Below are 136316 nucleotides of genomic sequence, written 5' to 3' on the forward strand. Positions count from 1 at the left end.
ACCATTCTCCTGCCTGAAACACTGGTCCCCACTGTCAGCAGGATAAAGCCCAGACTCCCTGGTATGACACAGCATCTGGCCTTTCTGTACCTCTATCCACGTTACTCAACCAACCTCCACCCCTCCTGCCACACTGCCATAATTAGGCTCCTGAAATGCCACCCTCCAGCTCCTGCTCCAGTGAGAGCACAATGTCCCTCCTCCGAGACCTGCCCCGGCCCCTCCTCCCGACTTCTCCAGCCCTGGGCCCCACTCCTACAAGCACTGCCCTCACTGTGCGGGTGAGCAGCGGTGTTCACAGGTGTGTCCCTACTCCAAGACCCAGGAGGTGAGGGAGGGGACTGGTGGGGCAGCTAGAGCAGGGTCAAACCGTGAAAGCCCCAGCGAGGTGCCTGGCCCACCCAATGCCTTGGATGGGTCTGTGGAAAGAAGAAACTAGCAGTGGGCCAGACAGCAGAGAGCAGTCACTGCAGGGCGGCCGGCCAGGACCCCAGAGACAGCGCAGACTAGAGGGCCGGTGGCCCGAGGCAGGGACCGGCCTGTCCCCTCCCTCTCCCGCCCTCAGCCCTGCCTCCCAGCGCCCTACTCTGTGTGCGCACACTGGGCGACCCTCTGCTCGCCTCTCCACCGCCCAGTTTCTCCGTGCTGTGTCCTGAGTTCTCCACTTCCCAGCGCCCTCCCCTTCGTATTAGGGGGCCTAACCAAACCAGGGGGGAACTGGATCCCAACGGGTGGAGCAACCGACCAGGTGAGCCCTGAAAGGTGGGGCGGGGCGGGGGCACTTGGGCCCCACCCCGGGATCCGGTGACGCCGGGGCTGGAATTTGACACCGGACGGCGGCAGGCATGAGGCTGCTGAGGGATGGAGTTGGGCCCGGCCCCCAGACACGGCCCACGGGCTCCGCCAGCAACAGGTCCCTCGGGCCCAAGTCCTTGCTGCATCCGGACCCAGAGCCCTGCACCCAAGGTAAGCCGACCTGTTGGCCCACCCCTCTTCCCAGAACTGGGGCCAGGGGGAGCGGGCAGGAGAGTCCCCCACCACTTTCTCATATCCGCCCTCTCCTGGGCTCACTGTGCTGCTCTCCGCCCCTCCCAGCCCCTCTGTCCCTCTGGTCGCTTGTCGGACTGTGCTAGCCCTGCCGGCCCACTGTAATGTGAGGCTCCCGCTGCCACCACAGGGCACAGACCAGCTGCCAAGGCCACACTCTTGGCGAAAAGAAGCACTGCCAGGTGCACAGCCCTGGGCATGAGCCTTGTGAGCTACGGGGAAGAGTCCAGCACTGGCCCCAAGGAAGGTGCCTAGAAGAACACAGGGCAGGACCCCCGTGGTGAGTATCTGGCTGGCAGATGGGGAGGCAGGGACTGGAGGACCAAGTGTTCCCAGACCACCAGGAGCCTAGCTGTCCTCAAAAGACCTGCTCCTGGGGACCCCCTAGCACAGGGGGTCCTGAAGGCTGCCTTACTGGCTTTCCCACATCGGCGAGAACAATCGCTGGCCTGGCCCTGCAGTGCTCCGATTTAGTTAGTTGAGCACAGTTGGCCCTGAGATGGACCACACCGGGGAGGCCCGCAGAGGTCTGACCCATAGGTATGCAGACATTCTGTGTGCTGGGGGTTGGAGGTGCAGGTGACAGTTGGGACCCAAGAGCAGTCTAGCTAGTGAGGGCTCATGAGGTCTCTGAGGCCCAAAAGGGTGTTTGGGAATGCCAGCCAGTGTGGGCTCACAAAACCTGGTGGGGTTCAGAAAGGCTGGCGGGGCTCTGGAAGGATGGCTCATGGGGGACCTTCCAGGCGCAGGGCCAGGCTGTCAGATCCACAGGAAGGTGGAAGGGGAACAGCTCTCCGGTGGCTCAGCTCTCAGACCAGGCTGGTGTGGAGGCTTGGCTGGCCCTCCTGGAAGTTGCTCGGGCCTGAGTCTGGCTGAGGGTTAAGGGAAGCCCACCCACTCTTTGAGTCTCCATGCTTGGCAGACGCTGCCCCCTGGTGGCCAAAGGGAGCCATGGCCCCTGAGCTCATGTTCTTGAGGGCCCATCAGGTCCCACCACCTGCTGGCTCTTCAGGGCTATCTGTGATCAGAAGAGAGAACTCAGGTGGGCAGATGGGGAGGCGAGAACTGGAGGGTCAGGTGGCCCAGACAACCAGGAGCCTAGCTGCCCTCAAGATCAAAGATCACAGAGGAGCAAGGTTCAGCGGCATGGGGTGGGCAGCGCAGGCTGAAGCCCAGACCTCACTATCATCAGATACCTTGGGTCACCCCAAGTTCTTCTTCAGGCCACAGCTTCCTCCTGTATCACATGGAGACGACGCTGTCTGTGGGACCAGGGGGCTCCAGCTACTCTTCTCCAGCTAGTCCTGGCTGCTCCAGCAGCACAAAGCAGGAAGATTCTGGAGGGGGAGACTGTTTCCAAACACCCCCTCCCCCCGAGCTGTGTGGGTCTAACCTCGTGAGCTTAGACAATCGCTGAGCCTCTCTGAGCCTTGTTTGCTCATTGGGAAAATGGGGATTATACCACTCACCTCGTGGAGTGGTCAGGACCGAGAGGGAGAACAGGTGCAAAGCACCAACACATAGGTACCCTCCTGATGCAGCTGCTTCTCCTGGGTGAGTCCGCCTATCTAAGCCTCTTGTTCCTCACCTGGAGATACTGACGGGGAGGGGTGACCTTCTCAAAGGATAACTCGTCTCTCAATGTTCCGAGCTGCCTCAAGAATAGGGTGGGGTAACAGGTCAACTGGGCTGATGGGAGATCCTGGTATTGACAGAGATGGAGCCTGGACGTGGAGGCCCTTCTGTGCTGCCCCGCTGGCCCCTGCTTAGGCGGCAGGTGAGTGGTTCTCCTAGCAACTCCTACCTGGTATTGGAAAAAAGTGGCTTGACTAGGGAGGGAGAGCAGGGTTTGCCCTGGGTAGGCATCAGAAGTAAAAAGGCAAATGGTCAGGGAGGGACCAACGGTGTGGAGGAAGGTCAGTGCCCTCAGGTGACTTCTCCACTTGGCCCCCTTAGCAGCAGACCCATTAGCAGATCCTCCAACCTAAACCCTTCCTGATCTCCCCCACCCAACTAGAAGCCCATCCTCTCTGATCTCTGCTGCCCCAGCCCTTCCCTGGGCTCCCTCCGCCCTGAGCCCACCAGGATGCCCTCTTCCTCCCTGAGGCTCCACTTTGTCTCTCTGTGCAGCCTGCCCTGTGGCCAACCTTGGCTACTTTGGTTCTGCTGAGCAGTGTCTCTGAGGTCTCTCTGGGCCTCGCACCCCGCAGCCCTGCCACCCGTGAAGGCCCCGCACCAGCCCCAGCGCCCCCCGTTGGCCACCTGCCAGGTAGGTGACAGGGCAAGGGGACCGGGTGTCGCGAGGCTGGCCCGGGACCCACAGCATGACTCCATCTCATTCTAGGTGGCCGCCCGTTCCGTTCCTGCAGCGGAAGAGCCCGGAGGCCGGCCCCCCAACCTCCACGGCCCGCGCCACCTCCATCCGCACCCTCCCCGGCTCCTTCCCGCGGTGGCCGCGCAGTGCGGGCTTGGGGGCGAAGTGGCCGTGCGCGGGCTGTGGGGGCGCGGGGCTGCCGCCTGCGCTCGCAGTTGGTGCCTGTGCGCGCACTAGGCCTGGGCCACAGCTCCGACGAACTAGTGCATTTCCGCTTCTGCAGCGGCTCTTGCCGCAGGGAGCGCTCTGCGCACGACCTCAGCCTGGCCAGGCTGCTGGGCGCCGGGGCCTTGCAGTCGCTCCCGGGCTCCCAGCCGGTCAGCCAGCCCTGCTGCCGACCCACGCGCTATGAGGCTGTCTCCTTCATGGATGTCAACAGCACCTGGAGGACTGTGGACCGGCTCTCAGCCACTGCCTGCGGCTGCCTGGGCTGAAAGCTCTCTCCAAGGATTTGCAGATGGTACCCTTACACGGGAATCTTCCTGCCTGGAAGGGGCCTGGGGCCTCAACCAGAGATGGACATCACAGGCCTCAGCTGGGCAAGTGATGGGCATCAGCCCTGGAAAGATGGAGGGATGACTGACCGCAGTCCTCACCCTGCGAGTCCCAACCCTGCACACCCCAGAGACCTGGCTGTGGAGACCCTGGGACCCATCTCACAGACTCTGGCACCGGCCAGGCCCCAGACCCAGGACTCCTTCTCTGGAGAAGCCAGCAGTCTCCGAGGTCTCAGCCTCAGCCCAGGCCCGGGGACAAAATTGGAGGAAAAGCATTGCAATCACATTGCTGAAGTGAGTGGGCCTGGTACTCACTCCTGGGAACTGGACCCCTATTTATTCTAAGTTATTTATTTACTTCTGTGGTTTGTCAGATCCTTTCCTGGGCAGTGGGGGCTGGATGGGAAGAATCGGCTGGTGAGAGATCATGCCCTGACCATCCCACTCGCAGCTGCAGGCTGACTCAGCAGTTGCAGGCCTGGCCTGGATCTCCGACTGCCTTCTGCACCTAGCAGCTCAGGGACTTCGCGTCAGTGGTGGGGGTGGGGGGGAGGAACACAGAGTAGGTGGCAAAGGTTTGTTCACCAATCCTGGCAGGCCAGCTCACAGCCCCCTGCATAGTCTCCAGAACTTGGAGCTTGGGGTTACTGGTGGAGAAAGCCCTACCCTTGGGGCCTCAGGCATCCTGGGGGCCTTGCTTAATGGGTGAAAAGCTCATACTGCCTCACTCCAGTCATCGATCGGCATATTCACTGCCTCCGCTTGCAGGTGGCCCGGTGTGGGGAGCTCACTACCCACATAGCATGAAGCAGCTCAGGACAAGAGAGCACCTGAAAAGGCCAGTGGGAGGCTGGCTTGGTGAGGGGGAGGGGAAGATGAAGCACAGAGCATCAAAGGGCTAAGAAGGCAGGAAAAGGTTGAAGGCCCCAAGAGGGACCTGCCTCTTGGGTGATGACCAAGAATATTCATTTATACATTCAACAAATATTTGCTAAGTGCCTCTTGTATGTCAGATACTGGGCAGACATCAGGGATACAGAAGTGAAAGGGACATGATTTCTGCCCTGAACGTTAAACTAGGAGAAACAGACGTTAAATAATTACATAAGTAATTTTAAATTCAATTTGGCAAATAGCATGAAAAAGGACAAGAGGCTAAGAGTTACACACGTCCGTCTGGGAGCACGAAGAGGTGAGTGCTGACCCTGGCTTTCTACACCACCCCAAGTCACCTCCCAAAGGTCAGCGCCGTCTCTCCGAGCGTTTCTGCGGGTACCGTGAAACCTCGTGTCCTGGGTCCTATGAATTCGCCCTACATGCCTTTCTTCTGTGGACTTTCTTCTGTGTCGAGTGAACGCCGAGAACGCCGGAAAGAACGCCGAGTCTGAGGAACTGTGGGGCACCCAGAGGGTCTCTCGGGAGGCGGTGGGATATGCTGGCTTGGAGCTGAGGAGGGCGGTTTGGGCTGGAGACGGGTTTGGGCACAGAGGCAGTAGCTGCAGTCAGGGTGCATGAGAGCGAGGCGGGGTCCGGGAGGGACCCATCGGGCATCTACCACTGCTGAGCAGAGTTCCTCCCAAACCGCAGAAGTGCCTTCCTGCTTTGGCCCACACACTCCTTTTGCGCAGGCCAGGGTGAGGAGCTGGCGAGAGTTCTCCGAGGGCTGTGCTCACTCTGTGTCCAGGAGGAGAAACAAGCCTGTGCTTCCACTCTTCAGCGCTCATTGCCTCAGTTCTAGGTGCTCCCAAAACTGGCGCTCTCCTGCTACCCCCGAACACCCTCTTGGCTCCTCTCTCTGCCTCCCAACTGACTCAGGACCCCCAGTCTCCAATCACCCCCAGCCCCGGCAAAGAAAATGGTGCCAGTGCCCTGCAGTTTGCACACACCTCAGAGAGGCCTGGCCTGGCCCGGTCGAAGGTAGAAGGAGACAGACAACCTGTTAACCTAGGGCCACTGGGGCCAGGGAGCCCCTGCAGGGAAGACTTGATAGCAGCCTAGTTCTCAAACCTTCCAACCCTCACCCCTCAGTGGTGTTTCTGCTCTCAGAGCCTCTTAAGGAGACAGATGGAAGCCATCTCTGAGTATAGAGGAGGGTTGTAACCCCCCAACTTGAGGCTGCATTCTGGGCCCCAGGGAGATGGTGCCCAAATCTCACAGAGCCCCAGCTGACATGGCAATTTCTACAAAAGGAACATACCCACAAGAACCAGTCCACTCTGCAGCTCACAGAACCCAAATCCCTCTTAAAATAATAATAATAATAATAATAAAGCTATTTCCCCCAAAGGAAACGAGAGCTGAATTTCTCTGCCTGCAACTTAGCAGAGGTCACGAGATCACCTGGCACAGGACCTGGCGAGACAGCACTTTCACTGCCGGGGGCCACAGGCGGCTCCCGTGTCTGCATTTTCAATTGCAGCCTTTGTTCCACATTAACAAGCCCACATTGCCCATTTGCGTGGTCTTCCCAGAACAGTGGTCTGGCCTCCTTCAAAGGGGTATCCAAGCACCACCTTTTATAAGACAGAAAACTACAGGTGGCTTTGAAATGACCGTTTTTCCACTTCAGAGAGCACCCAAAACTTTCCTTTAGATTTGTTTCATCCAAGAATCAAGGCACAGGCTTCCATGTGCTCCTGCTGCCCTTGCCAATTGCTTTCCTCCGCTTTCGACCAGGAATTTCCATATTTCCCTTGGCGGGAGACCCCTGCGATGCATTGTACGTGACACCGCAGGCTAACTGAGGTCTCACCTTGAAAAGGATAAGATGGGTAGAAAGCTGAGAGATCAGAGAAGAGATCTAGGAGGATGGTGCCGTATGAGATCATCTTTCCCACTCGCAGGATGCTTCTTAACCTGCCCTGAGTTGTAGAGAGAGTGCGGTGAAAGCCAAGGACCCTCCCCCACCCCCCACAAAAAAAAATGCTTGAAAACCACCGATGTATAAATCTGGTAAACAATTGTAGGGGATTCACAGACACTGAAGCTCATTCAGACTCCTTAGGAGCCCACCACCCTTGGGGTATCATGCCCCCTTCTAGATATTAGTACTAACGTCCTCCTGTAGCTGGATTAACTCCTCTCTCTGTTCTCGGGACTCCATATCAGGGCTCCTGGTCTCAACTATTTACAAGCCTCCTCATTCTTCAACCTTTTTTTTTTTTAATTGAATATCTCCCTTCCCTCCACATTTACACTTGATTAAATATATCACAGCATTAAACAAAGCTGACACTGTGAATACAAATATACATATATGTGTGTGTGTATACATATATATTTACTTCCACCTTTCCTCCGTCACCAAAAAAGCTCTTGCTGAGGTCGCCGGTGACATCATCGTTACTAACCCAAAGGCCACCTCTCAGCCTTGTCCTCTGAACTCTCAGGAGCACTCACACTTGTCATCCCCGCCAAAAACCTGTCTCCCAGTCACTGTCTTGACCCCATACGTTCTTGCGTTTCCTCCCCGCACCCCAACTGCTCATTCTCGGACTGCTCGTGGGCTTCTTGTCCACTCTCTGCCTCCGAACCGTTCCTCAGGGCTTTGATACAGGCCTCCGTCCCTTCCCATTACACTCTCCCTGAGCGAGTTATGCACTCCCGCCGTGTCAGTTACCACTTCCGTGCCCGTGGTGGTCACATTGTATCTCCAGCCTGGACCTTCCTCCTGAGCTCCAAGTCCGTGTCCTTCCAATACTCTGCAACCTCAAACTCAACATGTCTGTCCTGGCAATCTTCTGTTCGCTCCTTCAGATCCGCTCTCCATGCTTCTCGACCCTGCTCTGAGACTCACATCAATGACCTTCCCTGCTCTCCAGTGTCCAAACCTCCTCCAGTGCTCCCCTGCGTGAAGGGCGCCAACCTCCATGCAGGGACGCAAGCCAGACGCTCGGGCAACTTCTGGGACTCCTTGAGTCGGTCACTTCCCTTATCCATTGGTCTTCAGAGATTTAGATCTTTCAAGTCCATCCCCTATCCTGTTGCAGCCTTCATGTTTTGGGGAATGGTTTATTGCTTATCCTCCTAACCGGTCTCCTTGTTTCTAGTCTCAACTCCCTCCAGTCCTTCTCAACCCTGCAGCCAGAGAAGTCATTATTCTCTCAACACCAACTGAGCGCTAACCATAATGCATCGGGCTAGTTATGGGAATGCAGAGCTCAGCCAGAAACGTGTTCCACCATTAAGGAGACCATAGTTGCAAGTGGAGGCGGGGGAAGGGTGCCAGGTTTAGCAAATAAAAAGACAGGACATCCAGTGTAACTTGAATTTTGGATAAACAACACATACTTTTTTAAGTAAGTGTGCCTCGTGCAATAATCAGGCGGTATTCAAGTCCAAACAGGACACCAAAACCGGGTGTCCTGTATTTTGTCTGGCAACCCTAGGCGGGGGTAAACCAGTAAATAAAGATGCAATTAGCCATCATGAGACCCCAGTGGAAGTATGACTGGGGCACAGTTATGTGTGTCGGGGTGGGGGAGGGTTCTACACACAAAGGGAGAGAGACCCATCCCACCTGAGTGGAAGGGGAGGAAGAGCCACAGAAATCTGTGTGGAGTAGGTGGCACTGGAAGCCTTGAAAAATGAAATATTTGCACAAGGTGGACGAGGGCCAGTGGGCCCGTTCTGGTTTTCTTTTATCACCTTCATCACCTTTCAGTTCTAAATTCACCCTTTTCATTGACCACGCCCTGTCCACCCAGGTCTGCGTCTCTGCCTCGGGCAGGGATAGTGGTTGAGGGCCTCTTCCTGGGCTTTCCATTTCAGCCCTAGGTTGCTGCTACTCCTAAATTCTTTAGAGTTCTCTTCACTTCTCAGCAGCCAACCCCTCTTTACTTCAGTCCCCTGTTGTAGTTCCAGACTCTTACGTTAAACTGCCCCTGTGTGCCTCCTGTGCTATTCCTCCTGATGGGCCCCAGCCTGACGCAGAGCCTGCTCGGTAGAGGCAGTAGCGTGAACAAAGGCAGGGAGGAATGGAGCAGCCCAGTGTGTCGCAGGAGAGCCAGCAACTTTATAGAATTTGGGTAGGGGTCTCAGCCAGACAGAAGGCAAGAGAGATGATGAGGTCCTTGAATGCTATACCAAGGAGCTTGGACTTTGTCCTGAGGGGAACCACTGAAGAGCTTTAAGTGGGATTGGCTGGGGATGTGTTTCAAATGGATCGCGGGCATCTAATTTGGAGTAGGAGGGGCAGGGCAGTGGGCACAGTCAGGGCTGCTGCAATCAGGACTATTTAGGAAACAAATGCTTGTCTTGACCTGGAGCAGAACCAATGTGTAAGGACAGGAGAGACGTGTGACACGGTAAACAGGGCTTGGTGATGAACTGGTTTGAGGGCTTGACAAAAGGGAGCGTTTCCAAGGCTCTGGCTTGGGTGACTGGTAAGGAATATAGGGGATGCAATACTTTTAGCCTGTGATGCGGGTAACGTGCAGGGGAGGTCATGATGTCTGTCCAGAAAACATCCAGCCATTGTTAATATAACTAGAATGGTGTGCATGACATCGATGTAACCTGGCAGCCAAGGGGAGCAGACTGGAATGCACATGCGGGAACAATGACAACTTCACTGTACTAGTTGGTGGGGGTGGTAGACACCGTTGAGTGAGCATGTGTATTGCATGGCCATCACATTCAAAATGACTGAGCGACATTTCTGCATCAAATTTTGCATTAAGCTTGAACATTCCTCTGCAGAAACTATTTGGATGATCAGAAGACTTTCAGGGACGATGCAGTGAGTGCAGCACAAATGAAAGCGTGGCACAGATGCTTCAAAGATGGTCGAGAGTCTGTTGAAAGTGATCCATGTTCTGGAAGGCCTGCAAGAAGCGGAACGCCTGAGAATGTTGAACGTGTACGGGCTGCAGTCAACAAAGATCAGTGGCTGACCGGGTGAGAACTAGAAGCTTCTCTGGGGCTTCCAAAAACTCTGTGTCTGAGAGTTTGATGCAGGGTTGATGAGACCATCGAGGAGATTCAGGAAAACGTGATGGATTTGCAGTATTTTGAACAGTGGAAGAGGCGTAGGGGGAACTGTGTGAGGTCTCAAGGTGACTACTTTGAAGGGGGCTGAGATGTCATTGTCCTATGTACAATGTTTCTTGTACCTTCTTCAATAAATGTCTCTATTTTTCATATTACTTTACGGCGGGATACTTTCTGGACAGACCTCGTACATTTCAATGTGAGGTGCCTCTGAAACCTGCAGAGGGCAAGGAACCTGGTGGCAGCTGCATGCGAGGGTCTGGAACTGATAACAGTCTGGGAAAGAGAGATCTGGGCATCACAGCTCAAAGCCAAAGGAGTGGTGAGACACTGAGAAATAAGAGGAGAAGCAGAGGATAAGGCCTGGTGAACCAACGTCTAAGGAACATGGAGAGGAAGAGGGCAAGCCTGCGAAGGAGACCAAAGGGGGTGGTCAGAGTAGCAGAAAAAAAACAAAGCAGAACAGGGGGAGAGAGTGGTCGGCAGAGCCAAATGCGGCAGAAAAATCAGGTCACATGAGGACTGAAACTGCCCATTGGGCTTTCTTGCAGCATGGTGACCTACAGATTCAGGCTAACCTTCTTGCTGAAAACAATTAAAAATGAGAGACAAAATATATAGTTTTAAAAAGTAAAGGCATCCTTGAGCTGGCAAAGACCTGATACCCAGGCCAAAAAAATTGGTAAAAGCAAGAAGCTACAAAGGTAAGCTTAGTAGTCAGCTTTCACCTGGGAGGGCATTTTTCTTACTTGGTGAACCTGAGCATTGCTTCCTGACAGCTGCTGAGCTTATGGTGCGAGGGCCATTCAGAAACTTCTCCACAGGGCGGGGACCCCAAAGGCCACGCCCACACTTCAGGATGAACTAGAATAAATCTGCCCCTCCCCTACCTAACCTGTCAAACCAGAGAACAATAGAGAAAATTTCCTGCATTGCACCTTGGTGCTAAGTGCAAGGGGGGAAACCTTTCCTGACAATGCTTAACTTCAAGCAGCTGTTATTTGGTTTTGTAGCCCAAATTCACACTATTTTAGAAGGCTGAAAAACTTCAAACTAAGAAGTTAATTTGTTGTGGATAGAGGTTGCTAGTAGTTCCAGGTGACCAACAGAAGTTCCCTATCCTGCTCTCCTGAATCGGAGCACCCATTCCAGGGTTGTCACAGCTTCTGGGCCCTACATATCCTGCTCTCGTCCCTCAGGGGAGGGAAGAACCCATCTGCAACTAGCTCCGGAAGATTCATTCCCTCCTTGGCTCTAAGTTATCCTGGGTTGCTATCCACATCTTGGATGTCCCTTTTGGTCTGGCACCCAAAAATGTCCCCAACCTCCCCAGGCCTATTTCACTCCATCTGTCCTAGGTGGTGTTTGTGAAACATGTTCTGGAGCCATTGTTGGTGAGACTTGGCTTCTTTCTCTACCAGCGGAACTCTCAGTGGTGAAAAGCAGTCCTGGGTTAGAAGCACGAAAAAAACTCACATTTACTAAGTTGTAGCCTCTGGGCACAGCCCTATTCATAGACTTTCTCAGTTTGTCCATCACTGGAGGAATGACTGTTCTCATCTTTTAAAAGATTTTATTTATTTACTTTCAGAGAGAGGGAGAAGGTGGGAGAAATGGAGAGAAACATCAATGTGTAAGAGATACATTGATGGGTTGCCTCTCGCACGCCCTGCAAATGAGCACCTGGACCGCAAACCAGGCATGTGCCCTGACTGGCAAACAAAACCAGTGACCTTTCTGTTTGCAGGCCTGCACCCAATCCGCTGAGCCACACCTGCCAGGGCTGTTCTCATTTTTTAAAAAGTGAGTTTCAGAAGTCAAGGTTTTAAGGCTAGAAAAAGGGCGAGACGGGTTTTGAACACAGGCCCGAGTCTCTTAACTCTGCGCCCCCGCCCGCGGTCCTTCCGCAGTGAAATCTCCGTTCGGCATCAGAGCCAGGGCACGTCGCAGCCCTGGGCACAGACCTGGAATCAGTTACTTTATTTTTGCTTCCTATTTCCTCCTTCCAAATTTCCCCTGCCTCTACTCTTTCCTCCTTCCATTTATCCCACTTATTACAGGTAGACTTTTCTAAAATGCAAACCCAGTCGCCAGCACCCACTGGAAACCCCATCATGATTTCACATTGCACTTAGTATAAAGTCTAAACTCTTCAAGAGTCTACTGCTCCCAACGTGTGTTTCCAACCTCACCTGTTACTCACCTCCTCCCCCTTCCTCACCCCACCTATATCCCCTTACACTGAACACAGGTTACTCGCTGTACTTCAAACACTTTCTAAATAAAGATTTGTTGAGTGAAAGGAATCCCACTGGACTTTGCTTACCAGCTAATCGAGTTTCCTCCCTCCCTCCCTTCCTCCCAGTCTTTCCGTTCTTCACGTTTTTCCTCCTCGGGGAAGCCTTCATCGGCCTTCTCAGGTCTCCACGGCTGTTGCCCATGCCCGTTGGTCCACTGAACGCGAGAACACAGGTCCCGCCTCCCGCCCACCGCCCCGCTGAAGGGCTGGCAAGAGTTAATAAAAGGACAAGGGGGAAGGGGAAGGGGCTGCTGGGGTCTGCCGCTGGCGTGCGTATCTGCGGCTGATCTCTTCTACCCTAGCCCAGGGACAAGATAAGCTCAACCTTCCCCAACCTGTTTCCTCATCTGAAAATGATGAATAAAACCCCCGCCTTATAGTTGTTGAGAATTGATGCGTAAGGTATGCAAAACACTGTTCGTAGCCACTTAGGTGTGAGCTAGTCCTACTCTAATTACACATAAAGAGAAGTTGCTGCCAAGAACCTTATGACATTCTCCGAGCACTGTCCATGGTACGAGGTTTCCTGGTTGCTCACACCAGGGTGGTTCCGACAGCCGTCCTTTCTCATTCCTGAGGCAGCCAAGCCCCCTTTCCCCTCAAAGTGGTGCCGACGCCTTACCGGGCCGCTTCCTGGGACCTAGGATGCAGGCGAAGCAGAGCACTAATGTGACCTGTCCTTCCCACTCCCACTCCCATACGCCGTCCAACACACACACACACACACACCCCTTTTCCTCCAGCCTGGGACTCCCACCTCCATCCACCCGCCCCTTGAGAGTCGCACAGTCCCGGGGAGCTGCTCTGCAGCTCCCCCGCCGGTTTCACTGGCGGTGCCTTTCGTCCCCAGTAAGCCCGGGGCTCGTGGGGTTCCACAAGTCCCCAAGCCCACGTGCTCCCGGCCTCTGCCGCCAGGCACCGCCCTCCCGCTAGGCGCAATTGGACTACATTTCCCAGAGTGCCCAGCGGCGGGTCCTTGGCTCGGCGAGGTCCTCGCGCGGCACGCCGCTCCGTCGCCTGCTCGGTGGCGGGCGGACTGGCGCGAGGACAGGACCGAAGACCCGGAATGAGTTTCCGCGCAGTTCCGCTGGCCTTGCAGGGCCGTGCCGGGCCGGGCCGAGTCAGGGCAGATGAGGGGAAGGGACGGGGCCTGAGTTGACGGTGCCAAGAACTGGCGCTCGGGGCAGCCTGCACCTCGTTAAGGTCCCCGCCCCGTCCCGGCCGGGCTCGATCGCCTGTCAGTCACTGGGGCGGAGGCAGCGGCGGTAGCGGGGCCACAGCCGGGCGTTGAGAAGAGCGCGGGCCAGGCCGAGCGGAGGGGACCTGCCACAGCCCCTCAACCTTACGGACTCTTCGCTCCAGACCGTCGAAGCTGCACCCCGCGCTTCGCTGGATCGCCTTCCGTAACCCGCGAAGGGCTCTCTCCCCCGTGACCTCCCACCCCAGTGACCTCCTCTTTGGACCCAGGAGTGCACTCAGACGAGGGTGTTGTGGGTACAGGCCATCGACCCTGTGACCCCTCACGGGCCAAGGGCTCGGTTTTCCCCACAGGCCTCCCTCCCCTATGAGTCCCTCCTCACAGATTCTGGAAATAGAGCCGTGACCTGCCACTGGGACCCCCGTCTGAGAACTCACAGACGGCTCCCTCCTCGGAGTCCCCTTCAGTGGGTCTCCTCCTAAGAGCACCCTTCTTGGGTTCTGGCAAGCCTCCCCCCACCCCCAACCGAGGTGGGGAGGCCTCGGCAGCCATGCCAACCCTGGGTCCCCTGTCACCGCATTACTTCCTGGGCACCCAAGCCAGGGTCTAGCAAGGGGGGCCAGCAGCCAAGGGGCTGGGGCAGGAGAAGGTCAGGGTCCCCCTCCCTGCTGGGGAGGGAGCAAAGATGGACCGGCGGGAGGAGCAGCTGGGGGCTGCAGGGGCTGGAGCAGCACCAGCCTTGGACTTCACTGTGGAGAACGTGGAGAAGGTATGAGGGCCCTGGGGTGGGCACTCCAGTGACAGAGCAGAAGTTCTGGGCGCTGACATTAATGCCAGAGCTCAGGCCTGGGCTGGGTGCCCGCTGGGATGGTGCCCCCAGGACATCTGGCATTGGCTGTCTCTCTGGGCAAGCAGGACAGCAGTGTTCCAGTGTTCTAATGGGCTATATTTGGCTCTCCTTAGACAGGGGTCCTCTGTGGATAGATACTCTAGGGTCTTGGGATGGTCCCACCAGAGTGCTGACGGCCTAGACCTCCGGCCAGATTGGCTGTTCTCCAGCTCCTCGGGAACTGCATGAGCAGTGCAGTAAGAAACAGGAACCCAGGAGCCCTGCAGCTCAGTCCCCAGGAGCCATAGTTATGCCCTACCATCCTGGACCCTTTTTATTGAAACTAGGGGCTCAGAAAATAATCTGGGTTATGTTTTCACTCTTTCTTGGTGAAGGGTCCTTTATGGTATGAAGCCAGGCAGGAGTATGGCTGGCCCCCTTTGTTTTGTGCGGGGTCCAAGAGGCCCGGTTTTGCTGGCAGCCTTGGGGTTATTCCCTACTTGTCTGCCCATATAGCTTCCTGCCATGGCCCTCCCAGACTCCCTCACTGCCCCGTCTGTCTTTTTTGAAAACTGCCTCTCTGGTTCTCTTCTGGGTTCTGCCCCCAGAGGCCTGGAATGCAGAAATGCATCCCTGCTCCCAGGATGAATGGGGCTACTTTGATGGAAAATAGGGAAGAGTTGCAGATACTCATTTGTTATTCTTGAGCCCTGTTCACCATACCAAATGGTGAGGATGCTTCCCTGCTGCTGCTTTTCTCTGTCTGCCTCTGCATCCCTGAGCAGCCAAACATGGACCGTGGCCATAACTGGCTGTTGGAGGGACAGATACGGCCAAGTCTACTTGGATGGAGACTGGTTAGGGGGTCAGAGTCTTAGTCTCACTCTGCCACCCTCTGTGGCTGTGCAGTGTTGGCATGGTGGCGCACTGTTCCACGTGCTACCAGGGAGATAAATCTGTTTTCTTGCTGTGTGAAGTCCCAGTGGAATTGGGACCCTGGAGAATTCAGCTAGTTGAGAGCTCCAGGCTAGGCATTTGCCAGGGCTGCAGGCTAAGCCTTCTCTGCATGAGCTTTTTGGACCCTCTCCTGCACTCTCTGAGGGGTTTTCTCACCCCCTTCTCCAGTATGTCTCTGCCCAAGGGCTGCCTGGCAGTCTTAGTCCTTCTCACATTTCACACTGGCTTTGGTACCAGCATCTGGAGTGACCTAGGGATGATCCTAGGGGAGCTGATGGAGCTTTTGGAGTTGATGGGAACAGCTGTGCCTGGGAGGGTCAGGGCCTCTCGGGCTGTTCTGTGCTCTTCTCAGGCTTAGCTTCATCCCTGTGGATCCATTCCTTCCACCTGGGCCTTGCCCTTTACCTCACATGCCTCCCCTTTGGTGAGCTCAGTCTCCTCTTTTTTTGGGTGTGTATGCTTTCTTGTGGAGATTCACTCTTTGGACCCATAATGTTTTGCTATAAGGAGAAGAGGATATGATAGAGCATGGACAAAGTTCAGGCTCTCAAGATATCGGCAGGACCCCAGGCCCAGGAAACTGCAGGGCCTTGAGCTCTCCCTTTCTGCTCAGCCCCTCAGTCAGAAAGAGAGAGCAGTCTTGCAGGACCAATCACGCCTTCTTTCCTGGGCTCTGGCAGGATCCAGAGTGGCTAGCACCTGCTCAATCCTGTGCTGTCCTGCAGGCGCTGCACCAGCTCTACTATGACCCCAACATTGAGAACAAGAACCTGGCTCAGAAGTGGCTGATGCAGGCCCAGGTCTCCCCACAGGCCTGGCACTTCAGCTGGCAGCTATTGCAGCACAACAAGGTGCCTGAGATCCAGTACTTTGGGGCCAGTGCCCTGCACATCAAGATCTCTCGCTACTGGAGTGACATCCCCACTGACCAGTATGAAAGTCTAAAGGCACAGCTCTTCACTCAGATCACCTGCTTTGCCAGTGGTTCCAAGATTGTGCTGACTCGGCTGTGTGTGGCACTGGCCTCGCTGGCTCTCAGCATGATGCCTGACGCTTGGCCATGTGCTGTGGCAGATATGGTACGACTCTTCCAGGCTGAGGACTCACCAGTGGATGGCCAGGGTCGCTGCCTGGCTCTGCTAGAGCTACTGACAGTGCTGCCTGAGGAATTTCAGACCAGTCGCCTGCCCCAGTATCGCAAAGGCCTGGTGCGGACCAGCCTGGCAATGGAGTGTGGGGCTGTCTTTCCATTGCTGGAGCAGCTGCTGCAGCAGCCCAGCTCACCCAGCTGTGTGCGTCAGAAGGTGCTCAAGTGCTTTTCCAGCTGGGTGCAGCTGGAGGTGCCACTGCAGGACTGCGAGGCGCTCATTCAAGCTGCCTTCACTGCTCTGCAGGACTCGGAGCTCTTCGATAGCAGTGTGGAGGCCATTGTCAATGCCATCTCGCAGCCTGATGCCCAGAGGTGAGCTGGTCCCCACGTTTCCAGAGAGGGACAGTCTGCTCCACCAGCCACACGTCCCTCCATCTGTCTGTTCAATAAATTCTAGTTGAGTGCCTACTGAGTGTGTGGTCCTGTGCTGGACGTACAGCAAGGAACCAATCAAGACATGACCCCTGTCCTATGATTCAGAGAGGGAGACAGACATCAAATGACTAACCATCCAATGAGTTATTCAATTAACATAGTTGACCCTCCTCTTTCCCTCAGCTGGGTTCTGGCTATTCTGACCCTTACCACATTGCAAATCTGTTTTGTTGCATTTCCACTGCTACCACTGTAGTCCAAGCTTCGTCACCTCCCAGATGACTGTAGAGCTTTCCCACCAGTCCCCTGGTTTTGCTTCTTACACCCTTCATTGTCTACTCAGCTGCCAGGGTGATCTTTTGAGAATGAGTTGCTCAACTTCCCTTTCTGCTCAGAACCCTTCAGTGGCTTCTCCCTGCTCTTAGGATGAAGTTCAGAATCCTCACTGTGATTGACAGAGATGCTGCACAGTATGGCATCTCCAGCCTCATCTCATGCCACGCTCCTTGCTCTCTTCACTCTTACAGTCTTTTCAATTCCTTGAATGTCCCACGCTCCTCCTAGGCTCTGAACCATCACAGGTACTTGACATATCACCTCTGCCTCAGCGGAAACTTCACGTCCTCAATGATTTTTAAGCCTAAGTTTGGCTTCTCTATTATTTTATCTCAGAGCTCCCAGTGTTTTTCCTTCTTAGCCCACAACACAGTTTCATTATAAATTAATGTATGTCTCCCCATTAGTTTCTTAGCTCTGGGAAGATAGGCACGCTGTCATTTTATTTTGTCACATTGTGCCTGGCAGCACTTTGTGGCATTCAGTACTTTTTGAAAGGGTGAAAAGTAGGAGTTTCCTGAGTGATGAGGGGTAGGAGCAGGGGTGGGAGAGGTTGGGGGGCAGAGAGAGCGTTGCAGGCTTCAGAAACGACAGCAGGCACACAGGCCTGTGGTGGGCAGCACCGAGGTACAGTTATGGACTCAAAAGAAGGCAAGTGAGTGTAGTAAGGTGTTTGTTCAGCAAATGTTTATGAAGCAACACCTGTTTCTGTGTTGGGCCCTGTGCTGCGCACTAGGAGCATAAAGATGAATGGGTTGATTTCTGCACGTTAGAAGCTCATAACCTAGTAGATACATGGATGGGCAAGTATAGTTATCGTGATAAATACTCTAATGGAGAGAGCTGGGCTGCTGTAAGAGCCTAGAAGAGGCATTGAACCCAGTCTGTGGGTTGTGAAAGGTTTCCCAGAGGAGGTGCAACTAAGCTGTGCTTTGAAGGCTATGTAAGAGTTAGTCAGGTGGAGGTGATGGCTATGGTGAGACTAATGAAAGAGCCCAAGCAAGGGTGCGAGAGAGCCTGGTGAGTGGACAGCAGGATTTAAGGGCCAGTTGTAGGAGATCTGGGCCCAGATCCTGTAGGACCTTGTCAGCCAGTTTAAGATTTCAGTCTTCACCCCGAGGATGATATAAAGATTTCAAGCAGAGAAAATGGCATGATGAAATTTTTGGAATAAGGTGGACTGGCCTGGGTAAGACTGGAGGCCTGACGTTAACATTTCAGATACGGGGCTTCAGGAGCCCTTGGCAGAGTTGGAGGGGAAAGCGACACTGAAAGAGAAAGCATAAGGAAGTGGTTAATGGCGCTAGCCTTGGCATTAATCACATCTGAGTTTGAATCTTAAATGGTCCATTTCCTAGATCCAAGATCTTGGGTGAGCCACTTTTAAGCCTCAGTTTCCTCATCAGTAAAATGGGTGTGATCATATCGACCTCACAGAGTTTTAGATTGAAATAGGATAATGTGTACAGGGCCTGTGTCTGGTATTTTGTAAAGAATATTTTGTTAGGGAATAATGAAACCATGTCTGTGGAAGGTTTAGCATGGTTCCTGTGCACTCCATAAACTGCCATTGCTAGTATTTTATATCATTATTGCATTGGCAGTTAGTATGATGCTTTTCCCCTGGTTTCCCAGGTTTTCCAACTTAACTTGGGTACCAAGTTCCAGGTCAAGGCCTTTCTTGGCAGCCTGAAGCTCAAGTGCTGGTCGGGCTCAGACAGTTAGGTGAGGGGAATTGGCCAGGGCCAGTGTGTGGGTGATGTGGGATGTCCTTGGATACACCCAGGTTTACCTGCCCAGCCAGTCTCCAGGGCTTTGGCAGGTAATTGATGCCTCTTTTCTGAACGAATGAGCAAGCAAGAAGCCAGTGAGGGAACCCACAGCCTCCTGAGTGCCTATTGGCTGCAGCTCCCTTTGTTGCTTAGCAACTCTCCCCATTTTCAGCTCTGCTCCTGGATCTCTAATTGCAGGTCTGGGCTGAGCTCAGTGTGAGTGGCAGCTAAGGAGTCCCAGCAGCCGTGTCCCAGCAGCTTGAGCTGACTGACTGGAACCAGTCTCAGCCATGGCCCTAAAGACATCCTCTCTTGTCTCCTTCCCCCACACTAGAAACTTCTGGGGGCTTCAGGGTTTTTTTTTCCTGTTTACTCACAGGTCTCAGGCATAGGTGCCCAGGTGTAGAAAGTCTATGCAAGAGTTTTCCCAGTGGGTGGGCTGCACCCAGCCCAGAGTCAGAGTCTGAACCTTGCCCCATTCTTGTCTAGTTCCCTAGCACTGGCTTGAGAAAGTCGCCTTCAGTGGTTGACTCCTGGGCCATCCAGCCACTGCCTTGCCCAGGCTTCCAGACATCGCCCTCCCCTCGGCTAAGGCTGCACTCCAATCACCCTGTTCCCCCTCCTCTTCCACTGCTGCTGCTGCTTGCCCAGCTCTCTCTCCTTTGAAGTGTTTTTCCCCCCTGTAATATGTTTTTAATTCTGGAAAAACTTCATTGGCGGCTGGGGGAGGAGAGAAGGCGAATTAGATAGGCTCTTGGATGCCCCCCTCAATTAGGACTTGACATGTGGGCTGAGATACTCACAGATCCTTTGGGGAAACTCAGGTTGGGCCCTAAAAGAGAAGCAGACCTGCAGCAGTGTAAGGGCCTTTCTCAGCCTGGAACCTATCTCTAAGTTTCTGTATGACCTTGAGTAATAATCTGAGTCCTTCTGAGCTATATTGTCCTTGACTTATTATAAGGCTCAGCTGAGACAAATTAAGAACCTTCATTGAGGACCTACTGAGTACATGGGTTTTGGCAGGTGTGAGGAGCTTTGGAATATAGTGGGGATGCTCTGAGGGTAGGGCACTATCTCCTGCCCCCATCTCAGCGGCTGGGGAACTCATGGGTCATGGCCTTGGCCGTGCTCCTGCTCTTTGTGCCTGAGTCTGGCCTGAAGGTGCCCATTGTCTGCTGGTCCAGCCGGTGTCAGGATCATGAGGCTGAAGCCTTCCCAGCTGTCTCTGGGCAGTGGCCTTGGGGCCGTCTCTGGGCTGGGGTGTGCCGGCAGGGACATCTCATCTCACCAGAAATGGGGTGTGGAGGGCAGCATACTAGACTGGTTGCCTCGTCCACATCTTACGCCTAAGGTTATGAGGCTACCTGCCTAGCAACCTGCTTTGGGTGAGTGCAGACAGATTCCTGGACTCTCAGTATTCCCCCCTCCCACCTCTGCATAGATTGGTATGGTGACACTGTGATTGACAGCACATGGGTCCTAAGCATCTGATCCCTCCTGAGAGTGTCACTTCCTCTGCTTAATCTGATCTCCGTAGAGGAAGCTACTGGGGAGGAGTCCAGTGGATGGGCCGGCATCCTCTCCATTTCTTTCTTGTACTGTGCTTCCTTGCTTCTTCTCCCTTAGGGATCACTGAGCTTCAGAGCTCTGAGCTGGACTGCCTTCTTTTTCTCATTCAGCACTGCCTTCCTGAGCAATTCCCCAGCCATCTGATGACTCCGAAATCTGTCTCTTCCTCTAACTTCTCTGTCGGGTTACGTGTTTTTATATCCAATTCTCTGGACCCCTCTACCTGCATATCTCTCCAAGTAGCTGGGACTAAACATGCCTAACACTGAACGTCTCACTGTCCGGCCTACCATTGTGTTTGTTGCTCTCCCCCTCCAGCCCCCACTCCAGGTCTCAGGAAACAGTCCCACTATCTACCTGGTTGTTTAGCCAGTAACCTGAGACTTCTCCCTGACTCTTTCCCATCTTCACATCAAGTCCTGTTCATTTTGCCTCTTAGCTCTCTGAGTTCATCATCTGCTTTCCCTTCCTGCTGCCAGAGTACATAGGATTTAGGATTTGGTAGGGGGTGGGTGGAAGACAGAGATTGATGCTCTTAGGAGCTGTTGCTGCCTTTTAAAGCCTTTAACAGTGTTCCCGAGCCTGTGTTAACTCTTCTTTCTCCCATCCTGTTCAGTCTCCTTAAACAGTGTCCGTAATTAGTTTCCTGGAGCTGCTGTCATAAAGTACCAAACACTCGGCAGCTTTAAAGAGCAGAGATTAACTGTCGCACCGTTATGGAAGCTAGCGGTCTGAAACCAAGGTGTCGGCTCCCACTGAAATCTGTAGGAGAATCCTTCCTTGCCTCCTCCCAGCTTCTGGTGGTTTGCTGGCCCTCTTTGCTGTTCCTTGGCATGTAGCTGCGTAACTCTACTCTCTGCCTCTGTCACATGTCATTCTCCCTGCAGGTGTCTGTCTTCACATGGATGTATTTTTATAAGGACACCAGTCATATTGTATTAGGGACCCCCCTGACATGACCTTATCCGTAATGACCCTATTTCCAAATAATGTCACATTCTGAGGTACTAGAGGTTAAGACTTCAACTTTTTTGGAGGGGGAAACAATTCAACCCCTAACAATCTGCCCACTGGCCCCCTAAAATGTATGTCCTTCACACATGCAAAATACATTTACCTCATCCTAAACTCCTCCAAACTCTTAATGCATTCCAGCGTCAATTCTAAGTCTAGTAAGAAGCACAGACGAACCCGTCATTCTGACCTTACGCTTCCTGTCCAGCGTTGCCCCGGAGGTGTCTGACCTAAGGTTCTTCCCAACACGGGCAGCTTCAGAGCTGCCACGCAGGCTCTGACCTCTTTTCTCTTTGGATTTGGAGTGGGGAGGGGCCTTAATGGAAGACAGAGAATATGCCTTTCTTTCAAATCTGCTGAGGGCTGGGCAGACGGCTCTGATGGGTCTCCTCCCCTCATGCCTCCAGGTATGTGAACACACTCCTGAAACTCATCCCACTGGTGCTGGGACTGCAGGATCAGCTGCGACAGGCAGTGCAGAATGGGGACATGGAGACCTCCCATGGCATCTGCCGCATTGCTGTGGCCCTGGGCGAGAACCACTCTCGGTGAGGAGTGGGGCAGCTGGGGGTGGAACTTAAGGTACTCTAAGGGGGGAGAGGGGTCACAGAGGCCTCTCGGGGGCAGTGGAGTACCCCTACTCTATCTTCTCCCTCCCAGGGCCTTGCTGGACCAAGTGGAGCACTGGCAGAGCTTCCTGGCACTTGTCAACATGATCATGTTCTGCACGGGTATCCCTGGCCACTATCCTGTCAATGAGACCACCAGCTCCCTGACCCTCACCTTCTGGTACACACTGCAGGTGTGTCTACGTTACCTCCAGTAGGAGGGGCTGTGGTGAAAGAAGGTGGGCTTTGGTGGTTGCCGGTGAGGTGGCTAATACTCTTCCCTGGCTCTCTCAGGATGACATTCTGTCTTTTGAGGCAGAGAAGCTGGCTGTGTACCAGCAGGTGTACCGGCCGGTCTACTTCCAGCTGGTGGATGTGCTTCTGCACAAGGCCCAGTTCCCTTCTGATGAGGAATATGGATTCTGGTCCTCAGACGAGAAGGAACAGTTCCGAATTTACAGGTGATGGTGGCAGGCCAATGCTAGCCCTAAACAGAGTCCTGAAATATAATGAAGGCAGTGAGGGGAGGGGCCCAAGTCCAGGCCTTCTGAATCCTGGGACCCCTTTCTCTGTTCTCTAAGCACTTTTATGGGGTTTTGAGGGGACCAGGGCGGGCTCCTGGGCTTGGGGGCAGGATCCAGGCTGTATACAAGGCCTTCATCTGCTTCTCAGGGTGGACATCTCAGACACGCTCATGTATGTTTATGAAATGCTGGGGGCCGAGCTGCTCAGCAACCTTTATGACAAGCTGGGTCGTTTGCTCACCAGCTCAGAGGAGCCCTACTCCTGGCAGGTACCCCCCAAGCCTGATTCCCTCAGCCCTCCCAGACCTGTCACACCGTGCTCCTCAGCCAAGCCAGTGGCTCCCTCTTTCCCCAGCACACAGAGGCCCTGCTCTATGGCTTCCAATCCATCGCAGAGACCATCGACGTCAACTATTCTGATGTGGTGCCTGGGCTCATTGGCCTCATTCCACGGATCAGCATCAGCAACGTGCAGCTGGCCGACACCGTCATGTTCACCATTGGTGAGACTTGGTACACACCCATGAGCACATTCTCAGAGCCGTAGGCATCCATCCCAGCTATAGCCAGCCTGCTGGGTCCTATCCAAAATGGGAGAGACACAGAGGCCCACACATGCAGTTGGTGTTGCAGCCAACTAACTGTCCTGGCACATCTAGGGGTCCTTCCTACTGAGTGTATTGAGCTGCAATTCAGCGAGGCCAGTTCACTGTCAATGGAATAGCAGTGCTGGGCCTCTCCTGAGTAACTCCTTCCTGCTTCTCAGCTTTAAGGTTAATGTTTGGTCACGTGCATGCATATTTGCCCATTCAGTCCTCTGAAGGAGCACTGCTCTATGCAGGGGCTGCAACCCGACCCTGCTTGGGAGCACATGGCCTGCCTCAGATGCCTTCCCCTCTCCCTTCTTCCTCCAGGAGCTCTATCTGAATGGCTGGCTGACCACCCCGTCATGATCAACAGCGTTCTGCCCCTCGTGCTGCATGCCCTAGGCAATCCTGAGCTCTCCGTCTCTTCTGTATCCACCCTCAAGAAGATCTGCCGAGAATGCAAGTATGACCTGCCACCCTATGCCGCCAACATTGTGGCTGTCTCCCAGGTATGCAGGGGTCCTGGGTGGAGCCGGGCCTGGGGGCACACCATTGCTCTGATGCCATATTTCTTATTTTTATCCCCAGGATGTGCTAATGAAACAGATCCACAAGGTGAGCTCAAAAGTTTCTAGGGGGTTCCCTGGGGACATTGCAAGGACCCACAGAAATACTATCTACCGTGTGGTTCCTTATTCTCTGTTCTCAGAAGCTTCCCCAGTCGGTTCATTCTCCCCACCCTCAAGCAGGTGTATCCAGGACTGACCCCCACCATGTTCTGTCCTACAGACAAGTCAGTGCATGTGGCTGATGCAGGCTCTGGGCTTCCTGCTGTCAGCCCTGCAGGTGGAGGAGATCCTTAAGAACCTGCACCTGCTCATCTCACCCTATATCCAGCAGCTGGAGAAGCTGGCAGAGGAGATAGTGAGTGAGCACGGGTGGGGTGTGTGTGGCCAGGGAGGGGCAGGGGTGGGATTCTGGGGCTTCCGTTTGTGTGGGCTGTGCTGCCAGGGGGTGGTGTTGGAGCTGGCAGTCAGCACTGGGGCCAGGGCTCCAAGCTGGGCTGGGAGATCCAGAACTCAGTTTGCTTCTCTCCACAGCCCAATCCCTCCAACAAGCTGGCCATTGTGCACATCCTGGGGCTCCTGTCCAACCTCTTCACCACACTGGATGTCAGTCATCATGAGGATGATCACGAAGGCTCTGAGCTCCGGAAGCTGCCAGTGCCACAGGGACCCAACCCCGTGGGTGATGTTGTCATTGCCATTGCCCCCACCCCCGACCCCTGTGGGAATGTCATTGTCACTTCCAACTCTATGGGTAATATTGTCATTGTTCCCTGGGGCATGACGCATTTGGTCCCCTGACCCTGTGAATTATCTTATCATTGTCCCCCACTCTGTGGGAAGTGATGTCATTGTCCCAACCTATGGGTGGTGTCTTTGTCCCCAGCCCAACTCTGGTGGTGTTGTCGTGGTTCCTCCACCCCATAGGGGACACTGACATTATCCTTCATGATGTAACTGTGGACCCCTATTTAGCCCCCAACTCTGGGGCCTTAAACTTCAGCATTCACTGTCCCCTGTGGGCACCGAGGATGCTTACGTGTCCCACATGTAACAGTCCTTCCTTTCAAGTTGTTCCCAGTCAGAGGAAATAATGTAAACAGATTGTCTCAAAGCACTGTGACAAATGCTGGAGTAAGCTCGGGCACAGGGGGTTGGGTGATCACTTACAAGCTGTTTGATCTGGGGCGAGCCTCAGCCTCCCACTCAAAACTATGACTATCAGAATTTGGGCTTGCTCATCTCATACAGCTTCCAGGTAGCAGATGTGGCCTTTAGTGAAAGCACTTTGCATACTGTAAAATTTTGTGCAAATGTGCGGGGACTGCGTTGATCATTGTTCCCAGTACCCCCTTCACTGTGTTCTCCTCGGGCACCAAAAAGCAAGAAGAGGAAGAAAATGAAGCCACAGTGTCCCGGCTGCCCTACTCAACCCCCCACCCCAGTTCCAGTTACCCTTTGGCTCCAGACTAAATCTCCGCTTCAGAGCCCGTTCTTCTATGGTAGCTGTCATCCTGCCTTCCCTCACCCCCCCCCCCCCCACCGGACTTCCTTCTGCTCTCTGCTCCTGCATCTCTGCATCCCTTGGTGCTGTCTAACCTAAGCCTATCTGGGTGAGACAGTGTCTCCACGTCAGGGGCTAGCCCACAGACTTTTTACACTAAGAGTTTTACTGAGCAGAAGTGAATAGGAAGTGGTTTTTTGAAAGTTACAAAGTTTTAATAATCTTATGAAGCACTCGTAATATCCCTGCTTTGCAATTTGAGGCTTCTTCTGAGAGAGGATCCCTAGAATTCAGATATCCTCTTTCATTCACGGGGCTTTGAGCAAACACTGCTTCCGCCAGGGTTTCATGAGCTGAGCCTTCAATATGCAGCCTAGGGGTGAAAGGTTTGAATTGGAACCCCTGGCCTACTTTCTACTTCCACGATCTACTCGGGTGGGTGACAGTGTTGATGGGGGCATCTTACTTCTTCCTGTGTCTCCAGGTGGTAGTGGTGCTGCAGCAGGTCTTCCAGCTGATCCAGAAAGTGCTGAGCAAATGGCTGAACGATGCGCAGGTGGTGGAGGTGAGCCCGGACCCTGCTGTCTGTCCCATGGTGACTTCTCAGAGGAAGAGCAGGAGGGAGGTGTTGCTGCCCCACTGAAGCTTGCAATGGTCTTGAAGAAATAAAGGAGGCGAATCCTGTCCCATAGATATAAGGAGTTTTTTGGGAAGACATTCAGAACTTTCCAGTATCACAAGAAGTGCTCAACCAAAGGACTATGATGTTGTGGCCGAGTGACGGTCAGGGATCCACGTTAGCATCAGAGACCTACCTTTGGTCTCTTTCATTTGAGGGTTTTGCTGCTGTTGCTGTTCCCAGACAGGAAATGGTAGAGATGTAAGTAGGAAGGGTTGAGTTACAAAGTTCCGGCCTGTGCCCCTCTGAAAAGGACCTTTCTGCCTCCTGCCTTCCAGGATGAGGGTTCGCAAAGCCGAGCAAGCCTCGTAGGTAAAGGACCCTTCTCAGGCCTCCTCTGTGCTGGGCCTCCGCGCGGTTCCATTTGATTGGGACTTGCTGACCAGGGCCACTTTCCTTTTTTTTTTTTTTCTCAATTGAAATATATTTGGCATGTAATAATGTATAAATTCAAGGTACACAACATGGTGGGTTGATACATTTCTATATTATAACAATTGCCACTATAGTGATAATTAGCACCTCTATTATGTCACATACTCAGGATTTCTTTTTAGGGGTTAGAATACTTAAGATCTAGTCGCTTAGCAAATTTGATGATTATAATGTAATCTTGTTTTCTATTTCATGGGCCCCTTCGCTTCCTCCCCAGGCGGTGTGCGCTATTTTCGAGAAGTCTGTTAAGACGCTGCTGGACGACTTTGCCCCCATGGTGCCACAGCTGTGTGAGATGCTGGGCCGGATGTATAGCACCATCCCCCAGGCCTCTGCTCTTGACCTCACTCGACAGGTGGGCCTTCTAATTGGGACAGCAGTGTTCTAGATTTCATCCCAGTCAGAGATCTGTCTGACCCAGGATGGGGTCGGTGAGTGGAGGGGGTTGGATGGTTGCCCTGGCAGAGGTCCTCACCTGCACTCCAGGGATGCTGGGCTGGCCTGTGAGACAGGGCCTAGCTGACCGGCGTTCCCTGCTTTGTTGTAGCTGGTCCACATCTTTGCTCATGAGCCTGCCCACTTCCCCCCAGTCGAGGCCCTCTTCCTGCTCGTCACCTCCGTCACACTCACTCTCTTCCAGCAAGGTAGGTCCTGCCCAGGGTCTGTGCTGCTGCTGCCACTGCCACTGCCTCTGCTTCCCCGACTGGGGAGCCAAAGCTGCCCACTCCATTCTCCTCTGTCCCCTGAGTTGCACACGCAACTTGACGGGAAACTTATGGAATCAGTAACTGTCACCTTACAAATAGCTGACACTTAGGCTGAAGTGGATAAGAGAGTGAATGACGTCTTCTGGCATGCTGGGCTCAGGGCCAGTCTGGATGATGGGGCAGATAGGGCCAGAAGCTCTGAGGGGTTTGGGGTACCAGGCTGGCTCCTTTTCTTTGGGGTATAATTGAAAGTAGAAAGAGCATGGGCTTTGAAATCAGGTACACTTAGATTCTAAACTCATCACCACCAACTAGTTGTGTGACCTTGGGCAAGTCACTTACCTTTGCAAAGCCTTTGCTTCCATATCTGTGAAATGGAGGTATCTTATACTTGATAGGATTGTTGTAGGCATTAAAGTAGCATCTTTTGGGCCCTTGGCTTGAGGTTTTTGCACACAAGTACTCAGTGAGTACAGAGTCCTTTTCCTGCATCGAGGCTTATTCCCTTCCAAGCCAAAAGCCTGTGGCTGTGGTCCTACCCCCTGCACCCCATTCACTGTGGCCCTCAGCCTGAGAGAGTTGGGAAAAGGGGGCTCTAGGCTTCCTGTGGTGTCTAACCAGGCTTCTAACTTGGAAATGAAACAGCACTGTTCTCCGCCAGCCTCATAAATCTCGCCTGGATGCATGCCCGCAAGCTTGAGGCTCGCCAGGGGTCTCAGCTGGAGCCAGAGTGTTCTCTGCTTATACCCTCAGTGTCTGGTCACATGATGCTGGCCTCTGCTCCAGTGGGCTACGGGTAGGTCCAAAGTGGGGAGACACCTGAGCCAGAAACCCAGATGTGATCATCCTCAACTCCACTTCTTTCACTCCTTGTATCCAGCTGGGGACAAGTCCTGCGGGTCCTGGCTCCTCATTATCCCACAGTCTGCCCCCTTCTCCCCAACCTCCTTGGCCAAAGTCTCAGCATAGTGTCTGCATCACCTCAACACCTTTCTAACTGGTTTTCCTGACAGCCACCCTTCTCTCCAATCCATTCGGCACCCTGCAGCTGTCATGTTCTTTATGAAACATAGTCTAAGCATGTTTCCCACCTGGCTTAAAACCCTTTCATTGCTCCCCATTGCCCTCAGGTTAGCATCCCATTCCTACCCACCTGGTGTAGCTCCTGCACACCTCTCTGCGTCCTCTCCTGCCAGCCTCCCCATGACTCCAGCAGTCCAGCCACGCTGACTCTTCCCTTGCTGTGTCCCATTTGGTCCCTGTGCCTTGTTCCTCTGAACTGGAATGCCCAAAGCCCTTTATTGGGTGAACTCTCTTTCCTTCATGCCTTACCCAAGCATCATTCTTCAGAAGCTTCTGTGCGGCAGAATCAGGTGCCTCTGACTTTGTGCTGAACCTGCATCATGTACACACTGCTGATAAAGCACCAATTACACTCAATAATCAGCCTTCCTGTCGTCTCTGTCCCTAGACTAAGCCCCTCAAGGGCAAGCCTGGGTCTCTTCTCCCTGGCATCCCGTGTCAAGAATGAGGCCAGCACAGAGCAGACATCAGATGCTGTTGAAGAAAGGAGGCTGAGGGCTCCCCGCCCTTGGAACCTTTCTTCCTCACTGTCTGGCTCACCACTGGCAGGGTGGCTGTTGCGTGTCAACCTGTTGTCTGCACTGGGTCCGAGGAATGGGGCACATTGGGCCTCACCTCCCAGGACTTGAGTAACTCAGGGCTCAGATGTGAAAGGGGTAGGTTTTATCAGTGGCTCCTCATAGCCTGGAGAAGAAAACAGGACGAGATTATTACCTGCTTTACAGTGGGGAAACTGAGTGTGGCTTGCGCAAGATCACACAGCTCCTTAGTGGTGTCTCAGGCAGGTGCGCCTGCAGTGCCTCCCCTCGAGAGCGGAGTGGGCCCGGGTGGGAGCTGCAGGCACATGCCTGATCCTGCCACAGATGTCATCAGAACTGGAGGCAGAATATTGTCCAGTCTCCTATTTGTTGGGCTTGTTGGTTGTCTGCAAGGACCGGGTGGTCCTCTTACCTGTATGCTGTCCCAGTCTTGCCATCCCTTCCTCGGGCTCTGCCCTTCCACTGCACCATGGGGCGATACATTAGCTGGGTTCCCTCTTTCTCCATGGGGATGATGGTAGGAGCTGGTCCTCAGCCCTCAGCCTGGCTCTCTGCTGAGTCCGTGTCCATGTGGAGGGGCTTTGCTGGGTGGGACTTTCATTTTTGGCCTCAAGATGCAGTTTCCTTCCCTAGGTCGTGCCAGGGGCTTTCCTGGCCATTCCTGCAGCGCACTGGGCACTGCCCTACCCAAGAAGGAGTCCTTTGGTTTAAGTGGACCCCATAAGTTCCTTTCCATGGCCACACCAAGAGCCCTAAGGCCATCGAAGTGAGGGGGCATCTGCTCAGGTCCAGACACCCTGGCCATTTCAGGGTCTTCACCCAGGCCTCCAAAGGAGGTACCAAGAACCAACCAGCCCTGCCCTCCGGTTCGATAGCTAGTGATGGGGAGGTATGTGCTAGGAAGCAGTGGAGGGCTGCCCCAGCCTGCCGGAGGCCAAAGCAAGAATGCGGGGCTCTTCCTTCAGCTGTGTGGAGTCCAGCATTGCTCAAGCACCGAAGAGTCACTTGGGGGACCGACCTGAGGAGAAGTGGGGAATAGGTGGAAGCCCCTTGGGAGGGAGCTGGGGCAGGCCCGTCCTTCACTTTGCCGTCTCTTTCTGTTGGGCTTCTCCCAGTTCATGGTTTTTGTATGTTTTGTTTCTTTATCTTGCTTCCTGCTGCTCATGTGCCCCCACGCTGTCTCCCTGCAGGCTCTCAGTCCCACATAACTATATGAGGTTGAGTTGCTGTTTGTATAATTTTTTCTTAAGTTCCATCTTTATTATATTTTAGGGCCCAGGGATCATCCTGATATTGTTGATTCATTTATGCAACTCCAGGCACAGGTGTGTTTTAGTTTTATTCATTCACGTTCTGTTCTCTCTCTTTCTCTTTCTCTTATGTTGAAATTCAATTTAAGCCTATTTTTAGCTTTCTGTTGACAAATTTTTTTTCTGTTCAGTTGAATAGAGTTTCTTCATCTGTTTCCGTGGAAGTTGACAACCCAACATTCTCCTTTAGTGCCCCTCTGCCTCAGCTAGCTCAGTCTCCTACAAAGGCCAGGGAGAGGCTGATCCCAAAGGGAGGGAGTGGGCTGGCTTGGTGAGGGTGGGCATGGGAGGGGTGGTAACTGTGCCCAGCAGCTCCTATGCGGCTGGGGTGCCCAAGAAGTTCAGGGATAGGACTGGAGTTTAAGGGCCTGGGGCTCACCGTCCCCGTGCTCCTGCCGGGAACTGCCTGCCTCAGTGCCCCAGTCTGCTCTTGAGAGGTAGGCTGGGAGGAGCTCCGAAGGGAGGGGCCGAGATGAGTGTGCTGCGGAGGAGCCCAGAGTGGGGCTGGCGGATGGGTCGTGCTGCTGCTGGGAGGTGGGTGCTGGCTCCACTGTGAGACCGAGTTGGGTGTGTTTGATTTGCACGTGGTGTTTGCTGGACCTTACTTCCTGTGTTTGGAGTTTGGTTTGGGAAGAACAGAAACCACGTAACTGCTGTAAGTAGTATGAGCATTACGTTGGATGTGTAATTGGAGTGTGGACATGTGCATTGATGCCTGTTTTATGTTGATGTGTTATAGTCATTGATGGATTTTGAATGTTGATATGTGTGGGAAGCATGTGTGTGTCGGGCTGTGGGAAGCACTGTGTATTATGGCGGATAGCATATATGTTGTGGTGTTGGTATGTCTGTATTGGGGTATGTGTATTTGGGAGAGATATGTGTTAGGCTGTGGGAATGTGGGCTTAGTATATGGGAGTTCTGTGTATAATGGGGTTCCTTCGGGTTGGGGGAGTCCTGTGGGCTAATGTAAATAATGTAGTTTTTTGCTCAATCATTCCACAAACATTTCCTGAGGGTGTACTACATGCTTGGTACTCTGCTGGGCGCGGAGGGTGTAAGGGTGAGCAGCAGTGGGTATGGTTCTCACTCTCTTGTAACTTGTCATTTCTTTGGGGGGCAGGTGAAAGGAGTGGGGAATAGGGAGTGTGTTCTGGGCCTGGATGGGTGTGTGTGGGGGCAGCTATGGGGGTGAGGGTGTGTGAGTGTATCTGTAGGTGGGTGTGTTGGGAGGACACATGTGCTGGACAGAAGAGTGGGTAGGTTGAGGGTGTGGGTGTGGACATGGTTGGGGATGTGGGGGACTGGGTGCGTAAACATGTAGTGAGAGCGTGTTGCGAATGTGGCAATGTGGGAGGTGCGTGTGTAAGGGATGTGATAGAAGTGTGTTTGAGGGTAAGCAGGGTGTTTCAGTGAGGGTGCTTGTGGGAGCGTCTGCATGTGAGTGAGCGTGGCGGACTGGAAGGCGTGTCGGAGCTGCAGGGTTAGGGCCCGTGTGCTATGCGTTGGGAGGCTTCTGGGGAACAGCAGTGTCTGACAATGGCTGGAGCTGCACAGAGCACCTCCTGTGACCTGAGGATGTGCCAGTCGTGTCCTGGTACCGCTTGGGGCGGGCTATCTGCCCCCGGTGCTCCCTCCACCCCCCGACATGGCAACATGGCTCCTGGGATGGGCATGGCTGAGAAGGGCCTGGACACAGGGCACCCTGGGGGAAAGGTGGGGCCGTGGCTCCAAGGCTCCTACCCCCCTTTTCCTCTTCCTGATCTGAAGGGTGTCTGCTCAATGACAGGACACGGTAGGGGGCTGTTGGGCTGTGTTCCCTGTCCAGCTGCTATCTCTTCTTCCTGCTGTCCTGTTAATAAACAAAGGAGGCCTCAGCTCCCTCTATGAGTCAAAGCCAGGTCACTGCTGGCCACCTGGAGCCTGCAGGAACCTGGCCCCGATGGAGGGGAGAGGGGAAGGTGTTTGCTCAGGGAGTAACTTGGGACCCAAGCTATCTGCATTATGAACCCCACCCTCGCTGATATATACCAGTGTATTCATGTACACGTACATGTACCTAGCATTCCTTGGCTGCTTCCCTCCTGGCCTACTGAACTCTGGGATGGTCTGGATGCCCCAGAGATGGCTGGGTAGCTAGTGTTGGCAGCCTTTGCCTGTGGTGTGTGACACTGGGCCCTGGGGTGGCAGGTGAGTGGGGGGAGGATGGTCCTTGGAGTTGGCTGGGGCTGGCCTTACCAGCTCCACCTCCTGCAGGCTCTGAAGCGGAAGCCAGATTTGTTCCTGTGTGAACGGTTGGATGTCAAAGCCGTGTTCCAGTGTGGTAAGTATGGCCAAGTGCACAGGTGGGCCTGGGGCCCCCTCTCAAGGATGCTTAGGCCCCATCTGATCTGCCTCTGCCTCTCCCACAGCTGTGCTGGCCCTCAAGTTCCCTGAGGCACCTACTGTCAAGGCCTCCTGTGGCTTCTTTGTGAGTGCCAGGCTGACCCCTGACAACCCCCCCCCCCTACACCCAGCCTGCCCTGCTCAGGCCTCCAGAGGGTAGGGGTGTGGTGTACAGGTCTTGTCTCCAGGATGAGGGGCAAGGAGCTGGGGCTTACAGGCTTCTCCATCCTCTACAGACAGAGCTACTGCCTCGATGCGGGGAAGTAGAACCCGTGGGAAAGGTAGTACAGGAGGACGGCCGTGTGCTGCTCATAGCAGTGCTGGAGGTGAGGTGGAGCAGGTGGGGGCTTGATGGGGGTGTGGTGGCCCTCGCTGCTGTGGCAGCTGCCCTTTTGGGAACCTTGAGCCTCGGGTTCCCTGAACTCTCTGATTCTGTTTCTTTCTTATTTAAATGCCTGAAAGTTGTAAGAGTCACTGGGGGACCAGCTGGCTCTCAAAAAGCAGCATTCACTTGTCTTATGCAGTGTGGCTGAGGAGCTGTGTGAGGGGGTGGAGCATGGCTCAGCACCTTTGCTGCAGAGGGGGCAAGGCCTGGTATACTGAGAACCCGTCTTCCTCAGGCCATTGGGGGCCAGGCCTCCCGCAGCCTCATGGACTGCTTTGCCGACATCCTGTTTGCTCTGAACAAACACTGCTTCAGCCTCCTGAGCATGTGGATCAAGGAGGCATTGCAGCCACCTGGTTTTCCCTCTGCCCGCCTCAGTCCTGAACAGAAGGACACCTTCAGCCAGCAGATCCTTCGGTGAGCAGAGCAGGTGGGGCCTGGGCTCTGGTCTGGAAGAGGCGATAGTGGCGGATGGTGCTAACCTGCTCTCCCTTCTCCCCTTCAGTGAGCGAGTGAACAAGAGGCGGGTAAAAGAGATGGTGAAGGAGTTCACACTGCTGTGCCGGGGCCTGCATGGCACAGACTACACAGCTGACTACTGAGGGGCGCTACCGTCCCACCCACTCCTCCTCCTCACTCCTCCCTGCACCCAAAGAGTAAACCTGGACCCTCACAGCACTGTTGTCTCTGCTTCCTTTCTGCTGCCACTACCACCTAACTGAGTGGCCCCAGAAGGCCTTGGGCTAGGATGGAAGGATGCTTGGACCCAGGCCGTGGTAGGGAGTGGTGGAGCCAACCTCCTGCTCCTAGGGTGGAAGGGGCACTGCTGGAGTCAGCTGCTCCTAGGCTGGAGCCGTTCAGAGCACTGCCATTGCCCTTGGGGTGGGCTGGCGTTTGCAGCAGTATCAGCACCCACACTCCTTTAAATTAGTTCCGGTGTTTATTGAATCAACAGTGTTGAGTACTGGGTTCTTAGTTCTGCCTTGCTTTGTTCTGCTGAAACAAAGGCTGATCTAGTCCATAGCTGCCATGTCAAGCTAGGAGAATGGGACCAGTGAAGGAAGGCTGCGTGGAGTTAGCTTCATTTCTGATGGGAATGGGAGGCTCCTGAGGTAGAGGACTTGGGGCTCAGGCTGCAGGCCAGGTGAGGCCGGGTCCAGCTGGGAGGGAAGAATTGGAGAATGGCTCTGCGTTGCAGGACAGGTTTCTGGTGTGGGGTTATGGAGGCACTCAAACTTGCACATGGTTGGGGAGAGGTGTAGAAAGTGGGCCTGAGCATGCGTGGGAGGAGGTATTGCAGACCCCTCAGGAAGAGGAAGGCAGGACCTAGTGTTCTCTGTGTACCTGAAACTCCCCCGCCCTGTGGTACCTGACCAGCCCGCCTCGGTTAGGGCTTGGTCAGCACCAGGGACAGCTCCCGCCCGGTTGCTCTCTTCCCTTTGCAGGGTTCCTTCCCTTCCTTATTGCCAGTCACAGTTCCACCTGGGCTGCCTCTCAGGCACCCCAGCCATCTCCTCAGTACGATCTGGGTCCTCCCCACTCCTTTCCGTGAGCCCGAGTCTCCTTAGAGGTGACAGAACTGGTTACTGTTAGACTCATCCCCTTCCCCTGCTCTTTTCCCAAACTACACAAATTCTGTGTCCATTCTTCATCTTGCTCAATCTCTTCGCATGCCAGCCTTTCATGTGCCATCCCCTGAGGCTACTCTGTCCCATGCCCCTACCCCATTCTCACCTTACTCTTGAGTTCTCACTTAGTTCTCTTCCCCTACTGCATGCTGTCCCGTGTCTTCTCCCTCCTCTTCTCCCCTTCCCCTGTGGCCAGTGTAGCACATTCATGCTAGGGAAACGAGGAGTCAAAAAGCCCAGCTTCTGAAATCAGACCTGGGTCTGGTACTGACTGTCCCACTGACTTGCTGTGTCTTACTGGACCCGTGGTTAGCTTCTTTGAACCTCGGTTTTCTCACCTGTAAATTGGGACAATTCTTACTCAGAAGACTGTAAACTCTAGGAATGTAGTGCCTGGTGAACAGTAAGTGCTCAATGTTTGCCTGAGTGACTGACTGTGAGGGTAATAGCAGTGCTTTCAGTACACGTGGTATGCGAAGGACTACTTGGTAAGGTTTTATGTCTAAAATGTTTTGACTCAACAATCCAGTTAGGAATACTATTGCTACAAGCCCCATTCTGCGGGTAAGGAAACAGCCATGGAGATGTTGGAGCTGCTCAAGCCGAAGTAGTTATTTTCGGGGAGTGGGTGTTTCTGAGGGCGGGCAGTGGGCAGCGGGCGGAACCTGAAAACTCCCTGCTTCTGCGGAGGAGGGCCGGAGGGACTACAACGCCCATAAGGCCCCGCGCCTCCTGAAGCACTTCCGATTGGCCTTGAGCTCTGAGGTCAGCCATTGGTTGTGAGCGGTTTGGTGGTGGGGACTAAAGGGTGGGGTCCGTTCTGGTTAAAGATTGATACAATTGCTACCGGGCCTGCCTTACGAACCCGGAAGTAGTAGCTCCCGATTGGCTCACGTGCGGTGGGGATATGCGAGTTTGGGTGTGCGGAGGGCTAGTCCACGGGTTGTGGACTGACTGATCCTTAACTCCTCACCCTCACCAAATGACTCTGACCCACTGAGGGCCGGTTTTGAGGACGCGGGGACTGAGGGAGGTCCCCGCTGCCTCCCGCCACCTAAGCTGTGCCTCATGGAGTCTGCATTCAGCAGCCCCGCAGAGGCGGCGCTGCAGCGAGAGGCGGGGGCCGCGGGGCTGCTCACTCCTCTTGCGGACCTGGACCGAGTATACGAACTGCAGCGAGTCGTGAGATTTGTCCGCGACCTGGGGTGTCAACGGGTGAGGGCAGGTTAGGGAGGAGTGGCTCACTTCTCTGGGGGTGGGTCTCCCAGAGGATCAGGATCTTGGAGTAATTTTGTGAGGGTGGCGGAGTGGGGGAGGTGCTCCTCTGGGAGAGGGTCTTTGAAGGTTGGTTGGGTAGGGGCTCCGGGAAGGTTTTCCCGGAAGAAAACCCTGGGGGAAGGAGATGCCGTGTCTGACTCCGTGATTTATGCTTACAGGTGGCTTTGCAGTTCCCTGACCAGCTATTGGGAGATGCTGGGGTTGTGGCTACACAACTGGAGGAGACCTCGGGGTCGAAGATGTTCATTCTGGGGGACACAGCCTATGGCAGGTGTGAACTTGAGCTTCGGAATGGAGTGTAGAGTAGACCTAGGGAACCAGGGCTTCTGGTGTTTCCTTTTTATGACAGGGCACTTGCCCCTAATGGCTGTGTTTCTCTTAGATGATGATTGACGACTGCCTTTCTGATACTAGCTCCTCTCAGTGACCGTGTCCTTTTTGTAACCTCACCCTCTTCACTGATCACATTTCCCGTTGATGACAGCAGCTCTCCTGATGACACCCCTCTCACTAATGGCTCTCCCCGACAGCTGCTGTGTGGATGTGCTGGGTGCTGAGCAAGCTGGAGCTCAGGCCCTTGTACATTTTGGCCCTGCCTGCTTAAGCCCTCCAGCCCGCCCGCTACCCGTGGCCTTCGTCTTTGGTCAGCGTTCTGTGGCCTTGGAGCTCTGCGCCAAAGCCTTTGAGGCCCAGATCCCAGACCCCACAGCTCCAGTGGTGCTGCTGAGTGAGCCGGCCTGCGCCCATGCCCTGGGTGAGGCGTTTTGCCTGTGCGTGCAGGGAGGGCGGGTCAACTACGAGGTGCCTTACTTCCCCATTGCAGTACACTCCCAGAGTTCCTGATATGGCCTTGACCCCAGCTTTTGCTTTTTAAATTGTATTTTTTGCCTTTGGTTTTGGGTCCTACTTGATCTTCTGGGGAGTGGGGGAGCCCTTGCTTTGCCAGGCCCCAACCCTTCACCACCTCCTTCTTCCAGAGGCATTGGCCAATCTGCTGCGCCCACGGTACCTGGACCTGCTCGTCTCCAGCCCAGCTCTTCCCCTGCCGGTGGGCTTCCTCAATTCAGAGCCCGAGCCCCTGGAGCGTTTTGGGCGTCGCTTCCCCCTGGCCCCGGGGAGGTGTCTGGAAGAGTATGGTGCTTTCTATGTGGGAGGCTCTGGGGCCAGCTGTGACCCTGACCTTGACCCTGACCTGAGCCGGCTGCTCTTGGGTTGGGCACCAGAACAGCCCTTCTTCTCCTGCTGCCCAGACACTGGGAGGACTCATGATGAAGGTGCCCGGGCTGGGCGGCTAAGGGCACGTAGACGATACCTGGTAGAGAGGGCCAGAGATGCTCACGTGGTGGGGCTGCTGGTGGGCACCCTGGGAGTGGCCCGACACCAGGAGGCACTGGCGCACTTGCGGAACCTGACACAGGCTGCCGGCAAGCGCAGCTATGTGTTAGCTCTGGGGCGGCCCACCCCTCCCAAGCTTGCTAACTTCCCTGAGGTGGATGTCTTTGTGCTGTTGGCCTGTCCTCTTGGTGCCCTGGCTCCCCAGCCTTCTGGTAGCTTCTTCCGGCCTATATTGTCACCGTGTGAGCTGGAGGCCGCCTGCAACCCCGCCTGGCCATCTCCGGGCCTGGCTCCCCACCTCACACACTACGCGGACTTACTGCCTGGTGAGTGGTGGGGCACTGCCTGAGCTGGAAACACTTGGGGCATGGAATCAAAATCCGATATAGATCATCTTTCTCCCTCCTAGGCTCTCCCTTCCACGTGCCTCTCCCACCACCTGAATCGGAACTGTGGGACACCCCAGATGTGTCACTCATTACTGGGGAGCTCCGACCCCCTCCTGCCTGGAAATCATCAAATGATCCTGGATGCTCCGCCCTGACCCCGCGACCTCAGCTGGAGCTGGTTGAGAGCAGTCCTGCAGGTAAGTGTGCCGAGTCTCCACTCCCATCTGAACTCGTCCCCCAGATCAGCCCACTCAGCTTCAGTCCTCTCCCTTTGCAGCCTCCTTCCTTTGTTCCCGGAGCTGGCAAGGGCTGCAGCCTCAACTGGGTCAGACACCAGTGACAGGAGCTGTGAGTGGAAGACGAGGAATTGCCATTGCCTATGAGGATGAGGGAAGCAGCTGATACCATGTGGGCCCAGAGACACAGATGGACTTAAGAACCACTGCTAACTACTTCGGTCCTGGGCACTTCAGGAGCTGCGGGCTTGGGTGCAGATACGGCCAAATCTAGGAACCACACTGCGCACAACCAGTCCTGAAAGTAGCACAGAAATGCCATCAAGAAACCCTGATCACGAAGATATGAATCTCTGAAGGGAGTAAACCCCAAGTTCCAGATGAACATGCACTTTGCCAAGAAGCACAACAAGAAGGGCCCGAAGACGATGCAGGTCAGCAATGCCAAAGCCATGAGCGCATGTGCTGAGGCTGTTGAGGATCTTGCAAAGCCCAAGGAGGTCAAGCCCACGATCCCCCCAAAACAATAACCACATGCTAAGTCGACTTGCCTACATCGCTCACTCCAAGCTTGGGAAGCGTGCTCGTGCCCGCATTGCCGAGGGTCTCAGGCTCTGCTGGCCAGCATCCAAGGCCAAGGCTCAAACCAAGCCTCAGGCTGTGGCTATAGCTGTGGCTCAGGCTCCTAAGGGACCCCAGCCCCCCACAGAGGCTCCAATCACAGTAAGGCCTCTGTCTGCCTACGTGAGGATGGAAAGACTAGAGTGACGCTTTGGCTTCTGTCTGCGTGGTGCTGGTGTCCTTCCTTGCTGTCCTATAAGTAAACCTGAGGCAGGATCTGTCCAAAAAAAGAAAAAGAACCACTGTTAAGACCTTTCAGTGCTCCCTGTAGCAACCTCGCGCCTCTACCAGGATCCTTGAAAGAGCCTGGAATACGGGGAGGGCAGACAGCCCCTCCCTGAGGACAGGATCCAGCTCTGTCTTGTCCTGGTTTGGGCTTAGTAAATGTCTGTTGTTTGACTGACGGGGACTGATTTGGGGCTTTCCTGAAGCCTCTAGGCTATAGATGGTCTAGACAAGGATTTCTTAACCTTGGTACAACTGACATTTGGGGCCTGATAAATCTTTGTTATGAGGGGCTCTTCGTACATTGTAGCATGTTCGGTATCATCCCTGGCCTCTGCCCACCAGATGCCAGTGGCATACCAACTGTGATAACCAGAAATGTCTCCTGACAGTGACAAATGTGCCTTGTGGGGGCAATACTGCCCCCAGCTGAGAACCACTGGTCCACACTTGTGCTGTCCAGTATACCAGCCACTAGATACATGTGGCTAATAAACGTGATTTAACTAAGATTAAAAACTCATTTTCCCAATCATATTCACCCTGTTTCACTGCTCAGATAGCCATATGAGAGGACAGCACAGCTGTAGACATTTCCATCATCACAGAACGTTCTCTTAGCCGCTGCTGGTCTATACTGACTGATTTGTTTCTCAGGGAGATCACAGCAACTTGAATAAACCAGATACTTTTTCTTCTGTTTCTTTTTCTTCATCAAACACTGCAGGTCCTGCACAGGTCCTGTGAGTGGAGATTTTCATCGTACTTGATTGGATTCCTGTCCTTACAATGTAATTGGGAGGAGAGGCAGTTAAATAGGCAATTACCACACAGGTGAAACGTTACTCTGTGAGGAGGGAAGCCCAACAGGGGCAGCTGGAGCCAACAAGAAGCTTCCCAGAGGGTGATACCTAAGCTGACTCTCTTGAGAGAAAAAAGAATGATCAGGAGAGGAGTGAAAAGGACGTTTGGACAAAGGCACCACGCTGCCTAAACACAGGCACGAACTAGCAGGGTGGCTGCTTCTAGCAGAGTGGAGTTGTCGGGCCCTAAAGGTTGAGAGGGCTTAAGTGAAACAACTCACTTTTTCTTAAATTTTTTACTTACTGACTTTAGAGAGCGAAAGGAAGGGAGAGAGAAACATCAATGTATTGTTGCCTTATTTATGCATTCATCGGTCGCTTCTTCTATGTGCCCTAACGAGATGAAACCGCAACCTTGGTGTATTGGCATGATGATGCTCTAACCAGCTGAGCTTTGGCCAGGGCCTACTTCGTTCTCCATCTCTTTTGAGAATCTTGGCATACCGACATTGTTCGGGGGGTTTAAGGAGTAGGTGGACACCGGGGATGTGGTCCCTACCCTTAGGGAGTGCCCAGTCTACCGGTAGGGAGATCTGTAAACTGACCGTGGTAGCCATGACAAGGTGGGCACCAGATAGGTATGTTACAAACTTTTTTCACAACTGAAACATTAAATCTTTATTAAAGTGTGAGACACACACACCATAAATACCTGAAGAAAACAACGAAAGAAGATGCAACTTTCAGTATATTAAAATGTATATCACTCTATAGCAAACCCATACATCAAAATTGAAAGGGATGCCCTGGCTGATGGGCTCAGTGGATTGAATGCCAGCCTGTGAACCGAAAGGTCGCTGGTTCAATTCCCAGGCAGTGCATGTGCCTGGGTTGGGGCTGGGTCCCCATTTGGGAGGCATGGGAGAGGTAAGGGGCAGCTGCCCAATGTATCTCTTGCAGATTGATGTTTCTCTCCCTCCCTCCCTTCCCCTCTCTAAAAATAAATAAATAGAACCTTTTAAAAAAAATTGAAAGGGATCAACCAATTGAGAAGATATGTATTGCAATAGTATAAGCGTCTTTAAAATATATGTATAGATGTTTATACATTTCTGAGAGAAAAAAACATTGAGTGCAAAACACAACAGATATGAACAAAGTAAGATATTCAGAAAATGGTAAATATGTGTATAAATATATATTTGTAAATTCAACAAATACTTATGATAAAATGAGATTAGTAGTAAATATGTAGAAATTAAACACTTTGAAGATGAAAATTTAATTAAAATGCAAATTTTGTCTATCAACTGGAAAAAGTTAAAAGAATTGAGATAATATTGCTGATGACTTATTTTGTGTAAATTTAATAATTTTTAAAACAAATATCAAAAACATTTCAACATGTAACCAGTAAAACAACTTTTTCGATTACAACTTACACTCAATATTTTGTGTTAGTTTCAGGTGTCCAGCAACGTGGTCAATCACATGCTTTGCCAAGTGTGCCCCCCATACGTCCAATGCCCACCTGGTACCATCCATGGTTACTACAATGTTATTGATATATTCCCTGTGCTGTATTTTACCTCCCCTTGACTATTTTGTAACTGTCAATTACAAACATGTATTGAACACCCACTGTGTGCCAGGCACCGGGAATACAACAGTGAGGTCAACAGAAATCCTTTCATGACGCTTACATTCTCATGGGTGGGAAGAGACAGACAGCAAAGACACTCAGCCTGTCAAAGGGTGGTAAGTGTTACGGAGCAACACAAAGCTGGGGAAGGAGTGTTAGGGAGGGGAGTTGCAACATCACACAGGATGGTCAGAGGAAGCCTTTTGAAGAAGGCGAAAGGAGACTGAAAGGAAGTTACAGAGTGAGCCACAGAGATAAAGAGGAGAAGCAGAGAGAACAAGTGCAAGGTCAATGCGGGGACGGTTTGGCTGGTCTGTTCCAGGAATAGCACGGACGCCAGCGCAGCCAGAGGACTTAGTAGGGGAGTAACAGAGGTGAAGTCCGGAGCATCGGTAGAGGCCTAGTAGGCCATTGAAAGGCCTATGGCTTTGAGGGTGAAATGGAAGCCACTACGGCAATCCAAACAGGAGAGCGACAAGATCTTGCAGAAGTTTCCTGAGGACCACCAGGGGAGAGGGGGAGCCCAGAGCACACAGCTGGTCTCGGGGTGAGGGAAGTCTTCTTGGAAGAAGGGTTTCTGAGGCTCGGTAGACGTCAGCCAGGCCTCCGAGTAAGTGAAGCACTACGAAGCGCGCTTCGGGCAGAGAAAACAGACGGAGGGCCGGCGCCGACACCCTAGCGGCCCTGGGAAGGAAGGCGAGGGCGGAGGCCCGTGGGATGCGCGGTGGCTTGGGGGCCAAGCTGGGGAGGCTGACGAGCAGGCTCGGGTGTAAAGCAGGGCGGAGGGTCGGGGCTGAGAAGAACCGGCCTTGGAGACGCGACGGACCGGTGTGAGGTCGAAGGAGCCAGAGGGCGCCGGAGCCTCTTCCGAAGCACGAGACTACAACAACCACAAGCCTCAGCGCCCAGAATTTCTGCGTCGCCGAGAACCAGACTCACTGGGTCGCTGGGCCCGGCCCGGGGTCACGTGGTGCTGGCGCGTCACGTGGGCCAGTCAGGTGACGGTGCGGAGCGGACAGACTGCGGGGCGGACGGTGGACGCAGGGACGTGGTTTTTGCTCTCTCCCCACCGACCCGGGCCCCGCCGTCGCTGCCGCCATGACGGGGCTGGCGCTCCTCTACTCCGGGGTCTTCGTGGCCTTCTGGGCCTGCATGATCGTCGTGGGTGAGGCCGGGCCCTGGCGGGCGGGGCCGGCTTCGGGGCCGAGCTGGCCGGTCTGGAGCCCATCGGGGGACGTGGGGTCGCAGGAATACTGGGCTCCAGCGCGGGCTCGGTACCCCGGGCCCCGGGACTTGCCTCACGCCTGTCGAGGCCTCTGACCCCCGACAGAGGAGACCCGGATCTCCAGCTGCTTGAGCAAGGGCACGGGCGGGGGTAGGTGGGGGCCGCGGAAGCGGCCCCGGTCGCTTTCTGTCGCCACCGTCTCGCGGCTGTCGTCCCTCTTGCTCCAGAGCCGGCCTCTCCAGTTCCTCTTTTTTCTCCGGTCCTTTAGCTCCCCTTCGCCCCCGCCCCCAGCTTGTTGGGTAAACAGCGGCGCAGACTGGGCTGGCGGGATCCGGTGGCGCCTGGCCAGAGCTCTCCCCTTCTCCCTTCCTCGTGGGTGCTCAGCTCTGCGAGTGCTGCCCGGGAAACGTCTCGGTCTGGGAAGGCTGTCACCGAGTGAGACGTTACCGAGGGAGTGGCAGGCCTGAGCAGAGGCGTCTGTATAGGCTGCCGCGCTTTCCTGGCGGGGAGGGGCGGGGGCAGCCTGAGAACTGCCCCTTCACTTAGGTGCATGCAGACCTTTGAGGAGGTAGCCCATCAGCAGGGCAGCAACTGCACGTCTCAGTTGGGAGCCTCTCTCTAGAGAGCAGCCCCTAACGCCTTTTTTTTTCTCACTGCTGCAGGGATCTGCTACACCATTTTTGACTTGGGCTTCCGCTTTGATGTGGCATGGTAAGGGAGGGCAGGGAGAGGATTCTCCTAGGAGCTGCCTCTCTGCAGCCTTCCTTCCCTGATTTGAGTCCCCTCCTCCACCCCATCCCCAGCTGCCTGGGGTGTGGACCTTTGGGAGACATGAAGTCCCTTGTTTGAGCAGCCAGCACTGGTGGGGTTGCAGGTGTGGGAAGATGAGTCCACCAAGGCTGAGTTGCTTTCCTCCCTGTCTCCACACCAGGTTCTTGACAGAGACTTCCCCCTTCATGTGGTCAAACCTGGGCATTGGCCTAGCTATCTCCCTGTCTGTAGTTGGGGCAGCGTGGTGAGTGTTGGGGTGGTGTGATTGGAGGGGGGGGGTGAGTCATGGCAGGCGGTGTCTTTGGGCCCTTAGTCACCCTGAGGGCACTGACGAGGTGGGCCTCTGCTCATTGGTTTCTTGTCCTTCCAGGGGCATCTATATTACTGGCTCTTCCATCATTGGGGGAGGGGTGAAGGCCCCCAGGATCAAGACCAAGAACCTGGTCAGGTAAGGTAGGGACCCGCTATCAGCACCAGCCACATCGGGAGCTGCCTGTTTGACCTGACAACCTCTTCCCGACCAGCCTGATGGCCCCTGATGGGGTGGGGTGCTAGCGGGGCAAAGGTGGCTAGGGACTCCGAGAGGAGGCAGGTTGGTTTCTTTATCGAAAATCTCTTTCTCCTCTCAACCCCCTTTGCCCCCACCACTAGCATCATCTTCTGCGAGGCTGTGGCTATCTACGGCATCATCATGGCAATTGTCATCAGCAACATGGCTGAGGTATGGAGGACAGGGCGCTGGGCATCCATTCCAATGTGTTATGGACATTGCTTGGGGAAGGCAGAGGGGTGTAGAGGGTGGGTTCTGATTACTTCTCTGCCTCCCTCAGCCTTTCAGTGCTACTGACCCCAAAGCCATTGGCCATCGAAACTATCATGCAGGTGGGTTGATGTGTAAAGGCAAAACGCTAGGGTGTCTGCTTTCCCCCTCCCGCCCCCAGTTTAGACGCCCCATTTTGATATTGTCACCTACTGTGGCCTGCTTTGCACTGTTGGCTGGGATTGGCCTTAGTGCTCCCTTTCCGTGCCCCCAGGCTACTCCATGTTTGGAGCTGGCCTCACAGTGGGCCTGTCGAACCTCTTCTGTGGAGTCTGCGTGGGCATTGTGGGCAGTGGGGCCGCCCTGGCTGACGCGCAGAACCCCAGCCTCTTCGTGAAGATCCTCATCGTGGAGATCTTCGGCAGTGCCATCGGACTCTTTGGGGTCATCGTGGCGATCCTTCAGGTGCTGAATCGGGGGGGGGGGGGGGGGGGGAGGCCTCTGTCCGCATCCCTAACCCAGCTTCGCCCTCCTCCCAGAGGAGCTGCTGTGGTGCTCCCTTCTCCACCTGTAACCACAGAACCCCTGAACAGCCTCACCACCTCATTCCCATCTTCTGGTTTCCCCCTTTGGAAGCTTTTGATTTAATTTTGTTTCTAATCTGGAAACACGCTGTCCTGTTTTTTTCCTCTGTTGCTTTGTGTCTGTATGTTTCATTTAGTTTCTCTCTTTTTGTTCTGTTATTTTGTCTCCTGGGGTTGGGATCTTGTCTGTGTTCAAATCAGTCTGTGCTGGTGTGTTTGACGGCAGTCAGCGTGTGCCTGTGCGGACAGCATGTCTGAGTTGTATATCTGTCCGACTGTGCGAGTTTGTGGCCAAGGACCAGCCCTGGGTTACTGTGGGTGCCTGGCTGGGTTGGTTCTCAGTGACTGGCACTGTCTGTAGGTCTCTCTGTCCCACAGCCTAACTGTGGTTGTCTGACCCTGTTCATCTGTGTGTGTCTGCAACAGCCTACCATTCTGGGTCAGTCACCCATCTGTTGTCATCTGTCCATCCCACCATGAGTTTGTGAGTTCTGGTCCTCTGTCATTTGTCACCGTCTTACCTAGTCCTCTGTCCCTGCCTGATTGCCCCTGTTCTTTCTTTTGCAGACCTCCAGAGTGAAGATGGGTGACTAGATGATCTGTGTGGGTGGGGCCGTGCCCCACTCTTATTTATTTGTGGTTTTCCTGGGACAGCTGGAGCTGTGTCCCTTTAACAGGGCTTGGTGTTCTGAGCCCTCCCTGCACTCACTCCTCGCTGCCTGTCAACTTGGAGGCACTGCCTGACTGGATCCTCAGTGTGGGGAGTGGGCTGCTGATGACTGTGCAGCCATGCACCTGTGCCCCACCTCTGCTCCAACCTGTCTTTGCAGTGTGTCTGAAATAAATGTGGTATTTGTCTGGCCATGTCGATTCTGTTGCCCTCCTTCACCACCTTTCGCCTCAGGGTAAACAGGCCTATAGGTCTCACCTCGTGCCAGCCTCTTGCCACTCATACATACTGTCTCCGCTCTGGACAGAGCTGGCCCCTGGTTGGGGTGGGAAGGGTGCTGGGCTGAGGACTCTGTACCTCTGAACATCTGTGTTGAAGGCATGAGGGAGCTGGGGCGTGTAGGTATGGCCCCAGGTGTCTATGTGCGGGGAGGGGGAGCGTGTCCTCCTAGTTCCATATCCTTGGAGTTCTGTCTGCAAAACCCAAACTGGTCATATCTACCTACCTAGCTCTACCCTGGGCATCCACCAGTCTACCCCAGTGGGGCTTGAAGCTCATTCACTTGCTTCCGCCCGTTCCAGCAACATTCCCCCCCACCCCCCCAGTGACTAATTTGATCCCTTGTTCCCAGGGCCTTGTCCAGCCACGGCCGCTCCTTTTCATGTCCAATCTAACCCAACCTCCTGTTAACCCTATAAGCTTCAGCCACAAACTTTTGTCCACACCTTTGAGTGTCCCTTCCGACTAGCGCCAGTTCAGCGGGCCCCCAGCAGATCTTTAATAATGCTCCCATCAATGAGTTGCCAAATCCCTAACCTCCCTGCCCTAGTCACCCGGCTCTTTGGCCGGGTTTGAGGTCCAACCCAGACCCCGCTCCTCCGTGATGAGCTTGATCTATCGATGCGCTCTCCAGTTCGTACCTCCAATCCAACACTTTGGATGAGCCCAACCGATTTCTTACGCCCTTCCCCGGTCGTGTGCCATCTCCGTTCCCTCGCTCCGCGGTGCTGGGCCGCCGGCAGGGGCTGGCGTCGGAGGCGCGCGGCGGTTGCGGGCGCGCAGGAGGCGGGGGCCGCGGGGGCGCGCGCGCGCGGGCGCGCCAGGCAGGCCTGCCTCTCCGAGGCACCGTAGAGCGGGAGGGAGGTGGCAGCACTGTGGTCCATCGGCCCGCGGGTCCGTGGGTCTGCCCGGCCGCCCGGCCCCGCCCTGCCTCCCGGGGCGGCTCCGCACCATGGCCCGCGGCGGCGGCGATGGACCACAGTCTGCTCATCCCGGGGGCCGCGGGGGCCGCGGGGACCGCTGACCGGGCAGCGGGAGGCGGCGGGGCCGGGCCATGGGGGACGGAGCCGTCTGCAGCCGCCGGAGCCGGGAAGCCAGCCCTAGCTGGAGCGGCGCCCCCTGTTGAGCGCCGGGTGAGAGGGGGGCGCGCGTGGCCCCCGGCCCAGGGCCCCGAGATCCCAGAACCCGCCCGCGATCCCCGCCCAGCACCCGGTGAGAGGCGAAAGCAGCCAGACCCTGGCCTGGCATTACCCCACCCCACCCCCATCCCTCGGCTCCCCCCGGGCTCCTCTGCCCGCCCCCGACAGGCCTCCTTTATTGTTCCTGCTCTCCCGGGCCTCCGGGCACGGGGAGGCGCTCCCTCACGTTTCTTTCTGCCTCGGCCCCTACCTCACATCCACTCCCCCAATCCACGCCCCCCACCCCCAGGCTCCACACCCTCCGGGTCTTTGCTGTCTCCTCAATCTCGGGGTGCCACGTGTCCAGGCGGCTCAGCCTTCCAGTCCTGCCCAAACCTACCCCAGTGCCCGGGCGGTCAGCCTGACCCCTAACCCCAACCCCAGGAGGGGTGAGAATGTTTGCACGTGCGACCGGGTGTTGTGAGATGCCTGGGAGATTGTAGATATGGCTGTGTAAGTGCAGGGCCAGCGGCTTTGTCTGTGAGTGTGTAACTCTTGTGTGTTACTGTTACTGCCTTCTGGGTGTGTCTGTAGGTAGTTCTGTTTCCGAGTACAGGTGACTGTAGCTGGGCCCAAGGGTGACTGTATGGCCGAGTGATACTGTGCATCTGTGAGTCTCCTTCTGCTCCCTGAAGCTCTGCTGGAAGTGGCCGCAGAAGTGCTGCCACTCCGCTCGACCCACAGCTGGAGCTGTGGCCCAGGCAGGACTCTTCCTTCCACGCTGAGTGCTGCACCTCTGTCCCCAGCGCTCAAGCCTTCTTGGCTCTGGGAATCAGAACCAGCAGTGCTGAGCAGGCCCCAGAGAGTTCCTTGAAGTGTTTGGAGAGGGGTGTCCTGTGCCCCACCCTCTATTTCAACCTCTTGCTCCAGAGGGAAGGGACCCCATAAACACCTTGCCTGTATTTGGGCCATCTGGATGCTGAGGGCCACTTCCCAGCCTTGCTCTCAACTGGCCTGGCCTGCTTGCCCCTGGGACCTTTTTGACCAAACACTGCGCATCGAGCTCCTGGGAGGGCTAAGTGAGGTCATGGGTACAGAGCTCAGTAAGTGGTGCCCCTCCCCCAGACCACGAGTCCTGGGGTGAGGCTGCCGCCCTTTGGGGTCTGTTCTCTGGGGCACAGGTACACATGTGGGTCTGTAGGTACGTGTGTTTCCATGTTTAGGTATGCACCAGTGTGGTCAAAGGTCACGTGTCCATGTTCCTGGGAGTACATGGTGTGTGCGTATAAAGTCGTGCACTAAGGGCGTGTACCTGAGCATGAGGGTATGTGAGGCTGTGCTCGCCTGTGTGTCAGTGAGGTAAGTACTCAGGTGTATGAAGGTGTGTGAGTAGTGAGTTGCCAGAGACTGTGTGTGTGTCTATTTGCAGGTAGCATGTGAGTCCATGAGTGTCAAAGGTGTAAGCAGGTAGGTGTGAGGAGGCAGGGCCATGGGGGTACGCAGTGGGCAGGAGGTGGGTGGGCAGCCTTGTCCGTCTGGCCCTGACCTGCCTTGTCGGTTTCTTTCCTGCCCTCGCTCAGGCCGGCAGCCGGATGCCCGGGCCCACTGGGCGGGCCAGAGGCCACCTGCGGGATGAGCAGACTGCTGGGGGGGACGCTGGAGCGCGTCTGCAAGGCCGTGCTCCTTCTCTGCCTGCTGCACTTTCTTGTGGCTGTCATCCTCTACTTTGACGTCTACGCCCAGCACCTGGCCTTCTTTAGCCGCTTCAGTGCCCGCGGCCCTGCCCGAGTCCTTCACCCAGCTGCCAGCAGCAGCACCAACTGCTCCCGGCCCAACACCACGGCCCCCAGCTCCGGGCTCCCCGAGGCCCCCAGTGTCCGGCCTGGCCCCACGGCTCCCATCCTGCCGCCCTGTCCTGACTCGCCACCTGGTCTTGGTGAGCCTGCAGGGCAGGGTCTGCCCAGAGGGGAGGGCAGAGGACCTAACCAATTTGACTGGGGGAATGGAGTCTTGACCAGTGGGGGTACCAAGGGTACAGGTCTGTCGTAAGAGGGTTGTTCCTCGGGTTCCCTTGCCCACCCCGCCGAGGGAGAGGACTGGGGACCCTGGACTCCAATGAAGGCCTGATTCCTGCCACCATTCTGCCTGCAGTGGGCCGACTGCTGATTGAGTTCACCTCACCCATGCCCCTGGAGCGGGTGCAGAGGGAGAACCCAGGGGTGCTCCTGGGCGGCCGCTACACGCCGCCCGACTGCGCCCCCGCCCAGACAGTGGCAGTCATCATCCCCTTCCGACACCGGGAGCACCACCTGCGCTACTGGCTCCACTATCTGCACCCCATCCTGAGGCGACAGCGGCTGCGCTATGGCATCTACGTCATCAACCAGGTGTGCTATCACTGACCTCCAGGCCGGGCACTGGCCCCCAGGGAACCCACGCGCGCCCGTGGCCATGGAGCCCATGGCCTGCTGGTGCACATGTGGGTTTGGGGCATTCATGGGTGCTTGTCTGCCCATGTTTGTGTGGGTGTGTGAACTACCTGTGGGGGTGCGATTATGCCAGTGTGAGCATAGGAAGGTTTGTGAATGTGCGGAGGGGAGTACACGCGTGTGTGTGTTGGCACGCACTGTGGCAGGTGTGTGAATGGCCTTACTGTGGCTGAGCCCCCTTGTCCACGCTTGGTGGGTGCCACCCTGTGGTGGTGGAGGCCTGGGGTCTGCTGGCGCTGAGGCTGTGTTGAGGTCTGAGAGGAAGAGGCAGCCCCTGAGAGAGGGACGAAGTCTCCCTCCGGGCCCAGCGCTAGCCACAGCTGAAGCCCAGGGACTCAGCTCACTGTCCAAGCCCTGCCACGGGCCTGGCCGGGGCCTGGCTGCTGGGCCCCGGAGAGGATCTGATGCAGGCCCTCGTCCCCACAGAGAGCTCCCAGACTTGGACGTGGGTTACTGTAGACTCCAGGATGATGGTGTGAGACTGGAGTTGGAACAGGGGACTGTGGGAGCACCGAGGGGCCCGGTCCAGCCTTGGGCTTGGAAGTGACAGTTGAGATGGGTACTGAGGGATGGCCAGGTGTCAGCTGGCACAGGGACTGGAGGAGGCAGGCCTTCTAGACAGAGGGACCTAGAGGCCCCAGGCCCCAGCGAGAAAACTAGTCTCGTGTGTTCAGGAATTGCTGGCTGAGGCGTGGCGTCCAAAATGAAGGGTGGGTGACAAAGAGGGAGCTGGAGGAGCCGACGGGGGCCAAATCCAGGAGGGTCTTAGGGGGCATGCTAGGCACTTGAAATCCAGCATGAAGGTGCGGGGCGCCATTGTAAGGTTCTAAGGGGACAATAAAGCGTATGCTTGCTCATAGAAAGATTGTTCTGATTGCCCGTGGAGAATACGACGGGAGGAGGAGGCCAGAGGCAGGGTGACCAGTGGGGAGAGTCTGGGGTGCTGAGGGAAGAAATGGTGAGCCTGCATGTGAGTTGGGAAGTGGCTGTGGGCTGCAGGGAAGGACGTGGCACAGGTGCTGGGGAGTCAGGAAAGGGAGGCGCTGGGGCAGCTCGAGGGCTCCTCTCTTGGCCTTTCGCTGTGCAGATGGCTGCGCCTGTGAGCAAGGTGGAAACGGGCTGGACCAGACCTAGGGGAGAGCTTGACTCTGAGTCCTTTTCTGCATGTGACAAGCCTGAGTGCCTGGGGCAGTGAGAGAGGAATGATTAGCCGGCAGCTGGACAAATGAGTCAACCTAGAAGCAAGGTCTGAGGTGGAGAGAGGGGTCTGGCAGCCACAGGTATGCAGACTGTCCCTAAACCAACACCTGCCAACCTGCCCAGGGAGGTTGGGCCCTGAGGGGAGAAAGCCAGCGTGCAAGGGATGGGTGGAGAAAGAGAGAGCTTGCCACAGAGGCTGCCAAGGTTGGCGAGAGGGGTTTGAGGAGAGGCAGGAGAGTGCAGCATTCTGGAAGCCCAGGAATAAGTGGCAGGAGGAGGCATGGCAAGTGCGTGAGTGCTGCTGGGGGAGTAAGGAAGGATGTGGACCAAGAAGCGTCCAGTGGATTTAGCAACAAGGTGGGCCCAGTGAGAGCCATTTCAGGGGCATGGTGGGGGCGGAAGCAGATTGCAGTGGGTTGAAGAAGGAATCAGATTTGAAAAATGGAAATAGGCAGTTGGAGACAACTCCTTAAAAAAAAACAAAGCTCGCTAACAAGGGATGGCAAAAGGTAGGGTGGTGGCTGGAGGGAAGTCCAGATGGGAGAGAATTGAGCCGCTTATGGGCCATGGGGGAGAACCCTGGGCTCCTGGCTGGTAAGAGGTTCTGATGAGTCGGGAATTAATGGACAATTGCTCCAAGGGCTGGTGGGAGAGAAGATGCAGGGGAAGGAGGAAAAAGAACGGGGAGGACCAGGCAGCTCAGGGTTCTAGGGGGCCAGCTCCCACACCATCAGGTCTAGGCTGGCTGGTGGAGGGGAAGGGTCATTGTTCCTTCTTTCCTTCCAGAAGGGCCCACTCAAAGATGCCCCACTACAGCAGCCTCTCTGGCTTCAGCCTGGGATCATAGGTTGGGGCCCCAGGCTGTCTGGACCACAATCGTCTGTAGAACCTGTGCCTGTCATTTTGTCAGAGACGAGTGAGCCTAACTTGGTCCTAACCCCTTGTCCTGGTCTCAGAGGCTCCGCTGGGAGTCGGATATAGATCCAAATGAGCCAGAGGGGACAGGTGGCTGAGGCCTGGGAGCTCAGCCCCCATGGTGTCTGCATCTCAGACACTGGCCACTTGGGGCCTCCATTGTTTGTCTGACTTCGTGACCGCGCTCAGCAGGGAGGCAGTGGGCTCGGGGCTGCTCATCTCCACGGTCCCCAGTGGCACAGAGGAGACACCTGGCACAAAGAACAAGGCCGCAGGGCACGCTTGAGCGAATGAATGATTGAAGTAGGAGCTCTAAATCACAGTCTCAGTGGACACCGCATACATGAAGCATGCAGCAGGGAATGGGTAATTGGTACTGTGGCAGGAGTTATGGTCAAGGAGGCCTTCCAGACGTGGGTTTGACAAGCAGAGGGGAGCATCTTGAGCAGGATCAACTGCTGACAGCAAGGCCAAGTCAAGAAAGAGCCTGGCATGTGCTGGGGCCGCTGTGGAGTGCAGTGTGGCCGGCCTTGGTGTGGAGGGCATGGCCGGAGAGGAGACTGGAGCCAGGTCATGAAAGGGCTTGGAAGGCCAGGTCCAGCGTGAGGAGCTGGACTTGATCCTAGGGGCCTGCAGGAGCCACGCAGGGGCTGGGGGAGGTGCAGTGCTGGCCTGTGGGAGCTGCTGTGGGCAGTGGTAAAGTGGCAGGTGCGTGCCAGTCACAGGCTCAGAGCTGACCTGTCCCCTCCACCAACCCCAGCATGGTGAGGACACCTTCAACCGGGCCAAGCTGCTCAACGTGGGCTTCCTAGAGGCGCTGAAGGAGGATGCCACCTACGACTGCTTCATTTTCAGTGACGTGGACCTGGTCCCCATGGATGACCGCAACCTGTACCGCTGCGGCGACCAGCCCCGCCATTTTGCCATTGCCATGGACAAGTTCGGCTTCCGGTGAGAGTTCCCTTTTCAGCTGGACCCTTGCCCCCACCTTCCCCACCCACTCAGACCCTGGGCCTGGGGCACACTCTCCCCCACCCCACCTCCATCCTCTGTCGGGAGCCCCCTCCGGCCCCTCACTGACGCCTGCCCTCCTGCCCAATAGACTGCCCTATGCTGGCTACTTTGGAGGCGTGTCGGGCCTGAGCAAAGCCCAGTTTCTGAGAATCAATGGCTTCCCCAACGAGTACTGGGGCTGGGGTGGTGAGGATGACGACATCTTCAACCGGTGAGTGGGGACAAGGTGGCGAGTAGACTGGGTACGCGAGAAGGGACGGTGCAGACGGGGTGGGGCGCCTGGCCCTTCCTGGTGCCTGCTGCAGACCGTCTGTCCCCGTCCCCAGGATCTCCCTGACTGGGATGAAGATCTCGCGCCCAGACGTCCGCATAGGCCGCTACCGCATGATCAAGCACGACCGGGACAAGCATAACGAGCCCAACCCTCAGAGGTGACCCCCAGCACTCCTGACCGCAAGGGCCCCTAACCCCTTACTCCCTTGGGTGACCCCCAGTGCTGTGGGTCCCCAGAGGTGATCATGACCCCAAGGCCCCTGACCCTTGACTCGTAAAGATGAATCAGCACCTGTGATCCCTGTTTCCCACCCCCTCTGGGAGCTCAGCCTCACCCCAGACAGCGCTCACCCTGGCCTGATTCCTAGAGGTGACTAAAATGTAAAGGCAGGGCTCACATCGTCACCGAGTAGGTTGCATTCCCATCAGTGTCCTTGCCGGTCTCACTTGTGCCAGAGCAGGTAGGATGAGAGACAATAGGCACTGGGCTCAGCTCTTGGACCCTGGGCTCAGCAAAGGTGGCCTGAGCACTGGGCGTGTGGGCGGGGATTGGACTGATAGTGCGACCCCTCTGAGACTGGAGTAGGCGGCCTGTTTCCGAGGATGTCGCGGTGTCTGGTGTCTGGTGCTGGTGGAAGTGCCTGAGGGCATTTGCAATATGGAGAAGGGCATTCCTGGCACTTCAAGGACTGTAGGGTGCAGACCTTGTGGGCGAGGAGATTCCAGAGCCGGGTGTCCCACAGGAAGGCTGTCCTCAGGAGGGAGTCAGGCGGTCGCAGCACAGGGGGTCCCGGCAAGGTGCTCTCCTGGCGGAGGGGCAGTGGGAGGCGTCCTGGAGGGTGTGGTAGTCAACTGGAGTTTGACAAGAGTTATTCATTCAACAAATATTTGTCACACACCTACCTTGGGCACAGTACTGTATTCACCAGGCTAATGGAGGTGGCCGGTTTGGATAAAAGGAAATAATATATGTAGAACATGTGCCCCAAGAACATGAACATGATCATGAATGTGCATGGGTTATGCTGAGAGTCCAAAACTTTGTGGGCATTGAAACTTCTGAGGGCTGAGATTGACAGTAGAGCGGTTCAGTGCTGGGTATTCAGGGCCTCACATCCCAGGTTGGGAGTTTCTCCCAGGGATCTGGGGAGTCATGGAAGGGCTTTAAGCAGGGATGGGGCAAGATCAGAATGGTCTTGGAAGGATCCCCTTGGAGCTTGAAGAAGGTGAAGGGCTGGCAGAGCTGCTGGGTGGAGCTGGAGGGAAGCCGGAGGAAGCCGACCAGGCCTGAAGGAATCAGCGGGGCCCCAGGACTATGCTGGGTGTGAGGCCGCTGTGTTCTAGCTGGAGCAGCAGGGTTGTTCTGCTCTGAGCCCACGGTGTAAGAGTCGGGGAGAGCCGCGCTGACGGGGGGTTGATGTTTGACAGAAGCACGGAGCACAGTGTGCCCAGGGAGCTGATGAAAAAGCAGTTCAGATAAAAATTGTGGTGAGCAGGGAAGGGACAAAAGACTGGGAGAAGAAGCCTCAGGGCATCTGAGAGAGAGTGCTCAGTTGGGATGGCCACAGAGAGGGATCTGAGCTGAGCTCAGAAGGACAGGGAGGATCACACAGTTGGGATGCACATGGGGTGGAGCTCTGCTAGAAGCACGTGCCAGGAGCCTTGGTCCTCTTTCGGGAACAGCCATCATCAATTAGTGATGTCTGCTCTGGGTGGGGAAATGGCAAGACAGCAAGACCTTCTGGTTAAAGGTACTCTGTGGGTGGTGGTTTCGTCTGCCTGGCTGCTTTTGCCTCAGATAGAGGAGTTCTCCTGGTTTCTTCTTCCCCCCACCCTACACGTCCCAACCATCAGCAAGTCATGTCGGTGCCAGCCCCCGAACACATGTGAGCCCATCCACTTTTCCCTTTACTACCCCTTTCTTTGCTTGGACTATTGAAGTGACTTCTCAGTGGTTTCCCTGCTTCCCCCTCGCCCTTCTGTAGTTCATGTCTCATGTCCCTCCCTTCCCCCAAACTGGGCTAAAAGTCCCTCAGTATCTTCTTGCTCACAGATTTGAAAACACTGCTCCCTCTGATTTACAGAGCCCTGCCCATACATGCTGTAACCTCCAAGCTAATCTTACCTGTTTCTTCCCTTGGCCCGTTAGCCTCTGGCCACTCAGCTGTGCCAGTGCTCATTCCCAGTTTAGGGTCAGCAGGTGCTGTTACCTCTGCCTGGAATGCTCTCCCTCCTGCTCGCAGCTCATCACGTACTCACCCCTTTCCTGTGTTTTCTCGGTCTCCCTCTCCTATGTCCCTTAGCATTCTGATGTGTTCCTTGTGAGTTACCTGTCTCCCCCAGTGGCATAGACTTGCCATGAGAGGAAGGACCTTGCTGTCCTGGTCATGGCTGCGTCCCTGGTGCTTAAGAGTAGAGCCTGGCACATGGGGACTTAGGTCAATAGGCGGTGTAGGAGTGATGGAAGTATGGGGAGCAGAGACGATGGGTTTGGGGAGTGAAGATGGTACAGCTGATGCAGGGTGCAGTGCATTTGAGGTGCCTCCGGGTTGCTCCATGTCTGGGCCCAAAGCTTAGAAGGAAGGTCTGAGATGAAAGATTGGTGAGGATGTCGCAATTCTGGACTCAAGGGGGTGAGGTCTCTGTTTTGAGACCAGATGCAAGAGCAAAACGGCTCTGGGCAGGTGAGGGGTGGCAAGGAGAACTGAGTCACCCCCAGCAGGAGCCAGCATGGCTTGAGCCTTGGCCCCAGAGACACTGGGCTCAGTGGTCAGCTCTGATCCGGACTCCCTTCCATCCTGTCTAGGTTTACCAAGATTCAAAATACGAAGCTGACCATGAAGCGGGATGGCATTGGGTCAGTGCGGTATCAGGTCCTGGAGGTGTCTCGGCAGCCGCTCTTCACCAACATCACGGTGGACATTGGACGGCCCCCATCGTGGCCCCCTCGGGGCTGACACTAAAGGACAAAGTCTCCTGTGCCGAGGATTGCTGGCCAGAGGACTGACCTACAGCCTGGCTGGTGGCTGTCCCGCGGGGGATGCCCCAGGACTGAGACTCTGGGCTCTGTTTTCTGAGGGTCTTCAATAGGCCCCCCCCAGCTGCACCTGGAAGTTTCAGAACCCACTCTGGGGGCCTTCCCTCCTGAGCAGGCCCCTCACGTGTGGCCCCCTGGGGTCAGCCCTCCTTGCCCCCCCTCCCCAGCCCAGCCCCTCCCACTGTCAGGGTCGGGCCAGCCCCTGCACTGCCTCACCGAGTGGCCTGGGCTAGGTCACTCCACCTCTCTGTGCCTCAGTTTCCTCTCCCTTGAGTCCTCTCGGGCCTGGAAGAATGGGAGGTATGACTAGGGGGCAGTGCCACTTCCAGGGGGACTTCTCAGACCTGGGGACCCCCCTTGCTCCCAGGGGAGGGGAAACCTTTTTCATTCAACATTGTAGGGGGCAAACTCTGGTGGCCCCCTGCTGAGGAGCAGCCCCAGGAGGGGACCAGAGGGGGTGCTGTGTTACTGCCTGGGATCTTGGGGTTGGGCTTTGCATGGGTGGCAGGTGGGACTTGGGTCAGTCAGTCTGCTTCCCACCTCCCTGTCTCAGAGAGAAGGCAGTAGCCCCAGGGCCAGCTTGTGTTTGTATATTGCACAGAAACTTGTGTGGGTGCTTTAGTAAAAAACGTGAATGGAGCAGCCCCTTCGTCTGTTTAGTGATGGGAATCTGGGTCCGTGGATCCCGACCCTGGGTGTATTGTGGGAGGGCGCATGGCCCAACCTGCCGGTCTAGCCCGGGTTGTCCGCCCCGACCCCATCCAGGCCCCTCCTCCAAGCAGTGCTCACTGCACTCACGCCAGCTCTAAGGAGAAAGGTTTACTCTGCCCTGCCTCTGAGACAGAAGAGGCAACGAAGTGATAAACCCAGCGGACTCAAATTTCTAAATTCTTCCACCTGTCCCAAAGCTGAAATTGGCCAGGGATGAGCTCAAAGTATCTGGGGTCAGGACCCTGTGGGTGGTTCGGACTCCAAAACCACCTATCCGCTGTGGGTTGGACTCGCGGCGAGCGGTGTGCGGCCTCCAAGAGTTGGAGTGGAGGGGGCGGGGCCTGGGGTAGCGACACAGTTTCCCGGGTGACAGCTTCACGGAAGAGGCGGGGCTAGGGCCCTGGTCGCCACTGCCCTACTTCTGCGGGCCGTGATCAGGCACGGCGGCGCCCCCGAGAGTCAGCCAGAAACCGGCGGCTGCAGATCAGGTAATTTGATTGTGGGTCCTGGCGGCAGAACAAGGGTGGTTTTTGGAAGAGGCCGGCAAACGTGACAGCGTAGGGGCGTGGCCTGTGAGGTCGGGTGGGGCGGTGGGCGTGGCCTGGCTCAGAAGCCCAGCCCGGGTGTCCCGCAGGTCCAAGCTAGCACTGTCGGGTCATGCCTGGGGACTCCCCATCGATTTGGGATCTGGTAGAGGAGCACGTTCCGCTCCCGGAGCTGCCCGAAGTGAAGAGGATTCTGGGGGAGACGACGGTGGACCTGAGCCGGGAGCTGCGGGCAGAGGTGGGGCGAGTGGGAAGGTGGGTCACATCCCAGGTCCGCGCCACCTCTCGGGTGATTTCCCCACTTCCTCTGGGTTCCTGGCTGTGCCGGTTAATTCGAGATCCTGCTGGATCTCACAGTCCGCCAGTCCTCTCCCATTTGGCTCTCCCTTTCTCCCCATTCCTGTCAGCCCTTCTCACCTCCGCCACTTCCCTCCCCAGTCTCAAGGTGTCTTAGTTCTCCCTGCAGGTGCTGATGTTACGGTCCCTGCTAGGAGAGGCTCGATCCTCCCAAGTCTCTGATTCCCGCCCCACCTCTGAAGCCTCCTCCCTTCTGGCACCACCGCCCGTGCTAAGAGATCTCGTGCGCCAGGAACTACGGCAGCTGCTCCAAGGTCTCCGCCAGAAAGCCATCAATGAGGGCAGGTGGGAGCCTCAGATCTGGGGTTGGGCCCGGGTCCCCAACACTCAGATCTGCACCTGACAAGGGGCCAGGGTTGCCTTTCCTGTGGCTTCCCAGAAGGAGCACCTGAGTTTCCTTCGTGTGCACCTTCCGCAGGGACCAGACCCAGGCTTGGGTCCGGTGTAGCCCCAGGGTCCTGCGCTTTGCCTTGGAGGAGTCCAGGTGTGATTTTCCAGGACAGGAGATATTCCAGATGAGAGCTGGTGAACCCAGGTAAAGTGGTCATAGGAGAAGAGGGCGCTGTCCCTGCTTGGCAGGAGGGCCCCAGCTTATTGGTGGGTCCCATCTGGCTCCATGCAGGAGTCCTGGTCTGGGGCCTGACACTCCTACCTCCACTTGTGGCGAGCATGAGCACGAGCACATGAGGGCTGCAGAAGCCCTGGAGACACCCGCCCAGCCTGGGGCAGGCAAAGCGTCTTGGAGAAAGTGACTGTCCAGTAATCATGTGTTCCTCAGACTTATAGAACAGGAGCGAGGGCTGGACTAGAGAGGGCTGGGGCATGAATGAGATAAATGAGCAGGGCCGTGTTCATAAGAAGTGAATGGTAGCAACTTATTTTTTAATTCTCACACAAGCCGGTGAGGTGGGTGATGTTCCCATGTTGCAGATGAGGAAACTAAAGCTCAGAAAGAATCAATTTTCCCGGGGGTGGCAGAGCCCATTTGCAAACCTAAGCTCCAGAACTCCTCCTCTTTACACCATACAATATTGTTTTTGTAAGAAAAGACACAAATCATCTAGCAGAAGTGGCATTAGTGTCCTGAAGGCCTCAGGTGAGGCAACATGGAGAGAGTGATATTGACTTCATCTCCTAGTAGCTGTCACAGGGACCTCAGTGTTATCAAGGACCAACTGAACATGTCCAACATCGATCAGGTTACCGGACACCTGCGGTGAGGCCCCCAAGTGGGTAGTGGGGGTGGAGACAGGGAGCTGGGTAGATGAAGTGCTGGGATGGTGAGAGAGTAAAGGGAGGCAGCATACCTGGGTAGGGGAGGGGAGCCATAAGAACAGGCTGAAAGGGGGAAAGGGCAGGTTGTTGCAGGGCTGGCGAGGTTGCTGCCAGGAAGTAGGCAAGCATGAATGCCAGCCTGGGCCATGGCCTGAAGATTTTTATCTTGAGTTGGGATGGGGGAAAACCACAGAAGAGTTTTAAGCAAGGGAAGGGCCGTGATGTGGGGGAGAATGGAGGCCAGAGGGGTTGCAGGCCCAGTGCGGTGGTACAGAAGAAATAATGGTGCCTGTCGGGGTGGGTGCAAGGAGAGGACACAATCTGCCCAGGAGGAGGCTTGGCAGGGGCTGGAAGGCTGTGCTGGGCAGCAGAGGGTAAGGTGGGCTGAGAAGGGAGGGCCTGGAGGGGCTCCCAGTGAGGCTGAAGGTTGGGGCCCTCTGGAGGGTTTGCTGAGACCTGACTCGGCCCTTTGGAACTGCTTCTGGCTGCTGCACTCCCACGTGTCCCAGGGGCCTCCTGGAGGAGGAGTGTCGCACCTTGGAGAGGGAGATCCCTATCCTGCAGGTGAGCCGCAGCTCTGGATCCCCCTGACCTCCCAGCCTTTCTACTGAATATAGGTCCAGCCACCCCTCACCTGGTGTATGAGCCACGTGTGTGTGTGTGTCTGTGTGCGTACATGCATATGAAGGCTATGTGAGCCCTGTGACCATTTCTCACGGGCGCACGTTTTGTGTGTGTGAGTACAGAAGTCCAAGATTCCAGCGGAGCCCTAGATTAACCTGCTGGGTTTGCTCCCCAGTCTTTTCTTTGCCTTCTTCTCTTCCCTGAGTCTGGGCCCAAGCCAGCCACTACCTTGCTAAGCTGGGCTTTTCAGGGGGGGGGTAGTGTTCCCCAGGGCTCAGGTGGTACCTGGACCCTGCCAAGGAGGTCTTGGTTTCTGTGTTCTTCCCTGCCCTATCCCACCCCTGCTATGGGGCCAGAGCACTGAGCCAGCTCTCCCTACAGTGCTGCCTGGAAGAGGAGTACACAGGGGTATCCCAGCCCTCTGGAGCAACCTTAGAGCCCACCCTGGCAGGTGAGAAACCTGAGCAGAAGCCTGAGAACCCAGCCTCCTCCCTGCCCTGCTCCTAGGCATACCCTAGGAGAGCTGGGAGCCGTGTCTGAGACGGGCCTCTCCTCCAGAACTAAAGGAACAGAAGGCAGCCATGCAACAGGAGCTGCAGGCACCTCTGAGGGCTAACTGCGTTGCCCCAAGCCACAGGTAAACCAGATGGACTGCTGGACAGGGTGGGCTAAGGGTCAGGCTGTGGCCCTTAGTGGCTACTCCTTGTTCAGGCAGCAGCCTTTGGGATCCTCCATCCAGGGCCTCAGACCCTCGCCTTACCTCCATGGAGCTGCTGGAGTTTGGGCCGGGCCTCTCCAGCGATGCCTACCTGCTCCTCCTCTGGAACACAGGCCTCAAGGCCTGGCTGCCACCCGCCGCTGGGGACGGAAGCTTCAGTGCAGTCCCAGGAAAAGGCCGGCTTCTACCTCAATGTCCAGTGCAGTGCCCTAGACCCCAACCTGACAGGCTGGGCATGAAGGCGGCTTTGGCTTCTGCTGGAACTCACCCCATCTGCTACTGCCACTTCTCAGTTGCCATGGCCCAACCTGCTTGAGATCTGGTCTTGGATAGGACCCTAAGGCTGGCTGTCTGTCTGACCCTCACCCCACCCCCTTGCCAAGGCCCTGGTATTAGGTCCTGACCATCATAGCCTTTGGTCTTTCTTCTCTGAGGCTTCCAGAGAGGCCTGATGAGTGCAGACCATGCAGAAGTCTCATCCCAGCCCCCACTCTTGTCTCTCTGGGGCACCCAGACAAAGCACAGTGGCAGCTCAGAGACAGGAATAGAAATTTCATTAAAATCTATGGACTTTAAAATCCTAGTGGTGCATGGACGGGCAGGGATGGGTGGTGCACCGTTATTGCTACAGAAAATTAGGGGTGGCTCTGTCGGGGCTGTCACTGCACAGAGGGGCACAGGGGATGGACAAATGGACACTGCAGGGCTTGGGAGGAGGAGCTCTGGCTCTGGAGAGGGGATGGTACGCAGCCCGATTTGGGAAGATGGGGCCATTGGCCTGGTGGGAGGAGGGCAAGGGGCCGTCATGTAGGGTCCTTTCCCCAGGCTCTGGGCTCAAACCTCCTGCTGAGCAGCTCTCCACCCCGACCCCAGAGACTAGTGCTTTGGGCAGGCTGCTGAGTCACGGGCCTCTGCTGGCCGGGCCTGGCAGCAGGGCTGGACTGACACTGGGAAACCCCAGAGCAGCAGAGTGAGGTGCAGGCAGGCCTGGAAGACAGATTGGGCCTGAGGCTGGGGCCAAGGGAGTGGCAACCACAGATAAGACAATTTTTACAAAAATAATTGCACAGACAAACAGGGCTGGGTAGCACAGCCTGACGAGTAATACTGCACAGCCCCACCCCCTCACCCTGCCCCGAGGCGGGAAGACCCCACCTTGCCTGGGCAGAGCCTGGGGTCTGCTCTGAGGGCAGGAACACTGGACAGGAGGCTGGAGGCCCAAGGACAGAGACAGGTAGGGGGTCCACCCAGAACCTCAGCTCAGGGCAGAGTGTGGGGGCATCAGAGGCCACATAAAGCGCAGTAGGCCTCTGGGGACCTGGCCTGAGACCCCTTCAAAGTGCTTTGGCCCCTGACCTGGCAACCCTACCTCCTCCCTGCCCCACTCCCCCAGCTTCTATCTTGGCATCCAAAGGACCTGTAAACACTGGGGACACGAGCACAAATGACCGCACTAGCAGTGGTGGCCAAGGTGACAGCAGCCGCCCTGGTCAGGGCACGGCGGGGGCAGGCAGTGACACCTGTCCACTGCCCCCAGTCTCTCTGGCGGGAGCAAAGGGCGGGGCTGGGGCGCTCCCTGGCAGCGGCGCTCATATCCGGGAGTCCTGCAGACGGTTGGAGCCGTTACTGCCCACCAGGGGGATCTGGGCCTTGTCCGGGTGCAGCGGCTGGGCCTCCAGCCCGTCTTCAGGAGAGGGCAGTATGGTGGGGGCATAGCGCCCAGTCCGGTGCTCCAGGAGGGCAGGGCCCCAGTCTCTGCTTGGCTTTGTGGCATTTTTCAAACGCTGCAGGAGAGGTGGGGGTAGAGGGTGAACAAGGCATGTCCAAGGGAGCCCTAAAGCCCCAACCATCCACCCCCTCCCGTGTCATCTGGCTGCCCTGTCCCCCTACCCCTCACCTGGAGGAGGGTGTCCCCATCTGTGCGGCAGAGCTGGAACAGGGCGTAGAATGGGATGCAAATGACGGAGGACAGCGCCATGAGGAAGCCGATGGCCACTGCCCAGCCTGGATACTGGTAGTGGTTGTAGGTGATTGGACGGTACTGGATCACCGTGAAGATGAGAATGAACTGCAGAGAGTGGGAGATGGGCGTGGGTATGAGGCCCACCCAGCCCTGCCCAGCCTCAGACCTCCGTCAGCACCCCCTCCCTTCTCCAGTTTCCCCAAATAAAAAGAGGCATTGGGGGAAGAGTGGGGCCAATGCCAACGTTTGGGTAGTGGAAGAAGCAGACGGAACCAGGGGTTCAGGGCATGATGGGCAAGTTGGCACCATGGGAGAGGAGAGGCTGGCTTCACCACAATTCTGAACCAGCCCAGGAACAATGAGGCTGCTGTCACTTCTGGAAGTCAGCTCCACCCAAAGACTCGCAATAGCTCCCTATGGAAATAAGGCCACATTCCTGGTCTTTTGGGCTTTTATTTCCTCACTTCGAGACCTCAGCTGATCTTTCGGGCCACTTACCCTCGTCTCAGTGTCTCAGCTACACCCAGCATTTTCTACCCTTTTCATTTACTCTGGAGAATCCTCCTCTACGTCTTCCTCTGGCTAACCCTAGGCAGATGCCACCTCCTTCAAGAAGCCTCTCAGATTTCCTGTCTCCTCCTCCTGAAAGGCATTTTCCATCTGTTAAGCATGTGTTTGATGGTCCTGTAGACCTGGGATTGCATCAGCTCTGGGTCTCCAGGGCCCGGCACATTTCCTGGCACAATCTCACTTGCTGACTTGAACTGACTTGTGCAGAGAGGTGGGAGTGATGGGGCAGCGGGGAGGGCGAAGTCCTGCCTGTCTACGGCTGTGGGCAGCCTGGGGAGGCTCCAGAGGCTAGAAACAGTGGATGCTCTCAGGTGCCGCCCTGGAAAGAGTGAGGTGAGAAACAAGCCTGGCCGCCCCGCAAAGGAGAAAAACTAAAGGAAGTAATAGCTGTGTCAGGTGGTTACTAGGCTTATTGGGCAGGGGTGGGGGGTGGGGTGCTGCTCCCCAGCAGGGTTCAGCATTTGCCTCCTCAGCCCTCAGCCAAGTCCCAAAGCTCAGGCTCCTCCAGGCTTCCCAGTGACCAAATGCTGGAGGTCAGGGCCCACCTTCATCGGTGGGGGGGCCCTTCCTGGGACCTAAATGTGGTAGGAGTTTATGACAGGTTTTTGGAACGAACCCAGATCCTGACCTAGGTGTGGACAAACCCCTTACTGGAACTGCCAAAAGGACGGAGTTTGTGAGACAGAGCTTTTCAGAGACAGGAAGAAGTAAAGCCTCCAGAGGAGACAGGACAGCCTGGAAATGTGTCCACAGAGCCTGGAACCCTTACTTTAAGGTGAGCTTCAGCCTGGCTTTCTGTGCAGAGAGAGGGCACTGCCCACTTCGCCTTATTCTCTCAGACACCCTGGGCCCAGGCTGAGGCTGCCCCTCCTTGTGCCCACCTCCTTCCTGCCACCTGCCCTGCCTCTGCTGGTACCCTAGATCTCTCCCCAGGTGGGGATGAGCTCCCGCCAGGCGGGTCAGGCCCCACAGCCAGCCCCAGAGAGTGCTTGGCGGCAGTGCCTTCCCTCCTGGCCTCTCTCCATTTACAGGAGACTTCCGCTCCTCCTGTTTCAAAGCTGGGCCAGTGGCCAGAGCTGGCTGCCTGTGCCAGGCTTGGGAAAATCCCACACCCCATAAGGTGGAGGCCTCAGCCCTCAGGGGCCTTTCGTTCAGAAACATGAGCCAAAGTGGAAACCTGATGCTGAGCTCCCTGTGGCACAGAGGAGTTGGGTGTGACAGAGGCACAGCTCTGGACACTGCCGTCCACACGGGCTGACCCCTCCGTCACTCAGAGATGGCCCCGCCCCTTCTCTGCGGAGTGACCATTACACATCAAACCCCTTGTGCCCCCACTTCCCACCCTGAGCATAAAGAAGCAAAATCTAAAGGAAGCAACAACTCCCTCCTGTGGTGGTTTCCAGGGTGGCCCTGGCTCAGCCGCAGGCTCCTGACTGCACCACCTGCTTTGAATAGTGGCATTGCCTCTTATTAGCAGGGTAACCTTGGGTCACTTACTTAACACCTCCATGCCTTGGTTTCCTCATCTGTAAAGTGGGGATAATAACAATACCTTGGAGACCTGTAGTATGTGAGTTAATATACAGTGTGCGCAGAAAGTGCCTAGGGCCTGGCCATGGTGTGAGTTCTCACCACCAATTCAGCTCTCAGCAGGTGTCCCAGGTGTTGAATGTTGGTGGAAACCATGACCTCCCCCTCCCAAGCCAGAACACTTCAGTGCCTGAAAGGCTGCCCCTGAGGCTGAGCTGACACCTGACTCCAAAGGCCTGCCTTTGGGACTCTCATGCATTCACACCACGGAGCCCCAGCACCTGGGGGCACCTCGGCTCTGATTGATTGGAGACAGATGCTCAGTGAGGCTAACAGAGGCTGACAGCAATGTCAATAATGGTTCCTGAGGCCCCTCTGGGGATGCCAGGCAGGAACATCAGGGAGGGAGGGAGGGCCAACTCTTCGATGCTGCCAGCCTGCTTTCCCTTCCAGGCTGGACACTGTCTTCAGTCAAATTCAAGGCTCTGTGCTCCCTTCCTAACTCAAGGCCAGGGTCTGGGTGGTCCTGAGCCTCCACACACCTGTCTCCTCATCCCTCCCTATCCCTCCAGGTTGCCCTCCACATCCCACCTTGGCCTCCTGGATCTTGTCTGACTGTGCAACCTCCCTCAGACTACAATGACCAGAGCTGGGCACTCCCGTGGGAGCACTGGCCAGGTGGATGGGCTCCTGCTCTCCCGCCACTGATTCCCAGGAGAAGGATATTTGCCAAGAGGCAGAGGCCAGCCTGGGGACTTACGAAGATGATAGCCGGAGAGATGAAGCGCCAGCAGATCTGGAAGAAGAAGGGCGGTGGGAACCCCAACATCATCTGGATGTCCTGAAAGTAGTTCCGGTGTCCTGGAGAGAGGGGTGTCAGTGGGCTGGGTGGCCCAGGGCTGGGGCTCAGGAGGCCATGGACGTCAGGCACTTACCGTAGATGTACATGATGGACACACACATGATGCAGGAGATGACGACCAAGGAGAAGCTGGCCGCGTAGTTGTCCATTAGCAGCAGCCAGTAGATGCCTGCCTGTGGGCCAGCGGGCAGCTGAGTCAGAGGTGCTGGGGCTAAGCTCCCAGACCCGCTATTTCCTCATTCCCTGGCACCTCCAGCCCAGTCTTCCCCTCAGTTCCTACTTGGCTGGTGAGGGGGATGCCCAGCAGGAAGCCAGCCACAGCCACGCCCAAGGTCACATAGGTCTTTTTCTGCAGGATCCACTCATTCCCCACCTCATCCACAATGGCTGTCACCAGCGTCTCTAGGAGGCAGAACTGCAGGGTACGGCCATCAGAGCAGGGGCCTGACCTCTGCGCCCTCTCTTCCCTCCCCAGTCCCACACGTTGTACCTGAGTGCCCAGCCCCAGCAAGATGAGCATGAAGAAGAAGAGCAGGGACCAGAGCGGGGAGATGGGCAGCAGTGTGAGGGCCTCTGGGTATGCCACGAAGGCCAGGCCAGGGCCGTGGTCTGCCACGCGGGAGACGTCCACACCCAGGTGATTGGCCATGAAGCCCAGGATGGAGAAGATGACAAAGCCAGCATAGACGCTGGTGGCACAGTTAGTGATGCTGATGATGACGCTATCCCTGATGGGGAGGAAAACAGGCCAAGTTAAGGGCATGCAGCTTGCTTCCCTCTGCCCGGTTAGGGCCAAGAGAGGACTTGGAGACAGGGAAAGTTCTAGGAACGAAGGTGTCCTCAACCTCTTTTCTGATCTGTGCTGGCCCTTTTTAAGTGCGCCAGAGGCTCTTGAGTCCTCACAGATCCCTGGGACATCACTGTCCCCACCCCCTCTTCTCTCTCCTGCCAAGGCTCTCTCTCCATCCTCTGATGACCCCAACCAGACCCAGCATTCCCAGGACCTCAAGGCTGTAAGGGGAAGGCGGCCCTGGTGGGCCAGGAGCTGCCCTGGCCTGGTAGTCTGAGGGAGCCGGGCCAGGCTGCGGGGAGGGCAGGGGACGGGGCAGGCGAAGGGGCAGGCGCCGGGCTGGCCGGGGGGTCGCACCGGTAGCAGTTGTTGTGGAACTTGTTGTAGGAAGCCATGGTGATGAGGCCTCCCCATGCGCAGCCCAGGGAGTAGAAGATCTGGGAGGCCGCGTCTCCCCATACCTATGAAACGGGGAAGGCCAGCGAGGAGCTGTGGTCAGAGGCAGGCTCCTCTCTGTCCCTCCCCATCCCTCCCCGTCCCTTCCAGGTTGCCCGCCCCATCCCACCTTGGCCTCCAGAATCTTGTCCCACTGTGGGGTCAGGTAGTACATGATGCCTGTGAAGGCTCCTTCCAGGGTTACGCCGCGGACGAAGAGGATGGTCAGCACCACATAGGGAAACGTAGCCGTGAAGTACACCACCTGCGCGAGACGGGCCCCTGGACGCCTCTGCGCTCTTCCTGCCCTGAGTGCCCCCTCCCTGGCCCCAACCACCACTCATCCCCTCCCGTGGCCATTCATCACCCCTCTACACACACACACACACACACATACACACACCCCAGTCAGGGGAGGCAGGACCTTCCTGGGTGGGCACAGACCCTGTCAGGGGGAGGGTGCTTACTTTCCCTGAAGACTTGACCCCTCGGATGAGGCAGAGGAATACGACCACCCAAGAGACGCCAAGGCAGCCGAGGAGGGGCAGTCTCACCTCCCCAAAGTCCCCGATGTCATTTGACAGCTTCAGCACGTAGAGCCTGGGGAAGGGGATGCTCTGTCACTGAGCGCCAGCCCCCATGCCCAGCAACAAATTCCCGAGGCCCAGGACCCAGCCTGGCAGCTCCCTTTTTTCTCATGAGGTACTAGGAACCCCTTTGTGAGATAGGAGCTACTGTGGGGCCCCAGCTCTCTCTGTCCACTGCCCCCAGGGGGTCCACTGCTTGCAGCCTCTCCCAGGACCTGCAAAGGCTCCTGGGAGCCACACCCCAGGCCCGGGCCAGACCTCCTAAACCCCTGGGGTATGGAGGTCTCTCTGCCCCGACTCAGGCCCACCACTGACCCTTACTTGTGCATTTCCCCATTCAGTCATGCCCTCTCCTCCAGACTAGACACATCCTATCAGGTGTCACCTCCTTCAGGAAGCCTTCTGGGAGCTTTTCATCCACATTAGTCTCCTCCATCTCTGAGGAGCCATGGGAGGCAGCAGAGTGCCGAGTAAAGACCAGAGGCCTGAGGCACTCAGGCCAAGTCCCCCCCCCCCATACACACACACATGCACGGCTCCATCTGGCACATGGAGCCACGCCAGCTGCGCTCTTTCGGTCACCTGGACATTTCTGTGCACACACAGGTGTGTGAGCTGTAAAGTAACACAGGGCCTCAGGTTTAGAAAGGCCTAGTGCTTAGTTTAATGCTCTGCCACTGCCATCTTGAAATCCCTAACACATTTGAACAAGGGTCTTTACATGTTCATTTTGCCCCAGGCCCACAGATCACGCCGCGGGCCGTAGTTCCTCACTTCCTTCAGGTCTTTACTCAGGTGTCCTCTTTGCCAAGCAGCCTTTTCTAGCTGCCCTGCTTAAAACTGCAGCCCTGGCCCAGGCCCAGCACTTCTCACTCCCTTCTTTGTTATATTTCACTCCACGGCACACATCTCCTTCTATCACACTATGAATCTCACCCATTTCTGTTGTTTGTCATCTGTCCGCCATGAAGGCAGGGACTTTTGTCTCTGTTCACTGACGTATCCCCCAGTACCTAGCACAGTGCCTGGCGTAGGGCAGTGCTCAGTAAATATTTGTTGCATGAATGGACAGGCGTTGTAGTAAAAGAATTGGGAGGTAAAAAGGGGAAACCTCGAGGGAGGCCGCTGTGGTTGGTACTGTTGTCCAGGCTAAAAATGATGAGCAAAGACAAGCTCCTGAGCCTCAGCTTCCTCATCTGTGCAATGGGCACAATGTTCACACCAGCTCAGCATAATCTGTAGATAAATTTAGGTAAATACAGGCTCCCTTTTTTCTCCTCAAAATTACGATCTCTCAGCATAGCTCATTCTTAGGTATTCTCACCTTTTTTTCCTCCAAATCAGTTCTCAAACCTCATGACAGCACTTTTAATACCTTGTGATAAGAAGTTACTCCATACTTCATGGGACATGTTGCCAGGCCTGGGATTTGGTACTTAGTTGGCCTGTCTGCCTGTTACACTTACAAGCACTTTGGCCGACTTTCCCCACGTCGCCTTTCACACAGTGACCTGCAGAGGGCGCTGCCCAACACTTCCCTCACCTGACAAAAGCCTACCACAGCCGTGGTTCATTAAACAGGCATCAGAGCCAAGACCTGGGCTATGGCCCCTCCAGGCTCTCTGTTGATTGAGGAACCACAAACAAAAGGATGGGAGAGGTTCAGGAGCTGTGGAACCACCAAGGAGGGGTTCCTGCTCTCCTTCAGCAGTGCCTTCCAATCTTTTTTTCTTCGTGGCACATAGAAAAAAATATTTTTGGCTCACAGGGATGAATGGATAAGTCATTCAAACTTGAAGGCAGCTAGGCTGGGGACTCGGGGCTGCCTAGACCCTGCCTGACAAAGGGAACATCTGGTTGAATAGCTCTGCCCGCCAGAATAGCCAGGGGGTCATTCTGCTGCTAGCACTCCCAGTCACTTCAAACACCAGCATGGAAAGTAAAGAAATGATTTCTTGTTCAAAAGATTTTTTTAACCTTAACTATATATGTTAAACTGATAGTGTTTTATACCACTTTTTATCACAATACTAGGGATTAGAGTTTAGAAGGATAACCTGGAAACCAAATAATGGATTTGATTTTTATTTTTATGGCACCATATTTAGTTTGGGGTTTTTTTTGTTTGTTTTGCTTTAGGACTAGTGTTTTTGCAATCAAACATTTTATCTAAAAACTCTTGGCATCCAACATAGGTACAAATTGTTTCTTAACGCAGAAAATCTCTGGAATAATTCTGTGTTAGTTTTAAATTTCCCAAACCACATGGTAAGCACCTTGGGAACAAGACATCCTAATTCATGTCTTTGCTTCTCCAGCAGTGGGGGTCACTGTGCCCACTGAGCGCCTGTCACTGTCCTTCATGGTTTATGCTGCATCATCTCAGTCAGCTTCACAACAACCAGGTAGGTGCTGTGAGCGTCCCCAGTTAATGGATGGACAGCTAAGGCTTAGAGAGGTTTGGTGACTTCCCAAAGCCACACAGCTGGTAAATGGCAGAGCCAGGACTTAAATGAGGCCTATGGGGCCCCAGAGCTGCCATGAAGACACTGGGAGAGGACACTGGGATCTGAGGCCCACTGGGCATTGGGTGCCGTGCTGGTCACCGCAGGGACCTACAGGCAGGGAGCAGTCAGGCCAGTGCACAGAGGCCTGTAAAGCAGGACTAAGTAATTGGTGAGAGAGGGGCCCCATGGGCCAGATGGTCAGCAGGAGGCTGACAGGGGCCCAGAAATCCGCCCTTGGGGCTTCTATCACTTTAGAGGAGTTGTTTAATCTTTCTTTGGACTTGCTTTCCCCATTTGTAAAATGGGACTATTTTCTAATTTCTGCGCAAGCTAGTTTATGGTGTTGTTGTGGGTCTCCAATGAGATCATGCAGCTTTCCAAGGGGCGTTGGAGAGTGTGGACCAAGAACACCTGCCCAGCGTCATTGGCCTAATTCCCACCAGGCACCAGGCACAGAGGAGCCCGATGGGACTCAGAGCACAGGCCCTGACACAGCAGTGCTGCCTGGTTAGTTCCTTAACCTCTGACCTTCGGCCTCTGAATTTGAAAAATAGGGATGGTGATATTATGAGATAACATGCCTGGCACATAGTAGATGCCCTAGGTATGGGGATGCTCACTCCTCCCCTCCTTTCGAAGCCAGCCTGGGCAGCCCTCCCAAGGGTCATTTTCCCAGGTTCCCCAGAAGGGGGCAGCAGGGAGACATCCTGCAGGTCAGGCTCCAGCCCTGGCTGAGAAGTAGAGTTCAACCTGCCACCTAGTGGGCCCCCCACCCATGACCAGTTTTCTTCTTCCCCTCTGATTGCACTGGATAAAGTCCCCAGAGCTCTGCCCTGGGTGGCCCTGCAGGGCCAGGGATCCCTGGCAGACAGCCCCATGGCAAGCTTTTCTGGAGGCGTGGGTGGGGCTTTGTGCATCTGGGAGCTTCTGAGGAGGTTCACCCCCAGGCTAGGACAGGTTGCCCAGCCCCCACCATGCCTCAAATGCAGTAGAATACATACATGGGTACTTCTTTGCTTAGTTCTCCCATCAGATGTGAGCTCTGGAAGGGTGCTGTATGTGTGTCTTGCTGCCCTCTCTGTCTTTCCTCCTAGAGCCTGGTACCTGGGAGGTGCTCAGGAAATGACCTGTCCAGTGACCGAGTCTGCCTGCTGTCTACACGGTGAGCCCTCCATTCCCAAGTGAACCTCTTAGCCTCTTTGAATGTCTACGGCCCAGCACGGAGGCGGGCACAGGGAAGCTGGGCCTGCAGTGTGTGAGCTCCGGCACTGGGCTTAGAGGACATAGACCTGCTAGGACTTCCAGTGTCCCTGGGACCTCGGTCATCTGTCCAAGGCTCTCATCACCTAGTGCAGAAAGCCTCAAGCCTTAGCCTGGCCTGGGCACCCCTGCACCTTGTGACGCCTACAGGCTTCTTCTGACACTCAGTGTCCCTCCTGCCCCAACCCCAGATCCAGTTTGCCATCTCCTGGCCTCTGTGGACCTGCTCATGTCTCTCACAATCCCTTCTCCCCCCTCCCTCCCTCCTCTGAGAAGCCTTCTTAGCCCCCTCCTTTTGCCTCCATCCTCTCAGGAATGACTGCTACCCCGTTGTACCCCCACCATGGGCCCATGCATACCTGCACTGAAGCACCTGCCCCTGCTGTGATTAGCTACCTGTCTCCCCGCTGGATGGGGAACTTCTCAGGCAGGAGCCCTAGGCCATTCACATCCATGGGCACACGGGGCCTGGCGGAGCTATGCAGTGAATGTTTGTGGAGTGAATGAATGAGGCTTACGCACCAGCCGCCAAAGCCCTCTGCCCAGGTGCTCCCCAATAGGACATGGGATTTCCTCCAGGATGTCCTGCTGTGCCCTCACCCCCACCCAGGTGGGACTAGGTGCTCCAGAACACCTCCAGCAGCAGCTGCCCTTCGGCCGGCTCTGAGACTCTGGTCTCTGCGGCCACAGAGCACAGCAGCAACAGGCTGTCTTTTCGAAGTACAGCTGGAGGATGACAGCCTTGGGCTCAGGAAACTTCCATGGCCCCCTGTGTTCTGCAGCGTTAAATCTAAGCTTAATTCTTGTAATATCTCCAGGAAGGTCGGTGCTCCCTCTGAAGCCACCTTAAGACTCACATCCTTGTTACTCCCATCAGAATGGGTTCCTCTCAGTCTCAGGACTGGCTGTTGCTCACCTGGGCCACAGGGCCTTTGCTCATACTGTTCTTCTCACCAGGAAGCCATCCCTCTTTCCCCTGACTCTCCTCTGCAGACTTGCCTGACCACTACTTCACAAAGATGCCCTAAGTCACCTGTCTTCCACCATTCTCTGGTGCATCAGCCTGTTCTGAACAGGCTGTGAACTCCTTACACCTCTTCATGCACCTCCGCCACACTCGGTGCCCAGCAGAGGGCTGAATGTGGTGCAGGTACCCTCCCGAGTCTGCAGACTATTGCCTGATGGTGAAAGGGAGGGCTGAGGGTTGACACCAGGTGCGACCCCCAGCCCAGGTCCGTCGGGAGCCTCACCTCCAGTACTCCTCGCTGGGGCTGGTCCTCTGGAGGGTGCGGTTGAGCAGGTGGGAGACGTTGCTGGGCAGGGCAGCAGACTGCGAGCCGTTGGTGAGGTTGGAGGTGTCCAGCACGCCGGCGCAGTCCGGGGAGTTCCAGGGGTTGTTGCAGTAGGCCCAGGGCAGCACATGTGTCATGGAGGAGAAGAAGTAGTAGAAGGCGATGCAGATGACCACGTTGTAGTAGATGCCAATGTACGTAGACACCACCATCATGCCATAGCCCACACCTGGGAGAGGGCGAGGACAGCAGCAGGCTCACACGTCTCGCTGAAGGAGGCGAGGTGAATTTTAAAGGGCCCACGGGGCAGGCTTTCATGGAAGGCCACAGAAGGGACAAGTCCAGGCCTCGGCAAGGGCAGGCAGGGGGATGCAGAGGTTTTGTGTATCCATGTGGTAGGAGGGAAGGGTGGAGGCCAAGCAAACACGGACCCCAGCACGTGTCCATGGCCTGGCCATTGATGTGAGGCGTGGGTCAGCACCAGGGCTCCAGCGGGGTTGGCAGTGTTTGTACAGATGGGTGAGCCTGCACAGCCCCCAAAGGCCCATGTGAGTGCATGTGTGTGCATGTGTACTTCGCCCAGTCCTCACCTTTGAACATGGGGCTGATCCTCCAGACCCCCAAGCAGCCCTGACTTGCAAACTGGCCGAAGGAGAGCTCCATGAAGAAGAGAGGGATCCCGCAGAATATCAGCATGATGAAGTAGGGGAACATGAAGGCGCCTGGTGGGCAGGGAGAGGGCTGGCTCAGGGGCAGCCTGGCGGGGATCCCCCCCTCTTCCTGCTTCCAACGGAACAGCCAGACTTTTATGATTGACTAGGATCCAAGGAGGGTGTGCAGGCACTGAGCAGGAGCCTGGGTCTGAGGCACACTCCCCACGGCCTGTCTTTGATCTTGACAGAGGTCCCAGAAAGTCTGCTCTGAGCAGAACCAAGACCTGGAGCCACCATGTTTTGGTGGGATTTGATGGATTAGTTACTGGGACACTCAAATGTCCCTGAACTATTTAGGGGGGGTTGGGGTGCTTTTCTCCACCCCTCCTCACCTTGAGGCAGCAGGCTGGCCGGTCAGACCCAAGCAGGCTGCCAGGGCCAGGGGTGGCCTGTGCCTTAAGCAAAGGGCATCTAAACCAGGGATGGGGCCAAAGGAGATCAGGGCCAGAGGCCAGCCTGTCTGGAGTGAAGTCTGTGCCAGGGAGGGGCTGGCCCAGGCACTGATGGGTGGGCTCTATCCAAGTGGGTAGTCCCTGCCCTGTGCCCCCTGGGTACCTCCCCCGTTGCGATAGCAGAGGTATGGGAAGCGCCAGACATTGCCCAGGCCCACGGCATAGCCCACGCTCGTCAGTACAAACTCGATCTGGTTGCCCCAGTTGCCCCGTTTGAGGTTCTGGTCCCTCTTGGTGGCCTCGCTGGGCACAGCACCATTCTGTGGGGACAGGAAAGAAGCTACCATCAGCAAGGCATTTGTGCCTGATCCTCTGTTTCTCCCCCCATGGGGACACCATGGACCCTGCAAGCTCCCACCCCCCACACTGGGCTTCCCCTCTGCTGGCAAGAGCCACAGGCAGGCCTGGCAGAAGAGGGGAGCAGGAGGGAGTGACTGCCAGAAGGCATCAAGTGGGACCACTCTCACCAGCCCCCAAGTATCCCATGCTGGGGTCACCAGCCCACCTGAGGAGCTACTTCCAACATCTGACAGGTGAGACCCTGCGAGGGAGCTAAAGTCAAGAGCACCCCAGCCCCAGACCCTCCAAAACCTCCCCTTTCCCCTCTGGGTGAGGATCTTGGAATAGCTGAGCTTCATACCAAGCAGCCAAGTCAGGCTGGGCACAAAGGGGCCTGTGTCCAGACGGCCCCCCCACCCGTCGCCACTGCATTGCCAGGCTGAGCACGCTGCCCACAACAGGCGGCTGCAGAGGAAGAGATGCTGGACCCCTCCCCCAGCTGAAGTCTTTTTCCTGGGTGGGCAGGGCTGGAGGAGGACAGAGGGGAGCAACTGCGCTGGGCCAGACCTGGGGAGGGCGTGCCGGGACTCGGGATGGGTCCTGCCTGTGGCTGCAGAGGGGCCCTGAGGAAGCTGACCTGAGCTGGGTGGTGCTGGCCATGTGCCGGGGGTGGAGACCAGAGTTGTAGGCACCACGCCAGACTTGGAGGACAGACTCTGCTAGGGGAGACAGAGGGCATGACTCCAAGAAAGGGTCTCTGAGCTGAGAGGGGGAAGCTGCAGAGGATGCGGCTGGTCAGAGGCGGCTGATGAGATTTGCCCCAAGGGAAGGATGCCACACCTGCCTGAGGAGCTAGCTGCAGCCAGGGCTGGGGGGCCTGAGGCCTCACCGAGGGCGGCCCCCTTCGGGAGCCCTGCCACCACAGCTGGAACTGGCTCAGCAAGACCCTTTCTAAGTGTGAATGTGCTCTCCCTATGCCATGCCCCTCCCACCGCCCAGGTAAGCAGGAGATCAAGCCACCTGGAGCCAGAGACTGAGGAGTTAGAGGGGTATCAGGAAGACACATAGGGACCCTGAGCGTCACTGTCAGAGAAGCACAGAGAGTCCTTGAGTGACAGAGACAGCCTCGCAGAGATGGGCTATTCTGAGAGAAACAGGCAGGAGTGCCTGGAGAATGCCCAGGATCAGGGACAGAGCAGCGTGGCCTCTGAGGAGAAACCGGCAGTGACACTGACCTCAGCTTGAAAGAGACATATTCAAGGACAACTGTCGTGCTGGCCAATAAACAAAGAGGTCCGGTGCTCTGAACTGCTGTCGGACCCTGACATGGACTGACAAAGGCAGAGGGGAGGGATGGCTTCATGGGGACCAGGGCCTTCCAGAAAGGCGCTGGGGGTACAGACATGGCAAGCCTGGCGGGGGCCCCGGCTGGGTGACCCGGCTCCCACAGTGGGCACACCTGGTCCCTCCAGGCTTGCACACCATGGGTACCAGAGACCAGGCCCACTTGTGGGGCGACTGTCCTGCGTGCCCAACCCAGCATTGTCCCCACACAGACGCTGACCCTCACACCCTTTTGGGAGGTTTGGGGCACAGCCCTAGGAACTGTGGGGTCTCCTTCAAGAAGCAGCCAGAGCAACTGGCAGGCTAACGGAGCCAGTGTTCATTCATTCATGGAGTCATTCACGCAACCAGAGAGATGTACTAACATCTGCTGGGTGCCAGGCCTGGACCAGGCACTAGGAATTCACCAATAAACAGACACACTACCCACTCCAAGCTAGAAGTCTAGTGAGGAGTGAGCCATCGATGAAATGAGCAAATACATGATTTTTATATGCAACTGCATCCTGGCCACAGCGGGAAGTTTCTCAAGTTACAGCAGGATGGAGGAGGACAGGCGGTGAGGTGGGGCCAGGGTGAGGCCAGGGACGGCCACCCTGAGGCCGCAGCTCAAATGCCCGCTTGGCTGAGGGAGATGGTGGCTTGCAGCCCAAGTGCGCCCTCTGTGACAGACAGGCCCCTAAACCTGTCACCACCTCCCAGGGCCTCCTTTGGGACAGGCCTGGCAATACCACAGGGTCAGGGAGGCATTTTTTCAGAGGGTGTGTGGCCTGCTTAGGGTAGTTTATCCACCCCCAAACAAACCCCAACCAAATAGGGCTCCTGTATACTGACCCTACAATAACAGTTTCATTCTGTCCAGGCTTGTTTACTCAGGGGCACAATGGGGGATTGTGGCAGCTGCAGAGTGGGTGGGTGGGGTCACCGAGCAGTGGTCACAGCTGTAAGAGAGACAACCAAGGGCCCAGGATGGCCTCATGGGCAGGGAAAGGGCAAGGCCAAGGCCCCCAGCAGACCACGAGCTACCCAAGGCTTGAAGCCTGAGGCCTCTCCCGGCTCCAGCCCACACAACCAAGTGCAGCAGGAGCAGGCTTGGATCTCTGTGGCATGGAGGGGACTGTGAGGGCGGTGATGCTCCCAGCCACGCGCCCTGGGCAGCTGCTGGATGGAGCCCTCAAGGGCTAGCGCACCCAGTTAATGAGCAGCACGGCACTGGGCACGCGCTGATCAGTTGAGCTGTGCCAGGTGCCTCACGGAGAGGCTGGAGACCCCAGGACAGGGGCCTGGGTCTAGGGGTGGGGGTGGCGCTCTGGCGGGAAGTGTCCCACAATAGGGGTCTGCTGTGCAGAAGGAGCTGGAGGCCCGGGAAGTGGCACGCGGCAAGCGGTGCAAGAAGCTCCTGGCAGAAGCAGCACCATGTCTGTTCTCCGGCCCTGGGCCTCAGCACCGTGGAGCCCCAGTGGTGGCAGCTTGGATGCTATGCCTGGCCATGGAGCCGTGCCCGCAGCGAGGCCTCTGACTTCAGTTCCTGCATGAGCCGCATGGAGTGTTCAGGTGTCTTGGCTGGTGAGAGCTTAGTCCTCCGTGGAGGATAGAGCAAATCGACTTTTCTCCAAGAACATAAGAGGAAAGGGTCTCTAAAATGCACTGGGTTGGGTGGGGGCGGGGGTGGGGGGACATGGTTCCCAGAACTCTCCTTCCCTTCCTTCTCCAGACCCTCCTCTGGGGACTTCCTGCCACTTCCTGCCCTGGTAGCGAGTGCGTGGCTGGCGAACCTTTTTCAAGGCTGCACGGCTTTTACCTCCTTGCATAATCTTTCCAATCTAAACCTCTCATTTTTTGATCTGCTGGGTAGACGGCTATGTCACTGCTATTTACTGTCACTGAAGTGGCTGCCGTCTCTGGAGTTGCCCACGAAAGGACACCTCTGTGCTCATGGTCTGGCCCAGACTGGGGGCCTGGCTGCCTGACCCAGCTCTGCGCCACCGACTGGCCAAGCTCCAGGCCCCTTCTGCCCATCACCTGTCTCCCCCTGCCTGCCTGTCACTGCTCTCCCTTCCTCCCTTGGTGGTGAATTAAACCCTAGTTTTTCGGGGGCCCTCTGGGTGGGCACTTCTCCCCCTCAGGGTTCTTGGACAGCCCTCACCTTTACCCCTTACTCCCCCAGCGTTGGCCTGGTGGGTGGTCTCCAGAATGGGGACTACCTGGCCTTGGAACTGAGATCCCCCAAGCCAGGCAGAATGTAGGCTTTCGGGCACTCTCTCTCTAAAGTAATGCCCACCATACACACACACATACACACATACACACACACACACACACACACACACACACACACACACACCAGACCCGCAGATGCCCCTTCCCTAGAGAAACAGTCATCAAGGCAGAAGTGTCCTTCCCCACACAGGACTTGTGACCTGTCTTGGGTTAACTACCACCCACCCCAACCAGGCACTTACGTAAGTCCTTCCCTTAGCCTTCTGCCCTGCGTATTCACTGCTCTGCTTGAGCTTCTGGGATTAAGCCTGTTCAGCTTAGAGGGCAGAATCCGGAGCTCCCACTGTGTCTCCAGCTCGGCAGGGTGAGACCCTGCACCAGGGGTTAGAACTCTGGCATTCTGCAGCCTGCTCCCCCAGTGACCCTGGGCAAGTCACTTCCGCCCTCAGCATCTCGGTGTCCTTATCTATGAAATCAGTGGGGAGAGACTAGGCAACCGCCGTAGACCTAGTAGTCTGCAGCTCTGACTTACCTGGAATTTTGCTACTTCTGACTCTCCTGTGTTTTCCATTAGTTCCCACTAGCTTTCTTGATGATTTTTAAAAATGTTATTGCCTTTCTTTCCAATTATAAAAGCATTATAAGCTTATCACACACATACGAATTAGACACTACAGAAAAGCTTAAAAGAGGAAATAGTTGCAAAGCCTGATCTCAGAGGTGACCACCACCTCCACAGGATGGACCCCTCCTCTCCATGCACGACTCTGAGAGAACCCTGATTTCTACCCTGGGCTGCAGCTCTGCTCTGGCTCCTGACTCCCGCCCTGCTAGATCAGTGTCCACTGGATATTTTTGTGAATTGTGAGCTCCCTCCTCCTTCTCTCCGTGGACACTGAGGAATCCTGGAGCTGCCTGGCTGGGCGGGCCCCCTGGGACCCAGCAGGCTGCTTGTGTGGGATTCTGCAGCTCCAGTATTTGCTCATGGGATGAAGTCCATCCAAGACAAACTTTATGGAGGAGAAGGGCAAGACCCTACATCCCAGACTGACCTTGAGCCAAATCCAGATCACTGGCAACTTTCTCTGAGCCCCAGGGGGAAGTTTAAGTAAAATGGACATTACGGTAATTTGTGGCTGCCTCAGAAGAACCCGTGACCTCCTCACACCCCTCAGTTCTTATTCCCCAAGTTCTCTCCCATCAGTCCAGGGGCCCGGCTGGCCATTGGGTAGTACCTGTCCTGCAATGGCGGGGCCCACAGTCCTTTACCCAGCCTCTCTTATCCAGACATGGGAGAGAGTCGGGGTCATAGCCGGAGGAGTGGGACCGTGGAAAAATGTACCTCAGGCCCAGTCAGCGCACAAGGGCGATTAGAGTCTCCTAGCTCAAGGAAAGCCTCAGAATAGCCTCTGGGCACCCACCAGGAGTGCAGGCCCTCATGTAACAGGTGAGAGAGGCAAGGCCATGCCTTGTGCTATTTCACCCAGAGTCATGACCGGCAGAGAGCGACCTGCCAGTTTTGTGAAGAGCAGGCGGAAGACAGCCCCACCCCCCAGGCATGCCAGGCTCCGCTCCAGGCCTTGGGGAGCAGGAACGGGGCGACACTGGGTGGGCCTTACCTCTGCCTTAGAGAAGCCCAGCAGCCTGCCCCTTGCTGTGGCAGCTGTGGGCATTCTCCCCCCAAGTTGGTTGGCAGTGGGCTGGCACTCCGGACAGTGGCTTTGGTTTTTGACCCTGGCAGTCATGGGATCTTTGGACAGTTCCGCATAATGCTTCTCCCCAAACTAACCCACATGTCTCCGGAGGACATTCCTCCTATTGCCTTCTGAAGGTGAAGTTAGGGTGCCCTACAGGTGGAGGGTGGCTTTCCTGGTCCTGTCATCCTTGCTGTCAGCAGCCCCATAGCGCCTGACAGCTCTGCCCATCCCTAGCTTCCAGGGACGACGGCGCACCAGCACCCACCCCACCCGGGCACTTGCCCTGGACACTAGTGAATGTTTTATGGGGTCTCTCTCCTTCCAGCTGAGAGTCTTGCCGGGTCCCCTTCCCCCACCCTCACCGCTGAGTCCATGTACCATGTCCCCCTGCTCCCTCACCCACTCTCCCCATAGGAGTAACTGCCGTGGCAGACAATGGGGCTGTATTGATTAGTACAATTCCTGGGCACCTCCGGTCTGTCTCCCCGGGAGCTAGGACAATGCAGCTTTGATACACAGAGCAGATTCTCAGCAGGTCCTTGGGCTGGGGGAGCCCTGACACCCCCACCCTCCTCCCCCGTGCCCCCACCACGCAGCTAACTCTTCCTGCACTCCTTTGCACAGTCGCAACTTTCTGGGTCACTTTGGCTGGTGTCTGTCTCACTTGCTGGCTGTGCCTGCCCCTCCCTGGCACAGATTACTCAGCCCCTCTCCCCACCCCCAGCCCAGCCTCCCAGACTGCCTGGCACCAGGGAGAGGGCTCAACCTTCTGGAAGGTGACCGACCTGCTCTGGGGAGGAGGGGGCCACAGGTCCACGAGCTGCAGCCATCCCAGGTGAGCACTCAGAGAGGAGCGCTTTGCGCCTCCGCTGCTCATTCACACCTCTGCCAGCTCCAGACGACACTGACGCATCCCCTGCCTCTCCCACTGCCGGCTGGGCAGCGGCAATTACTTTCACCTCATCTCCTCCCGAAGCTCTGCCTACCCCCTCCCCGGGCCCTCCCCCTCCGGCCAGTCCCCATGCAGCCCAGCGAGGGTGCTCCAGAGCTAGAGTGAGGCATGGGGTTTGCTGTGTTTTTCCCTTGTTCCCAGCAAGTTATTGGAACAACAACACACACACACACAAAGCCATAGAGTGAGGCGGAGTGAGCTCAGGAGGGAGTGAGAGGGTGGTTCGCTTCTCTCCCCCAGCTGGGCCTTGGGGCCTGGCATTTAGTGGGCTCCTGGTAGGGTGGTCGGGTGCCATTGGGTGCTAGAGATGGTAAAGGGAGAGGAAGAAGCAGGGTGTAGCCCACAGGGCGCTACCAAAGCATCCAGACTTCTTAGTATGGGCTAGGGGATGCTGGGCCCTGGAGCTGTCTCCCCACCCCAGACCTAGGGGTCCCCAACCGGGCAAGACGATGGGGCATCCTGGTAGGAGAGCATGATGACAGTGTGAGGAAGCTGTGCCCTAGTAAGCTGCACTTTCACGGAACAAAGAGAGCGTTAGCCAAGAGGATGGTCACCACAGAGTCCAGACAAAGCCAGTCACAGGCTACGGACCCGCGGGGACTTGTCCTGCATTGCCCAGAGCCTGGGGTGCTGCTCTGGGGGGGGGTGTGCTGTGAGCTGGGTACCATCCCGCAGGAGTGACCCTGACTGGGGTGGGATGTGACTCACACTCACCAGTCAGTCCCCAGCTGATGGTGAGACACCACGAGCCAGCGGCCAAGAAGCAGGTGTGAATGCCCTGGTCATGGGAAGGCATGGCTCTTCCTGGAAATTGATGGGCTGGCCAAGGGCCTAACCCACGGTAGGATCTTAAGAAACATCCATCAGGTGCAAGCATGTCTGAATTCCGATGTAAAGAACAGCTTTCCTGCGAGTTTGGTTAGGGTGGAGGCTCCGAAGGGCACATGGCAGGACGACATTGAAGTAAAAAGGGCAAACCTCTGCAGTCAGATAGTCCTGGGTTCAAATCCCGGCTTTGCCAGCTTCTCACCATATATAATCTTGGGAAAGTCACCTAAAGTCTCTGGTTTCAGTTTCTTCATCTCTGAAATGGGGATAATAAAGCCCTGGCCGGGTAGCTCAGCAGCAGTCCCCAACCTTTTGGGCAGCAAGGACGGTTTTCCATGGATGGGGCAGGGGCAGGAGGTGGGGCTCAGGCAGTAATGTGAGTGAAGTTCTGCCCGCCGCTCACCTCCCGCTGTGCAGCGCGGTTCCTAACCCGCCCCAGTCCCGACCAGTCCCAGCACACGAGGTTGTAGTTAATCCCCAGTCAGGGCAGGTAGGTATGAGAAGCATCCAATGCATAGATAAGTGGAACAACAAATCCATGTTTCTCTCTCCCTTCCTCTCTCTCTCTCAAATCAAAAAATTATAAACAAACAAACAAACAAATAAATAACTTGGGGAAAATGTCCGCTCACTGTGGAATCTAGTGAGCGTTAGTAATAATAGCAGCAGACAACACATATTAAGTGCTTCACACGAGCCAGGCACCATCCTAAACATTTTACACGCACAGGGCCCAGCAGAAGCGAGGCCTGCTTGGGTGCGGTTGGAAGGGTAACAATGTGGGTGTAATAATTTATAGTTTTAATTTGAACATTTCACCTAAAATGTGCTGTGGTGTGCTTGAGTGTCATAGTGTTGTGTTACAGAATGACATGCTTATACTTTTGTAACAAAAGATTTTGTAACAAGACAGGGGTATTATTTGTGCCGGACCCTCTGTATCTACCCATTTAGTCCTCCCAACAGCCCCCTGAGGCAGGTACACTTTTACCCCCCGTTTGGGGGAGAAGATGGACACTGGCCTAGGCCCAAGTGAGTACTCGAAGAATGGCCCCGGACCCCACTGACTCAGCCACTCACTGGGCTGGCCTCACACAGCCAGGTCTCCAGACATGCCCCGCTGACTTCCTGTAGACCCAGACTGAGGGCCAAAGCCCTGGCTGGCCCACTGGCTCCAGGAAGGCCCAGTCACCCATGATGCCCAAATGCTCACTTCCACCCAGGGTGGGCTGTGGGCTCTGGCTGCCCTGGCCCGGGCCAGGTGCCCAGAACAGGCAGCCCTGGCTGGATGGCTTTCTCTGGCTCTGGCCATGGGACAGGAGGCGGCAGCAGCCCAGCTGGGCCCTGGCCGTAATGAGGCCTCATTAGTGGGATCCAGCTGCTCCAGCCCCACTTAGGGAGGCCGGCCCCCCAGCCCCCACCTCTGACTTTTCTTAATAAGAGTGGGCATGCATCCAGAGGGGCAAGGAGTCTAGGGGCTTTGTTGTGCCCTGTGACTCTGAGGGAAGGTCCTGCTGAGCTGCGACTGTGACATGCTGGGGATGGGAGGAGGGCTGCAGGGAAGCTGCATGAGGGGAGGTGTGGGCACAGCACTGAGCAGGTGGTTTCCAGGGAGGGTGGAGAGGGGAAGGAGACCAAGGGGAAGGGATGGCAGGGTCCTAGGTCCAGAGAGGAAGGTTGGGCCTTATCCTTTGGATCTAGATATTGTCCATGTCACTGGGGAGGTGGCAGGTGCACATCTAGGGTCATCTAGTTGATCATCTACGCTGTCCTGGCTAGGAGAGCACGTCCTTGGTGCTAGGCGTTATATAAAGAAAGCACCCACTATGTGCCATGACCTGTGTTAGCCAAGTGCCCACCATGAGCCAAGTCCAACGCTGGAAAAATACACAGTGTGCCAGGTCTGTGCTAGGAAAGCACTCACTGTGTGCCAGGATCTGTGTTGAGAGTGCCCACTGTGTGCCAAGTCCAATGCTGGGAAACTTCCCACTGTGTGCCAGGATCTGTGTTGAGAGAGTATTCACTGTGTGTCAGCCCCATGCCAGGCAGCCCCTGTGGCATGCTAGGTCCTACACTAGGTAAGTGCCCATGTGTGCCAAATTCTGTGAGGTGAGGACCCAAGTATGCCCAGCCCTGAGCAGGGTGAGTACCCGCTGTATGCCTGGTACTGTGCTAGATGAGTGCCCACTGTGTGACAGGCTGTATACAAAGGGAGTGGCCAATGGGTACCAAATCAGTACTAGTTGAGTGCTTGCCACATGCTGGGACTCATGCTAGGTGCGTGCCCAGAAGGCGACAGGCCTTTTCCCAAGGGAGTGGCAATGTGTGCCAAGCCTATGCTACTTGAGGACTTGACACATGCCAGGACTTGGGCTGAGTGAGAACCTGTTGTGTGCCAGGCCCTGGGACGGATGCTGCAGACAAGAGGTATCCAAACCATCATGCCGAGGCAGAACAGTACAGGTTGGGTCGGGCAGCCCCAGGTAACCTGCGGTGCTTGCAAAGCCTGCTGGGATAATTTAGATGTTCTGGCACCCAGAGCCCTAGCCAGGTGACTCTGATCTTATTCATCACAAATCTTCCCAGTGAGAAGCAACCAATGAGTTCTGGGGAGGGAACAACGAAGCCACCAAGGCCCAAGACACCATATGAGCAAAGAACGGACATGGGGTGGGGGTGGGGACTGAGTCAACTAGCTTATGAACTTGGTGTGAGGCCACAGGGTTAAAGCTGACCCTTTGGGGCTCTTCTGTCCTGGCCTCCTCCCCTCCAGCTCCCTGTCCTCTAAGCCCCAGGCAGCACCCCCACACGTGTACAGAGGTATGAGGTGTTCATGGAAGGACCGCCCCACCTCACTCCAATGCCCCCAAGCATCCCAGCTGCTCCCAGGCTTGGAGGCACCCTGGCCAGCTGGGGTTTTGTACGGCCCTGTCCTAGGAGCTGCTGAGGCGTGAGGGAGGCAGCTGAGCTGGCCTGGCAGAAACCATCTGGGCTGGAAGTGGGGGGAGGGACACGTGCAGCAGGCATGTGGGCCTGGGCACGTGTGGGGAAGTGGCCTGCTCCTCCATGGGGCACCTGCCACATGAAGAACCAGGCAGAAGCTACGAGGATAACACAGGATGCCTGTGGATGCTGAAGAGACCCAAGGGTCCCATGTCCTCACACCCAAACCTAGAGCAAAGGGGGAAGGAAGTGAAGACACTTCCTCGCAGTGAGGCCCACTCCCTGCATGCTAGGGCACAACTGGCAACAGAAGCCACCAACCTGGGATGGTCCATGTGCCCCTGGTTTACATGCATGGCCCTCAGCACCCTGTGTGCTGCCCCATCACGGCATCCAGAGAAGGGGCATCCTGAGCCATGTGTCCTTAGGGGAACATAGCACCTAATAAAGTGCTATGTTCAGCTACCTAGGTTAGCTAGGACAGATGGCGCTCCTCAAAGGCTGTATCCTAGAGACAAGCACTGAATGGAGGAGGCTTCGGTTCCAAAGTGGGGCCCGAAAATAGCAGAATAGTGTAGCCCAAGGTCATCAGCAAAACTGAAAAAGAGGCAGGAATAGATTCTCAGCAACCATGGGGATGCCCAGGGGACAGATGCTATGAGCCTAAAATGAAGCAGCAGCGGGCAGAAGCCAAAGGGCAGAGGGCACGAGGAAACCAAGCCCCAGCTATCTTTAGGCACATCATGGTGCTGGGAACAGAGTCCCAAAACAGCATTCTCTTCCACAGACAGGCTAGCCTGCAGCTCCGGGACGCTCGGCTCTGGCAGGGACTCTGGGAGATTCTGATTCATGCTCCCTACAGCCCGTGTGGGTCCCCTGTCTCTCCTGCCTGATTGCCTCAGTCCTTTCGGGGTCACACCCGGGAAGGAAGGGCAGCCAGGGAGCATGCAGAGGGTTTCTCAGGTTTCATGGGGTTCAGAATCTTTAAGTAGGAAAGGGCAGAGCCACACCCCACTTCCTAGACAAGCCCATGGCGATTCCAAGACTTCTCTGGGAAAGCAGAGGCCTTTCTGGGTTCCATCACCACATCCACTCCTAGTAAGTGTTCAGGTCGTGAGACCTCTGCCTTATTCTGAGCACCCAGAGTTCAGGATGGCTCAGAAATACTTTCAGAAACTTGGTTCATTCAGACTTTTTCCAACCAGGAAGGGGCCAGACCTGAGCAGGCCTGAGGGGCACAGAGGAGGGCCCTGAGCCTGGGGACAAAAAAGGGACCACACACGAAACCTGCCAAGCTCAGGAGAGGCCTACATGGAGGGCTCTGTCACCGGGAAGAACTCCATTCTTCTTGCTGATGCGGTAAAGAATTACAGATCAGAAAGTCTATGAGTATGTAAATGGGGTTTATTGGTGATACCTTCTCATGCAAGGGAATGGGTCTTGCTGAAGTGGGGGTAAAAGGCAAGAGCATCAGGTCCTTTGTCTTGAGGACTTGTATAATTTGGCAGGAAGGGGGTGAAGAAGTTACATATCGATTGATGGGTAAACGTTGTCCAGCTTCCTCTGGGGGACAGGACTACCCAAACATAGGTATGTGGGGGGTCTGTTAGCCCAAATCCTTATCTTGCTCCACACCCCACTTGCTCATCTTGTCATAAAACAGATCCATGACAAAAGGCAGTTAATTAAAGTTGAGGCAGTTACCTAAAATTATTCATGGGCTCTTTCTCTAAGCGACTCTTTCAAAAAGGAGACAGTGACCAGAGATAGGCAATTAACCAAAGTTGTTTTATGGTCTTTTTTGTTGGGCACTGTGGACCCCTTCCTCCTCCCCCTTCTAGACCTTGGAATGAATACAGTTTCCAAGGCTTTCTATCACAGATAGTGAACACGATTTATGGAATTTCAAGGTGTCAACATGACGTTTCTTGCGATGTTCGGAGCACCTGGCAATCTTGCTGGGCCGGGCTCAGGACTGCTGTGTTAGTGGGTAGGACAGGTCTCCTTCCTCCTCCCGGCCTGGGTTTACTATCTGTCTTACCTGACAGCTCGAAAAACACCAAGATCGAAAGTAACCACGTGGGGTGGTCTGAACATAAAAATTCCTAACTGAAAGTGGGTCTCAGTGGGTAGTCACTTCCTAGGTGTGTAGCTTCCTTGACAAAGGTCAATCTTGACCTTAAGTGAGCCTGTCTATTGTCATTTTGCATCTAAGCTAACATACCTTTGAAATGTTCATCTCTTTTCCCAGACCACTCTGGGCACAACCATCACACCACAGCACAAGACCGCAGGACACGCTCGCTGTGATCTCACTCCCCGCATGCGCTTCTCTGTGCTGTAAATGTGAACGATCCTGTGCCCACCAACTCCATCTCACTCTGTGCAGTCTCAGAGATGTCCCTGCTTTGCTTTCCTCCAGCCTCCCTCATCCACCACCAGCGAATTTCATGTCGCCTCCCGCTTATGTCTCTTCCATTGACTGTAATGTATAAAATAAGCTGCAAAACTGCCATTCTCCACAGAGCAGCTCTCCACCCACTGAGATTTTGCTTCCCGGAAATTGTCATCAATTTGGCTCAAATAAACTCAGAAAAAGTCCCTACAGGTGTGGACGTTTCTTGCAACGACACCACCTGGCTAACCTCCTGCAAACCGTTTCTTTGGACCAAGTTGTTTGAGTCCCAGAAATCTTTGTTTTGGGAGGGCTCTGCAGAGACCCTGGGCCACTTGACCCTTACATGATGAGAAAGGGAGCCGGAGGAATGGATGTGGGAAAGGAAGGCACCAAGGGAGGGCTGTGCCCAGTCACTAGCTTCCTCCCCCGACGATGCCCCAGTCTAGCTCGTCCCTGAGGCAAGATCCCAAGAGAGAATAGACAAGCACTGCCCTTGGGGTAGGATCTGGCACCTGTTCCCCGGTTCCTGCTGCCTGTGCCACCCTACTTGGTCCACCAGTGGGAGTAGAAGCCCTTACCAGGCCCTGCTCCTGCCCCTGCTTTTCAAGGCACCCACCACCTTTCCTGTGCTCTGAGGCATTGGGCAAAGGAAGGGCCATGGCTTGGGGAAGGAGGAGCGGCAGGTTTTCTTGAGAGGCCTCAGGAGAGGATTTGAACAAAATGTGCTTTGTTACTCTTCAGACAGGAAGTACAGAGAAAACAGCCAGGGTCAGAGGACCCCTTAATGAGCGCCTACCAAGCACTCCCTGTGGCAGGCAGAGCTCTGGGGGGTGGGAAACAGGGTGGGGCGTCTCAGCCCCAGGACAGCCACAGGGGTTTTGCTGTCGTCCCAGCAGGATGAGCTGCAGCCTTCTCTCCAGGGTGTCTCTTGTGACTGGAGGAGAAGTGGGCCTCCTGCCTCCAACGGGCTCTGTGGCGGAATCTGCCCTGCCATGGGCCCAGAGCTGTAGCCCCATCTAACCAGCCAGGTGAGGGCCTGCCTGCCTGAGCCTGGGACAACCCTCACACTCAGGAGTCCGGGCAAGGCCAGACTCAGGGACCCACGGAACCTCCTTGGCTCTCCTGTCATAGGGCAAGCAGCTGGCCGAAGGCCCAGAGGGGGCAGGGCTCATGCCCCCTTCCCCGCCCCCGAAGTCTGGTCCCTGTACTCACCAGCATCCCTTTGGCACCTTTTCCCACCATGGTGGCAGTGGGCTGGGGGCTCTGGAGTCCCAGGCCACAATCACAAGCTCTGCTTCCAGCACCTTTCAGGCCACAAGAGACCTCAAGAGCTGCGGAGAGAGCGGAGAGTAGGGTGAGGATCTAGCCCGGGCAGGCAGAGGTAAGGCATGTGTGGCCCTCAGGGTTCTCTGGAACAGGTAGTGCAGAGCCCAGGACACCAGCTGGCAGGCCTCACTTCCCTCCCACCTTGGCACCCCTCTGCCAGGTCACTTGTCATCTTGCTCCTTTCTCTGTGACCCCGGATCAGCTCCTCCTTAGCTATTCTGCTGACCCTCCCCCTACAGTCCTTAGTCTCCAGCCTTCGTGTCCCAGGGGGCAAAGGTCTATTTTTCACTCTCCGGATGCCCAATTCTATAAAAGATTTTTTAAAAAGAATATAAAACTGGACAGGGTCCAATTGTTTCATCGTCTGTGTGAATGGCTTCAACCTTTCCCCTGAAGAGGAGTTGGCTTGGATCCACTCACCCACCCCACCCAGGCAGCCGGGATGGTCCTTCCTCATCCCAGTGCCACTCAGCACAGGTTCCAGGGCAACCGGGCTTGTTGTTATGTCACTAATGGGGACATAAGCTCTGGACATGCCAGACACACCACATGCTGTCTCCTGCCTGCAACACCTTCCCAACACCAGCTGAAATTCTACAAGTCTTTTAAGACCATACATAAATGTCCCCTCTTGTCTATAGCCTCTCCCTCACTGGAATGAACAAATTGCTTCCTCCTTTTTGTTTTGTACAGATGTCTACTAGTGTCCTTGCCAACTCATATTAGACTAATTTGGTTTTAAGTCTGTCAAGCATGAGTCCCTGAGTCCCCTGAGGGCTTGAATCTGTGTTTTATTTACCTCCTTGTGCCCAGCACCTAGCACAGTGCTCAGCTTTCTGGCAGTGTGGGCTGCATTGAAGGGAAGTGGGTAAGGCTGAGGGACTGGAATGAGGGTCGGCTGAGATCTTATATGATGCACATACAGGCAATTTGGGGCTGGTAGCTGGAGGGGCTGCAGGCAAGGCCAGGCAGGTGTAGACAGGTGTAATGTCAGATGCAGATGGTAGAGGGTAGTTTCTGACAGGCCACAAGAGAGGAACCAAGCTTCAGGGAGACTCAAAGAATTCTCTCATAGGAGGAAAAACCTGGGTCAGATGGACAAGGACATTGAGCCTCCATACGGCCGGGTCCTAGGAAGGACTGGGCTCAACCTCTGGGGACTTCCCCGCTCTCCCTCATAGCAGACTCCACTCCAAAGGCTGTTCTGTGCCACTCTGCCCCACCCACAGCCATCTGGCAGCGGCCATCTCTCACCCACAGGCCCAGGAAGTCTTTGGAAGGCTAAAGAGACCAGGAAAAAGCTCTTTGCCTATGCAAATCAACCTTGGCCCTGCCCACCAGGCCTCCCTGCAGCAGGTGGGGGTGTGACTTATAACCATTTTCCTTTTGTCAGTCAGCCATACTGGCCTCTCTGCCTCTCAATGTGTCCCTCTAAAGAGGTCCCTGCTCATGGCTTTGGTTTTCTGGGGGCAGTCAGGAGAGGGGTGCCATGCTCCCTTAAAATCATACCCTTGCCCTCCTCACTCACTACACCCTTCCCTCCAAGCTGTAAGCTCTAGATTTGACTTCCTCAAAGCCATCCCTCTTCAGCTAACAAATAATAATGACAGTTATGACAATAATAACAGCAGGTGGCATGAAGAACCACCTCATGGACTGGGAATTATGCCTTCTGGACGGGTGAGTAGATTGAGGACACTGTGCCCTGGAATTTAGGAGTGTTCTCACTCAGGATGTCCCAGAGCACTGACCGCAAACACAGCCCATGCCCTCAGGGTGCTTACAGATTCGAGCGGAAAAGGTGGCTTGGTCGCTGCTCTAGAATGAGTTAAGTGTATAGATTTGCTGCCACTCCAGCCTCTGCCATGTTAAATGGCCCATCCATCCATGCAAAAAGAACCAACTGAGTGTTGTGGCATGCCAGGCCCTCTTCTAGATGTCAGAGATGCATGGCACGCAGGCACCTAGCCGGCCCCTGCCCCACAGAGGGGCCACCACTGACAAGAAGTGCAGCATGTGTTGCAGAGCTCGGGCTCCGGCACCCGGTAGCCCTGGGCTGGAATTCTGGCTCTGCCATTCACTAGGTTACGTGACTTCAAGCAAGGTATTTAACCCCTCTGAGGCTCAGTGCTGTCAGTCTGGAAGATGGGGCTAACAATCCTTTGTAAATTCTGAAGTTTCTGCTTCGTTTTTCACTTGACTACAAGTCCCCCACACTTTCCTCCCCTCCAATCCATTAATCTTCTCAAAGCCCCAAAGCTCTGATTTCCTCCAATAGTTCTCCACAGCCACCAGGATATAGCCTGAACTGTTTATCAGGCATTTGAGGTTGGCCACAATTCAATTCATTTATTCCACAAATATTTATTTCAGGCTTCCTCTGGGCTAGACCTGTGCTAGCACCAAGAACTCAGGTCTCTGCATTCCTGCAGCTTACCGGACAGGGGGAATGAGTGAAACTGGTGTCTCAAATATACATAATTAAAGATTGAGATAAAGGGTATGAAGGAGAAAGAGCCTTAAGGGGTGGGGGGACTGACCTCCTGTTTGAGGGTCACAGAGGGCTTCCCTGAGGAAATGATATTTGAGAGTCAGAGGGAATTAATTAGGCAAAGCGGCAATAATGAAGGAGGAAGAGGGAGAAAGATTTAAGCAAACGAAATAACATAGGAAAGGCCATAAGGCTGAGGCTCAGAGAGCCAGGGAGAAAGTGGCCAGATATGCAGGTAGACCTAGGAGCAGCGTCAGGGCTTTTGGGGCTTGGGTTTTGGTCTTTATCCTGAAGGCGAGGGCAGCTATGGAAGCTTTAAAGCAGAGTCGTAATTGAGGAGGGTCAACTGGTGGAATGTGCATTTGGAAAACATCACCCCAGACGCAGTGTGGAGAAAGGGAAGAGAGGACATAAATTAGGAGTAGGCCAGGCCAGAGATGAGGGGGCTTGGTTAGGAAGGTGATGGTGAGGTGGGGAAAGGTGTACAGATTTGAGAAAAATATGTAAGATAACATTGGTAGGAGTTAGTGATGAATTGGACTTTGGGAGTGAGGGATAAGGAAGGGTTTTTGGTTTCAGCTGGTGCAACAGGAGAAAGCCAGCGCCAGCCCGAGAGACAGGAATGCTGCTGGTTTCGAGTGGGGAGAGGATGGGCTGAGTTGGGCAAGCTGGGTTTGAGTTGCCTGTGAGCCACCCAAAGGTGGGTGGTGAGAGGGTGGTCACAGGAACTGTCCACCTTTAGTCTCACTGCTCAGTCTTTCCTCTCCCCCAAACAGGACTGTCAGGTCAGTCAGTTTTAAGGGTCCATCTGGGCCAAGCCCTGGAGTCCTCTCTGGGGATGGAAAGGGGTCAGGCTCTTCCCCTGTCTTCAAGGACCTCATGGTTTAAGAAAAAGAGGGAGGAAGCATAATATCCGTTCACTGTGAAGGAGGGAGGGCAGGGGCTGTGGGAGCAGGGTGGAGACCTTGGTCTGCCTGGAGCCCAGATTGGTTACCCAGGGCCACCTGTGGCCACGTGGGACTATTCATCATTCCCAGAGGGTTCTTGCTTCCTCCATGCGTTTGCTCATGTGGTTCCCTCTTCCTTGAGTGTCCATGTCTCCATTTCCATCTGTATATATCCTATCCATCTTCAAAATGTCCCAATGCCTCTGTCTTCAAGGAGCCTTTTTTTTCTGCCTCCCATTGCAATCTTTCCACTGCACCCCCAAAGCACGCTGTGTACATCTGTTTAACACTCTCGTCACACAGTGTTGAGGCACAGTTGCGTGTGTCCAAATCTGGTGCCCCAGCAGCCAGAGAGATCTCCCAGGCAGCGGTGTGATTCTTCCGTGTCCCTAGGGCTGGGCACTGATTGGTATCGCCGCAGTCGCAGTATAGGCCAAGTAAGGGGCGTTTTCTCTGCAGTCCTTGTAAATATTTGGGCATGCTCAGTGTCGCCTATTATTCCCTTTCTAGAACCAGTCCCCTCACCCACTACACGCTCCAACCTTCTGTTGGCCCCTCACTTCGAGAGTCTTTAACCTCCCAGGTCCTTCTCTCCTCCAGTCCTTGACCCCTAACCTTTACCATCTAACAGCCACAGCAGCATCAGGCTGGTTTCAGCAAAGAAATAGACTCAGGCTCTGTGTCGGAGCTGTCAGAGAGCCGGGGACTTGGCTCCTTTAAGAGTGTCCAACCAGGAGGCGTGGCCTGCGGAGAGCAGGCCCGAAAGGAGGAGCGGCTCCTTTAAGAAGCGGCCCTTCGACTGAGCAGAGGCACCCAGCCAGCAGGCTGGGGTGCGGTCGCTTTTGGGGCTGCGGAAATATGCGGAGCACCCCTATTCCTCGAAGCGTGGCGCGTCTGCTTTAATCGGGGTGAGAGGTGGGGGGGGACGTTACATCAGCTACTACGTGTGGGCCTCTCAGCTGGTGAGGAGGCGGCGGTCCCGCCCCCGCCCCCTGCGGTGGAAAAGTACTGTGGCGCCCAGGTACCCGCCCCCTCGCCCCGCCCCCGGGATGGCTCCGGCACCCTCCTGGCCCTCGGGGTAAAACCCCCTCCCGTCTGGCCCAGCCCGGGCCCCGTCTCTTCTCCCTCCCGGCCTTGGCTTCGGGGTGCGGGGTGCTGGTTGGTGTGGGCGCCTCTGGGTGCTAGGCCCCCTGCCCTCACCTGTGGCCGCCCCGGCGCGCCCTACAAGCACCCAGAATGAAGGTTGGAATGGGGAAAGCACAGATTCTTCCCAGGGTAGCAGCCCGCAAAGAACTCCACGGCCGTAGTCTTTTTTCCAAAGCCGTGGCCGAGAGTCGCGGACAAAGAGCCAGAGGGCGCCGGACTCTCTGGCATGGCTTTCTGGAATTGGCAAGCGCGCGGAAACCCGCACGGGGCTAGCGTTTGGGCAGGCAGATAGGGAGACAAGAGGGCTGGAGAGGCTAGATAGGCAGCCGGGGTGGCCGGCAGTGCGAAGAGATGGAGCCAGAGCTAGCACGCTGGACGCAAACACGGGCCGTCTGTTCCCGGCCCGGGTAGACCCCCGGCGCGCAGACCTACTGGCGCCGAGACAAACCGCGACACACTCTGGTTCCAGCGCTACCCGCACAACCCTGCGCCCGCCATCCCCGATCAAGCGGGCGTCCGCACGCAGCGCCCCCACTCCGGGAGCGGCCCCCCTCCTTTCCTGCCTGCTTCGGCTCCTTGGTGACAGTGGTGACACCCAGACGCGCACACCTACCCCGACCTTAGCGACGAGACAGACATTCCCGTGCGTGCACCCACACTCTTAGCCACAGATGCCTGCATGCATGTGCGATCTCTCACTCTCTTGCTTTCTCTCTCTCACACACACACACACATACACACACACACACACGCACACTGGTCCTGGGGCTCAATCCGGAGGAGCCATCAAACAGCCAGACCAACAGAGGTGCGGGCTGCAGCGCCCCCTTCCCCCAGCCCCCTTACCATGCTGCAGCCCCTGGCCCAGGCGTGCTGGGTCCGCACCGCGGTGCGCCCAGGTGGCTTTCTTAAAGGGAAAGTTGCATCAGCTTCCCGAGGCTTAGTGCCGCCCCGAGTCCGCCCGCCCCGCGGCGCTGCTCTCGGCTCCTCCGAAGCCTGTTGTGTTTTGGTTTCGGGGAGGCGGGGACCAAGAGTTTGGTAAAAGTTTGGAGAGTGGGGATGGCTTGGGAGACCTAGCCAAGTCCCTCCCCTCCCTGAACAGCTCCCCAGGCTGCCCAACCCTCCATCCTCCCCCCGTTCCCGTCCCCCTCATCCCCACCCTTCCTGGCCGACTTCTCAGGCTCCTCCTCCCAGGGAATAAAATTACAAGTCGCTCCAGTTTTCAGATGATTGATCCCCTCCAACCCCTGGGAGGGGGCCCCACAAAGGAGCCCCCTTCTCCGTCCCTGCCTCTCTGCCCTCCAGCTGGGGCCCTTGGAGAAAGCAGATGTCGTCTCCTTCGGGCTAGACTGGAATGAAGCCAGAAGGCCTGGGGCACTTCGGGGGGCTGGGGCTCGAGTTAGCCTGCCAGGCCCCCAGCCTTCTGCGCCTGCGTTCCCCCTAGAGAGAAGTGAGAGCAAATTCCATTCCCTTTGGAGCAGCGCCGCTAGGGACTGTGGGCACAGCTGGGTAAGGCCTGGGTCCTACTTGGAACTGGAGGTTTGGGAGTAATCTTTTCTCCAGGGATCCTCCTTTGACCACTGACTTGGTCAACCCTACTCTGACTATTGTGTTACAGGGGCTGCAGACACAAACTTGGGCCCCCTCTTCCCTCCCTGGGGAGACAGACCAGGGTTCTCATACCAGCTAAAGGACACTTTGCCAAAAGGAGCTTTGGTGAGCCTCAGTTTCCTCCCCTGAGAAGTGGAGAGGACGAGCTCAGGTAATGCAGATACTTCTATGTGAAACAATGCTGCAGGCTGCCTCTGGCAGTAATGCTCCGCAGTGACAGAAAGGGGCTCCCCCATTTGCTTACCTTGTGAGAGCCTCCAGCTTTCAGGGAGAAGGGCCAGTAAATACTGGCTGTCAGAATCACCACTGTTGTCTCTTCCTGAGTGGGGCACCTGCTTGGGAAGGGACCACCTGGAGAGATAGGCTCCCCTCTGCACCCTGAATCTGTTCCTCACTGTTATCTGGCCAGGAAACACGTTTTGTTTTATCCCTGGGGACAACACGTTTTATCCCTGGGGACAACCAGCCTTCAAGAAGATGCGGCACCCAAACGTTGCTGGTTCAATTCCCTGTCAGGGCACATGCCTGGGTTTCAGGCCATGTCCACAGCTGGGGGTGTGTGAGAGGTAACAGATCCCTGTTTCTCTCGCAATGAATGTTTCTCTTCCTTTCTTTCTCCTTCCTTCTCTCTAGAAATAAATTAATAAAACAGTAACGAAGAAGAAGCCGCCGCCGAGGCACACGAGCCAAACTTGCACAAGATCAGTTGACAAGGGATCAGTCCACTTTATTAATTTACAGTCCAAGGCACTGAGGAAGATAGCTGGTATCAGGCACAGACACCTGCGGGCCGTACACCCTGCACAGCACCGATGTCCCCAGGGCCCTCCTATTTAGAATTGACAGCCTATTCGTGTTGGAGCCTTGATCAGATCTGGGAAGACAGGCTGGTCTCATCAGCAAGACTTCCATTTTCACTTTGTCCCCAAACCTAGTACGCGTAGCGCGTTTGAGATTTATCATCTCCTATGAACGAATCGTAGGTGTGTGTGTGTGTGTGTGCACGCACCTCTGCCTGAGCAGTCTGTTGTGACTGTGGATCTTAGGGCAGAGTGACTGTGTGTGCACCGCGGCAGTTCTGTGGTGTGGTGTGTGGATGTGCCCAGCTCTGGGGACCGGGCAGATTTGATGCAAGCCCTCCTTGTCTCTCCTGCCAGGACATAAATTCAGCTTCTGTTCTCTCCCTCCCTCCTGAGGCTTGTCAAAAAGGGCCACCACACAGGAAGGCAGGAAAGAGGCTGTTGGAAGAGGCTCCCACTTAGTGGAGTGGGGACAAGGGAAAATGTGAGGGGGGGGTGATGGCTTCCTTCCCCCTTGACTGAGGGTGGGAGGGGAGGCAGGGAGAAGAGGGCACTGTGTCAGTGAAGGTTCTAAAAATTGTCATGGCCCAGGGAAAGTGGGGCTTCCCACCTCATAGCTCAAGACACCATACAGGGTAGGCTGGGGGGTACTCAGATCAGGACCCCCAGTAGTCCCTCAGGCCAGGCTGGAGGCCAGGTGCTCAGGATCCAGCCTTCTGAGGCCTTACCAGGAAGAGGAAGATAGAGTTTGGAATTAATCTGAGGTCAGGGCGGCAGCCTAGCACTTTAGCCCGTGGGGTGGGGAAAAGAGATTATCCCTGTGATGTTTAGGGAAGTTAGAGATATTGCCCAGGAGGGTTTTGCTAGACAAACAGATGACATAACACAAAGTATATTTATGGATGTTGTATTTTGCCCATCGCGATCCAGAAAGGGTTTCAGGAAACCACACGGTGAATTAAATCCCAAGAGGCTTGTGAGAAAAGATTCTAGTTTGAAAAGCCATCTCTACAAAACAGGGACTGGAGCAGCTGTTTTTTCCCTGACTAGAACGAGGCCCCAAGGGAGGCAGGTCTGGGCTGAGCCCAGATCAGAGCTGGCTGTGGGCCAGCTGGCTCAGAGGGTGAGGAGGGCATGTATGTATAGTAGGGGGGATCAAGCCTGAGGACAGATAGGAGGACTACTAGGGACGGATATCTGGCCTGCTGCGGTCTGAGGCAGGGCACCAGGAGAACAAGCGGCTGGCTGGGCCCCGCCCACTGTGGGCCGAGAGTCTCAGGGCCGGCAGTTCCAGTGCTGTTTCCTTGGAGGACTGCACCCAACCTCAGCTCCCCAGTGCTGGCTGGTTTCCTCTCTTGTCATCCACCTGCAGGGGGCCAAGACCTCTGCTGGGACTCAGAATCAGTGCAGGTGTGCGTCTGATGGAAGTAGGGATGAGGCCAGACGTGGGCCACTTCTGGGGGGCACTGCAGGAGCTGGCAGCATTGGGTACCTCGGGGAAGGGTTGCTGAGGGACCCTGCTGAGAAGTCAGGGGAGGGTTGACACTGAATTGCAGCCTGGTTTGACCAGGGGTCTCCACCTCCTCGGAGCCCCAGGAGCTGGAAAACGTGATTGGCAGTGGCCCGTCTGGGCTCTGCTGTCAGGTTCTTCCTCCCTTGAACTTGGAGCACAGTGGTCAGTGCCTGGCACCTTCCCTCCCCTGTCCCAATGCAAAGGAGCGAGTTAGATTGGTTCCAGATCCAAGAGCTATCCCCAGGGCTCCATGTGACTCCCAACAGGACACCCTGTTGTGCTTTCCCTGGCCCTGCCCGCAGGGGCAGCACACGGGGCCCACAGCAGGGTTCCAGGCTGGACCTCAGTGGCTGCAGCTAGAATTAGGCACACAGGTGGAAACACTGACTTTGGCCCTGCCTGAGGGGACAGCCCGGACATCCAGAGCATTCAATGGCCAGACACCTAAATACCTTAGAGACCCCAAAGTCCAGAAGTCCCAATGTTAAGGGTGCCAGAGCTCACCACACTGTCAAAAACCCAAAACGCAGAGTTCCCAATACATAGTGCCCAACACCCAGGGGTCCTCATGCTGAGGGTGCCCAACATCTAGGCCACTCACAGTTCCTAACACCCACTTTGCAGAGACCCACTGTCCCAATTCACAGGAAAAGAACCTGGAGGGGAGGAAGTGGTGCCCTGGCATGACCCAAGTCCCTCCAGTGACTGGTGTTATTTGGGGAGTGGCCATCACTAAAGTTGGGGCCGGTGGTGGTGCGGGAAGCAGCTCTGCTTCCTCATTGCTCCCTCTCTGGGTCTGGAAAGGTCCAGAGGGGTGCAGGAGGGACGGCTTTTCCTCCACCTCCTGCCCTACCTGGGGTTGCAGGAGCTGTGTAGCGAGTGCCCACCTGTGAGTGTGCTGAAGTTGGGCTCATCTCTAGAAAGACAGTCATGAAAGAAAAGGGGTTCCTGCTCTTCTATTTGGGTCCTACGGCAACGGGACTGTTGCTGTGTCGCTGAAGGTCAACATGTTCCTGTCTGTGGCTGCTGTGTGGCCAGGGGCACAGCCGTGAGAATGAATGGCTGTTGGCATGTGATGGTGTTGGTGCGGGGCTGTGAGCATAGACTGTGTCAGCAAGTTGATATGTGTGACTGTCACAGTGGGCCTGATTATGTCCATCTGTCCAGACATCCTTATAAACCCTCCCTGCCTCACTGCTTTTCCAAGGGATGGGATGTAAAGTCCCTCTTCCCTCAGCCCCCCAGGTTCTGAGGCTCAGGCCTTCCTGTGGGGAGCAAGGGGCTGATCCCCATAGTCACCTGCAGCAGGCCTGGAGATTCCTCCCACAGCCCCTGTCCCTGTCAGACCCAAAGCCTCTTTGGACTGGGAAGATAGGAAGAGTGGTAGCTAAGTGGAGCAGCCAACACCCAAAATAGCCATCTACCCTGCGGGGAATCCTGTGACCCCCCCTCTGCCCAGTCCACCCAACCTGACCTGCTGACTTGGAGCCTGAGTAGGGTTCCTGTCTGACTCTGCTTCCCCAAATCTCACCTAAGTAAGCCCTTCAGACTTGAAGGATCAACAGAGCAATGCTGTCACTACAAATTATGATATCACAGGGAATTATGACATCACACGCATTGACACCAGGCTTAGGCGTGGGTGGTGCATGGCTGGCTGGCTGGCTGGGTGGGGCTGCATCTGTTGGTACCTCCACACAACTCCCAGCAGCTGGGGATGGCAGGGCTGGATAAGGCCATGTGCAAGGGCCCTGCCTTATCTGTCCCCCCCACATGCCTGATAAGCCTCTTACCATGGGCTGGCCCAGGGTGCAGGGAGCTGGCTGGAAGAGGGGACAGGGTCAGCTGGAGCTGGCTGAGCTCCAGTGCAGACAGCTGGGATCAGCATCCTGGCAGCGCCCCAGGATGAGGGAGGGGAAGGGTCCCCAGGAGAGCAATGTAGAGCAGGGGTTAAGAACACGGTTCTGAAGCCAGGCTGCCTACCCTCATGTCCTAGGTCTTCCACTTAATACGAGGTAAACTGGGATCTGAGTTTCTGTTATATCCTGCAATTAGAATACTGTTAGTAGTGACTCAATCATAGGATTGTTGTGAGGATTAAGTATGTGTGGAAGCAGCACAGAGGAGGGCTGGTATACAGGAAGCACTCATCTTCCTTCCTAGGAGAGATCAGGATGCTCCCCAGGAGGTGCCCCCTTGCCCAGAGCACATGTGGGTGGCCTGGGCCTCACTGGGGTTTCCAGAAGCTGCACAGCCTCATACACATTCCCATACCTTCCCAGTCCGCACTTGCCTCAGGGACCCTTTCCAAGAATCCTGGCCTTCCTGGCTTGGATTCTTCTAGTAACACCCAAAGACACTGTGGAGACCTGGGATCCTTTGGTGACAAAAGCCACACGTGGCAGTTGTAACTGGATCCCCAGGGCACATCTGGCCAGACAAGACGCTGTCACTTGTCTGGTTATTTTATGTCATCCTCACATCAAGCTTACAAGACAGGAGTTAATTCCATTTCCAGAATGAAGCCTGAGACAGGTGAAATAACTCACCCGAGATTACAGAACCAGCAAGTGATAGAATTGGAAGCCGAGCCCAGGCTGGCCTGTCTCTATAGTCTATGCTCTCACCGTGTGAACATTATGCACACGTGGCCGCGTGGTGACCCAGCAGAGGTCTTATGTGCCATACTGATAGTTTGGGTGAAACTGTGATTGGGTGTATGGCCACTGAAACTCTCCAACTCACAGTTATAAGACAGTGTGAATTGGTTTTGAGCACATGAGGTGGTGTGTTTGACTATTGGGATTTTTCTGTCGCTTTGGTGTGGCTACATGTGTTGCATGAGTATAACCATGGTTGGGCTTGCCATTTATGTTGTATGAAATTAGTCTGCTTGTGTGTGTGTGAGTGAGTGTGGTGTGGCTCGTGGGACTGTGTGGGGGGAGGTGACAGAGGGCCCTGAGTTCCCAGCGCCCCTTGCCTTTGCAGCCCCAGGACTGTGTCTGCTCCCCAGGACACGCATGATGGATGACTTCGCATGCCTGATGCGCTCCCGTGGGCCTGCCCCGTTCTTAGTTCTCCCCTCTCCCCTGCCTTTTTTTTTTTTCTTTTTTGGAAGTAAAGCAAATAGTACTACAAATGGAGTTGGCTTTCATTTTTTTCCATGGGATATTTGTTGAAAGCATATTACAGACCTTTGAGTGATATCTCAGAAAAGTCATTAAAAAGGAAAATAAACATGGCTATTCTAATTCTTTAATTTGAGTGGGTCGGTTCTCATTTGTTCTCAAGATGGTATTCATAGATGCTGGGGGTCTCCAAGACCCTTACAGGGGATCCACAAGGCAAAAATCATTTTCATAGTAATACTAAATTACTTGCCATTTTCACTTGGCTGGTACTGGCGCTGATGATGCAAGAGCAGCAGTGGGTAAGGCTGCTGGCACCCAGTGGGAATCAAGGCGTGGCTCCCAACTGTACTGGCAGCCCTGCGTGTGTCTCTGCCAGGATTCATGCACAGGGAAAAAATGAAGGAAGGAAGGAAGGAAGGGGAAACAAGGGCCAGTTTCACTTAGAAATTTCCTTGGTGAAGCAGTAAAATTATTAATTTTATTAACTTTTAACCCTTGAGTACGTCTTTATACTTTACGTGACAAATGGGAGTGTGTATGAAGCGTGTCTGCTGCTGACTGAAGAGAGATCATTATCTCAAGGAGAAGCACTAACGAGGCTAAGCTGTGAGCTGGAAGTCACCCTTTTACTGAACACTAGTTTTACTTAAAACAACAAAAGACAAAAAAAAGTTCAGACTTGGACGTTTGGCATACGTTTTCTGGAAAGTGGATGGAGTGAGCCTGTCACTTCAAGGGGGGGAAAAACTATTCGTGTTTGTTGCCAATGATAAAATTAGAACTTTAAAATAAAATTAGATTTTGGAAAACTTCTGTCTGCTACTGTAAATTTGAAAGCTTCTCAATTTTAATGAGATTGTTAATGACATTAATAAATGCATGTGGGGTTTTTTTTGCATTGCAACATGAAATGTTTCAATATTTGGAAGATCTGCATAACTCAGTGATTCAATATTTGTCACTGAACCAAATGGCTAGTACTAGAATCAAATCATGCATAGATAAAAGATTTCTTCAAAGTGCAAGACTACCCAATGGAACTTCAGGTCAAAATGGCAGCGTAGGCAGAAATGGTCGCCTCTTCACACAACCACATCAAAGTTACAACTAAAACAGACAACAGCCATCATGCAGAACCTTCAGAAATAAAGTTGAATAGAAGTCTGACGACTACGGATTAAACAAACCACATCCATCCAGACTGGTAGGAAGGGTACAGATGTGGAATGGGCTGATCCCTCACATGTGTGGTGGATAAAAATTCGGGAGGGATATCTCGGGAGTGAGGAGTCCCAGCCCCACACCAGGCCCCCCAACCCAGGGTTCCAGTGGCAGGAAAGTTAATCCCCACAGCTTCTGGCTACAAAAACTAGCGGGGATTGAGTTGGTGGAAGAAACTGCTGGAGCCTCGAGCAATTCCTGTTAAAGAACCCACAAACGAACTCACCTGCTCAGACTCACTCCCTCTGAGCTCCAGCAGGGGGGCAGCAACTTGAAAGGCACTAGTGGCATACAGGGAGGAACTGAAGTGGCTGGCATCAAGGCGAGCAGAGGCCATTGTCACTTTTCTGAGCCTTCCTCCCCCTCAGAGCCAGCAAGCTGGTGCCATATCTGACTCCATCAACCTGGTTAACACTGTTTGACCCACCTTGGAGATCCCCAGAGATTCTGCCCCACCCAAATTATGGGCCCATCCAAGCTGCCTTCCCACATGAAAGGCTGGTCTTAGCCCATAGGTGGCAAACACAAGGCCCGCAGGCCAAATCCGGCCCTCCACCTTGTTTTATCTGGCCTGGCATCTTGTGTCCACCCAGCAGCAGCGCCAAGCTCTCGCTTAACTGTTAAGGAGTAATTACATTTATACAGCCTTAAAATTACATTTGGCCCTTTGAAGGCAACTGCGAGGCTGATGTGGCCCCCGGTGAATGTGAGTTTGATACCCCTGTCTCAGCTCATGCTTCACAACTTCCTAGTTCCTATTAAACAAGCAACAGCTGGTCTCAGTGAGCTCCAGGCCAGACACTGGCAACAGCGAGACTAGATTCACAGCTTGGCTTCACCTGGGAATCTCCAAGCCCAGCTCAAGTATCAGCCATCTCAGATTGCTTTATAGCTCAGGCAGGGTGGCCCAGGCAAAACACAGGTGAGGGCTGGCCTTGGCCTGCATCACCTGGGAAACCCCAGAACCAGCACACCTGGTGGACAACTACAGACCACATCAAAGCACCACCACCCTGCCCCTGCACAGCTGATCCTCCATGGAGAGTGGTGGTTGAGGGTAAGTGGTCACAGCCAATCCTTGCAGCTGACTGGCTTGGGTAAATCCCTCCCATTGATCTGCCAACAGCAACCAAGGCTCAACAAAAAGAGGGTGTACTCAGCCCATGTGAAGGGTGCACCTTGAATACCCAACTTGGGTGATAGGGGAGGTTGTGCCACTGGACCCTACAGGACACCTACTACATTAGGCCACACTATCAAGACACGGAGTCAAAGCAGCTCTACCTAATACATAGAAACAAACACAGGGAGGCTGCCAAAACAGAGACAAAGAAACATGGCCCAAATGAAAGAACAGATCAAAACTCCAGAAAAAATAGCTAAATGAAATGGAGATAAGCAATCTATCTGCTCTGAACCTTGAGATAAGTTCAAAACATCAGTTATCAGGATGTTCAAGGAACTTAGTGAGAACCTCAGCAGTATAAAAAAGATCCAGTCAGAAACAAAGGATGCACTCACTGAAATAAAGAACAATTTACAGGGAAAAAACAATATAGTGGATGAAGCCGAGAATCAAATCAATGATTTGGAACATAAGGAAGCAAAAAACGACTATGCAGAATGACAAGAAGAAAAAAGAATCCAAAAGAATGAGCACAGTATAAGCAGACTCTGGAACAACTTCAAGTGGTCCAATGTTCTCATCTAAGGTTGCCAGAAGGGGAAGAGAAAGAGCAAGAAATCATAAATCTATTTGAAAAAATAATGAAAGAAAAATTCCCCAATTTGGTGAAGGAAATAGACATGCAAGTCCAGGAAGCACAGAGAGTCCCAAACAAGATGGATGCAAAGAGGCCCACTCCAAGACATCACAATTAAAATGCCAAGGGTTAAAGATAAAGAGAGAATCTTAAAAGCAGCCAGAGAAAAGAAGTTATCTACAGGGGAGATCCCATAAGACTATCAGGTGCTTTCTCAAAACAAACTTTGCTGGCTAGAAGGGATTGGCAAGAAATATTCAAAGTCATGAAAAGCAGGGACCTATAACCAAGATTGTTCTACCCAGCAAAGCTATCATTTAGAATCAAAGGGCAGATAAAGAGCTTCCCAGACAAGAAAAATCTAAAGGAGTTCATTATCACCAAACCATTATAATATGAATATTAAAGAGACTTATTTAAGAAAAAGAAGATCAAAACTATGAACAACAAAATGGCAAAAAATACATATCTATCAGCAAATGAAGCTAAAAATTAAACTAAGCAAACAAGGATAACAGACAGAATCATGGATATGGAGAACATTTTCATGGTTGCCAGATGGGAGGTAACCATCTGGGGTGTAGGGGAACGGGTGAAGAGGTGAGGGGACTAAGTACAAATAGGTAGTTACAGAACAGCCATGGGGATGTAAAGTACAGCATAGGAAAGGGAGTAGCCAAAGAACTTACACTTATGACCCACGGACATAAACAATGGTGGGGGGATTGCCTGAGGGACTGGGGGGTGCTGGGTAGAGGGAGGCAAAGGGGAAAAAATTGGGACTACTGTAATAGCATAATCAATAAAATATAATTTAAAAAATTCCTGTCAAGATACCAATAACATATTTCACAGAACTAGAACAAATATTTCAAAAATTTGTATGGAGCCACTAAAGGCCCTAAATAGCAACAAAGATCTTTGGAAAGAAAACAAAGTATAGCAAACAATACTATAAGGCCACAGTAAGCAAAACAGCGTAGTACTCACATAGATCAATAAAAACAGACACATAGGTCAATGGAACAGAATAGAGAGCCCAGAAATAAACCCACACCTTTATAGTCAATTAATATTTGACAGAGGAAGCAAGCACACAGAATGGGCTAAAGATAGTTTATCCAATAAATGGTGTTGGGAAAATTGAACAGGCACATGCAGAAAAATGAAACTAGACCACCTTCCTACGCCACACACGAGAATAAACTCAGAATGGATTAAAGACTTAAATGTTACAACCGAAACCATAAAAATCCTAGAGAAAACATAGGCAGTAAATGGGACTACAACAAACTGCAAGGTTTTTGCACAGCAAAGGACAGCCCACTGAATGGGAGAACGTAATTGCTGATACATCTGATAAGAGGTTAATATCCAAATTTATAAAGAATTTATAAAAACACCAAAAATAAAGAACCCAATCCAATTAAAAAATGGGCAAAGGACCTCAATAGACACATTTCTAAAGAGGACACACAGATGGCCAATAGACATATGAACAGATGCTCAATGTCACTAATCATCAGAGAGATGAGAATTAAAACCACAATGAGATATCACCTCACACCTGTCAGAATGGCCATCGTCAATAAATCAACAAACAATAAGTGCTGGGGACGATATGGAGAAAGGGGAGCCCTAATGCAGTGTTGGTGGGAATGCAGACTGGTGCAGCCACTGTGGAAAGCAGTATGGAGTTTCCTCAAAAAATTAGAAATGGAACTGCTTTATAATTCAGTGATTCCACTTCTGGGAATTCATCAGAAGAAACATGAAATCCTAATTCAAAAGAACATAAGCACCCCTATGTTCATTGCAGCATTATTTACAATTGCCAAGATTTGGAAGCAGCCCAAGTATCCATCAGTAGATGAGTGGATAAAACAACTATGGGACATTTACGCAATGGAATAGTACTCAGCCATGAAGAAGAAAAAATTTTACCCTTTGCAACAGTATGGATGGACCTGGAGAACATTATGCTAAGTGAAATAAGCAAGTTAGAGAAAGACAAATATCAATGATTTACTCATATGGGGAATCTAATGAACAAACTGAACTAACAAGTAAAATAGAGACAGACTCATAGATAGAGAGCAGGCTGACAGCTCTGGTGGGGGGCTGGGGGTGGAGGTATGGAGCAAATAAAAAAAAGGACTCGTGGACAGGGACAATAGTGTGGCAATTGCAGAGGGGAGGTGAGTGGGTGGGAGTGGGAGAGGGTATAAATTGTAATAGAAAAAATAGAATAAAATATAAAGAGCAAAAAGATTAATAAATGTATCCTTGGGTAAGGATTTAAAAAAAATAATAAAAATAACATCTTGTTCACCTCAAACTTACACAATGTTATATGTTAATTATATTTCAATTTAAAGAAAGAGTCCTTATTTGCTTTTGTCCTAGATCTCTGTTCTTATTAACGTACTACAGCAAATAAGTTTATTTCACCGCTTACATTACAGTGCACATAAACTACAGATTCCCAACCTGTTCCCCGTGTGGCTGGCGACGTTCTCTCTCCCTCGTGGAATCTGTACGTCGTCACCTTCTCCCTGTGCAGCCTGGTCTTCCTCAGCAGGAAGAAGAGTGGCCCGCTACTGCCTCCAGGGCAGACCACATCGGCGGGCTGGCCCGGCTCTGCCCACTCACTGGTGTCCGTGCTTCATTTCCTCTCTTCTGTTTCTAAACACACTTTTTAAAAAAGCTACTGTTTATTGAGGACATCATGTGTTAACTTTAATTCATTTTCCCATTTAATCCTCACAACGACTCTACAAGCTAGATGCTCTTTTATAAACAAGAACACACAACCTCAGAGGGGTTAAACGAAACCTCTAGGGATGGAACTGACCTTCAATTCCTGTGCATTTATACCTTCAAAAGCTACCCATCTCAAGTCGAGTACTTCAACGTCTGCTTTCAGTAACACAGCTCCACTACCTGCAGAGACCAGCACCGATCCTCACCTGAGCCCCCACTGAGTCCTCACATTGGGGTCCTTGCCTCTGAGCCTCCACGGACCCCATGTCATGTTTAGGGCGTGTCTGTCCCAAGCCTGTGAGACAGCCCCTCTCTGGGGGGTGGGGGGATGGCAGAGGTCGTGGGGCCTGGAGGGGAGGGGCCTGCACTGACAGAAGCAGGAGTGCAGACAAACCACAGGCTTTCAGCTCCCGCCATGGTCAAGAATGTTCCCAGACAACACTGACCTCTCACCCCAACCCGCCTCAGCTCAAGGATCCACTGTCCCCACCACCCCCACTTCAAGAACCAGCAGCCGCCTCTGGAGCAACTGGGGCATCACCATAGCAACTGGGCCAGGGCAGCATGGTGCGGGGTGAGGCTGCTTTAAAGCCTTTCAGTGCCCCCAAACACAGGCCCAATTCTCTCATGGTGGTAATGCTCAGGGGCCCTAGGGATTAGAGGGTCCAGAAAAGGAGGGATCATCCACTCCCCCCCACGTCTCTCAACTCAGAGGAAGATGTTTCTCTGGTCTCAGCCAGGTCCTTTCTGAGACAGTCGAGTGGGAAACTCAAGCTCTCTGTCCAGACCCCCCCCAGCCCTCACCAACGCTCCAGATACTGTTGGATGTCTCCTGCCTCCTCCTGGCATTCTGGTGGCAGAAGTAGAGGGGAAGCTGGAAAGGTCTGACCTCTTGCCTCTTCCCTGTGCCCTCGGTGGCATGTCAGGGATGAGATCTTGTCAGGGGAGCACCTGATGGAGGAGTGGAAGAGTGAACATGGTGGATAGGGCTGCCCAGGGCTTGGTGACCTAGACGGAGGCCTTGTGTGGGCGATTAGCTGTCACGCTGGGTCTAAGCTCCTTACCCTCAGAATCCATCCTCTCCACCCCCTGGGTCTAATCCAGAGGTGGGGGAGGGACCTTGGTGGGTCCCCAGCGACCCATCGAGCATAACCAGCTGTGGCCTTGTAGGGGTCAGGCCTCTTTTTGTCTCTGTGAGTCTCTCTGTTTCTGTGGGTTTCTCTGCCCTCCCGGGCTTGTGTTGGGCGTCTGTGTTTCTGTCTTCCTGCCTCCGTGCGTATTCTGTGCCTTGTGTCTGTGGGAAACTCTGTGGCCCTGACTCCGTGAAACTGTGGCCGATGGCAGAGGGCAGGGACCACTGGGTGCTGGTTTACACAGATCTCAGTGACAGGACAGGAAGTCTTGGGACACACACTGGTAGGTGACATGAGGTTTTAGACAACACAGAGTCCGGGTAGCAGTGCACTGTAGGTGACCCCGGGTGTGATCTGTAGTTGACACACAGACTCGGTGACCCTGAGTTGTGGTTAGCACAGGATCTGAGTGACTCAACAATAGCACTTCAGAAAGAACGTGGGAGGCAGTAGAGTGGCCGCGGTGGTTTCCAACTGCACGCGACCCTCCCCGGCTGGGGACATCCCGGGGCGCTGCAGACAGGCTGGGTTGTCACAACCAGGGGGAAGGTGTGCTACTAGCATCTGCTGCGAGAGGCCGGGATCCTGCTCAACATCCCACAAAGCACAAGACAGCCCCACAACAAAGAATGCTCTGGCCCAGTTTGAAATCCCAGCGCTTGCACTCCGAGACCTAGGGCAAACTTTCTCGTCTCTAACCCGAGTAGCGCCTTCCTCAGGTTATTGGGATTACTGAGTCGATACTTGCAGTGTTTAGAGGAGAGCTGGCACATAGTAAGTGCTGTTTATTGACTCCTCTTTGGAGAGAAGAACGGTAGATCTAGATTCGGGGAGTCAAATATTCTCTCCCTTTCTACTTACAGCTTCTGCATCAGAGAGGCTTCTTCCAGTGCAGGAAACCACTTGGCCAACGGCAGCCAACATCACGCCGGCTTACCGATATCAGAGGCCAAGACACAAGCTTTTCTCTGCTTCAGTACTTCTAAGTCTGGAAGACCCGCCTGACTGGCTTGTCTTGGTCCTGTGATTGGACCATGTTCTGCAGGAAGCCCTCACTGAGACCAGAACCACCTGACTGGGGAGAGAGCGTTGTTTTCCACAGGGAGGGGAAGCTGTTACCCAGCAGGGAAGGGCACCTGAGCAGGCCAAAGTGACGGATGCCCCTTCCCAGGGGCTGCGGATGAACCTGGTCTGATGCAGTGTCTGATCCATTAGGGCTCTAGGTGGCGCTGTGGTGCCCAATGGCTTCTGTGAGCGAATCTGTTTAAACGTCTCAAAAACAGTCAACTCTGTTGACCGCTCTCCTTCTTACAACACTTTTTTCTCTAGCTTTTTTGACAACATAATGTCTTGATTTCCCTCTTTCCTCTCTGGTGGCAGCTCCTCCGTCTCCTTTCTGGTTTGCTCTCCCGAGCCTAGAAACGGTGGAGGCGCTCAAACTCAGCCCAGACTCCGCATTCTCAGCCCTCTCTAAGGGCTTACGATGCCGTCTCGCTGGTAGCTGGAAGCTGCCGTTACGGGAGCACTGACACCACAGAGAACGACATGCTACAAATCAGGGTTCCTTGTTTGTGTTGGAGAAACAATGGTCAAACAGTGGCCAGCATATTGCTGTCCGTTGACACGAAAACTCGGTTTTATCTAGACCTTGTCTCGCCCACAGCCCTGTGTCACTCCAACGCGTCCTCAACCACGACCCCGTTTTCACACACCCTGCATAAAACTCTTTCAACCCCAGTTCACTTAACCCTAAACCCATTTTCAACCGGAGCGTGTGCGTCCCGCAGCCATTTACCGTTCCGCACTCTCTGGGCGCTGTCATCGACAACGCAGAGCCACTCTTACCAAGGTGCCCGCAGCCCAGGGTCCTCACTGGCTGACATGGACCACATTTGTGCCACCCAGACACTCCTTACATGGTGCATCATCACCTGGGCGTGGATGTAAAAAAGTACCGGTATTCCATGTAGGATGAGCTCACTTGGCAATATAAGAAAAATAAAACAGATATCAGCCTGTGTTTGAGAAATTTTCCACGAGGTCTGGTGAAGGGTAATCATCATAGTCAACATGTATGGAGCGCTTACTAGTATTGGGTCATTTCGAAGCACATTCTATATTAACTCATTGTATAAATACATATTAACTCTTCTAATCTTCACAACAAACCTGGGGGAGTAGATACTCTTACTTTCGTCTTTAAATAGCTGAGGACACCAATGCACAGGGCTGAAGTGACTTGCCCGAGTCCACGTCATTAGAAAATAGCAAATCCAGGATTTGCTCCAAGGTTTTAAAACATGCACCCCTGACAGCCACCAGCTAGAGTATATTTCTGTTTAGTTACGCTGGTTTTGATTTTTAAATGTACAGTAAGAAGCAATGTGGTATAGTTAGCAAGGCTTGGTCATAGAAATGTTTTTGTTGTGAAAGTTTGCTCATTTTTGTTTTTCTGAGATAAAGCAGTTGCACTGATAGCATTAAGCTACCCAGTCCTCTGAGTAGGCTAATGAGATATTAGTCATGACTTTTAATATAAAAACCTTGGGGAGAGAAAACAGTAAGAGCTGGTCCCAGGGTGAAGGGCCGGAGGGAGGGAGGGAGGAGGAGGAGGGGCGGGAAGAGACGGTGATGATCAGGAGAACTAGTCTAGCTAGATAGGGTCCAGCCTGGTCAGAAGATGGGACCACCATGGTTGACAAGTACTTTATTTTTGGGTGATGACCCAAGACCCAATTCAACCCTTTGACTTACTTTCCTGGAGCTTTGACAAAGATCCAACACAATCACATCAACTTCACTAATAACACATCTGCCATCAGTCACACACATCTTGAGGGAAAGAATGCCTGCATTGTGAGACTATCTTGCCCTGGAGCCACGGGCGCAAGAATAGCGGCATGGAGAGGGTTGCTACTTCCTTCCTTATTCGTGTCACCTATTTCCTTCCTTGGTGCTTAGTATGAGGAATAATCAAGTAGAAGAATGTGGATGGGTTAGACAGAAGAGGAGTGTGCCCCTGGGAGTTCACAGAAGCCAAGCTGCAACAAATTAGCGCTAGAGGCGGGGTTACAACGCTCTCTAGTGGACACTTTAGGAATTTATGCACTATCAGATTTTGGAGGTGGCAAATTAAGGCAGGCTAAATCCATCAAGGGCAAGGTTATTTAGCTGGAGATTGGCCTCCAGAATGTTTGAAAAGCAGGCCATAGGAGACCACTGTGCATGTGCGTGCGTGTGCGTGTGCGTGCGTGCGTGTGTGTGTGTGTGTGTGTGTGTGTGTGTGTGTGTGGAGCTGTACAGCCTCGCCTAACTTCACCATGCAAAAGTCAGGGAAATGGTTATGGAGGCAAAATGTGGGAGTAGCTGCAGGTAATGACCCAAAGACTTCGTTTAAAAAAGTGAGAAAACCAAAGGCTGTGGAGGTAGGAACTTCCCCCCTCTCTTGAAGTAGTCTGAATAAGGTGATTTTAATAAGAAGGCACAGCCAGTAACTTTCCAGGCAGAACGGGACGCATGCCTGGCGGTTCTGGATGTCCAGTTAAGCTGAGAAATGCTCTGATTCCACTGGTTCCCTTGACTCACCCAGAACAGAGGAGGACCAAGAGGTATGACAGGCACAGTGAGATGAAAGGACGTGCTCGTCAGAGTGGGGAGATGGAAGGGCTTGGTGGGAGAGGGGAAGACGAAAGCAAGTAAGAGAGGTTTCTTCTTAACAGTGTCTGTTTTTGTCTTTAAATGTGTTTAATGTTTTCTCCTCTTAAGAAGGCACCACGCTCTTGTGTTTCGAGCCTGAAACTTTTATGATATGGTTGGATATAAAGCTAATTGAAAATTTGTGTTTGGGAATTTAGAAAATATTCTTTTGCCCTGGCCGGGTAGCTCAGTTGGTTAGAGCATCATTCTGATATGCCAAGGTTGTGGGTTCAATCCCCAGTCCGGGCACATAGAAGAATTACCCAATGGATGTATAAATAAGTGCAATAACAATTCAATGTCTCTCTCGCTCTCTCTCCCCCTTTCCTCTCTCTCTCAAATCAATAAGTAAAAAAATTTTTAAGTACAAACTAGTGGTTACAAAACAGCCACGGGATGTCAAGTACAGCACGGGGAACATAGTAATATTGTAAAACTGTGTATGATGTCAGGTGAGTGCTAGATTTATCGAGGAGACCACTTCATAAGTTATATAAATGTCTAATAATTGTGCTGTACACCCAAAAGTAATATAATATTGTATGCCAACTATAACTGAAAATAAAATAAAGTACTTTGAAAAATAGAATAATATAAAAATCAATGCCAAAAACCCATTTATAACTATTTAAATAATACAAATCAGAAAGAATACCAGTGATCAGATTTGATCCTGATTCCAATTTTAGAGAATTGTTTGATGTAATAGTATTCATAACATTAATCAAAATACTCTTTAATACTGTATTACTTCTGTTTATTAAAAAACACCTCAGAAGAAATAAAAATGCAAGCCACAAGCAGGGGGCAGATATTTGTAACTCATATAACCAACAAAGGATTAATATTTAGTAGATGTAAATAACTCCTATTAAGCAATAAGAAAAAGAGAAGCAGTTTAGTAAAAATAAAATTGACAAGAAGCATTCTCAGAAAAGGAAACATGGATGGTCACTAAATTGATGAAGATGCTTAACTTTATTAATAATCGGGGGAATGTAAACACGACCAGAAGGAGAGGCTATTTTACACGCACTCAACTGGCAAAAACGGAGTGTGACACTGCCTTCCGAAGAGGACTTTGGTCGATGAGAGTAGTGGGTGTGCAAATTGAGCAGCTACGTTGGAAAACAATTTGGCATTAGCTTATGTTATTGAACAATCGCATAGCAAGAAATTCGACTCGTAGATACATATCCGAGAGAAAATTTCGCCACGTACACCGGAAGACGTGTATTAAGGATGTTGCCAACAGCACTATCTGTAAGAGAAAACAAAACAAACCTGGAACGCTTCAAATGCCCACTGACCACAGAATGGACGGATTGTGTCATATTCACACAGCAGTAAAAACAGACGATGTTCCGTAGGTGCCGCAACATGGATAAATCTCAGTAGCATAATTGTGAGTGAAGAAGGGAATCTCAAAAGACTACTCCCTGCATAAAGTTGGAAAACAAAACAAAGCAATATCTCCCTTAGGCATCCGCATGTGTCCTAAAACCTTCGGGCAGCAGTGACCTGCTGGGGCTGCAAGCAAACTGGACAGGGAAGGAGCGCACGGGTAGACCTACGTCACCAATGGTTTAGCTGTTGGGATGAATGTCGGACTCATAGGTGTTCATTGTGCTATTAAAAAAACAAAAACAAGAAATAAATAAATGGTCTTCACTGTCTCATCTTCTGATACTAATACGGTCTTCCTTGCCTTCAAGCCCAACCAGGGCAGATGGCCAACCCCACTCCTGGGCCAGCCTCCTGCCCCCTTGAGGTCAGTTAGCAGCCGTTTCTAGTGTGAATCACTGTGCCGGTCCTGGTTCTTCGCTGCAGCCCACGGAATCTGCAGCACCGGTAGAAACAGGAAGGGATTTATTGTACGGTGCTACCTACTGGGCAAAGCCAGATTTTGAGAGAGGATGGGTTGTGGCTCTTGGGATGGGCGAGGGCTCTTGGATGATGCTGGTTATGACTGACACAAGTTTTGGAGGCTGGGGCTCCTATGCAGAGTCTGCCATGCAGGTTCTGATTTCAGTGATTTGTTGTAGGCGTTCGCTCAGGAGAACGGGGTGAGGGGAGCAGGAGAGGACAGCGAAAGAAAGTTAAGCAAGGGTGTGGATGTAGTTTCACCTAGAGACTGTCCTCAGCCTGGTTTTGCAGGGAGCCTTGGAGTGTGAACTGCACCACAGAATTGGCTATTTTAGGTGAGTGAGATAGGACACCTCTTTGTACCCTGGGGATGGTGTGTACCCCCTGGGGGAGTTGGTTCTAAAGTGGCTGAGGGCTATTATTCAGAGAAGGAGCAACCAGCTCTCGCAGCCGCTCGGGTAGGGTGTGCTGACCAGGGCAGAGCACCGGCAGTGACCCGATGCCAGGCTGACCTCATGGGAAGCGTGGGGACGATCTGGGACCAGATCGGGTTGGGGGGATGGGACAGGGCAGCAGAGGCTGTGCACATGTGCATGGGCTGTCTGTGCACTTCGGAGGCACAAGCTTGGGTGGGTTCCTGAGACTCTGGTGCTTAGCCTCATGCAGCAGCGACCTCTCTTCCCTATCTGCACACTGGGCGGACAAGCTGAACCCTCCCCTTAGCTTTCATTCCAGCAAGTTCCAAGCACCTCATCAGCCCACCCCCCACGCTGTAATCAGGGTCACCCCCCCTCCCTACTCAGACAGAGAGAACTGAGGCTTTTCTCTTATCAACCTGCCCCTTCCACCCCCCTTCCCCTGTGGCCTTGATGCCAGGCCCTGAGAGCTCTCCATTCAATGTGGTATCTGATTCATTGGGTGATAGGCAGCTTGTTCCCAAGTGGTCTGCCTCAATCTGCAGTGGAACAGTCAGCCTCCTAGGAGGGCAGGACAGGGGCATTAACCCCTGCTCTGCCCGCAAGATTCTCCAGGGCCACAGGGGTCACCACTGTGGCATCACTGACTGAGTGGCCTTGCCTGTGCCTTCTGCACACATCTCCCCTTCCCCAGCAGCCCCCCTCCAGCAGAAATTTACATCTCAGTGAGCACTCACATAGGAAGTCAGAGCCAGCACAGCCTTGTGGCTGAGACAGGACTTGGAGGGAGACATTTCAGGACATTCCAGCTTCTCCATCCTTCTAGCTGATGGGTAGGGGACATCGTGGCAGGGTGGCGGGAGGGGACTGAGCCGGAGTAAGAGGTTCCCCAGGAGGGGCCTTGGCCAGAGGAGGCTCAGCGGGCTCTGCCTGGGCTGGTGGTCTCTCCCTCTCCCCTCGGCCCTTGTCTTGGGGGTGCTGAGGCAAAGGCTGTGTCTATTTTTACCACTGACAGCTTGGGTGAGCAAGTCCCCATGTTCCAGCCCAAAGGGCGCCAACTCCCCCCTTTTCTTTTCCTGTCCTTTCCCAGTCTTTGCTCCTGCCCTGGCTGCAGTCAGTTTCTGTCCCTTCCTTCAGCTCCTGTGCCCCATCGTCCCTCCCAGCTGTGGCCACTGTGGTTAGGGGTCCCTCTGTCCCTCCTGTGCTTGGGATCCCCCACCCTCGACCCTCCTGCTTTGCTGATTAGTCCTTCTCTCTTGCATTTGTAGCCTCCAAGTCTGTGGGTTCTGTCTACAGCCTGCAAATATGCAAAAATCCTCCTTTATTAAAAAAATAAAAGCAGTCCCCAAATCTCCCTCCACCGCACATCGTGCCCCAAGCTCTCCTGTCTCCCTTCGGCAGACTCTCCGTGGGAACCAGACGCCGCTGCGCTGGCTGCGGGACAAAGAGAGCCGGAGCTGACGCGCTGGAGCCGCGCAACGAACATCGCGAGAGGAGCAGGAATCACTTTCAATGAGAAAGGGCAATCATCGACTTTGCGTTTAAAATAATTGGTGAAGTGCTTGTTTGAATTTTAGCATACATGTAAGCTTGACGTTATTATTTTGAAAATTTAAAATATATTTTGTGCCACATTTAGGAGGCATGGGAGCCCTAATCATTTAAAGGTGTCAGTTCATCACTGTAACCAAATCTCTTCCTCCCCTCTCACTCTTCAACCCTGCGCGGCTTCGTTCACCGCCCAGTGACCACCTGCTTCTACCACCTGCATCTACCCAAGCCACCAATAACTTCCGTGTTGACAAACCTGACCGGCCTGTCCGCCAAAGTCACCTCTGGTTTTGAAAAGCTCTCCTGTGGGTTCTGTGACAGCTGCTCTCCTGGTTTCCCCTCTACGTCTCTTTTTTCTTTAAAAAAATTATTTATTTTCAGAGAGAAGGAAGGGAGGGAGAGAAACATCATCACGTGTGAAGAGAAACATCGATGGGTTGACTCTCACTCTCCACCAACTGGGGACCTGGCTCACAACCTGGATGTGTCCTGACCGGGAATCGAACCAGTGATCTTTCCGCACTCAGGCTGGTGCTCAACCCAATGAGCCGCACCGGCCAGGGCTCTCCTCTAGCTCTCAAACCCTTCCCTTTCTGACTTGCTCTGGGACCTTCTGCCTTCCTGAAATGTCTGTATTCCTCGGAGTTCTGAGCTGGGTCTTCTTCTCTATCCCTCTGCGTCTCCCGTGGGCTAGCTCCCCCACTTTTATGGTTTCAGTTAGCATCTGTGCTTGAATTACACCCCAATACCCTTCCCTCGCTCAGCCATAGCACCGTAGCTGTCTGGGACCAGATCAGGATTAGGTGTAATTGCCTCTGAATTGGTCTCCCTCTGTCTCTACTTGCTCAATCCACTTTCCATGCTGCAGCCAGCCTGATGAGGTCTCAGGGATTCCTCCCCGGCCCAGGATACACCCAGGCTCCTTAAAGGGGCCTTTCAGACTTTCCGCACTCTGGTTCTCGACGCCACCTCAGCAGCAGCTCTCCCCTCTCTTTGCCACTCACCCTCTGATCCAATGGTATGTAACTCCCTGGAACCTGTCCTGTGCCCCATCGCCCTGTTTCTCCCCTCTGCTGCTTGGATTGCCCGTTCCCTCTCCTCCTCCTCCTGGGGGGCAATGAGTGCCAGGCCGGAGAGGACAGTGAGTTGGATTTAGGTGGTGGCAATAGATGTGGTGAGCCTCGGAGGCACTCTGCACCCACTGCACTTTGAAGGCAGATATGACAGGACTTGAAGGATTTGGAAGTGGGGAGAGAAAAAGAAAGGAGCCCAAGATTGCTTCCAGTGTGGGGTTTCTGTGTTTGTGTGTGTGTGTTGCCTGAATAACTAGAAAGAATGAGTTCTAGACACAGAGTGGGAAGAGTGGTTTTGGGTGGGAAGATAAGGAATTCAGTTTTGGATGTGTTAATGGAAGTGCTTGTTTGAAATCCACTTTGGTATATGGATCTGGATTCAGGAGACTGGCCTGAGCTGGAGCTGTGAATCATCATTGAGAAGGTGGAATTTAAAGCCATAAGACTGGCTGAGACCACCAAGGATAGTAGGGTAGATAGTAAAGACAAGAGGCCCAAGAGCCTTCAACATGAAGAGGCTGGAGAGATGAGCCTCAGGAAAAAGGTAGTGGTGTAGGAGGAAAAGCAGAAAAATGCAGCATCCTGAAAGCCTAGTGGAAAAGGAATGTGATGGGGGAGGAAGTGGCCAACTGGGTCAGAGGTCAAGTGAGCTGAGATCTGAGACTTGACCGCTAGATTTCTTTTCTTTTTAACTTTAAAAAAAAGATTGTATGTATTTATTTTTAGAGAGGAGGGAGGGGAAGGAGAAAGAGAGGGAGAGAACATCATTGTGAGAAAGAATCGTCGATTGGTTGCCTCTCGTACACACCCCAGCCGGTGACCAAAACTGAAAGCCAGGCACTGCCCTGACCAGGAAGGGACCTTTCGCTGTGCGGAATGACGCCCAGCCTACTGAGCCACGCCGGTCAGGGCTGACCACTGGATTCCCTAACAGCGAGGTCACCAACAATGCTGACAGGGGCAGCTCAGGAAATGGTGTGATCAAAAGCTTATGTGGGCGTGTCCAAGAGAGAAAGGACAGAGAGGAGCTGGAGTGAGGTGGATAGACAATTCTTTTGAGGAATTTTTCTGGGGGAAAAAAAAAAGAAGGCACAGTAAAGTAGGGATGAGTTAGGGTCGTGAGGGTTTTTAAAGATGGAATAAGTAAGTGACTATTATTTCTGTATATTTATGGGATATAGTGGGGAAAAGACTGATGAAGCAAGAGAAGAAATATTCGGAGAACAGAATCCTTGAGGGGCAGAAGAGGCAGGGACCTCCCCACCCCCCCGCACCCCCAGCAGAGAGCTTGGCCTGAGACAGGGGCTCTTCTGAGCTACTTGTGCAGTTCCTCCTCCCCCTCCAGCTCCACTCCAGTCCTGCTCTTTGGAGAGGCCTTGCCTGACTGCCCTTCTAGAACGCTGCTGCCCATCACTCTCTGTCACTTTATCCTGCTTTACTTTCACTTGTAGCATTTCTTATAATAATATTATATAACAGATTTGCTTATTTTTGTCTTCATCATTAGAAATTAAATTCTGTGTAAGGAGACACTTGGTCTTGTTCATCCCTCTCTCCTTAGAACCTCACACAGTAGCTGCCCAGTAAATATTAGGGAATGAAGGGACAAGTGACTTCTTCCCCAGTGCCCATTATAACCCACTCAATTCTCATTCCATATAACCCACATCACTTCCCATTCTCCTTCCCCATTCATTCAAGAAAATATTCAGTTCCATCTCTGTTGGTACCCTCATTATCACATACCATCCTTCCACACACTATCCTTATCCTGTGTGTGTCCATCCCATCTCATCTGTGTCTTATCTCCTCCGCCCCCCATCTTAATTCCTCCCCAGCCACCTCCTGTCTCCCCATCCCGATCCCATCATTATGGTTAGCCTCATCCCTGTTTCCAACACTGTCTCTGTCCCGCCCTCTCCATTCCACTCTGTACTGTCAGCATTTCCATCTCCATCATCACTTCCCGCCCCCTTCTGCCCTGCTCCGGCTGTCACCACCGACTCTGTCCCGTCGCCCCAGGCAACACACAGAGCGTTCCAGTGCAGGGGCTAGAGCTGCCAGGGCTGTGGCTAGTGCAGCGGCTGTGGGAAGACAGACGGAACTGCTTCTTCTCATGGTGACTTAAGTAAATATGAACAAGCACATTTTATGAGTTAGCACTATTCCCTACTATAGACATAATACATAACTTTCTGACATTTTTTAAAATGTGTTTTACAAATATTGGCATTATCACAAGCTTTGGGACTAGGGGTCCTGAGCCTGGGAGATTAAGACAGTCTCTGTGGTAACAAAGCAATCTGATTTCTCAGAAGGTCCTTGTCTTCTCAATTTCTAATGTCAGCAAACATGGGAGAGTATCTGTAAATTATGATAAAAAAGCAGAGCAATTAAAATGGAATCTCACTTGGAATTCCAATCTCTGCTTGAGACTGACTAGCCAGCTAACAAGGCTTTTTGCATTCCTTACTGGGTTATAAGTACCCTGTATCTTTTTTAAAAAAAGATTTTATTTACTTATTTTTAGAAAGAGCGGATGGGAGGGAGAAAAGGAGGGAGAGAAACATTGATGCATAAGAGGAACATCAATCAGCAACCTCTTGCACGCCCCCAAAACCAGGGACCAAACCCACAATCCAGGCATGTGCCCCGGCCGGAATTGAACCGGGGACCCCTCAGTTTGTGGTACAATGCCAAAACCCCCGGAGCCACACCAGTCAGGGCTGTATCCTTCTTTACCTTATCTTCAAAATAAATGATCAGCCTAGCACCTGAATAAATATTCTCAGCTTCTTGAGATTTTTTTTTACTCTCCTTGTTTTTCCCCATACCAACGTGTGACCTTGATGACTGTATGTGTGTGTGTGTGTGTGTGTGTTCTAGGTAATGAATGAGTTTACAATGTATAGACTTTATAATAGTCATCTATTATGAAATTAATTAACATAACTAGTCACTGTCACATAGTAACAAAACTGTTATTCCCAATACAGTGTATAATTATGAATCCTTATGTAATTTTATTCCTAAGGTTTTAAAAAGATTTTATTCATTTACATTTAGAGAGAGGGGAAGGGAGGGGAAAAGAGTGGGAGAGAAACATCGATGTGAGAGAGAAACATGGATCAGACCAGGGACTGAACCTCCAACCCAGGTGGGTGCCCTGACTGGGAATCAAACCAGCAACCTTTCGCTTTGCGGGATGAGGCCCGACCTACTGAGCCACACCAAGGTCATAGGTCTCAACTTTCAGTCCAATGTTTGACACTTTCTCTTTAGCATTTTCTGGAGTCTATAGTAGTGTCTTTCTTTCCTAGTCCTTTTCCTTGGCTGCAATGAAATCAAGAGGCATAATTTTGTAAAAACCTCGGTTGAATTCGCTACCATTACTGTAGTATATACATTTGACTTAAGGAATGTTCATTTGCAATAAATATATTTTTTAAAAAGAATTAAAAATGTATTAACCATGAAAAAAAAAAAAGGATGTTCATTTGCATCGGGGTCTAATACGTGATTTGTAAAGTAGGGACGCGCCGTCGTTGAGGTCGAGTACACAAAGCCCTTGGCTCTCGCCGCTCGCTCTTCTACGACACGTCTGGGAGAGTGTCGTCACTTTAACGACCACTTCTGAGGATCCTGTTTTATTCGAGGGCCAAACTAACCAAGATCCTCCAGATTCACATAGTTTTTAAATTTTCTTATAAATTATTAAACAAATGTTTGCATCCCAAAGAGGACTAGTAACAATATTGTTACTAAGACAAGTAACACTATTATGGGGAGTGAACGTAGGGTGTAAATGGGCAGCAGTGCTCCACCGTCCAAGGTTGGGAGGCAGAGCTTCACCTACGGCGACCCTTCCCAACTGCACTCGCCTCCCTCGTCTGCAAGGGTGATGGCTATTTTAAATGTTGTGAGTGTAATTCCCTTGCTTTTTGTTATCATCGTAGTACAGGTTATGTACATAACCCTAAACATATGTTACCTCTGTGTGTCTTTGAGTACTGTGTAAATACTCAAAGTATTGTGTCATAATGCACGTATTCTTCAGTCATTTGCTTTCTTCAATTAACGTTTTGTTCTTGAGTTGATCCCCATGTGTAGTTGTGGTTTGTTCATTTTCAGTGTGTGCCGTATAGCAGCCCGTTTGCCCATTTCCTGGTGGTGGGCATCTGGGGTACTTCTAACTTTGACCACTACAAGTAATGCTGGAATAAACATTTTTGTTCATGTGATCTGGTGCACGTGTGCAGATTTCTAAAGGTACTAACCTAGGAGTAAACTTGCTAGGTTATTTTCATTTTTTGAGAGAGAGGAAGGGGGAGCGAGAGAGAAAGAAAGAAACATTGATCTGTTGCCTCCGGTACATGCCCCACTGGGGATCAAACCTGCAACTTAGGCATGTTCCCTGATCGGGAATCGAACTGGCGACCTATCAGTGTACGGGCCTTTGCTCTAACCAACTGAGCCACACCAGCCAGGGCTCTCTTTCTCTTTCTGAGCACCTGAACCACTCACCTGGTCACCTGGCCACTTCCAGATCGGGACGAAATCCACACCGTGGAGATCTGCCGGAGAGCCATGGGAAGCAGCCCGGTTGTACAGGGGAGTAACTTCCTGTGACATAAACCTTGACTAATAGGAACAGGAAACGGGAGGGAGCCCGAAGCCTGCTTTCTCTCTTCTGAAGTGTGGTTCCTCTTTGCAACCTTTCCCATCTGAGGAAAGACCGCTTTTGGTGAGCAACCAGCTATCTCTCTGTGCAGCTTTGCAAAGCAATAATCAGACAACAATAACAGCACATCACAAGGCAGCCTGTCTCTCTGTGCCTGTCTTCTCTCCCTCCCTCACCTTATGCCCTCAGGTGGCACATCCCAAATAAAGCTTCAGCATCTTCATCCTTGTCTCAGGCTCTGATTTCTAGAGGGTCCAGGCTGAGAAAATTCCCATCACCCCATTTCCTCACCAACTCTTGAAATTGTCAAACTTTAAAAAAATTGGTCATTCTATTGGATGCATCTCATTATGGTTTCAATTAACATTTTCCTGATTACTAACGAGACTGACTAACTTTTTATATGCTTACTGGCCATTGAGTTGCCTAATTTGTAAAGTGCTTGTTGAAATTTTTTACTTAGTTTACCGTTGAGTTATGTCTTTTTCCTTTTCTTGACCCCCTTCACCCATTTCTCCCACCACCCTCCCACCCCTTACCTCAGGCCATCACCAGCCTGTTCTCCATATCTACGAGCTTGGCTTTTTTCTCATTGACTTGTAAGATGTTTCAGCTAATTATTGCTCCATAGCAAATTACTTCAATACTTCATGGCATAGAACAGCTGTTTCTTTATACTCTGCTCATGGGTTCTGTAGCTCATGGGTTTGAACTCGGCACGCAGGTGCGGCTCTTTCTGCGCTGGGAACACTCCAAGTCTCGGAGTGACTCAGGGAAGGGGCGGTGGTACATTTATTTGGAGGTGTCTCCCTTTACCTGTTGGTGGCCGATGCTGGCTGTTGACTGGAGCAGTGGGCTGAACACCTTTATGGGGCCTCTCCATGTTGCCTGAGCTTCTTCAGGAGCAGGCCTCAAGAGAGGCAGAATTTCTCCATGCCAGTCAGATCGGATTCCAACAGCAAGTGTCCCCCGTGAGCCCAGCAGGAGGGGCAGGGGCTGGGGGGTTAGGCAGCGCCACCTCTGTTGGGTCCTGTTGGCTGCAAGGCGATCTCTGAAGAGGAGGCAGCGAGGCCTGGCTGCTCCGTGGGCGAGTGCAGAGCCAGACTGGACAGTGCCTGGCGCTGGAGAAGAGGCAATCTTTGGGAAATACATCGGCCACATAGAGGAGTCCTTTTTACTTTCTTTATTAGCCCTTCATTGATTATAAATGCTGCCAATTTCTTCTGCCACTGGCAGGATTAGTTTTTCACTGTCTTGATATCTTCTGTTGAATAAAAGTTTATATTAATTTAGTTAAATATTTTTAGATCAATATTTTTCTTTATGGCTGGTCCTATAGTTGTCTTAGGAACACTCGGGCCATGAAGCTATTCTTCTATAGTACCTTCTAAAAGCTTTAAGGATCTGCTTTTCACCTACCTGTGAAAATCCTGGAGCTGCATCTTATAAATGATTCTGGCACAATGCTAGGTCTCGCCAGAAGAGGGTGCTGGAGGGACACTACAAGAAGAGGGTACCTCTTGTTCTAAGGGTGTGGCTGCCTGTAAGTGGCTTCTTGGCTGTCAGGTGGCTTCCCAGAGAGTTTTGCTGGCACCTGGCAGATGGTTTCCTAGGCGAGTTTCACCAGCACCCCAGTGGGCAGTTTCCTGCCCGCTAGTCCTGGTGGGTGGCAATATCTCTCCCACTCAGTGGATGGAGCCTAGCTGCAGCCCATCCAGTGAGGTCTGAATCTCAGCATGGGTCAGGGCTGTCTTTACAGTTCATTCCTTTCCTGGATACTATGTATCAGCCATAGAGGTGGTGGCTGTGCCCATGTTGTTTGAAGTTCTGTACTCCTCCTTTAAGTAGTTAATCCCCTGGAACTAGTTAGTAATTCTTTATGTTAAGTTTTTTGAGTTCAAATTACTGGAGTGGTTTCTTTGGCCTGACAGCACGCTGAGTATGTCATCTACCTGGAAATGGTTTTGCATATGGTGTGAGATAGGAGCCCAGCTTCACTTCTTCCACACAGGCAGCCGATTGGCTCAGCACTGCTTAGTGAAAAGACTTTTACCCCATTGCTCTTCAGGGACAGCTCTGTCATATACCCACAGTCCGTAAGTGCTTGAGTTTGTCTCTAGGATTAGAATTTCATCGCGTTTTTTATTTGTCTGTGCCCGCATTAATGCCTTCATGTCTTAATTACCATATTTTACAATAAGTCTTGCCATCTAGTAAAGCAATCCTTCCACCATTTAAATTTTCTTCACAATCACGTTAAATTTTTATCAAGCGTGTTTTGCCTACTTTTAATGAGTTTATGTTATATTTTCTTCTTTAATCTATGATGAATCACACTAATTGCTTTTTAAAGGTTAAACTAAATCTGTTTTGTTGGTGCTATTTCTGCAGAATCTATCTTATAGTGATTTATCTCCTCATGTGGTAAATTTTCTTTTTTTATTATTTGCTAATATTTGGCTAAACAATCTGTCAGGTTAAAGTTAAATAAATTTGGCTCCTGAGAGGGTAGGTTCATGGTTAAAACTTCCCCAGGGAGGCTATTGTTATTACTATTGTCACTCAAAGTCGCAAGGGAGACAGCCAGGGTTTTCTCATCACCCTGATTCGCGCAGGCCCAAGACTCGCCTCCTATTTCCTGTGATGTCTATTTGCCCCCCAAACTCTGGGTTTCTGGCCTTGGCAATATCACCACGACAGCCTGGCATCCATAGGGGCCTATTATTAATTTCACCTCTTTGTATCTGTTTTAGCCCTCTGGAGATTTTTCCATAGTGTCAAAGAGTGTGAACACGTATTCGCTGAAATTTATTCAGTATTAATATGTTTTTAGTCAGGAGGGATTTTCAAAATATCTAGTGAGCCGTACTGCTGGGGGCAGAAGTCTTTCTGTTGTAATGTCTTCTAGAGGGTCACTACATGTGACACTACCTATTCTGAAATGTTAGAGAATTTTTCTAAATGGACCTGGCAATACCATATATTGGGAAAGTTAATGTCCAAAGCCTTTCCGTTTCAGTTATTTCTCTGAGATTCTATAATTTTGCTTAAGGGAGAGACTAGAAGTGGTGCATAACTGGGATAATATCCCCATAATCACATACGCCAGACCAATTCTTTGGGTGCCAAAAGTAAGCTCATGTACCATAGATGAAATAAGTCCCCATAAATGATCACCAACAGTCTAATTGGGCAATTGAGCAGCTGAATAGCGGAAGATTAAGATACAGTGATATATTGAATTCAGGGAAATATCGTAAGAATTAATACAACATTCATTATAATTACATTGGCTACTGGCCACAGGAACTAATCCATTTTGAATGAAACATTAAAATCCTTTAATGGTGATAGCTATTTGTGGAAAGAGTATGGAAGTATTGGAAATTACACGGAGGACAGGGTGCATTTGGAAGGCTTTATTGGTCCTATTCCAGCAGCAATCAGAAACAACCTTTTTGAGTCCTCAGGCTTCAAAAGTCCTTCTGGAGGGAGGGACACTAGTGTCATGGTGTCCCATGGGACCTGGCCCAACACTGAGAGCTGCCGTGGTGACTGCCTGGTGGAGCTGACCTTGTCATTTGGCCTCTTCACCAGAGGGAGGGGACAAGCACACTCGCTGTGTCTATAAATTTTTAAGATAAGAGTTGAGCAAGGCCTTTTTTTTTTGGCCAGTAGAAAAAAATCACTAATTTTTAAAAGTTTTTTTTTCTTGCATTAGAGAAAAGTTCCCTTTAAAATTATAACCTCTTATATCGCTCACAGACTGGCCTCCTCCCAACTTCCTGGGTTAGGATAAGTGTCAGTTGGCATCCAGAAAGCAAATAATGGGCCAGTATAAAATATCCACCAAGTTGTTCTCAATGTTAACAGTCCGTGAAATACCTATAAGCTGCAGATGTCTTCTTTGAAGTGGGAAGTTTGGAGCAGCATACGTAGGGGGCAGTGCAAGCTGAGGTGGTCCCCTCCAGTGAGGATCAAGTGCCACTTCTGTCCCCTGATGAATCATAATGTGTATTCAATCTTTAGTTCCTAGATTATAGCTCAGTTTTTCCAGGGTGATTGTGTAGGCTTCTTGTTCCTATGAATAGAAAGTTTTGACACACTTCAGTAATGATTTTTAATAATATAGCAAAATGTCATTTATTTATTTACTTAAAGATTTTATTTATTTATTTTTAGAGAGGGGAAGAGAGGGAGAAAGAGAGAGAGAGAAATATCAATGTGTGGTTGCCTCTCACATGCCCCCTATTAGGGACCTGGCCTGCAGCCCAGGCATGTGCCCTGGACTGGGAATTGAACCGGCGACCTTCAGTTTGCAGGCCAGCACTCAATCCACTGAGCCACACCAGCCAGGGCAACAAAATGCCATTTAATACATGAGTGTTTTCCAAGTGGATGGCCCCTGGAAATATAGCATAAGCTTTCATGATATTGTTAGTGAGTTTTACACAGCTAAGTTCTATTTAAAACGAGAGAAACGGTCTGGCGCATTCCTGTTATTAGAAGTATAGGAGATGAGAAGGAACCAGTGAAAGCTCTACTGAGGTAGAAAGATAAACAGAACAGCTCAGTTGGTTACAGCGGTCCCCAACCTTTTTGGCACCAGGGACTGGTTTCCTAGAAGACAATTTTTCCACAGACGAGGGCAGAGGGGATGGGGGGAGGTGGATGGTTTTGGGATGATTCAAGCATTTACATTCAAGCTCACCTCCTGTTGTGCAACCTGGTTCCTAACAGGCCTGGACGGGTACTGGTCCATGGCCTGGAGTTTGGGGACACCTGGGTTAGAGCATCATCTCGATATGCTAAGGTTGCGGGTTTGATCCCCAGTCAGGGTATATACAGGAATCAACCAATGAATACATAAATAAGTGGAACAAGAAATCGATGTCTCTCTCTCTCTCTCTTTCTTAAAAAAAAAAAAAAAAGATGAACAGGAGACTATGTTGTTCTGGAAACCAAGTGAAGAAAATGTGTTCAAGGCGAAGAGGGTGACCAACTGTGTCAAATGCTGCTGATGAGTAAGTTGAGTAAGATTAGGACAGGGAGTGGGCCAGCTCTGGAGGAGCAATAGGGGTGAAAACCCAGCTGAAATGGCTTCAGAGGGGAACAAATGGAGAGAAATTGGAGACGGTGAGCATAGACTATTATTCTGAGAGATTTTTGCTTTAAAGCAGAGAAATAGTACAACTGGAAGGGGAAATAGGGTAGAGGGAAGTCTTTGCCTTACTGTTTTCTGGAGGGGGGAGGGGTGTTGGGATATAATATAGCATCTCTTAAAGCCAATGGCAATTATCCACTAGAGAGGGAGGATCCACGCTATGGGAAAGTTAGAGACATTGCAGGAGCAAAATGAGGGCACAGACAACCCGGGAGAGGAGGCAGAGTGCATGTGGATAAATGCTGGTAGACTGGTGGAATGGATAGTGGGAGCTGTGGAAATTCTCTCCTGGTGGCATCTATTAGTGAAATAAGAAGCAAGGTCATCAGCAGGGAGTTAGGATGGAACCTGTATGAAAAGGGAGGAAAAGATGTGAAACAATTAACTAAGAGAGTTAATGGACTAGAAAAATGTAGAATAATTGCTAGGAAGTTAAGTGCCCACTGGAGATAAATGTCATGAATTTTAAGTAGTCTAGTCAACATAGCTGCTTTTCTTCAGCCATATTTGGCAGCGTTGATGCCGATGTGGAGTAGCTGGGAGAACTGGGTTTCAACAGGGTTTGGGTTTTGCCAACCAAGTGATCTGGCCAAGGGAGTTGAGGGTGTTTGCAATGGCTGATTATGGTAGAACTGGGTAAGAAAAGGTATCGGGCAGCTTGGGTTGCCATAGCAAAATACTGCAGATTGGGTGACTTAAACACCAAACTTTTATTTTCTCGAAGTTCTGGAAGGTGGAAGTCCAAGATCAAAGTGCCAGCAGGGTTGATCTCTGGTCAAGGTTCTCTTCCAGCTTGCAGACAAGTCCTCACGTGGCCTCTCCTATGTGCGGGGACAGACACACACACAGAAAGAGAGATATCTGCTGTCTCCTCCTTACCTCTTTTTGAGGTATAATTGACATACAACATATAGTTTCAGGTGTACAACATAGTGGTTCCATGTTTGTGTACATTGCAAAGTGATCACCACAATAAGCCTAATTAATCTCCTTCACCACATATAGTTAAATTTTTTTTTCCTTATGACGAGAGCTTTTAAGATCTACTCTCTTAGCAATTTCCAAATATACAATATAGTATTATTAGCTATAGTCATCGTGCTGTTCATTATATCCCATGACATTTATTTTAACCAGAAGTTTGTACCTTCTGACCCCCTGCATCCTTATGGCTCATTCCCACCTCCCCTCCACCCCCACCTCTGGCACCCACCAGTCTTCTGTTCTCTGTATCTGTGAGCTTGCTGCTTTGCTTGCTGGTTGCTGTTTTTTAAATTCCACGTATAAGGGAGATTACCGGTATATGGTATTTGTCCTTCTCTGACTGATCCATTTCACTTAGCATAATGTCTTCCTCTTCTTAGAAGAACACCAAGCCTATCAGATTAGGACCCCACCCAGATGACCTCATTTAATCTTATTATCCTCTTAAAGTCTCTGTCTCCAAATACAGTCACATTGGAGATAGGGTTTTGACAAATGGATTTTGGAGGCACACAATTCAGTCTGTAATGGGAAGAAAGGAAGTCCATGAGGGGCCTGGGACAGTGGGAAGGTGGTAACACTAGTGGATTGTAGGTAATGGTGACCAAAGGATCGCTGGAGTTGGGGTATTGTCAATAGGAGGTGCAAAGTGGGAATGTAGGAGGAACTGATTGGAGAGTAGAGTGTATGAAATTGAGGTTATAGAGGGTTTGCAATCACTTGTAATGACGAAATAGAGGGTGTGTCCATAGGAATGAATGGCTGAGGTCGGATGGATGAAAAGACCACTAGGGAAGAGGATGCCAAGGAATTCAGCGGCCAAAGCATTAGTAGGAACCCCTGCGTCTGGCTCCCGCTCTCCCAGCCATTGCAAGACGCGGAGCGCCACAGAGACAGCACAGGGGCAAGTGCGAGCCAGACAGGCCCTGAGTGACTCTATGCTCAGGGAGGAAAAATACTTAAACATGGGCAAAGGAGATCCTAAAAAGCCGAGAGGCAGAGTGTCATCAATGCTTTCTTTGTGCAAACATGCTGGGAGGAGCACAAGCAGCAGCACCCAGAAGCTTCAGGCAAGTTCTCTGAGTTTTCTAAGAAGTGCTCAGAGAGCTGGAGGGCCTCGTCTGCTAAAGAGAAAGGAAAATGTGCAGGGATCTGGACAACAGCGCGGTGATTGCTGGGGGGAGGCGGGTGTAAGGGGACTGAACAGTAATGGAAAAATACAATGAAGATTAAATCTAAAAAAAATTTGAAGATATGGCAAAGACAGACAAGGCCCATTAGGAAAGAGAAATGAAAACTAATCCCTCCTAAAGGAGAGACAACAAAGAAGTTCAAGGACCCCAATGCACCCAAGAGGCCTTCTTTAGCCTTTTTCTTGTTTTGTTCTGATTATTGCCCCCGAATCAAAGGAGAGCGTGCAGCCTGCCCATTGGTGGTGCTAAGAAGTCAGGAGAGAGAGGGAAGCCACAGGGCTGCAGGCAGGGTTTTCAGGAACAACTACAAAGGACACATGGACAAAACCAAGGGGGATGGAATCAGGGGAGGGAGGTGGGGATGGCTGGGATGGAGGGGAATGGTGGGAGGAAAGTGCAGACAACTGTACTTGAACAACAATAAAAATAATAATTTTAAAAAAGAAAGAAAAAGAAGAGGAAGAGGGGAAGATGAAGATGATGAAAAGTTGGTTCTAGCGCAGTTTTTTTCTTGTCTATAAAGTGTTGCAACTGCTGTACACAAGTCACTCCTTTTAAAGAAAAACACTGAAATGTGAAGCTGTGTAAGATTTGTTTTTAAACTATACGGTGTTTTGTTTTGTTTTGTTTTGTTTGTATAGTTAACACACTACTGAGTGTGTCTTTAGATAACCCTGTCCTGGTGGTCCTTTCAATTGCCACTAACTTCGCCTGGTACAGTGTGGGGGTTGTAAATTTACATGGAAATTTAAAGCAGGTTCTTGCTGGTGCAGGACACAAACTAGTTATTTACATATGCGGGTGGTAGTTTTTTCATCTTCAGTTGTCTCTGATGCAGCTTATACGAAATAATTGTTCTGTTAACTGAATACCACTCTGGAATTGCAAAAAAAAAAAAAAAAAAGTTGCAGCTGTTTTGTTGACATTCTAAATGCTTCTAAATAAATACAAGTTTTTAAAATTAAAAAACAGAAGGAACATCCCTGTGTACTGAAATCGCCAGGCATTATTGTCACAGGATAGCATTGCAGGGAGTGGCAGGGAGCCAGGGGTCAAATCTCCAAGGAAGGAGGAGGATAACCGAGAGTAAGGGACGATGGCAATAAGGCAGGGCTATTGGGGCAAACGCAGCATACTCAGTCCTAAGTCACAGAGGAAGACATTTGCAATCCACGTCACAGATGGACTTTCCAGAAGCAGGTGCTGAGACGGCATCTGAGGTGCGAGAAGTTTACTAGAATCTATACCTATGGAAGAGTGGGGAGGAAGCACGACTGGGCAGAGAAAAAACTTGAACTGTGCTGCAGGTCCTACGCAGCCTGGAGTGGGTATTGCACATCAGGTTATTCAATGGTAGGGCAAAATAACCGGGCCTTAAAGCGTCCCGTAGCCACCGCCCGCCCCGGCCCCCCATCAGCACTGGTAAGTGTAGATGACCTTGGGCCGGCAGGCAGCTCTCTACAGATGTGGCAGATCCTGAAATAGCCTGACAGCTGGAGACTGTTCTGCCGAAAGCACTCCCTGAAGCTGGAAAACAAGCTTTTCCTGAGGGGCACGTGGGTGGTGCTTGTCTGTGTCCACCATAAAGAGGCTCATATTTCATTTTGGCCTATATAAAGAATCCCTGGAAATCAATAGGGACTTCTGGCTGCCAAGGATAACAGTGTCTGCCTAAATCTGAATCTCTTCACATTCCAAATAAAATGAAGAAGAAGGGTCAGCAAATTTCGAGTCCTATGGGCTGGGCAGGTGTTTTTGTAAGTAAAGACTGTGTATTGAAACACAGGTGCACTCATGCATACTCTGAGGAAGGAAAATTATAAGCCAATCTCAACCATAAATGTAGATACAAAAATCTTTTTTTTTAACAGATCTGTTATTTAATTAGATTTTTCAAAAGAAATTTAGAACTTCATTTTGTGAGGATAAAGGCCATTTGTGAGCGCAAACACAGAGTGGAGGGAGCCCTGGAGCTGGGGAATAGCTTTGATTTTTGGCAGAATTTGCGAGTCCACGGCTTTCTGATCAACCTCGCATTGCTTTGTAATCTCGTATTTTTCTTTTTCGGTGTCGAAGATCTCCCCCTCCTGGCGTCTGGGCTTGCGCAGCTGCTTCTTGAAGTAAGTGTCAGTGAGATGCTTGGGGATTTTCACACCACGGATACCAATTTCGGTGGAGGTGGCGATGACAAATTTGTGGTGTGTTCTACGCAGAGGAACTCGATTAAGGGCCAGATGTCCAGTCACAAGTAGCAAGCCACTGCTCAGCTGCTTCAGCAAAAACACCCTCTTGCTGATGTGGCACCCAGTGAGGACGATCAGAACGGTCCCAGGAGTGATGCTGGCCCGCAGTTTCTCCCGTGCTGACTGAAGGGTTCTTGCCATGGCTCAACAGCTTTCTAGGCACGTCTTCAGTAGGACAGTAGCTAGGCACTTTGTGAAGTTTAACCACTCGGGTACCAACATTCTTGTCGCTGCCAACTGGCTTAGTGACAGTAGCCATAACTTTCTCCTTCTTTTTCTCTTCAATCCTGGATTTAGCTGTGGAATACTTCCTCTTGTACATGGCCTTTCGGGAATACATAGCTGACCGGGAATACCTGGCAATTCCCCTGACGAGGACAGGGCTTCGGCTGCAGTGGGGCTTCCCCTTCTTAGGCGTCTTGGTCTTGAGGTGACCCTTCTTAACCTGCCACCAGCATCAGCCTTCTTGGCTTCGGGTTTCTTCTCCTTAGTATCCGGCTTCTCAGTTCTTTCACCTGCCATCTTGCAAGATGGGAAAAAAAAATAACAAAAACCTTAAACACAACATTAGTATGCTATGTCATTGCTTTCCGTTGCTTGTGGCTCCATCCTATGCTAGGATTATACTTCTACTCTCTGTGGGCGTCAGGCTTGGTCAAAAGACTTGCTGTAGCCAAGAAAATGTGAGTAAAAGCGACAACTGCTATCTTTGAGCAGAAGCTTTAGAAGTCGTCGTGTGGTCCCACCTCCATGACTTGAGTAGTACGTCCTATAGAAGGGCTGCTTTACCTGCCTATGTTCCAGAAGAAAATGTGAATACTGCAGCCAAAAATTTTATGTGTGCATGAATAAATCCTGTTGCTCCAAAGCACTAAGATCTAGAAGTTGTTCGTTAATGGAGAACTGGAGAAAGTGTAAGAGGAATATCAGATGCTCAGCCTGGTGGTCACAGATCTGGCTGATGATGTCACCGATGGGCCCTGTATTTCTTCTGGGTAATATAAGCAAAAGAACGGTGTAGCGGTATCAACAGCAGTCCAAAAAGGTGGGCAAGTCCTCGTTCACATTTGCAGTCTCAGATGACACTAGCGAACAGGGAGAAGGAAGTTATGGTGGGTATTGGGATGACAAAGTAGGGAACCAAACTATTACACTGGTGGACACTCTGAGCCTTCGGGATTTCGCCTGAAATGTAGAGGAGCCACCCAGGCAGCGGTAGCTGAGGCGCACAGCCCAGCAGGACAGGGGACTGAAGATGTGTCACGATTTCCTCATCCATCCCTCAGAGAAACACAGCTCCAACCGTCCCCAAAGAATCTGACAAAGTATGTGCTCAGCCCAGAGCTCAAACCCTCATCTTTAGTAGTGAAACTCCCACCACTAAAGGATTTTCTGCGTTGTTGTACCGCTAGGTGTTCTTATGTTGTGAGTGCAGTTGTCACTATTTAAACATGGATTTAGGGTGTTTGAGAAAACATACTGATGATCCCACAAAGGAAACAAACAAACAAACAAAACCTCTGAACACCTGATTTGTTCTCTAACAGCCAGAAGCACTGATACAGCTATAGATTCTAAGTTGGGCTTTTTTTAATTTGTGGTAAAACTCACATAAAATTTTCCATCTGTTAAAGAACAAAAATTTAACCGAGTAAATTTAAAGATTTAGTTGGCTTTATTCAACGATTTATGAATCAGCAAGCATCCCAGTTAGTAAATCGGCGCTCTGAGGGTTGTACAAAGTGGAAGGTTTTTATAGGCAGAAAGAGGGTGGGTGAAGATGTTAAAAGACTGATTGGTTTAAAATTCCATTCTTGGGAGAAGCTAAAACTGCATTTCTGTTAGGTATCAAGTCTTGGTGAGGCTTAGCAAAAGTGACTCCGTTTTGGGCTTGTTTCTTTTTAACACGTCTTAACCATTTTTAAGTGTACAGTTCAGTGGTGTTAAGTAGATCCACATGGCTGTGCCACCACTCCAGAACTTTCTCATCTTGCAGAACTGAAACTCTACACGCATTAAACAAGTCATTTCCCCCTTCCCACCAGCCCATGGCAGCCCTCCTTCCACTGTCTCTATGAATTTGCCTACTCTAGGTCTCTATGGAAATGGAATCACACAGTATTTGTCTTCTTGTGATTGATTTCTTTCACTTAGCATAATGCCTCCAAGGGTCACTCATGTCATCGTGTCACTTTCTTTTTACATTAATTTTCAGTCTCATTAGTTAAAACCAGCACACGCACTCTGTGAGCTGCCGCTGTGCAGCAGGACTTGACATCATATCCTGTAAAATGACTGCCACAGTGACTGAACGTCCACGGACTCCTAGAGTCAAAAGTTTTTTTCCCCTTTGTGATGAGAACTTGTAGAATCTACTCAGCAACTTTCAAAGTAGCCACACAGCCGTGTTAACTAGAGTCGCCATGGGGTACCTGGCATTCCTAGTACCCATGCATCTTATAACTGGAAGTCTGTACCTTTCCACCACTTTCATACTACTCTCCCACCCCCTTTTCCTTCCTTTTTAAGGCTGAATAATTGTCCATTGTATGTATAAATCACATTTTGTTTATCTCTTCAGACTCAAAGCTCTTGATACGCAAAGTGTTTAAAGTGTTGGCGAGATTCGGGCTGTTTCAATGGCTCCATAATAGCCGCTGGGTGGGCTTGTTGGATAAAAGAACAAGGTCAGGATTTCTGCTAATTCAAACTAAGCAGCCTGGTTCAACCCAGCTTTTAAAAAATGTTTATTTACTTAGGGTAAAGACACACTATGCACCTGAAAAATTTTTTTAAATGAGAGGGAAAAAGCTATGATGGTTGCTTTATCAACCAATAGTGGCTGGCACCAACTGAACGCCAACAGGAATCCCCCAGTTGGGGGTGCGGTGAAGCATGGCTGCAAGGCTATAGAACAGCTGGACTAAACTGAAATAAAGCCCAGCCGTGAGGCAGCCCTGGGGCAAGGCCCCTCTCCAGCTAGACAGCTCCTGGATGGTCTCCTCTACTCTGCTGCTTGCCAGTGTGGTTAGCTGCACTGGTATGCTTTGCTCCATACCAGTCCACGCCTCTCAGATCCCAGAACCACAGTGCCAGGTGGAAGAGGAAAGTATACCTCCAGAGCCACTGGGATAGCTGGCTTAGATGGACAGAAGTCCCCACCCCTGGTCTCTGATTGGTCTGTCCTTATGCAGATGAGGTCTCCATGTACTTGTAGTTTGACTGGTCCAAAAAACACTGTGCTGATTGGTCCAAACAGAGCTGCTCTGGTTGGTTGGAGTTGAACAACTCCAGTTGGATGGGGAAAGCCTCAGTCCTATTGGTTGAAATAGGATTCTAGGAACTCTTTTTTAAGGGCTGGCTCAGCTGGCAGTGCAAAGGCAGGCAGTTCAGTGCAGGCTTTTCCCTGAAGTGCAGTCTGCATAAGTGATATAGTGTAGAAAAGACCGCTAGGTTGTTTTTTGTTTGGTTGGTTGTTTTTTGTTTTTGTTTTTCCAATTTACGTCCAGTTAGCCACCAGTAACCCTTCTTAGTAGGTATCTTTTTTCTCAGGGTTCACACTAGAAGTTCTTAATAATCACTCTTTTAAAAAAATTACCCCCCAAATTACAATGCCAGCCAATAAAGACAAGCTTAAATCATCCTTTATGCTCAAAAACTGGATTTTCCTCTTGAGATTGGAACAAGACATGGGTACCCTCTATAGTCACCACTATTCAATGTTGTCCTTGAGGCCATAGCCTACAATGTATAAAAAGGAAAAAAAATTAAACAAAAGGTATAGGATTGGAAATAAAGAAACAAGATCAGCATTAATTGCAAATACTCTGATTCTATGTATTTCAAAACCTTAAAGCCCTGACCGGCATGGCTCAGCTGGGTGGCGTTCTGCAAAGCCAAAGGTCACTGGTTGGATTCCCGCTCAGGGCACGTGCCTGGGCTACTGGCCACATCCTGGTTGGGGATGTCTGAGAGGCAACTGATTGATGTATCTCTCATATATCAATGTTTCTCTCCCTTTCTTTCTCTCTCCCTTCCCCTCTCTCTAAAAATAAATAAAATCCTTAAAAAAAGGCAATATCTGTGAAGTGTAATAAAGTGAAGCACTAATAAAATGAGATATGATTGTAATCTAAAGGTAAATAACTATAATTTAGCAGTTTCTAGATATAAGATCAATAACATATCAATCATATTTGTATATCCCTGTAAAAAAACAAATTTAAATTTATAAAAATTTATAAAAATTCATCATAAAAAAATGGAGTCCTAGGAATAAGTCTGCCAAAATATGTGCAAGACCCCTTTATGGAAAATTATAAAACTAATGAAGGATATTATAGAAATCTAAATAGATGGAAAGATACGTTTATGAATTGAACAGTCAATATTTTAAATGAGTCGGGTTCTCCAAATGGATTCAACACAATCCTAAAGAAAACTCCAATATGACAAGAATATTGTAAAACATTTGTGGAAATGTAAAGGGCTAAGACTGACCAATTACCTCCTGAGCAAAGCAAGGCAGTAGGACTATTACACACTCAAGGGGTTCACTGATTGGGGTGCTCTACTCAAGAAGAGATGTGATTATCACAAAGTAGTTTTATTTCCTATGGCAAGAAGGTGACGGGGGATTCATATCCAAAGCCCTGTCTCCCAGAAGGGAGGCTTAGCCATTGCTTATTTGGTCAATTACACATTGATTTCTTCTCTGCAATTGGCTGCATTTATCAGATTGAGTTATTGTCAAGTTCATTCTGTTTATAGCTGGTCTGCCAAATACTGGGATACATTTTAACATTTAGCAAGAATAGCACTTAGTAAGAATGGCCCAGGCCTTGAGACCCTAGTCCCACCTACCAGGACCTACACTGCCCGGGATAGTATTTACTACAAACCTACTATAATTAAGACAGTGTGGTATAGAGCAGGGACAGGCCAATGGAAAAGTATGGGTTTGGACAGAAAGCCCATACCTACCCACTGTCCAAGAGGTCCAGCCAGCTCTGGGCACCTTCCCACACAGACCACTACCTTCCTTGGAAGTGTTAGTCTGCAGCCAGTGTCTCCTTCAAGAAGTGTAGCAAGGGCTGTAAGAAGTGCCCTTAATGAGAGTTGGGAGGCTGCCTCAGGCTACGAGCCTTTGGAGACATTTTCCCAGAATAGTGATTTTCAGCCTTTTTCATCTCATGGCACATAGAAACTAATTACTGCAATTCTGCAGCACACCAAAGTATATTTTTTGCTGATCTGTTAAAAATATAGGTATAATTTTGATTCATTCACGTTGGATGGCTATTGTGTTGGCTGTTATTTTTTTAAAGATTTATTTTTAGAGAGAGAGGACAGGAGGGAGAAAGAGAGGGAGAGAAACATCAATGTGTGGTTGCTTCTCGTGTGCCCCCAACTGGGGACCTGGCCTGCCATCCAGGCATGTGCCCTGACTGGGAATTAAACCAGAGACCCTTTGGTTTGCAGACCGGCACTCAATCTACTGAGCCACACCAGACACACCATAACAGCCACATCTACTGTTATCATTTCTTTTAACTTGACAATGTAAGGGAAAAGAGGTCAGTGCCCCTGACTAAACAGTCATGTATTGCCTGTTTTAAAAATTCTTGTGGCACACTGGTTGAAAATCACTGTCCTAGGAGATTTCATAACTCAATTTATACAAGGAACACACTCAAATGGAGTCATTATAGACTCTCCACCATCCATGATTGTGCCTCATGAGAGCATTCCTTGTTCTGAATAATTCTCTGTTCATACTGGGAAAAACCACTCACATCTGTACCTGGAGGAAGGAACAATTCAATGACAATGGTTATAAAAGAATGTTGAAAGGAACTTTTCCTGTTATTCCAGGGGGCCCACTAGGACCAAAGTTGAGGACAAAGCATCATCAAGTCTCCCAGATTCTAAACACAAAAAACCCCAAACTCCTCCCCCCAAAACTGGGGTACTTGAGTTAACCCACTAGTTTTTCTAACCCTGATCATCATCCCAAACTCCCCACCTCCACGTAAGCAGAAGAAAAGGAAGGAGAGGGACAGGGGAGTTTGGACTCGAGGCTTTGGGCTCGGGAGAAGAGCCACGGCTTTTCTTTTGCCTTCACGTGAGGGGGGAGGAGGGTATTTCATGCTCCTCCCCAACAGGGGGTGGTTTAAGAGAATCCCTGGTAGAGATGCTGGAGGCCATCAGAAGGAGACTGGCGCGGCCTGCCTCCCCGCGCTGCAGGTGCAGTGGGTTTGGTCCGTTTTCTGTGATAGGCTGAGCAGGAGATCAGGGAATTGGAGGGAGGCGGCAGGGTAACAAGCAGGCACTACAGTGGAGCAGCCTGTGCTGCTGTGATTTGGAGTATCCTGCAGGCCAGTGGCCACCATGGAAGACGGTTGAACCTGCCAGTTCCCTACTGTGATATTGTGATTTCTATAAGAAGTACATATTTGGTCTTTATCCAGGTTTCTGACACAGAGCTCCGAAAACCCTTGGGATTTCCTAAGTGAGAAGACGGGAAAGGTGTCTTTTGTCGTTAATGAGGTGATTTTGGATTCCACCCAAGAATAGAGGCTGGTTGTCCAGAGAACCAACCAGAAGATTAGGAGATTGGAACTTTCAGTCCCATCCCCCAGACATCCAGAGAGAGGAAAGGGGCTGGAGGTTGGATCAATCACAAATGACCAATGAGTTAATCAATCATACCTATGTAAGGAAGCCCCCGTGAAAACTAGGAGGGAAAGGGTTCAGAGAGCTTCCAGGCCGGTGGACATGGGAAGACGCAGGGAGAGGGGTGCCCTTGAGAGAGTGTGGAATCTCCGTGCCCTTGTCTATACCTCGCCCTATGAGTCTTTTACATCCGGCTGTTCCTGAGCTGTATCCGTTTATAATAAACCGGTAATCTAGTAAGTAAAATGTTTCCCTGAGTTCTGTGAGCAGGCCCCAGGAGGGGGTTGTTGGAGCTTCCCGTCTATAGCGGGTAGGTCAGAACACAGGTGACAACCTGGCCTCGCAGTTTGGAGTCTGAGGTGGCAGGTGGCAGTCTCGTGAGACAGAGCCCTCCACCTGCGGCATCTGATGCTGTCTCTGGTAGACAGAGTCGGAACTGAGTTAAAGGCAGGACACCCAGCTGGTGTTGGAGAATAGCTTGGTGGGGAGAAGTGAAGTGTTCTGTGTAAAAGTAAAGGAGACACACAGGGTATAAAGACGTGATAGGGAAGAACTGGGTTTTGCCCTCCTCAGGAGGTGGAAAGTCCTCCTTTACAGGAGGATAGCAGACCCCCAGGCTGTCTGTGTTCGCAAGAGGCCAGTGTAGGCAGGCCGACGGGTTCTCCCCCTGGGCGGCGGTAAGGCTGTGGTTTGACCACGAGGGCTGTCCGCTGGGCGGATGATGGGGTCTCTCTGCAGGGTGAGAGGGGATGTAGAATCTGATTTCTTCGTTCTTTTTGTCTGTCTGATTGTCGATTTGTGAAACCAGATCACTTAAAATGTCTTGTGCCTGGTGGAGAGGAGAAGAGCCCTCTGAGATCTGGACTCATGACCCTTTGTGGTTCTGCGTCCACTCTGACTTGTGACCGAAGTTGTAAAACCGAAGCTCACACTCTGGGCATCTGTGAGCCTGTCAATGAGAAAAGCCTTAAATCTCGTTGTGCAAGTGTGGAATATTTTCCTTCCTCCTCAGGGTACTACAAATTAGATTATGAAGACTCGAATTAAAGTAGATTTGTTCTGACTGGTTTCCAGAGACTAACAAGAGCTTACACAAATCCAATATTGCCCAAACTCCCAGAAAACAAAGCAGCCGAACCGCTAACGCTTTAAATGGGCTAAACAACGCAAAACAAAAAACCCTTTCTCACAGACACTACTAGCTCAGAAGCGATTTTATACAAAATCCATGTTCATGCATTAAGCAAATTTTACCATATTTTTCGGACTATAATACACACTCCCCCCAAATTTGGGAGGAAAATGGGGGTGCGTCTTATAGTCCGAATGTAGCTTACCTGGCCCACTGGGGGTGGGGGGTGGGGAGTGGAGTCACGGGAGGCAGGAGCAGGGTCGCTGCCACCGCAGGGAGTCTTATGGTCCGGTGCATTTTATGGTCCGAAAGCACGGTAATCCTTGGACTGGTCTGACATTTTGCCTTAAAAACAAGCAGGTCTTTTTTCCTGATTTTACCAGTGTAGAGTGGAGTACAAGCATATACTATACTACACTTAATACTACAGTGTAGCATACGATAGTATATACTATACTGTACTATACTTACTACTACACTGTTTTACGGTTTGCTTTCATTTTCTCATGATGAGAATAGTTGATGTGAATATTCTGATACACCACGTACTCCCTGCCACTGTTGCTCCTGGTACAGCCTCAGTCACCTCGTTATAACTTCTACCGAACTGACTAGTTTCTCCTTCAGACGGAGAATGGGGAGGTAAGACATTAAGTAAGAACCTTCTATTATGACCATTTTAGCAAACTCTTCTAGGTTCGTGGACCCAATTCCATTGGGTGTGAATGTGTAC

The 136316-nt window shown here is 52.8% G+C and overlaps 7 protein-coding genes, 2 long non-coding RNA genes and 2 pseudogenes across 27 annotated transcripts; 8 read left to right on the forward strand and 3 right to left on the reverse strand.

Moving 5' to 3' along the window:
• The first annotated feature begins 313 nt into the window (after positions 1–313).
• ARTN (artemin) lies at positions 314–4245 on the forward strand. Of its 3 annotated transcripts, XM_045204286.3 has the most exons (5): positions 840–966; positions 1178–1327; positions 2763–2824; positions 3178–3316; positions 3392–4245. In XM_045204286.3, the coding sequence occupies exons 3-5, from the start codon at positions 2765–2767 to the stop codon at positions 3853–3855; spliced, it is 663 nt and encodes a 220-aa protein (XP_045060221.1). In that variant the 5' UTR covers positions 840–966; positions 1178–1327; positions 2763–2764; the 3' UTR covers positions 3856–4245. The 3 variants fall into 3 exon arrangements, with proteins under 3 accessions (XP_024426786.2, XP_045060221.1, XP_045060222.1); XM_045204287.2 differs by lacking the exons at positions 840–966; positions 1178–1327 and adding an exon at positions 1854–1925; XM_024571018.3 differs by lacking the exons at positions 1178–1327; positions 2763–2824 and having other exon boundaries at positions 314–978.
• Positions 4246–13243: 8998 nt separating this feature from the next.
• IPO13 (importin 13) lies at positions 13244–33393 on the forward strand. Of its 2 annotated transcripts, XM_024571186.3 has the most exons (20): positions 13245–14175; positions 15918–16654; positions 21816–21956; positions 22069–22210; positions 22311–22477; positions 22689–22809; positions 22896–23043; positions 23455–23636; positions 23716–23742; positions 23917–24051; positions 24228–24371; positions 25682–25762; positions 26529–26666; positions 26859–26955; positions 29913–29965; positions 32207–32273; positions 32362–32420; positions 32572–32661; positions 32956–33137; positions 33226–33393. In XM_024571186.3, the coding sequence occupies exons 1-20, from the start codon at positions 14092–14094 to the stop codon at positions 33320–33322; spliced, it is 2892 nt and encodes a 963-aa protein (XP_024426954.2). In that variant the 5' UTR covers positions 13245–14091; the 3' UTR covers positions 33323–33393. The 2 variants fall into 2 exon arrangements, 1 of the variants encoding a protein (XP_024426954.2); XR_006656931.3 differs by lacking the exons at positions 29913–29965; positions 32956–33137; positions 33226–33393 and having other exon boundaries at positions 13244–14175; positions 32572–32651.
• Positions 33394–33510: 117 nt separating this feature from the next.
• On the forward strand, positions 33511–37791 carry DPH2 (diphthamide biosynthesis 2). Of its 2 annotated transcripts, XM_024571113.3 has the most exons (6): positions 33511–35563; positions 35785–35897; positions 36157–36380; positions 36604–37287; positions 37371–37547; positions 37628–37791. In XM_024571113.3, exons 1-6 carry the CDS (start codon positions 35417–35419, stop codon positions 37750–37752), a joined length of 1470 nt encoding a protein of 489 aa, XP_024426881.1. In that variant the 5' UTR covers positions 33511–35416; the 3' UTR covers positions 37753–37791. The 2 variants fall into 2 exon arrangements, with proteins under 2 accessions (XP_024426881.1, XP_045060097.2); XM_045204162.2 differs by lacking the exon at positions 36157–36380 and having other exon boundaries at positions 35429–35563.
• On the forward strand, positions 37790–38354 carry LOC112314523 (large ribosomal subunit protein eL29 pseudogene; annotated as a pseudogene).
• A 3507-nt stretch (positions 38355–41861) lies between these two features.
• ATP6V0B (ATPase H+ transporting V0 subunit b) lies at positions 41862–45079 on the forward strand. The gene is made up of 8 exons (XM_053920108.1): positions 41862–42042; positions 42765–42813; positions 43034–43117; positions 43244–43321; positions 43525–43594; positions 43704–43755; positions 43908–44098; positions 44785–45079. Exons 1-8 carry the CDS (start codon positions 41976–41978, stop codon positions 44809–44811), a joined length of 618 nt encoding a protein of 205 aa, XP_053776083.1. The 5' UTR covers positions 41862–41975; the 3' UTR covers positions 44812–45079.
• Positions 45080–45998: 919 nt separating this feature from the next.
• B4GALT2 (beta-1,4-galactosyltransferase 2) lies at positions 45999–55851 on the forward strand. 2 transcript variants are annotated; one of them, XM_053920110.1, is made up of 7 exons: positions 45999–46299; positions 47865–48220; positions 48436–48671; positions 51649–51839; positions 51991–52113; positions 52229–52333; positions 54982–55851. In XM_053920110.1, exons 2-7 carry the CDS (start codon positions 47917–47919, stop codon positions 55130–55132), a joined length of 1110 nt encoding a protein of 369 aa, XP_053776085.1. In that variant the 5' UTR covers positions 45999–46299; positions 47865–47916; the 3' UTR covers positions 55133–55851. The 2 variants fall into 2 exon arrangements, with proteins under 2 accessions (XP_053776085.1, XP_053776084.1); XM_053920109.1 differs by having other exon boundaries at positions 46032–46378.
• A 490-nt stretch (positions 55852–56341) lies between these two features.
• On the forward strand, positions 56342–59832 carry CCDC24 (coiled-coil domain containing 24). Of its 10 annotated transcripts, none has more exons than XM_053920377.2 (9): positions 56342–56411; positions 56558–56706; positions 56923–57110; positions 57244–57360; positions 57964–58041; positions 58610–58664; positions 59106–59175; positions 59283–59361; positions 59418–59832. In XM_053920377.2, the coding sequence occupies exons 2-9, from the start codon at positions 56581–56583 to the stop codon at positions 59653–59655; spliced, it is 951 nt and encodes a 316-aa protein (XP_053776352.1). In that variant the 5' UTR covers positions 56342–56411; positions 56558–56580; the 3' UTR covers positions 59656–59832. The 10 variants fall into 10 exon arrangements, with proteins under 10 accessions (XP_053776352.1, XP_053776353.1, XP_053776347.1 ...); XM_053920378.2 differs by having other exon boundaries at positions 59436–59832; XM_053920372.2 differs by having other exon boundaries at positions 59440–59832.
• A 147-nt stretch (positions 59833–59979) lies between these two features.
• On the reverse strand, positions 59980–92956 carry SLC6A9 (solute carrier family 6 member 9). 5 transcript variants are annotated; one of them, XM_053920369.2, is made up of 14 exons: positions 92830–92956; positions 86277–86395; positions 72507–72663; positions 71829–71960; positions 71197–71467; positions 66060–66192; positions 65723–65857; positions 65515–65618; positions 64858–65095; positions 64648–64782; positions 64441–64540; positions 64266–64366; positions 61340–61510; positions 59980–61226 (listed from the first exon to the last, which is right to left on the reverse strand). In XM_053920369.2, exons 2-14 carry the CDS (start codon positions 86304–86306, stop codon positions 61032–61034), a joined length of 1902 nt encoding a protein of 633 aa, XP_053776344.1. In that variant the 5' UTR covers positions 86307–86395; positions 92830–92956; the 3' UTR covers positions 59980–61031. The 5 variants fall into 5 exon arrangements, with proteins under 5 accessions (XP_053776344.1, XP_053776343.1, XP_053776342.1 ...); XM_053920368.2 differs by lacking the exon at positions 92830–92956 and adding an exon at positions 91821–92019; XM_053920367.2 differs by lacking the exons at positions 86277–86395; positions 92830–92956 and adding an exon at positions 78729–79003.
• Positions 92216–94488, forward strand: LOC128780451 (uncharacterized). The gene is made up of 3 exons (XR_008426368.1): positions 92216–92483; positions 92593–92736; positions 93219–94488. It is a non-coding gene; the product is annotated as an uncharacterized lncRNA (long non-coding RNA).
• Positions 94489–103346: 8858 nt separating this feature from the next.
• LOC123480820 (uncharacterized) lies at positions 103347–104781 on the reverse strand. The gene is made up of 3 exons (XR_006656938.2): positions 104581–104781; positions 103868–103956; positions 103347–103707 (listed from the first exon to the last, which is right to left on the reverse strand). It is a non-coding gene; the product is annotated as an uncharacterized lncRNA (long non-coding RNA).
• Positions 104782–127437: 22656 nt separating this feature from the next.
• LOC128780558 (large ribosomal subunit protein eL6 pseudogene) lies at positions 127438–128298 on the reverse strand (annotated as a pseudogene).
• Between the last annotated feature and the right edge of the window lie 8018 nt (positions 128299–136316).

Source organism: Desmodus rotundus, chromosome 3, assembly GCF_022682495.2.
Source record: "Desmodus rotundus isolate HL8 chromosome 3, HLdesRot8A.1, whole genome shotgun sequence".
Lineage (NCBI taxonomy): Eukaryota > Metazoa > Chordata > Mammalia > Chiroptera > Phyllostomidae > Desmodus > Desmodus rotundus.

Bases quoted from the DNA above. Each gene is read 5' to 3' on its own strand.
- ARTN (XM_024571018.3), top strand. From the start codon at position 862: ATGGAGTTGGGCCCGGCCCCCAGACACGGCCCACGGGCTCCGCCAGCA. The intron at 979-3,177 runs GTTGGCCCACCC...CTCTCTGTGCAG, and splicing joins CACCCAAGGTAAGCCGACCT to CCTGCCCTGTGGCCAACCTT. The intron at 3,317-3,391 runs GTAGGTGACAGG...ATCTCATTCTAG, and splicing joins CCCCGTTGGCCACCTGCCAG to GTGGCCGCCCGTTCCGTTCC.
- IPO13 (XM_024571186.3), top strand. From the start codon at position 14,092: ATGGACCGGCGGGAGGAGCAGCTGGGGGCTGCAGGGGCTGGAGCAGCA. The intron at 23,044-23,454 runs GTGAGACTTGGT...TTCTTCCTCCAG, and splicing joins CACCGTCATGTTCACCATTG to GAGCTCTATCTGAATGGCTG. The intron at 32,274-32,361 runs GTAAGTATGGCC...CCTCTCCCACAG, and splicing joins CAAAGCCGTGTTCCAGTGTG to CTGTGCTGGCCCTCAAGTTC.
- DPH2 (XM_024571113.3), top strand. From the start codon at position 35,417: ATGGAGTCTGCATTCAGCAGCCCCGCAGAGGCGGCGCTGCAGCGAGAG. The intron at 36,381-36,603 runs GTGAGGCGTTTT...TCCTTCTTCCAG, and splicing joins GGCCTGCGCCCATGCCCTGG to AGGCATTGGCCAATCTGCTG. The intron at 37,548-37,627 runs GTAAGTGTGCCG...CTCCCTTTGCAG, and splicing joins GGTTGAGAGCAGTCCTGCAG to CCTCCTTCCTTTGTTCCCGG.
- ATP6V0B (XM_053920108.1), top strand. From the start codon at position 41,976: ATGACGGGGCTGGCGCTCCTCTACTCCGGGGTCTTCGTGGCCTTCTGG. The intron at 43,756-43,907 runs GTGGGTTGATGT...CCGTGCCCCCAG, and splicing joins CCATCGAAACTATCATGCAG to GCTACTCCATGTTTGGAGCT. The intron at 44,099-44,784 runs GTGCTGAATCGG...TTTCTTTTGCAG, and splicing joins TCATCGTGGCGATCCTTCAG to ACCTCCAGAGTGAAGATGGG.
- B4GALT2 (XM_053920110.1), top strand. From the start codon at position 47,917: ATGAGCAGACTGCTGGGGGGGACGCTGGAGCGCGTCTGCAAGGCCGTG. The intron at 48,221-48,435 runs GTGAGCCTGCAG...TTCTGCCTGCAG, and splicing joins TGACTCGCCACCTGGTCTTG to TGGGCCGACTGCTGATTGAG. The intron at 51,840-51,990 runs GTGAGAGTTCCC...CCTGCCCAATAG, and splicing joins ATGGACAAGTTCGGCTTCCG to ACTGCCCTATGCTGGCTACT.
- CCDC24 (XM_053920372.2), top strand. From the start codon at position 56,581: ATGCCTGGGGACTCCCCATCGATTTGGGATCTGGTAGAGGAGCACGTT. The intron at 58,665-59,105 runs GTGAGCCGCAGC...CTCTCCCTACAG, and splicing joins GGGAGATCCCTATCCTGCAG to TGCTGCCTGGAAGAGGAGTA. The intron at 59,362-59,439 runs GTAAACCAGATG...TTGTTCAGGCAG, and splicing joins TGCGTTGCCCCAAGCCACAG to CAGCCTTTGGGATCCTCCAT.
- SLC6A9 (XM_053920367.2), bottom strand. From the start codon at position 78,773: ATGGCTGCAGCTCGTGGACCTGTGGCCCCCTCCTCCCCAGAGCAG. The intron at 66,193-71,196 runs GTGAGGCTCCCG...CCCCTTCCCCAG, and splicing joins CCCAGCGAGGAGTACTGGAG to GCTCTACGTGCTGAAGCTGT. The intron at 65,096-65,514 runs GTGCGACCCCCC...CCTCCCCATCAG, and splicing joins TTCCACAACAACTGCTACCG to GGATAGCGTCATCATCAGCA.